At 41.6% G+C, this 144,179-nt stretch overlaps 5 protein-coding genes across 9 annotated transcripts; 2 read left to right on the top strand and 3 right to left on the bottom strand.

Annotated features, from left to right (window-relative positions):
* The first annotated feature begins 44,182 nt into the window (after window positions 1-44,182).
* LOC137256349 (uncharacterized) lies at window positions 44,183-73,981 on the top strand. Of its 5 annotated transcripts, none has more exons than XM_067794130.1 (5): window positions 60,854-61,329; window positions 61,637-61,725; window positions 69,917-70,040; window positions 71,440-71,791; window positions 72,012-73,981. In XM_067794130.1, the coding sequence occupies exons 4-5, from the start codon at window positions 71,476-71,478 to the stop codon at window positions 72,467-72,469; spliced, it is 774 nt and encodes a 257-aa protein (XP_067650231.1). In that variant the 5' UTR covers window positions 60,854-61,329; window positions 61,637-61,725; window positions 69,917-70,040; window positions 71,440-71,475; the 3' UTR covers window positions 72,470-73,981. The 5 variants fall into 5 exon arrangements, with proteins under 5 accessions (XP_067650235.1, XP_067650231.1, XP_067650233.1 ...); XM_067794133.1 differs by having other exon boundaries at window positions 60,922-61,329; window positions 69,955-70,040; XM_067794134.1 differs by lacking the exons at window positions 60,854-61,329; window positions 61,637-61,725 and adding an exon at window positions 44,183-44,291.
* An 18,509-nt stretch (window positions 73,982-92,490) lies between these two features.
* Window positions 92,491-103,936, bottom strand: LOC137255220 (polypeptide N-acetylgalactosaminyltransferase 1-like). Its single transcript, XM_067792641.1, has 11 exons — window positions 103,681-103,936; window positions 103,033-103,186; window positions 102,299-102,465; window positions 101,599-101,763; window positions 100,825-101,035; window positions 96,786-96,903; window positions 95,718-95,909; window positions 95,131-95,259; window positions 94,796-94,891; window positions 92,888-93,037; window positions 92,491-92,631 (listed from the first exon to the last, which is right to left on the bottom strand). The coding sequence occupies exons 1-11, from the start codon at window positions 103,934-103,936 to the stop codon at window positions 92,491-92,493; spliced, it is 1,779 nt and encodes a 592-aa protein (XP_067648742.1).
* Window positions 103,937-106,158: 2,222 nt separating this feature from the next.
* Window positions 106,159-126,610, bottom strand: LOC137256389 (polypeptide N-acetylgalactosaminyltransferase 13-like). The gene is made up of 12 exons (XM_067794235.1): window positions 126,505-126,610; window positions 124,728-125,457; window positions 123,800-123,953; window positions 119,482-119,648; window positions 118,753-118,917; window positions 111,993-112,203; window positions 110,967-111,084; window positions 110,690-110,881; window positions 109,801-109,929; window positions 108,711-108,806; window positions 108,010-108,159; window positions 106,159-107,018 (listed from the first exon to the last, which is right to left on the bottom strand). Exons 2-12 carry the CDS (start codon window positions 125,386-125,388, stop codon window positions 106,866-106,868), a joined length of 2,196 nt encoding a protein of 731 aa, XP_067650336.1. The 5' UTR covers window positions 125,389-125,457; window positions 126,505-126,610; the 3' UTR covers window positions 106,159-106,865.
* A 4,513-nt stretch (window positions 126,611-131,123) lies between these two features.
* On the bottom strand, window positions 131,124-136,273 carry LOC137255858 (sperm-associated antigen 6). The gene is made up of 9 exons (XM_067793434.1): window positions 136,133-136,273; window positions 134,994-135,256; window positions 134,444-134,627; window positions 133,908-134,113; window positions 133,588-133,761; window positions 133,218-133,370; window positions 132,852-133,043; window positions 132,147-132,409; window positions 131,124-131,882 (listed from the first exon to the last, which is right to left on the bottom strand). The coding sequence occupies exons 1-9, from the start codon at window positions 136,155-136,157 to the stop codon at window positions 131,816-131,818; spliced, it is 1,527 nt and encodes a 508-aa protein (XP_067649535.1). The 5' UTR covers window positions 136,158-136,273; the 3' UTR covers window positions 131,124-131,815.
* Window positions 136,274-136,452: 179 nt separating this feature from the next.
* Window positions 136,453-143,819, top strand: LOC137255911 (CDGSH iron-sulfur domain-containing protein 3, mitochondrial-like). Its single transcript, XM_067793500.1, has 3 exons — window positions 136,453-136,536; window positions 142,064-142,270; window positions 143,008-143,819. Exons 1-3 carry the CDS (start codon window positions 136,462-136,464, stop codon window positions 143,194-143,196), a joined length of 471 nt encoding a protein of 156 aa, XP_067649601.1. The 5' UTR covers window positions 136,453-136,461; the 3' UTR covers window positions 143,197-143,819.
* The last annotated feature ends 360 nt before the right edge of the window (window positions 143,820-144,179 follow it).

Here is a 144,179-nt window from a genome sequence, read left to right as displayed (position 1 = left end):
GTTCCGGCCATCATCCATTACAGCCGGTACTACACTGTAGTGAATCAAGGACAATTCCAACAGTGGTTCCGGCCACCAACCAATACAGACGGTACTATACCGTAGTGAGTCAAAGACCCTTCCAACAGCGGATCCGGACATCAACCATTACAGCTGGTACTATACCGTAGTGAATCAAGGACAATTCCAACAGTGGTTCCGGCCATCAACCAATACAGACGGTACTATACCGTAGTGAGTCAAAGACCCTTCCAACAGCGGATCCGGACATCAACCATTACAGCTGGTACTATACCGTAGTGAATCAAGGACCCTTCCAACAGTGGTTCCGGACATCAACCATTAAAGCCGGTACTATACCGTAGTGAATCAAAGACCCTTCCAACAGAGGTTCCTACCATCAACCAATACAGACGGTACTATACCGTAATGAATGAAGGACCCTTCCAAGATATGTTCCGACCATCAACTATCACAGCCGGCACTACACTGTAATAAATCAAGGACAATTCCAACAGTGGTTCCGGCCATCAACCATTACAGCCGAGAATATACCGCAGTGAATCAAAGACCCTTCCAAGAGAGGTTCCGCCCATCAACGATTACAACCGATACTGTGCCGTAGTGAATCAAGGACCCTTCCAGCAGATGTTGAGGACTTCAACCATTACAGCCGGTACTATACCGTAGTGAATCAAGGACAATTCCAACAGAGGTTCCGTCCCTCAACCACTACAAATGGTACTATACCACAGTGAATCAAGGACACTTCCAACAGTGGTTCCGGCCTTCAACCATTACAACCGGTACTATACCGTAATGAATCAAGGACCCTTCCAAGAGAGGTTCCGTACATCAACCATTACAGTCGGTACTATACCGTAGTGAGTAAAGGACCCTTCCAAGAGAGGTTCCGGCCATCAACCATTACATCCGGTAATATACAGCAGTGAATCAAGGACCCTTTCAACAGTGGTTCCGGCCATCAACCATTACAGCTGGTACTAAACCTTAGTGAATCAAGGACCCTTCTAACACAGGTTCCTACCATCAACCATTACAGACGGTACTATACCATGGTGAATCAAAGACCCTTCCAACAGATTTTCCGGCTATCAACCATTACAGCCGGTACTATACCGCAGTGAATAAAGGACAATTCCAAGACAGGTTCCAACCATCAACCATTACAGCCGGCACTATACCGTAGTGACTCAAGGACCATTCTGACAGAGGTTCCGGCCATCATCCATTACAGCCGGTACTAAACTGTAGTGAATCAAGGACAATTCCAACAGTGGTTCCGGCCACCAACCAATACAGACGGTACTATACCGTAGTGAGTCAAAGACCCTTCCAACAGCGGATCCGGACATCAACCATTACAGCTGGTACTATACCGTAGTGAATCAAGGACCCTTCCAACAGTGGTTCCGGACATCAACCATTACAGCCGGTACTACACCGTAATGAATCAAAGACCCTTCCAACAGAGGTTCCTACCATCAACCATTACAGCCGGTACTATACCGTAGTGACTCAAGGACCATTCTGACAGAGGTTCCGGCCATCATCCATTACAGACGGTACTATACTGTAGTGAATCAAGGACAATTCCAACAGTGGTTCCGGCCACCAACCAATACAGACGGTACTATACCGTAGTGAGTCAAAGACCCTTCCAACAGCGGATCCGGACATCAACCATTACAGCTGGTACTATACCGTAGTGAATCAAGGACCCTTCCAACAGTGGTTCCGGACATCAACCATTACAGCCGGTACTATACCGTAATGAATCAAAGACCCTTCCAACAGAGGTTCCTACCATCAACCATTACAGCCGGTACTATACCGTAGTGACTCAAGGACCATTCTGACAGAGGTTCCGGCCATCATCCATTACAGCCGGTACTATACCGTAGTGAATCAAGGACAATTCCAACAGTGGTTCCGGCCATCAACCAATACAGACGGTACTATACCGTAATGAATGAAGGACCCTTCCAAGATATGTTCCGACCATCAACTTTCACAGCCGGCACTACACTGTAATAAATCAAGGACCCTTCCAAGAGAGGTTCCAACCATCAACCATTACAGCCGGTAATGTACAGTAGTGAATCAAGGACCCTTCCAACAGAGGTTCCGGCCATCAACCATTACAGCCGATAATAAACCGCAGTGAATCAAAAACCCTTCCGAAAGAGGTTCCGCCCATCAACGATTACAAACGATACTATGCCGTAGTGAATCAAGGACCCTTCCAGCAGACGTTGAGGACTTCAACCATCACAGCCGGTACTATACCATAGTGAATCAAGGACAATTCCAACAGAGGTTCCGTCCCTCAACCACTACAAATGGTACTATACCATAGTGAATCAAGAACACTTCCAACAGTGGTTCCGGCCTTCAACTATTACAACCGGTAATATACCGTAATGAATCAAGGACCCTTCCAAGAGAGGTTCCGTACATCAACCATTACAGTCGTTACTATACCGTAGTGAGTAAAGGACCCTTCCAAGAGAGGTTCCGGCCATCAACCATTACATCCGGTAATATACCGCAGTGAATCAAGGACCCTTTCAACAGTGGTTCCGGCCATCAACCATTACAGCTGGTACTAAACCGTAGTGAATCAAGGACCCTTCTAACTCAGGTTCCTACCATCAATCATTACAGATGGTACTACACAGTAGTGAATAAAGGACCCTTCCAACAGAGGTTCCAGCCATCAACCATTACATAAGGTACTATACCGTAGTGAATCAAGGACCCTTCTAACAGACGTTCCGGCCATCAACCTTTACAGCCGGGTCTATACCGTAGTGAATCAAGGACACTTCTAACAGATGTTGACTAATTCAACCACTACAGCTGGTACTATACCGTAGTGAATCAAAGACCCTTCTAACAGATGTTCCGTCCATCAACCATTACAGTCGGTACTATACCGTAGTGAATCAAGGACCCTTCTAAAAGAGGTTCCGTCCATCAACCATTACAGCCGGTAATATACCGCAGTGAATCAAAGACACTTCCAAGAAAGGTTCCGCCCATCAACGATTACAACCGATACTATGCCGTAGTGAATCAAGGACCCTTCCAGCAGACGTTGAGGACTTCAACCATCACAGCCGGTACTATACCGTAGAGAATCAAGGACCCTTCCAACAGAGGTTGACTAATTCAACCAATACAGCCGGTACTATACCGTAGTGAATCAAGGACCCTTCCAACAGTGGTTCCGCCCATCAACCATTACAGACGGTACTATACCGTAATGAATCAAGGACCCTTCCAAGATATGTTCCGACCATCAACTTTCACAGCCGGCACTACACCGTAATAAATCAAGGACCCTTCCAAGATAGGCTCCAACCATCAACCATTACAGCCGGTAATATGCAGTAGTGAATCAAGGACCCTTCCAAGAGAGGTTCCGGCCATCAACCATTACAGCCGATAATATACCGCAGTGAATCAAAGACCCTTCCAAGAGAGGTTCCGCCCATCAACGATTACAACCGATACTATGCCGTAGTGAATCAAGGACCCTTCCAGCAGACGTTGAGGACTTCAACCATTACAGCCGGTACTATACCGTAGAGAATCAAGGACAATTCCAACAGAGGTTCCGTCCCTCAACCACTACAAATGGTACTACACCATAGTGAATCAAGGACACTTCCAACAGTGGTTCCGGCCTTCAACCATTACAACCGGTACTATACCGTAATGAATCAAGGACCCTTCCAAGAGAGGTTCCGTACATCAACCATTACAGTCGGTACTATACCGTAGTGAATCAAGGACCCTTCCAAGAGAGGTTCCAACCATAAACCACTACAGACGGTACTATACCGTAATGAATCAAGGACCCTTCGAAGAGAGGTTCAGACCATCAACCATTACAGCCGGTCCTATACCGTAATGAATCAAGGACCCTTCCAACAGAGGTTCCGTATATCAACCATTACAGCCGGTACTATACCGTAAGGAATCAAGGACGCTTCTAACAGAGGTTCCTGCCATCACTACAGCCGGTACCATACCGTAGTGAGTCGAAGACCCTTCCAACAGCGGTTCCGGCCATCAATCATTAGAGCCGGTACTATGCCATAATCAATCAAGAACCCTTCCAACAGAGGTTCCGACCATCAACCACTACAGACGGTCCTATACTGTAGTGAATCAAGGACACTTCCAAGAGAGGTTCCGGTCATCAACCATTGCAGTCGGTACTATACTGTAGTGAATCAAGGACCCTTCCAAAAGAGGTTCCGGCCATCAACCATTACAGCTGGTACTATACCGTAGTGAATCAAGGACCCTTCTAACAGAGGTTAAGGCCATCAACCTTTACAGCCGGTACTATACCGTAGTGAATCAAAGACCCTTCCAGCAGTGGTTCTGGCCATCAACCATTACAGCCGGTACTATACCATAATGAATCAAGGACCCTTCCAACAGTTGTTCCGGCCATCAACCATTACAAGCTGTACTATACCATATTGAATCAAGGACCCTTGCAAGAGAGGTTCCGGCCATCAACCTTTACAGGAGGTACTATACCGTAGTGAATCAAGGACCCTTGCAGCAGAGGTTCTGGCCATCAACCATTACAGCCGGTACTATGCCATAATGAATCAAGAACCCTTCCAACAGAGGTTCCGACCATCAACCACTACAGACGGTACTATACCGTAATGAATCAAGGACCCTTCCAAGACATGTTCCGACCATCAACTTTCACAGCCGGCACTACACCGTAATAAATCAAGGACCCTTCCAAGATAGGTTCCAACCATCAAGCATTACAGCCGGTAATATACAGTAGTGAATCAAGGACCCTTCCAAGAGAGGTTCCGGCCATCAACCATTACAGCCGATAATATACCGCAGTTAATCAAAGACCCTTCCAAGAGAGGTTCCGCCCATCAACGATTACAACCGATACTATGCCGTAGTGAATCAAGGACCCTTCCAGCAGACGTTGAGGACTTCAACCATCACAGCCGGTACTATACCGTAATGAATCAAGGACCCTTCCAAGAGAGGTTCCGTACATCAACCACTACAGTCGGTACTATACCGTAGTGAATCAAAGACCCTTCTAACAGAGGTTCCAGCCATCAACCTTTACAGCCAGCACTATACCGTAGTGAATCAAGGATCCTTCCAACAGTGGTTCCGCCCATCAACCATTACACGCGGTTCTATACCGTAGTGAATCAAACACCCTTCCAACAGTGGTTTCAGCCATCAACCTTTACAGCCGTTACTATACCATAATAAATCAAGGACCCTTCCAAGAGAGGTTTCGGCCATCAACCATTACAGTCGGTACTATACCGTAGTGAATTAAGGACCCTTCCAAGAGAAGTTCCGGCCATCAACGAATACAGTCGGTACTATACCGTAGTGAATCAAGGACCCTTCCAAGAGAGGTTCCGGCCATCAACCATTGCAGTCGGTACTATACTGTAGTGAATCAAGGACCCTGCAAAAGAGGTTCCGTACATCAACCATTACAGTCGGTACTATACCGTAGTGAATCAAAGACCCTTCTAACAGAGGTTCCAGCCATCAACCTTTACAGCCAGCACTATACCGTAGTGAATCAAGGACCCTTCCAAGAGAGGTTCCAACCATAAACCACTACAGACGGTACTATACCGTAATGAATCAAGGACCCTTCCAAGAGAGGTTCAGACCATCAACCATTACAGCCGGTCCTATACCGTAATGAATCAAGGACCCTTCCAACAGAGGTTCCGTATATCAACCATTACAGCCGGTACTATACCGTAAGGAATCAAGGACGCTTCTAACAGAGGTTCCTGCCATCACTACAGCCGGTACTATACCGTAGTGAGTCAAAGACCCTTCCAACAGCGGTTCCGGCCATCAATCATTAGAGCCGGTACTATGCCATAATGAATCAAGAACCCTTCCAACAGAGGTTCCGACCATCAACCACTACAGACGGTCCTATACCGTAATGAATCAAGGACCCTTCCAACCTCTAACAGAGGTTCCGGCCATCAACCATTACAGCCGGTACTATACCGTAGTGAATCAAAGACCCTTCTAACAGAGGTTCCAGCCATCAACCTTTACAGCCAGCACTATACCGTAGTGAATCAAGGACCCTTCCAAGAGAGGTTCCAACCATCCACCACTACAGACGGTACTATACCGTAATGAATCAAGGACCCTTCCAAGAGAGGTTCAGACCATCAACCATTACAGCCGGTCCTATACCGTAATGAATCAAGGACCCTTCCAACAGAGGTTCCGTATATCAACCATTACAGCCGGTACTATACCGTAAGGAATCAAGGACACTTCAAACAGAGGTTCCTGCCATCACTACAGCCGGTACTATACCGTAGTGAGTCGAAGACCCTTCCAACAGCGGTTCCGGCCATCAACCATTACAGCCGGTGCTATACCGTAATGAATCAAAGACCCTTCCAACAGAGGTTCCGACCATCAACCATTACAGCCGGTACTATACCGTATTGAATCAAGGACCCTTCTGACGGAGGTTCCGGCCATCATCCAATACAGACGGTACTATACCGTAGTGAATCAAGGACAATTCCAACAGTGGTTCCGGCCATCAACCATTACAGGCGGTACTATACCGTAGTGAAACAATGACCCTTCTAACAGTGGTTCCGGCCATCAACCTTCACAGCCGGCACTACACCGTAATAAATCAAGGACCCTTCCAAGAGAGGTTCCAACCATCAACCATTACAGCCGGTACTATACCGTAGGGACTCAAGGACCCTTCCAACAGAGCTTCCAACTATCAACCATTACAGCCGGTACTATACCGTAATGAATCAAGGACCCTTTCAGCAGAGGTTCCGGCCATCAACCACTACAGACGGTTCTATACCGTAATGATGCACGGACCCTTCCAAGAGAGATTCAGACCATCAACCATTACAGCCGGTACTATACCGTAATGAATCAAGGACCCTTCCAAGAGAGGTTCCGTACATCAACCATTACAGTCGGTACTATACCGTAGTGAGTAAAGGACCCTTCCAAGAGAGGTTCCGGCCATCAACCATTACATCCGGTAAAAAACCGCAGTGAATCAAGGACCCTTTCAACAGTGGTTCCGGCCATCAACCATTACAGCTGGTACTATACCGTAGTGAATCACGGACCCTTCTAACAGAGGTTCCTACCATCAACCATTACAGCCGGTACTATACCGTAGTGAATCAAGGACCCTTCTAACAGAGATTCCGGCCATCAACCATTACAGCCGGTACTATACTGTAGTGAATCAAGCACCCTTCTAACAGAGGTTCCGGCCATCAACCTTTACAGACGGTACTATACCATAGTGAATCAAAGACCCTTCCAAGAGAGGTTCCGGCCATCAACCATTACAGCCGGTACTATACCGTAGTGAATCAAAGACCCTTCTAACAGAGGTTCCAGCCATCAACCTTTACAGCCAGCACTATACCGTAGTGAATCAAAGACCCTTCTAACAGAGGTTCCAGCCATCAACCTCTACAGCCAGCACTATACCGTAGTGAATCAAGGACCCTTCCAACAGAGGTTCCAACCATCAACCACTACAGACGGTACTACACCGTAGTGAATCAAGGACCCTTCCAAGAGAGGTTCAGACCATCAACCATTACAGCCGGTACTATACCGTAAGGAATCAAGGACCCTTCTAATTGAGGTTCCTGCCATCACTACAGCCGGTACTATACCGTAGTGAATCAAGGACCCTTCAAACAGAGGTTCCAACCATCAACCACTACAGACGGTACTATACCGTAATGAATCAAGGACCCTTCCAAGAGAGGTTCAGACCATCAACCATTACAGCCGGTCCTATACCGCAATGAATCAAGGACCCTTCCAAGAGAGGTTCAGACCATCAACCATTACAGCCGGTCCTATACCGTAATGAATCAAGGACCCTTCCAACAGAGGTTCCGTATATCAACCATTACAGCCGGTACTATACCGTAAGGAATCAAGGACCCTTCTAACAGAGGTTCCTGCCATCACTACAGCCGGTACTATACCGTAGTGAGTCGAAGACCCTTCCAACAGCGGTTCCGGCCATCAACCATTGCAGCTGGTACTATACCATAGTGAATCAAGGACCCTTCCAACAGTGGTTCCGGGCATCAACCATTACAGTCAGTACTATACCGTAATGAATCAAAGACCCTTCCAACAGAGGTTCCTACCATCAACCATTACAGCCGGTACTATACCGTAGTGAATCAAGGACCCTTCTGACGGAGGTTCCGGCCATCATCCAATACAGACGGTACTATACCGTAGTGAATCAAGGACAATTCCAACAGTGGTTCCGGCCATCAACCATTACAGGCGGTACTATACCGTAGTGAAACAATGACCCTTCTAACAGTGGTTCCGGCCATCAACCTTCACAGCCGGCACTACACCGTAATAAATCAAGGACCCTTCCAAGAGAGGTTCCAACCATCAACCATTACAGCCGGTACTATACCGTAAGGACTCAAGGACCTTTCCAAGAGAGCTTCCAACTATCAACCATTACAGCCAGTACTATACCGTAATGAATCAAGGACCTTTTCAGCAGAGGTTCCGGCCATCAACCACTACAGACGGTACTATACCGTAATGATGCACGGACCCTTCCAAGAGAGATTCAGACCATCAACCATTACAGCCGGTACTACACCGTAATGAATCAAGGACCCTTCCAAGAGAGGTTCCGTACATCAACCATTACAGTCGGTACTATACCGTAGTGAGTAAAGGACCCTTCCAAGAGAGGTTCCGGCCATCAACCATTACATCCGGTAATATACCGCAGTGAATCAAGGACCATTTCAACAGTGGTTCCGGCCATCAACCATTACAGCTGGTACTATACCGTAGTGAATCAAGGACCCTTCTAACAGAGGTTCCTACCATCAACCATTACAGTCGGTACTACACCGTAGTGAATCAAAAACCCTTCCAAGAGAGGTTCCGGCCATCAACCATTACATCCGGTACTATACCGCAGTGAATCAAGGACACTACCAACAGTGGTTCCTGCCATCAACCATTACAGTCGGTACTATACCGTAGTGAGTCAAAAACCCTTCCAAGAGAGGTTCCGCCCATCAACCATTACAGCCGGTACTATACCGAAGTGAATCAAAGACCTTTCCAACAGAGGTTGAGGCCTTCAACCATTACAGCCGGTACTATACCGTAGTGATTCAAGGACCCTTCTAGCAGAGATTCAGGCCATCAACCATTACAGCCGGTACTATACCGTAGTGAATCAAGGACCCTTCTAACAGAGATTCCGGTCATCAACCATTACAGCCGGTACTATACTTTAGTGAATCAAGCACCCTTCTAACAGAGGTTCCGGCCATCAACCTTTACAGACGGTACTATACCATAGTGAATCAAAGACCCTTCCAAGAGAGGTTCCGGCCATCAACCATTACAGCCGGTACTATAACGTAGTGAATCAAAGACCCTTCCAAAAGAGGTTCCAGCCATCAACCATTTCAGCCGGTACTATACTGTAATGAATCAAAGACCCTTGATCAAGGACCCTTCTAAGATAGGTTCCGGATATCACTACAGCCGGTACTATACCGTTGTGAATCAAGGACCCTTCCAATAGTGGTTCCGGCCATCAACCATTATAGCCGGTACTATACCGTAGTGAATCAAAGTCCCTTCCAAGAGAGGTTCCGTCCATCAACCATTACAGCCGGTACTATACCGTAGTGAATCAAAGACCCTTCTAACAGAGGTTCCAGCCATCAACCTTTACAGCCAGCACTATACCGTAGTGAATCAAGGACCCTTCAAACAGAGGTTCCAACCATCAACCACTACAGACGGCACTATACCGTAATGAATCAAGGACCCTTCCAAGAGAGGTTCAGACCATCAACCATTACAGCTGGTAATACACCGCAGTGAATCAAGGACCCTTCCAAGAGAGGTTCCGGCCATCAACCATTAAAGCCGGTAATATACCGCAGTGAATCAAAGACCCTTCCAAGAAAGGTTCCGCCCATTAACGATTACAGCCTATACTATGCCGTAGTCAATCAAGGACCCTTCCAGCAGACGTTGAGGACTTCAACCATTACAGCCGGTACTATACCGTAGTGAATCAAGGACATTTCCAACAGAGGTTCCATCCATCAACCATTACAGCCGGTACTATACCGTAGTGAATCAAGGACACTTCCAACAGTGGTTCCGGCCTTCAACCATTACAACCGGTTCTATACCATAGTGAATCAAGGACCCTTCCAACAGTGGTTCCGGCCATCAACCATTACAGGCAGTACTATACCGTAGTGAATCAAGGACCCTTCCAACAGTGGTTCCGGCCATCAACCATTACAGGCGGTTCTATACCGTAGTGAATCAAGGACCCTTCCAACAGTGGTTTCGGCCATCAACCTTTACAGCCGTTACTATACCGTAATAAATCAAGGACCCTTCCAAGAGAGGTTCCGTACATCAACCATTACAGTCGGTACTATACCGTATTGAATTAAGGACCCTTCCAAGAGAAGTTCCGGCCATCAACGATTACAGTCGGTACTATACCGTAGTGAATCAAGGACCCTTCCTAGAGAGGTTCCGGTCATGAACCATTGCAGTTGGTACTATACTGTAGTGAATCAAGGACCCTTCCAGCAGAGATTCCGGCCATCAACCATTACAGCCGGTACTATACCAGTATGAATCAAGGACCCTTCCAACAGTGGTTCCGGCCATCAACCATTACAAGCTGTACTATACCATAGTGAATCAAGGACCCTTGCAGCAGAGGTTCTGGCCATCAACCATTACAGCCGGTACTATGCCATAATGAATCAAGAACCCTTCCAACAGTGGTTCCGGCCATCAACCATTACAGCCGGTACTATACCGTAGTGAATCAAGGACCTTTCCAACAGAGGTTCCGGCCATCAACCATTACAGCCGGTACTATACCGTAGTGAATCAAGGAGACTTCTAACAGAGGTTCCTGCCATCAACCATTACAGCCGTTACTATACCGTAGTGAATCAAGGAGCCTTCTAACAGAGGTTCCGGCCATCAACCATTACAGGCGGTACTATACCGTAGTGAATCAAAGACCCTTCTAACAGGGGTTCCGGCCATCAACCTTTACAGCCGGTACTATACCATAGGTAATCAAAGACCCTTCCAAGAGAGGTTCCGGCCATCAACCATTACAGCCGGTACTATACCGTAGTGAATCAAAGACCCTTCCAAGAGAGGTTCCGGCCATCAACCATTACAGCCGGTACTATACCGTATTGAATCAAACACCCTTCCAACAGAGGTTCCGTCCATCAACCATTACAGCTGGTACTATACCGCAGTGAATAAAGGACCCTTCCAACAGAGATTCCGGCCATCAACCATTACCCCCGGTACTATACCGTAGTGAATAAAGGACCCTTCCAAGAGAGGTTCCGGCCATCAACCGTTACAGACGGTACTATACCATATTGAATCAAGGACAATTCCAACAGTGGTTCCGGCCATCAACCATTACAGTCGGTACTATACTCTAGTGAATCAAGGACCCTTCCAAGGGAGGTTCCCGCCATTAACAATTACAGACGGTACTATACCGTAGTGAATCAAAGACCCTTCCAAGAGATTTTCCCTCCATCAACCATTAAAGCAAGTACTATACCGTAGTGAATCAAGGACCCTTCCAACAGTGGTTCCGGCCATCAACCATTACAGTCGGTACTATACCGTAGTGAATCAAGGACCCTTCCAACAGGGGTTCCGTCCATCAACCATTACAGCCGGTACTATACCGTAGTGAATCAAGGACCCTTCCAACAGAGGTTCTGACCATCAACCTTTACAGCCGGTAATATACCTGACATTCGTTTATAATGTATGACGCACCCAGTTATGTTATGAATATAAATGTCAGGTGTTACTTGCACTCATAATTAGTCTCAGTATTATTTGTTGCCATTAACACAGCTCTCTCTCCGTCTTTATGGTGTACCAGAAATGTATGGCGTTATGAAAAGGGCCACTATGAGTTACTGACTCGATACATAACCAATACTGATTGGAATTATGTGATAGGAAACACTACTGAAATTGATGAAGCAATGGATGTGTTTCTTGATAATCTAGGAAGGTATATTAAGGAATGTATTCCATCTAAAAATGTAATGATTAGACCCAATGGCAAACCTTGGTACAATTCGGAAATACGACGTGAATCAAGAAAACCCAAAAGATTTTTAAAAAGGCAAAACGAACAAACATATATGAGGATAAAGTGGCATATTGTCAACAACGAAATAAAGTTAATAACATGAAGTGTTATGCAAAAGAGCATTATTTTTCGAACGTTAATGGGTTTATATCAAACGAATACAGCACAGTGCAGCTCGTCTCGTCATGAAGAGAAGGAAGCATGATAATATAACACCCATGCTGCAGCATCTGCATTGGCTGCCTATCGCATTTCGATGCAAATACAAGATTGCAACACTTCTGTTTTGCCATTTTGATGGTTCACTACCGCCATATCTGTCCAGAGAACTTTCTGCATACAAGGCTCCACGAACTCTCCGTTCTTCCAGTAAGAAACTGTTAAAAGTCCCAAAATACAACTTAAAGTCAGCAGGACACCACTCTTTCAAATACAGCGAGACCTCAGTCTGGAATGCTCTTCCAAATGAACTGCGCAATTCCCCTTCTCTAAGTTCATTCAAGACTGAATACATTCTAAAAACATTCTTATTCAAACAGGCTTTCCCTTAATGTGTACTTTTCCATCCAATTTTTGTGAGAGAAATGCGCAAAGAGTCCTTACGGAGATTAGCGCTATATAAATGCTATTCATTATGATTATGTTTTACAGATTGAGATAGAAATGCAGCAGAGAGGGTTTGGGTGATCCTGGCACAGTCAGGCCGGTAAGGCTCATCATCAGCTCAGGGCCCTCGCCCCCTCTACACGCAGCCCAGACAGCGAATGGGACTTCTCCCAGGAAACACTGCCTAGTCGAACCCACCAAGAACTTTCCGGAGAATATGGAAGCTCCCCAACAATGCAGTCTTCTGCATTACCCAGATTGACAGAAGGGCTGTGCTCCCGGTGGAGAACCCGGGCACTCTCCTCATCTGCGCTAACAGATCAGGAGGTACCAAACCAAGGGCACCGAGAACAATGGGGAGCCTGACGACAGTGTACTTGGGATGCAATCGAGACATTTCAAAGGCGAGGTCCGCATATTTATCATGCTTTTCCCGAATCTTGCGAATCACGTTGCTGCCAAAAGGGACAGAAAATTCTATGATATAAATAATTTCATTGGCTTTATCAAAAAGTACAAGAACAGGTTGGTTAGCTGGAATTCGTCTCAAGCTGTATATTGGCCTATTCCAGAGAAGTTTGTAGCTGTCATTTTCCAGGACGCCCTGGACATGTTCAGGGTCATACCATGGATGGACCTCGGAGTCAAAGCCACAGGCATGGTGGAGACGATAATAAAAGCAGCGAGCCATGCCATCATGTCTTTTAAGATATGCTGTTTGTGCCAAGGAAGGGCATCCACTGACAAGGTGTTGGACAGTCTCTGTAAATGTATTGCAAAGAGGACATTTCATATTGATATTTTCTTTAAGAATAACATTCTGGCGATTGCGAGTGGGAAGTGACTGGTCCTGAGCAGCAAAAAGGAAGCCCTCAGTTTCACATTTAAGACCAGCCGACTTCATCCAGGCGAAGGAGTCGGTTGGATTGCTGTTCTGTTCCACACACTGCATATACACACGATGCAACGGTTTCTCAGACAGCTTCTCCACAAAGGACCGACTATGGGCAGACTTGGTGAAAGACTTCACCTGGTTTACTCATATCACTGTACCGTACAGCAGTACATCGCCATCAACAAAATCAACTTAAAAATTTCAGATTGTGTCCAGCAACCTTGGCACGCTTGAAATAGCTTTCATCATGAGTCTGGACGTGCTTCAGCAGAGGATCATCCGATAAATAAATATGTGCAAAAGTACACAATAAAATTCTGTCATGAAGAGCTTCCACATTAATCAAACCCCGTCCTCCCGAATTGATTGGCATATATAAACGATTAAGAGAGGAACGAGGGTGTTGTGCTCTGTCATCAGACATGATCCTTCTGGTCAGGCGGTCAAGACCCTGGACCCTGTCTTGTTTTGTCTAATCAACTACTCCAAAGGTCTATCCAAAGGAGTAGGAGAGGACTGGCACAGCAAAAGTATTGGTGGCTTTGACCTTGTTTCGAGCATTTAGCTCGGAGCTCCAGATTTTCTTTAAACGAGATTTATACTCGGCCTGAAGTTTATCTTGAATCTGGGCATTCTGGAGCTTGTCTCGAACTTGCATTCCAAGATAGGTGTAGGCCTGATCTTCCACGAGATGCTCAATAACTCCTCCCCCTTGTAACTTGACCGATCCATCATTAGTGCCACGTTTCAAATGAAGAGTATTACATTTGTCGAGTCCAAAAGTCATGCCAATATCATTAGAGAAGGACTCGACAAGGAGAACCTGTTCTTTCAAATTGGTCTCTTCCTTGGCAAGGAGCTCGATGTCATCCATGTAGAGGAGATGAGTAAGAGGTGTTGGGGATCTGTGCTGAGGAGGCCCGGGATGGTAACCCTTCTCCCTATTGAGCAGAAAGCTCAAAGGATTTAGAAACAGACAAAAAGGCAAAGGACTGAAGGAGTCCCCTTGAAATATTCCCCTTCTGATTGGAATAGATTCCGAAGTCTGCACCTGCCATTGCGAGTACATCTCAAGTTGAGTCGACCAGCAACTCATTAAAGACTTGAGTAAATCAAGTAGTCGCTCAGGGAGGTCAATACACTGAAGAGACTTCAGAATCCATTCGTAATGGACAGAGTCGTATGCCTTTTTGTAGTCTATCCAGCACATGGAGAGGTTGCGGTGGTATGTTTTAGCCTCTTCCAAAATCATTTTCTGTACAAGAAGTTGATCCTTGCACCCCCAACATCCCTTTCTCGCCCCCTTCTGCTCTCTGTAAATCATCTCATTGGACGAGCAGTAAGATGACACGAGGTTTGACAAACACCCTGTGAATAATTTGTATTGAGTATTTAGACATGTGATAGGGCGGAAGTTTTTGGGATCAGTCAAGTCTCCTTTTTTGGGAAGGAGTATTGTGCGACCTTTGCAGAACCACGGAGGAACATCACCTGTATCCACAAGAGAATTGAAACAGTGAAGGAGTGGTGCTTGGACACAGGGAAACAGTTTCCAATACCGGTTTCGAATGCCATCAGGCCCTGGAGCTGTATTAGATTTGGACTTCTTTATAACAGTCTTCAGGCAATCTTGTGAGATGTTACAGACAAACGACCTAGTTACTTTCTCATGCATTGCATGGTCATAATCACTGACCCATGGTGCCGCCAGGTTACAGTCGCCGTGTACAGACCACAACTGATTCCAGAACCTTTCATTGGCAGACATGGGAGGCCATTTATCATGCTCATCAACACCACTTGTCTTGAGTTGCCTGTAAAATTGCTTTTCATTATTTCTAAAGAGTTTATTTTGTTTGATAAATTTGCTTCTCTTTTCCCATTTTTTCTTTCTTTCAGTCCAAACTTTTATTTTTGCCTTAAGGGAATCGACAATTTGGAGAAGTACCTTTTCTTTTGTTGTCTTGTACTGTAATTTTATTTTTCTCCAAATTGCCTTTTGTCGTTTAGACATGGGATTCCCTGATGATCTTAATTTCAGGCACAGCTCTATCCAGGAAATATATTTCCTAGTTTCTGTTAATTTGACTTCAAACCGGTTTTTTCTTGGTTTATTGTTTTCAGTATTAGAAGATTTTTCTTTGGAAACTGTGTGAAGTTCCTCCAAGGTTCGAGCAGCAGCATAGACACAACAATTTACTTCATGTAATGAACAGTTCACAGGAAGTTTTAAAGAGATCATTTCATTAAGTAAATAAATTTCATTTTTGGGAAAAGACATGGTTAGTTGTTTAATTGACCTCCGTTTCTCTAAAGGTAAATCACAAATTTCCTCATAAACAGAAGTAAACAAAATATAAACAGGATTTTCGGTAAGGTCTGCAACTGAAGAAGAGGAAGAGTGAGGGTCCAAAATTTCGGGGCCAATTGGCTCTTTCTCGGAAGAGTTTCCACCAGGAAGAGGAAAGAGGTTGACACGGACGTCCATAAGAAGTTTTGGGTCTGCTACCACTTGAGCATTTTGCTCTTGCAAAGGTTCCTGACGGGCACCAGTTGTGGGTTGAACTCGCTCACGGGGCATAAGATGTTTTAGCCTCCGAAGTTGGTCTCGGAGATTTTGCTCCGTCAGGTAAGCATACATGGGCATGGCATTGTCCCAATGCAGCTTCAGCGACTTGCCATTGATGCGTGGGTTATCAGGCCATCCTGTCGCTGTCGCACACTCTAGTAGTGTCGATTTGAGATGGTTTGACCAAGATATTCTGGGTCGGGTTCTGTGCCTTCCCCTGGGGCAAGTCCCATCTCCAGTATAGTTTGTGACATTACCGGAGGAAGGCTGACTGGGCTGCGGAAGTGAAAGATTGAATTCTTCTTGTCTTGCTGTAACCCAGTAAGAGAACCAGCTTCGGGGGGTCAGCCCTAACTGGGTGATGTACGTTCAGTTCAGGGAATAAAATTCCCCTATCTAGGCCCACCACAGAGAGGCGTACATCATCAGGCCCTTATTATTATTATGTTTTACAGATTGAGATAGAAATGCAGCAGAGAGGGTTTGGGTGATCCTGGCACAGTCAGGCTGGTCAAGCTCATCATCAGCTCAGGGCCCTCGCCCCCTCTACACGCAGCCCAGACAGCGAATGGGACTTCTCCCAGGAAACACTGCCTAGTCGAACCCACCAAGAACTTTCCGGAGAATATGGAGGCTCCCCAACACTGCAGTCTTCTGCATTACCCAGATTGTCAGAAGGGCTGTGCTCCCGGTGGAGAACCCGGGCACTCTCCTCATCTGCGCCAAGAGATCAGGAGGTACCAAACCAAGGGCACCGAGAACAATGGGGAGCCTGACGACAGTGTACTTGGGATGCAATCGAGACATTTCAAAGGCGAGGTCCGCATATTTATCATGCTTTTCCTGAATCTTGCGAATCACGTTGCTGCCAAAAGGGACAGAAAATTCTATGATATAAATAATTTCATTGGCTTTATCAAAAAGGACAAGATCAGGTTTGTTGGCTGGAATTCGTCTCAGGCTGTATATTGGCCTATTCCAGAGAAGTTTGAAAGCATCATTTTCCAGGACACGCCGGACATGTTCAGGGTCGTACCATGGATGGACCTCGGAGTCAAAGCCACAGGCATGGCGGAGACGATAGTAAAAGCAGCGAGCCATGCCATCATGTCTTTTATTATTATGTTTTACAGATTACAAATGAAATGCAGCAGAGAGGGTTTGGGTGATCCTGGCACAGTCAGGCTGGTCTAGCTCATCATCAGCTCAGGGCCTTCGCCCCCTCTACACGCAGCCCAGACAGCGAATGGGACTTCTCCCAGGAAACACTGCCTAGTCGAACCCACCAAGAACTTTCCGGACACAAGAAAAAAAATGGTGATTTACAAAAGTTTACCAAATTTAAATGTCATATTTACAAACATTTACAACGATTGTAAAGGTGATGTTTACAAGGCTTGTAAACTTTTGTAAATTTAGGAAGGAATTTACCACTACTTCTTTCAATTTTGCCATTTCACAAGAATCCCCATGACTGTATACTTACTAATTTATTATTTTTTTGTTCTGTTAGAGTTCTTACTGTTGATATGCATAATAGATCTGGCATGTGACATATTTATTCATGAATACTGAATGGAATAATGGAAAGGAATAAGCCATAATTTGTATAGTCCATTTGTGCTTTATATCAATGCAACTGCGTCTGGTGCATGAAAACATGAAAGTTGATGTGTACGGCCAGCATTGATCTATATACCAAGTACTTGTGACTGTTAAAACAGATGTCTTGCCTTTGTTCGAGATCATCATCCCAAGCTCATTCCGGTGATTTTACCACTCTACTCCGTGGGAACTATATGCATTCTCTAAATAACACCTGTCACTAGACCATTTATGTTGGTGCTCATTAACGGTGTTATGCAATTGGCGTATTCAAGAAATCTCATAAACATGTCAATAGATAATTGGCTGTGATGTCAGTACGTGTGGATTGGAGCAAATACTCAAATGAATTATTACAAATCATTGTGTAACAAGATTTATATAATCATTTACAAGACGTATGTTACAGAATATTTAAATGGTGCGTGCCGGTCTATCATTTGTTTGTTTATGTTCGGCGTACATAATTTTTTAATTTATCATTCATACATAAAACATAACTTACATATCTGTACACTCTGTTTTGCATTTGGTAACTTTCGCAAATATAAGAAATTCTTAAAGTACTACACAATCATACATCATCAGTGTCAACAGTGATAGTTCACTTTATACACAACTGACTCAACAAGATGGGGAAAAAAATTTCCATACTCTGTCATGGTCTTCCTTTCTGCTTGATGATGTTTTTTGTCTTTAGTCTATGGTTACTTCGGGGAGCATCCATAATTTTACTATCAAGACACCAAAAATAATTATCTTACCAATAACATTCTCATAAATGCTCTATATTAATACAATTAGTTTGTATGTGTGGAATGCACTTTACAAAGGTAAATAAACCAAAGTTCTAATACAAGATTATCATATGAGAAACCACGAGGTTAATTCTTCAATCATATTTAGTATCAAATCTAAAAGAAGAAGTGACGAAGAGGTAGGCAGATCTTAAGATGGACAAATTATTAAGATCAGATAATTCACTATTTCCATATAAGATTTCTTCAAGCTTTACCCATGTTTGCAATTCAAATTTATATACATATGTGACAACACATGCTGCATTTAAATTTTGTATTTTATGTTGTATGGTACCGGTGTCGATATAAACTGTAAAGCTGTTTACAATCCCATTTCATTTTTTTCAATAAAAAACAAACACAATAATTAAGCACAAAAAATGAGATGTGTAAATCATTCCCTCTGCTGGTGATGGCTGTGTGAGATTAGTTAAACGACCAAACCCACTTGAGCATGCCTCATAATCCTTTTACTCTGAAAATAAACAAGTCCAAAGAGGATATCACTAGTGGGATTATTTGGCTGAGTTAGTGTTTTGATAACGCTTAGTCTTGATGAACAATAGTCTATTTCAACAACATGGTCAATTGGTAAAATTCATATTAAAGTGACATACCTTTATTTACATGTTTCACAAACCGTTGTGTACACGTGCACTGCCTATGGTATTTCTTGGCTGGAGAAGTTACAGGGAGGAAGAGTAACTCAAAGTAATTTGATGACCTTTTGAGATCTAAATACATATATAAGAACACCCGTTTGGAAAATGCAGTTGATCATTGCACACCAACATACGGACTTTTTTGCTGTCGTGAATTTGAGACTTTACATCTACAAAGCCGTTCAGAATGTCTGTCAGCGATATTTCTTCAGAGGGCACATTCAGCTCAGGTGAGTATATTGCAGATGGCGCAAGTATATTATTTTTAAAATCAGTAAGGCAATCCTGATGACGCCATGTGTTCCTTCAGCAGCATGGTTGTTGAGAAATCTTACACTCAAGACTACCATATCATTAAGCAGGGAGCTCAATACACAGAGTCGTAGAGTATCCCTGCCATTCAGTAAGTGTTTAGTATATTGAATCACGATATGAGAACAACAGCCCGACTAATTGGCTGATCAAAGGTTTACTACGTGTCATAAATATCCTTCCTGGGACATAATCAGGCTATGGGGGTGGAATATATTCCCCAGATAACACCAGGATTACCTGTTGCATGTAATTTCAATTATAATGTATAATTAGTATAAGACTGATTTTGGACGTATTCTTACAGACGTAAAACGTTTTAAGACATAGGTTTCATCAAAAACAACAATGACGGAGCAATACAGACTAATCCCAGTATTCATGCATATACGTATTTTGGGTTCCAATACCACACGTCATTATATGGATGGAATAGTGACCTTAATAGATATATCCTTTTCAAAATCGCTGAGGCATTTCAAAATCAAATTTAACACAAATATGTTTTAAAAACTAAATTGATTGTTTATCTCTTTGTAAATGTTTGTAACGTTTTCAGACAGGAAATTCTTATACGATGTTGTATTAGCAGTAATTCGACTTTATTTAAGACTTTAGTTGTAATACCTGCTAGTCATTTTGTTAGGTTTTTCAAAATGCTAATTGCATTTTTCCCATGAATTTACTTTCACAGACAACTGTGAGGCAGGCTCTATGGAATGCTGAGTCTGTAAGAGGAATGACCCTAAACCCACAACAGATGTAAGAATATAATTTAATATGATTTAAATACAGCACCTGCAAGAGTTTCAATGCATTAAGCCATTCAACAAGTAAAACTTCTGGTGTTTCTACAATAACCTCGACATGAATTTATCTCCATTGTGCTGGCAATAAATTTTGAATTGTACCTTTTCAGGTTGGAAACAGGACAGAATAAGGACGCTAAGGCAGCTCTCCCTGTTATTCCGCACGCTGAGTTTCAAGGTATTGCAGTTCTGCTTAATGCTCTGTCCTATATGCATCAGTGCACAACAAACAATGAGCACAACCTACTGTCATATAAATAAGAATGCTCATTTCTTGAGCTCTAAACGTGACTTTTGTTGCACAATAAAATTATGCAACAAAATGTGATGTTCATGGGCGATTTTGTTCAACCGTTTGAATCGGTTGCATGTGTTTGGTGGCGACTTCTTGTTATAATTCTGTAATCACTCTATAATATACGTCAGTTTTATTGAAACATAAAGTTTCTGTCAGGGTATTGTATCTTGTTTGCTGCAGTGGCTATGACAAGATGTTTGCAGACAAAAAAGGAAACCGTCTCAAGAAAGAAAAACAACCAAAACAAACACAGTGATGTCATGAGAAAATGTTCCAGAAAAACTACAGTAAGTAAACAAGAAAACCAATTTAACTAGCTTTCGGGAATCAAGAATTAGATGAAACTGTTTTAAGTGGATGCACTACGTAACTTAGCTTACCATCAATTAACAAGGAAGAAGGCATGTTAATTGATGAATCTCAACTGAGATGATATCAAGGCATTAGGCCTTGTTAATTAATGAACCCTTACTGGCATGACATGCTCATCAATGAACAAGGGATTAGGCCTTGTTATGTGTTGAGGCTTTGTTCAAGGCTGGGAGATACAGTAACAATCACCCCACAGTATTAATCCTAGTCTGTCGTACAGACCCTGAAGTATATATATCCAAGAAAGCCCACGCAAGTCTAGAAAATGTGGCAAGTCTAGATTTCCTTAGCTTCAGAACATGAAGAAAGTCTCAGGGCTCCATTTCATTATTTTTTTCACTATGAATGTTTTTTCAGTAAAATATGTTCATTTCAGAGACTAGCTGTTAGTCTATATTAATCCGTGTGATCTTTCAAAGGAGAAAAAAAGGTTGTACCATACAACACCTGTGCTCTAATGCACTAAATACACAAGTATCAATAATACTTGATATGAGATTATGAGAATAACCATTGATTCTATTTTCACATTGGTTTACCATTCACTTAATGCAAGTATAATCATATTGACTGTTTTCTTCAGAAATCGAGTCGAAGGGATGCGACAGGCAGACCTCCTGAGCCATAAGAAAGCAAAATATGAACCAGTATTAAAGAATGCACATCTACAATGCTACCCATTTGTTTTTAATTGTATATTTGATAATAATGTGTAACATATTTTCCGTAAATTTGTAAATTGAATGTTTTGTATGAAATTTACTCTTCCTCTTTCTTGTTGTAATCTGTAAATAAACATCTAGTGTAAGCTTGACACTGTCTATTTGTTTTGGGGTAATTTACTTCGCATGAAAGACATGAGTATTATAAAAGTGAAACAAATTCCGCATTATAGAATACCATTTCCATCAACACTGCAGTATTGACCACGGAGCACTATCAAGCGAACATCAAATTTATTTCAATGTTATGATATGCTAAATTCCTTTGTTCACGCGTCATGAAACAAATTCAGCACATTACAACTTTCACCACCTAAACAACGGACTCCTCGGCGCATTATCGCGATGATGACACTGCAAGATGTCAAACCAGCCTACAACTCAGCAGAAACAATTTCAAAATGTTTTTTTATCCATTTTTTATCCAAGAAAGATGCAGTAGAGTTGCGGGGGAAATGGAAGCAGTGTGACTCGCCACACCTCAAATATGGTTCCTATGCCATATGAAGAAAATGACAATGCACAAAGCCGAACGAAGGCCATTCTGTGTATTTCACAGGCACAAGGTGGATAAGAACTTACTAGTATTGATCACGAGATAAAAAAAACCCCAAACATATGAAATATCAACATGTCAAATATTTCACCATTATAAGTACTAGTAACTTATATTCCATTATATCAGTTCTGCTGTTTGTAAGAAAATAAATAAAAATACAAGCGTACAATCGCGATTCAGAAGTGCAATATGTTGTACCAGGAAGCCTATATAGAGTATTGTAGAGTATCCCTGGTTGTACTTGGACTTTCGTCCCTCATAAGGAAACCAGCGGGAGACCAAACCCAGTCATAGCTGGTGGATGTGCACTCAAGTGTAATGACGGCAACCGATTGTCTGCTTCATTTGCTGTTACGCCGAGCGCTCATAAGGTGGGGCCCATAGTGTTTTCAGAAAGATGTATTTGATGGGCATTTTAGAATTATGGCGAGTCACAAGAAAGTAAGATTCTTTGTGGATATCAACTTTTTGTATTGTATGTGATGCATCGTTTCAGTATGGATTGATATACCGTTGTCAAACAAAATCATATACACTATGTTGTTATCCATAAAGAATGTATGTAGAGATGTTGGGTTTTGTAAATCTCTGAATTTGTGTTCGATCCAATCAAAAATCATCTCAGTAGAGATGGTGAACTACTGGAAACTGCCATTCGTCCAAGTACAAAGCAGGACTTGAAACTGACAAACGTTTGCACCAGTTTCCGTGAGATCCAGTCATCCATGAAAAACGGATGTAGTTTGTTTGCAACCCAGAGGCATAAAAAACATGTAATATGTACAAGTATCACACCTGCTTTATTGCATAATGTGGCTGAGACAGGACTCGGGTGCATGAGTCATCAATCAAATTATTTAGTTTATGGCGTATAGCCTGATAGGTGTTAAGTTTAAATGGCATGTGGTCAATGACTGAAGCTGTGTATTGCATACATATAGGTGTCAATAAACCAGACATTAAGCTTTCTCTGTGATAGAGGCTGCTTCTTACAATCAACACGTTTTTTTATGTAACGAGTAGATTATTTACTTGTTTGTGTTACACAACCAAGATTAGACTACTGCTCACGACCTCATACTCCGGGCATGCATACTGTTTCAAGCTCCGCGAACCTATTCACTGCGCAAGCGTTATGGGCGCAGCGCAGCACAACTGTTGAAACAACTTCTTCCCCCAGCGCTGGGTGAAATTTAGTGAATCGCTTGAACTCCGAATTCGCGGATTTTTTTTTCCATCGTGGTTTTGTTCTTGGTTGAATTGGCATTTTCTATGATTTGTTTCGGTAACTGCATACCGAAAGGTATCAGAATCTGCAAAGTTGTGTTTTCCTTTTTTATGTGACCTTTTAGAAAGTTTCGTTCCATGAGATAACCTGTCAAAATAATACAACATATCAATAATGCCCTATGCTCCAGGGTGGGCAGTTCTCTCTGGAGGTCTTGATGTTTCTTTTTCTTTGGGACAGTGTCTGGCCAGCACTATGTTGCACCATGTTCAGTTTATTAATTTGCGTCCCCAGTCCAACATGAAATTTATCACCTCGAAAACGTTGGGATGGGTTTCTCGAACAAGTTACTTTAACCTCCCATGCCAACCTCTTACCTGTTATTTGTCCAGGGCACATTTCTGTCATGGAGTTCCATTCCTGAAGGTTGTTGTTTAGTTATGTTAAATATAACAGTATGTGTTAACTGCAACTAGCCCGTGTACAACAGGTGTAGTCCCACGAAGCCTAAAATTATTCAGTTAGGTACAGTTCACTCGGCTTACTGGACTTCATGCCTCAATGATTTTATGGGATTATGGTGGATTGTTGCTTGGCTGACCACAGAAAGGAAGAAAAAACAGAAACAACAGAAATCAAATATGATTGTAAAGTATTTCAAAAGGTGACCTATCCCATCTGTATCACTGGTACTATTGGTAAAGGTTGGATCGACCACATGATTCATAGCAACATATACTGTCATGTGTTATGTTATCACAACACAATCTCTATCATTTAGCATATTATCACAGGTGATATTGTTTATAGTATTGTTATTCACTGTTCCCAAACACAAAATAAGTGGGATACTGAGTCAGAATTCTTTTCTAAACAGCTTGCGCATAGTGAAAGAAACACCCATGCATCTTCACTCCACCGAACACTGTGGTAAGAGCATCAGTATCCTACCCCTAACAGAGTGACCACTCTCCACTGAACAGTGGTCTGTCCCACTCTCATTTCACGCCCCAATTACCTCATTAATTATGTCCAGGGGTCAAACTGTAATTAGCCTTTGGGATTTATTAGGTGTGAATTTGAGGCCTTGCGGACCGTTTTACCATCACCCACCAGTCATCTCCCCATGTGGATCTTTACAAGTTGTAAATGTCTTGTAAACATCATCTTTCCAAGCTTGTAAATGTCTTGTAAACATCATCTTTACAAGACATTTACAAGCTTGTAAAGGTGAACATTTTTCCAGTGGGAGAATATGGAGGCTCCCCAACACTGCAGCCTTCTGCATTACCCAGATTGTCAGAAGGGCTGTGCTCCCGGTGGAGAACCCGGGCACTCTCCTCATCTGCGCCAAGAGATCAGGAGGTACCAAACCAAGGGCACCGAGAACAATGGGGAGCCTGACGACAGTGTACTTGGGATGCAATCGAGACATTTCAAAGGCGAGGTCCGCATATTTATCATGCTTTTCCTGAATCTTGCGAATCACGTTGCTGTCAAAAGGGACAGAAAATTCAATGACATAAATAATTTCATTAGTTTTATCAAAAAGGACAAGATCAGGTTTGTTGGCTGGAATTCGTCTCAGGCTGTATATTGGCCTATTCCAGAGAAGTTTGAAAGCATCATTTTCCAGGACGCCCTGGACATGTTCAGGGTCGTACCATGGATGGACCTCGGGGTCAAAGCCACAGGCATGGCGGAGACGATAGTAAAAGCAGCGAGCCATGCCATCATGTCTTTTAAGATATGCTGTTTGTGCCAAGGAAGGGCATCCACTGACAAGGTGTTGGACAGTCTCTGTGAAGTCATTGCAAAGACGACATTTCATATTGATATTTTCTTTAAGAATCACATTCTGGCGATTGCGAGTGGGAAGTGACTGGTCCTGAGCAGCAAAAAGGAAGCCCTCAGTTTCACATTTGAGACCAGCCGACTTCATCCAGGCGAAGGAGTCGGTTGGATTGCTGTTCTGTTCCACACACTGCATATACACTCGGTGCAATGGCTTCTCAGACAGCGTCTCCACAAAGGACCGACTCTGAGCAGACTTGGTGAAGGACTTCACCTGGTTTACTCCCATCACTGTACCGTCCAGCAGTACATCGTCATGAGCAAAATCAACTTCAAATTTCAGATTGTGTCCAACAACCTTGGCACGCTTAAAATAGCTGTGGAATTCCTTGCTTTCATCATGAGTCTTGACGTGCATCACCAGAGGATCATCCGATAAATAAATATGTGCAAAAGTGCACAATAGAATTCTATCATGAAGAGCCTCCACATTAATCAAACCCCGACCTCCAGAACTGATTGGCATGTATAAACGATTAAGAGAGGAACGAGGGTGGTGCGCTCTGTTATCAGACATGATCCTTCTGGTCAGGCAGTCAAGACCCTGGATGTCTTGTTTTGTCCAATCAACTACTCCAAAGGAATAAGAGAGGACTGGCACAGCAAAAGTATTGGTGGCTTTGACCTTGTTTCGAGCATTTAGCTCTGAACACCAGATTTTCTTTAAACGAGATTTATACTCGGCCCGAAGTTTATCTTGAATCTGGGCATTCTGGAGCTTGTCTCGAACTTGCATTCCAAGATAGGTGTAGGCCTGATCTTCCACGAGATGCTCAATAACTCCTCCCCCTCGTAACTTGACCGATCCATCATTAGTAACCTTGCCACGTTCAGATGAAGAGTATTACATTTGTCGAGCCCAAAAGTCATGCCAATATCATTAGAGAAGGACTCGACAAGGAGAACCTGTTCTTTCAAATTGGTATCTCCTTTGGCAAGGAGCTCGATGTCATCCATGTAGAGGAGATGAGTAAGAGGTGTTGGGGATCTGTGCTGAGGAGGCCCGGGATGGTAACCTTCCTCCCTGTTGAGCAGGAAACTCAAAGGATTTAGAGACAGACAAAAAAGCAAAGGACTGAAGGAGTCCCCCTGGAAAATTCCCCTTCTGATTGGAATAGATTCCGAAGTCTGCACCTCTCCTTGCGAGTACATCTCAAGTTGAGTCGACCAGCAACTCATTAAAGACTTGAGTAAATCAAGTAGTCGCTCAGGGAGGTCAGTACACTGAAGAGACTTCAGAATCCATTCGTGAGGGACAGAGTCATATGCCTTTTTGTAGTCTATCCAGCACATGGAGAGGTTGCGGTGGTATGTTTTAGCCTCTTCCAAAATCATTTTCTGTACAAGAAGTTGATCCTTGCACCCCCAACATCCCTTCCTCGCCCCCTTCTGCTTTCTGTAAATTATCTCATTGGACGAGCAGTAAGATGACACGAGGTTTGTCAAACACCCTGTGAATAATTTATTTTGAGTATTCAAACACGTGATAGGGCGGAAGTTTTTGGGATCAGTCATGTCTCCCTTTTTGGGGAGGAGTATTGTGCGACCTTTGCAGAACCACGGAGGAACATCACCTGTATCCACAAGAGAATTGAAACAGTGAGGTAATGGTGCTTGGACACAAGGAAACAGTTTCCAATACCGGTTTCGAATGCCATCAGGCCCTGGAGCTGTATTAGATTTGGACTTTTTAATGACACTTTTCAGGCAATCTGGTGAGATGTAACACACAAACGACCTAGTTACTCTCTCATGCATTGCATGGTCATAATCATCGATCCATGGTGCCTCCAGGTTACAGTTGCCGGGTACAGACCACAACTGATTCCAGAACCTTTCATTGGCAGCCATGGGAGGCCGTTTATCATGCTCACCATCACCACTTGTTGTAAGTTGCCTATAGAATTGCTTTTCATTATTTTTGAAAAGTTTATTTTGTTTGATAAATTTGTTTTTCTTTTCCCATTTTTTCTTTCTTTCAGGCCAAACTTTTATTTTTGCCTTAAGGGAATCGACAATTTGGAGAAGTACCTTTTCTTTTGTTGTCTTGTACTGTAATTTTAATTTTCTCCAAATTGCCTTTTGTCGTTTAGACATGGGATTCCCTAATGATCTTAATTTCAGGCACAGCTCTATCCAGGAAATATGTTTTCTTGTTAGTGTTAGTTTAACTTGAAACCGGTTTTTCTTTGGTTTATTGTTCTTAGTATTGGAAGATTGTTCTTTGGAAACTGTATGAAGTTCCTCCAAAGTTCGAGCGGCAGCATAGACACAACAATTTACTTCATGTAATGAACAGTCCGCAGGAGGTTTTAAAGAGATCATTTCATTAAGTAAATCAATTCCATTTTTGGGAAAAGACACGTTTAGTTGTTTAATTGGCCTCCGTTTCTCTAAAGGTAAATCACAAATTTCCTCATAAATAGAAGTAAACAAAATGTACACAGGATTTTCGGTAAGGTCTGCAACTGAAGAAGAGGAAGAGTGAGGGTCCAAAATTTCGGGGCCAATTGGCTCTTTCTCGGAAGTGTTTCCACCAGGAAGAGGAAAGAGGTTGACGCGGACGTCCATAAGAAGTTTTGGGTCTGCTGCCACCTGAGCATTTTGCTCTTGCAAAGGTTCCTGACGGGCACCAGTTGTTGGTTGAACTGGCTCACGGGGCACGAGATGTTTTAGCCGCCGGAGTTGGTCTCGGAGATTTTGCTCCGTCAGGTAAGCATACATGGGCATGGCATTGTCCCAATGCAGCTTCAGCGACTTGCCGTTAATTCGTGGATTTTCAGGCCATCCTGTCGCTTTCGCACACTCTAGTAGTGTGGATTTTAGATGTTTTGACCAAGATATTCTTGGTCGGGTTCTGTGCCTTCCCCTGGGGCAAGTCCCATCTCCAGTGTGGTTGGTGTCACTACCGGAGGAAGGCTGACTGGGCTTCGGAGCTGTAAGATGTTTTTCTCCTTGTTTGTCTGTAACCCAGTAAAAACCAGCTTCGGGGGGTCAGCCCTAACTGGGTGATGTACTTTCAGTTCAGGGAATAAAATTCCCCTATCTAGGCCCACCACAGAGAGGCGTACATCATCAGGCCCGGCGTACATCATCAGGCCCAGCGTACATCATTATTATGTTTTACAGATTAAAAATTGAAATGCAGCAGAGAGGGTTCGGGTGATCCTGGCACAGTCAGGCTGGTCAAGCTCATCATCAGCTCAGAGCCCTCGCCCCCTCTACACGCAGCCCAGACAGCGAATGGGACTTCTCCCAGGAAACACTGCCTAGTCGAACCCACCAAGAACATTTCGGAGAATATGAAGGCTCCCCAACACTGCAGCCTTCTGCATTACCCAGATTGTCAGAAGGGCTGTGCTCCCGGTGGAGAACCCGGGCACTCTCCTCATCTGCGCCAAGAGATCAGGAGGTACCAAACCAAGGGCACCGAGAACAATGGGGAGCCTGACGACAGTGTACTTGGGATGCAATCGAGACATTTCAAAGGCGAGGTCAGCATATTTATCATGCTTTTCCTGAATCTTGCCAATCACGTTGCTGTCAAAAGGGACAGAAAATTCTATGATATAAATAATTTCATTGGCTTTATCAAAAAGGACAAGATCAGGTTTGTTGGCTGGAATTCTTCTCAGGCTGTATATTGGCCTATTCCAGAGAAGTTTGAAAGCATCATTTTCCAGGACGCCCTGGACATGTTCAGGGTCGTACCATGGATGGACCTCAGAGTCAAAGCCACAGGCATGGCGGAGACGATAATAAAAGCAGCGAGCCATGCCATCATGTCTTTTAAGATATGCTGTTTGTGCCAAGGAAGGGCATCCACTGACAAGGTGTTGGACAGTCTCTGTAAATTGATTGCAAAGACGACATTTCATATTGATATTTTCTTTAAGAATCACATTCTGGCGATTGCGAGTGGGAAGTGACTGGTCCTGAGCAGCAAAAAGGAAGCCCTCAGTTTCACATTTAAGACCAGCCGACTTCATCCAGGCGAAGGAGTCGGTTGGATTGCTGTTCTGTTCCACACACTGCATATACACACGATGCAATGGCTTCTCAGACAGCTTCTCCACAAAGGACCGACTCTGGGCAGACTTGGTGAAGGACTTCACCTGGTTTACTCCCATCACTGTACCGTCCAGCAGTACATCACCATCAACAAAATCAACTTCAAATTTCAGATTGTGTCCAACAACCTTGGCACGCTTAAAATAGCTGTGGAATTCCTTGCTTTCATCATGAGTCTTGACGTGCATCACCAGAGGATCATCCGATAAATAAATATGTGCAAAAGTGCACAACAGAATTCTATCATGAAGAGCTTCCACATTAATCAAACCCCGTCCTCCCGAATAGATTGGCATGTATAAACGATTAAGAGAGGAACGAGGGTGGTGTGCTCTGTTATCAGACATTATCCTTCTGGTCAGGCGGTCAAGACCCTGGATGTCTTGTTTTGTCCAATCAACTACTCCAAAGGAATAGGAGAGGACTGGCACAGCAAAAGTATTATTTCTGAGATGAGCAGAGACAGGTCTAATAAAGCTAATCAAATAATCAGGATATTATTAACCCAATTCCGCCATTACGATCTAATGAATCTGACGGGAGTCCAAATATATTTTCAGACTTAGATAAAGCGGAAGCATTAAACTCATACTTTGCGTCTCTTTGTAAACTAGATGAGAAAGACAAATCACTACCCTTACTTGAAATGCGTACATCTAGTAGACTCAATCACATTGTAGTAAATGAAAGTGAAATAGCTGATATTATTAAATGTTTATATGTCAACAAAGCAAAAGGACCTGATAGTATAAGTCATAAACTATTGAAATGTTTTGCAGAAGCTGTTACTTAACCACTGTGTATCTTATTCAATAAATCATTAACTACACGTATCTATCCCAACAGATGGAAAGAAACTCATGTGATGCCGATTTATGAAAAAGGAGATAAATCTAGTTGTAGTAATTACCGACCCATTCCTATAATCAGTTGTTTAAGAAAAATCTTTGAAAAAGTAGTCATGAAGCATATGTCTAATTATCTTGTGGCCAATAGACTGTTATACATAGATCAATCCGGATTACGACTCATCAGTCAATAGAAATATATAACAATATTTGCTCAGCTCTAGACAGACGTGAAGACGGTGGTATGGTGTTTCGTGATGTTTCAAAGGCCTTTGACAGAGTGTGACAGAGTGTGACAGAGAGAGGTTTACTGCCTAAATTAATATGTTACGGTATAAGTGAAGAGTTACTTAAATGGATGCAATGTTACATAAGGGGTAGAAGCCAAAAGGTGTTTATAAATGGTTCGTTGTCACATCCCACATCTCTTGCCGCTAGGGTACTCCAGGGATCAGTCCTTGGCTCCTTTCTGTTTATAGTATATGTTAATGATATTGCCGATGAACTAGACTGTGCAGCACGCTTGTTCGCAGAAGATACATCTATGGTATTTTCATCGATCAATCACAGGCTAATGTAAGATACACTTAAAAGGAACTTACAGAACTTACCGTGCTCGGCAAATCGTTGGCATGTGACATACAATCCCAACAAAACAGAAGCTATACTTTTCAGTCTTAAGCATAATAATAAAATTCTGAATTTAGAAATCATAAACATCTTGGAGTAAATTTTCCTTCTGATTGTAAATGGAATACCCATATTGATAACATCGTAAGAACTTGATGATTTCAGCAGTGAGAAAAGTTCATGTTGAACAGAGACAGCCCAGATAAGATCTATATTGTATTCATAAGACCACATCTTGAATATGCCTGTGAATTGCTCTATAGATTTAACAGATAAACTTGAAAAAAATCAGTTTGAGGCCCCCAGATAGTTACTGATTTAACAAAATATGCTACTAGAGACACTCTAATAAATGAAACAGGTTGGCAATTGTTAAAAGAGTGAAGAAGATGTCGTAAGCTGTCTTTATTCTATAATATGTACAACAAAAATGCTCCATCCTACCTTTGTGATCTTATGCCTCAAATTGCTGAATCCAGGACAAATTATAATCTCAGAAACATCTGAGATGCCCTGTTCCCGCACAAGTTTCTACACTCAGTCATTCTTCCCTTCATCTTCACAACTTGGGAATACTCTACCCATATATGTTAGAGAATCGGATTCTCTTAAAAGTTTTAAATCGCATATAAGCTCGCGTAAGTCAAAATCACCAGGGTATTTTTCATTTGGTAATAGAAAACTCAATGTAATTCATACCCAGCTAAGATATCCAAACAGTAGATTAAATGGTGATCTGTACGGGATCGGCCTTATTGAGAACCCAGAATGTAGTTGTACATTTACCTGTGAAAATTCTCATCATTATGTTATTGAATGTTCTGTGAATTACAGTATTAGACGGGAAATGTTTCAAAATATTAGCAAAAGTAGTAGCATTAGCTACAAACCTAGATGTACTAATGAATGGAAGTGCAGATGTTAAGTACCGTGATAATCTACAGATTTTTAAAGAAGTTCAAAAATATATATCAAACTCCAAACGGTTCATGATTTGAGATAATGTTTATAATCTAAATAATTAGTGTATTCAATGTATTACTTTAATTTTAATGTATTATTCTCCTTTTGTATATACCTTTCTATCCCTGTACATATAGTTTGTTTAACTTTCGTATTTAAGCGCTGTAAATAGGAAAGGGTTTCACTAAGCTGGGATAACGTGTACCCTGTCCATTCTCATGAATAAATATGTGTAAATAAAAAATATCAGTCAGCATGTTCAGGTGAACTCAACGTGTCCGGTTTAAAGATGTTACATTCACCACTGAGACTTGTATATCGATATTTGTGTTAGTGGATCTATTTTGAAAGTTTAAAACAGCGATATTCATACACTGGACGTGTTGTAAACGAAATACATATATATAAGAGATACAGATTGTGATTCGCTATAATAAAGCCAAATGGCTCCATTTGTTTCTGATTAACTCTACACGAAGTTATACTCCATCATTCGGCTTCTGGGATTGGTCATGTCGAGGTCATCTACACATTGGTGGTTTATGTAAACAAATATGCAACTTAAAACGGTCAAATGGTAAATGATGTCCTACATTAAACTACTGTCACATAACTTATGTTTTCAAACGAGGTTGGATTCACGCACACTTTGTGGAAGAGATCAGTGTCTTGCCTCCATGCAGACACCGAGGCGAAAGATGAAAGAAAACATCTCATACGCAGGCCAGAAAATCATAAACTGCAAAAGCTAAAGGCTTGTAGGATAAAAACACCTGCACCGCTTAGTGTACGATAACATCGGCTGCTGCTTCTCTGGCTCGCCTTTGTGGCACATTTGCTTTCTCCGAGCATGACTCCATGAAGTGCAGCACATATTATATACAGGTCTACCGGGTGAGTAGTCGCTGAACAAACTCTAGGGAGCAGTGGGTAGTATTACGGCATCCCAATAAACAGAGTCCTGGTCGTCTTCATTTTATCCTATCCGCCATTCTTTAGGCTACTCACATCATACCATTACCATCAGCGAACAATAGCCAGGTTGTGGTTGTGTTGTGGGTGCTAGGTATATCTCACTTCAAACACCTTCTTAAGTGTAGCAGGTGAAGTGTTGTGTAACTCTGTGACAATACCCTCCTAAGAGTAGCAGGTGAAGGGTTGTGTAACTCTGTGACAATACCCTCTTAAGTGTAGCAGGTGAATTGTTGTGTTACTCTGTGACAATACCCTCTTAAGTGTAGCAGGTGAATTGTTATGTTACTCTGTGACAATACCATCCTTGCTGTACCAGGTGATGGGATGTTACTCTGTGACAATACCCTGTTCAGTGCAGCAGGTGATGAGTTGTGTTACTCTGTGATAATATACAACTGAATGTAGTAACTGATGTGATTTCATTGAGTGGCTGTACACTTTGGTTAGAGTCCTTAGCTAGTTAGTGACCTTGTGGTTGTTGGGTAATTGTCATGGTAGTTTTTATTTATTATGTTGTTTTGTGCCTATAGAGAAATGTTTCCTTCATCAAGGACAAAATTAATATCATTATATTCAAGGAGGCAGCTTCCCTTATGTTTTGTGTCCATGAGGACGTGGTTCGGTATAGATCCTGTATCAAACAGAAACTTCAGATACATCTTGACAAATTTAGAAAAATATGACCAAATCCATTATTCTCAGAATATCCCACTACTTTCATCTAACCCTTGCCAAGCACATAAATCTTAATACAAGCAGGCACGGAGTCATCGCCACCCTGGAACGGAGGCAGTCATGTGTCTCCGGTCTCCACATGTGACACTGTAATAGAAAGAAGTGATTTAATGAACACTACTCTTTAATATTCAATCACGTGATGTACAAAAGACAGGGTTTTGCCTGTTTGAACCATCAAAAAAATACACATTCAGAATAAACTTTAGTTAATGAGCACTTAACGCGTGGTGACCTGTAACTTCACATTTTTCGCATTTGAATTACACAATTCGTAGCTGAATGTTATCTTCCGCCGACAGTCAGTGCATTGCAGTGATTTAAGAAAAACTCTCTTGTTCATCCTCGGAAAACTCAGGCTCATAACTCATGACGCCCGCCGACCTAGAAGAATGTTCACGATAATCCTCCCGAATAAAGCCGAAACGTCGTCTTCTGGCCCCGGGTCAAATCAGAACAGAGCATGCGCATTACATGGCTATCTGTTATAGCAATATACAGAAAGACAAGTATGATGTAAGGCATGCGTGTATTGGGTACAATATTACAAAACGTTGCATCTGTCCACAATGCTAGACACTACAGATACAGTATGGTTCAAAATTATTGAGAATAGCTAAAGCATTTCATATTATTAAACGAGAACAAATCAGATAAAATTTAATGTATTGTGAAAGTGAACTGACCTTTTCATGTTGTGTAGGTAACAATTTAATATTTTATCAAGTCTCCTTGAGCTTCACGGCACAGTCTAACACGGGTAGGCATACTTCCTATCAGAGAGGTTAGTGTCTCGTGAGTTATGCTGTCCCAGTATCGGACCACTTCTCTCTTCATGTCTTCAATTTTTGTCAACCCCTTTTGATTCACACATTCCTTCATCATCCCCCAAATGTTCTCAATGGGATTTAAGTCAGGACTATATGCAGGAAATGGTAATGCAGTCACATTTTTCTCCTGAAACCACTGCTTGGCATGTTTTGCGGTGTGTTTAGGATCATTATCTTGCTGCAAAATCCAGTCATTTCCATAAAACACATGTGCACTTGGAAGGAGAAAATTATCTAATATGTTAGTGTAGCGTTGACTTGTCAGATTTCCCTCAAACACACACAGCGGGGTCGTTCCTAATAAGGATATCCCTCCCCATACATGAAACTTTGGGCTGTATTTAGGTCGTCGATACAACGGTGCTGACGCAGACTTTGTCCATATTTTCACATTATTGGGATATACCCATATTGAGCTTTCATCAGTAAAAATCACATTTTCCCAGTCAAAGTTTTCATGTGTCAAACACCACTCAACACGCCTGTCTTTATGTTCTTGTTTCATGAGAGGAGAAGGAATTCCAGTCTTTTTCTCCCATCCAAGATCAATCAAATTTCTTCTAACTGTACATTTTGATACAACTGTTGATCCCCATTCTATCATTTCATACCTGATGTTGGAGATGCTTGCCCTTTGCTTTTTAGACGCTAAAATTCCCAGCCGGACGCGATCTGAGAAGTCCAATTTTCTGGGTCTCCCTGCTCCTTTCTGGTGCCCCAAATCCTTTCCCTCTTTCAAATTCTTCCTAATCCTATACACAGTAGAAAGAGGAGTTCCTGTCCTCTCTGCCAATGTATTTACATCATCAATTCCTTGATTACACAACTCAAAAATCAACCTTCTTTTATCTTCAGTAGACATTGTTGACAGTGCTGAGGAAAATGACGTCTGCTACAAATTCAGGGGAGGTAACTCTAATTGTACTATACTCAGTAGGCCAAGATGAGTTACCTCCCTTATACCATTACTTAGTTTTAAGTATCAGTGAATCAGTTGAGGTGTTAGGATAGCTCAAAGTAAGAAGAAAAATTCTCAATAATTATGAACCAGACTATACATGGTTATGAAATATGGAAGTCCGAGTGATCGCATAAAGAAGCAATGTTAGTTTCAAACGTTTCTTTAAACTAAAGAGATCCAGTCCAAAAGTTGAAAGTTCCCCGTTCTCTTCTTGGTTGCCTCAACATTCCTGTGATGGATGCAACCTCTAACGTTCCGACTACCTGGTGTCCGAGTCGTCTTATTTTATGATCAAGAAAACAAGGGTTGGCTTATCATATTCAACTAGGTAAATGAAAATAATAACTTGTTCTTGCCGACATGGATCACGTCCTCCTCTTGGTTGAATAAAACAGATACAGAAAATGTCTACAGCCGGATAAGTGGTGCCACTAAGCCTGAAGGTCAGGTCGTGAACAGGCATGCCCTAACCTGTTTCTCTGACATAGACGGTCCGTGTAAGGTAAATAATGATTTGTATCAGTGTGGATTTGTGTGTTAGCTTGTAGCTAAACGACCCACACGTCAATATTCCAGTTATATGCCAGGTGTCTGTAGATAATCGGCTCTGGCTCAGGCAAACCAGTGATCAACATCAACAGCATCATCTCTACAGTTGGGGTACGATGACATGCATCATCCATATCAGCGAGCCAGACCACCCGATCCCCTTTGTAGCCTCTTACGACACGCGTACGCTGCTGAAGATCAATTCTCGTCTCGCTTCTTCGTGGATCGGGCAATCTGTGTTAGGTAAACTCTGACTTGTATTACTGAGTTAGTAGTTTGCAAAATCAGGTAAACTCTGATTACAAGTGACACTGATAGATCGTGTACAATTCACACAACCCTGGCTTAGTACATTGACCCCGGATGTGGTTGTACAACTTGATGTGAAGGGATGGTTGGTCCAGTGTCTCGATGTACAACTGTATGCGAAGGGATGGTTGGTCCAGTCTCTGGATGTACAACTGTATGTGAGGGGGCGGTTGGTCTACTGTCTCAATGTACAACACGTATCTTTTCGCGTACTTAGATATTTACCTGAAGCATGAAGCCAACATAATCGGTGATTTGAATACGTTAAATGTCGTTTTCATGTTCTAACAACTCATCCATCTGACAAATTAACTTCTTGAATGCCTCTTCGGGAATAAGATTTCACGTCAGCCCATATACATATTCAGCTATAGTAGTGTTCTTCTATGTGATGTAAGCCATTTGCTGATATAAATACTTCCATATGAAGACATTTACTGATGTATATAATTTCATGAGAGCATATTTCCCACATGACTTAGTTGTGTAGCATCGTGTATGTTGAAGCTGATCTGTGTGTTTACCTAACTGCCAGTGATCCACATCGACCTCCCAGGCTCTCTGTGCCAGTTCCTCATGTCTCGCTGAAGCTAACAACAACAATTATGGGATTAAGGCTGTATAGCTTGGGTTAGATTAGATCCTTGAAGTGCCCCATTGGTCTGCTGAGACCTGATTGTTCAACCATCAACATTCAGATAGAAATCTTGCCACTCCCCACAGTCCTACCCTAGTTTCGTACATGCTTTCATGCTTCTTTGACAACTTATTGTCATATTTGGATCACCGTGGTACATTTTTATATCACAGTCTGCATCGAGGTTTCAATGTACTTTTAAATTCAACAGAACGTGCTATGTAGGATAATATATTTTCCGGTGTCTGGGTGTGTTTGTTGGGGGTCAGTGTGAGGGAACACACAGTGGGTACCTGGATGCTGGGTATAACAGGGCTTGGTGGTAACGTTATCAATTTGCTATAAACCAAACCTACTGTGCTGAACATCGAGTAAATCATGACTTAGGAGAGCTCACAACTTGAGCATTTAAATGTTGAGGCGAAATGATCGTGAGAATATTTTAGTAAAAATATGGATATTTTCTAAATATAAACTCGCCTATCGCACATAAAGTAAGTAAAATACCAAAGATCTAATGATGTGTTCCCCCGATCTTGTAAAGCACCACAGTGTTGACAAGTTTAAATCAGTTCATGTTTAGACGAAACAAATATAGAAATGGTGAAAGCGACAAAAGCTGGATTTTACAATCCCTGTGATATTATCATCATGTGTTTATTTGTTTGTTTGCTTGTTTGACACCACGCTCGGGAACATAACAGCTGTATGACGGCAATTGACATCACGAAATACAATGACAGAGCATGAGTTTATGAATCAATATGAAATGGTGACAATACAAGGTGTTTTCGAGAAGATGAGAGTAACCTGGCACCCGTCATGAAAATATGTAGAGACACGTCCATTGTCCATCCGAAAAAGACGGAAGGTATGGCATAAGTCAAAATAGGCATCGGAAACACTTACTTTCAGATTAGTGCTGTAGAATCAATAACAGCTTATATTGCTTCTTCACAGAAACTGACGGTTGTTTCATCAGAGTGGTCAGAACATATATATAGTTGTCTGAGACTATTAGTGTCAAGGCGGTTTGTCAAATTAACAAAGACGTGTTCAATCGTCGAACGTTTAACAATCGGATGTTATCTGCATCTGTAATTTGTCTGGACTTTCAGCATATTTGGAGATGTGAGTAATAAGAATCACGCATACCTATCATAAGTAACTGGATTTCACCAGATAATGGATGTAGAGATATGACCACTTCCCACTTCTCATCAGTTAAGAATGTTTTAGGCCTAAAGCTGTACTTGAATGAGGCTAAATTCTGAAGAGTGTATAGAGCTGTGTATCGATAAATGTGCGAGGAAAGTATGTTAATATGTAACGATACTCTGTTGGTGTAAGCAAAATGTATGTACACTCACAGATAACGTTGGTTTCTTGATGCATGCGGGTCAACAGGTAACGTGAGACAAACCTCGCATGTCTGAAAGTATGCAGGTTTATAGATTGAAGGTGCTGGTGATCTAGGTGAGCCAGGTGACATACCTGAACTATGTTGAGGTATTCGTTCCAGAGCCCTGGAAAGTTAAATGGTATGAGTATTGTCAGGCACTAAACTATGTTAATAGTGTATAGAACTCAGACATGGGTGGTACGTCATTTAACACATGTGTAACGTGTTCGCATTAGGTCTCGGCGAATTTTGAACATTGAAAGCATTTAACTACACAAACAAACGTTTCTTTATAATGTCTGATACTTACCTGATGAAACACACGGTGCTCATAGATATACATTCAAACAATCTGCTAACTTCAAATGTAAATACCGTTTGCGAAATGTCTCTTGGTTGCGTATCAGGTCAAGATAAGCAACGTTGGGGGCGGAAAGTTCATGGATGGATGGCCGTGTTTGGCAACTAGACTCCTTAGAGTTATATGCACATATGATACATGTGCATGGTGTCACCTTAGGCGGGTGAGTTTGTTCAAAACTGTCCCTGTTCACCAAGCAGAAAATGGGTACCCGATGGGTTAAGTCATGTGACTATAACCTCCTAGCACCAGTCAGGCAGTTTCGGTTATCTGTGTACCTATACCCTCAAACACTGTGTAACCCTCAAACACGCCCTACTACATAAGTGTCCCTCCACCCCTTCTTCACTAGTGTCACTCCACACCAATGCCCCTCCTACACTAGTGTCTCCAAAGCCCCTTATATACTAGTGTCGTGTCACTCCATCCTCAATAACACTATAGTGCCATTCACCCCTTTTCCACACAAGTGTCACCCAAATTCCTCCTACACTAGTGTCAATAAAGTCCCACCTATACTAAGGTATCTAAAGCCCCACCTACAATAATGACCACACCAATGACCCGCCGACACTAGTGTCACTCCAACCCTCCAACACTTGTGTAGTTCAGCCCTTCCTACACTCACGTCACTCCACCCCTTCAACACCAGTGTAGTTCATGTCTTCCTACAGAAGTGTCACTCCACCCCTCCAACACTAGTGTAGTTCAGCCCTTGCTACACTAGTGTCACTCCAACCCTCCAACACTAGTGCAGTTCAGCTCTTCCTACAGAAGTGTCACTCCAGCCCTCCAACACTCGTGTAGTTCAGCCCTTCCTACAGACGTGTAACCCCTACCCTCCAACACTAGTGTAGTTCAGCCCTTCCTACAGAAGTGTAACCCCTACCCTCCAACACTAGTGTAGTTCAGCCCTTCCTACATTAGTGTCACTCCACCCCTCCAACACTAGTGCAGTTCAGTTCTTCCTACACTAGTGTCACTCCAGCCCTCCAACACTAGTGTAGTTCAGCCCTTCCTACTGAAGTGTAACTCCTACCCTCCAACACTAGTGTAGTCCAGCCCTTTCTACACTAGTGTCACTTCACTCCTGCAGTCACTTTCTTATACGATCGTCACCCCGTACTGGTCCTCAACCCTCCGCACATACACACACATGCACACCCTAACGCTCTCACAGCCGCTGTGGGAGGCTGGCACATCCAGCTTACATTTGACCTAATTCACGTAGTAACGCATTTCCCTAGATAACAGTAATTGTATTATGTGTCCTCGTTCTCAGCTGTTTAAAGTGATTGTAATGTGAAAAGTGCAATCATTCTCATAAGACCCAAGTACAGGACTGTTGTACATGGGATCCACGCAATGCCAGCCAGCTGGGACACACAGGCTGGACGTACGTCTAACATCTAGCTCAACAACGTAGTGCCTACGCGCCATTCAACATGCTCATTATCAACAAATAACTCGCAACACTGGGATGACATGCCAAGATAGCACGGTAGTAGCTGGCAGATCTTGCTCCAAGCTTCACGTAATATTCTGTCATATCGCTTTATATCTCACAAAAAAACTGTCCTAAAACAGGAGACAGTACTCGTAGTTTTCGCTGTCAACATGAAAAGTGGTGACTTATCACTGCTTTGATTCTGAAACTTGTCAGTGGTTATCTTCCTATCTGCTTGCACCGTGGAGTGAGATTCACTGGCCAAATAGAAAGTCCACTCGGCTGGAGGTGGGGGATTTGTTTTTTTTCGATTGGGGTGGATAGGATGATGTAGTGAGTGGAATGATAGCGTGTGGGTAGGATGATGTAGTGGGTGGAATGATAGCATGTGGATTGGATGGCGTAGGGGGTGGAATGATAACATGTGGATGGGTGGAATGATAACATGTGGATAGGATGATGTAGTGGGTGGAATGATGACATGTGGATGGGTGGAATGATAACGTGTGGATAGGATGATGTAGTGGGTGGAATGATAACATGTGGATAGGATGATGTAGTAGGTGGAATGATAACATGTGGATAGGATGATGTAGTAGGTAGAATGATAACATGTGGATAGGATGATGTAGTGGGTTGGGTGGAATGATAACATGTGGATAGGATGATGTAGTGGGTTGGGTGGAATGATAACATGTGGATAGGATGATGTAGTGGGTTGGGTGGAATGATAACATGTGGATAGGATGATGTAGTGTTTGGAATGATAACGTGTGGATAGGATGATGTGGTGGGTGGAATGATTGCATGTTGATAGGATGATGTAGTGGGTGGAATGATAACATGTGGATGGATGGAATGATAGCATGTTGATAGGATGGTGTAGTGGGAGGAATGATAGCATGTGGATGGGTGGAATGATAGCATGTGGATAGGATGATGTAGTGGGAGGAATGATAACATGTGGATGGGTGGAATGATAACATGTGGATAGGATGATGTAGTGGGAGGAATGATAACATTTGAATGGGTGGAATGATAACATGTGGATAGGATGATGTAGTGGGTGGAATGAAAACATGTGGATAGGATGATGTAGTGGGTTGGGTGGAATGATAACATGTGGATAGCATGATGTAGTGGGTTGAGTGGAATGATAACGTGGGGATAGGATGATGTAGAGGGTGGAATGATAACATGTGGATGGGTGGAATGATAACATGTGGATAGGATGATGTAGTGGGTTGGGTGGAATGATAACATGTGGATAGGATGATGTAGAGGGAGGAATGATAGCATGAGGATAGGATGATGTAGTGGGTGGAATGATAACATGTGGATAGGATGATGTAGTGGGTTGAGTGGAATGATAACATGTGGATAGGATGATGTAGAGGGTGGAATGATAGCATGAGGATAGGATGATGTAGTGGGTGGAATGATCACATGTGGATAGGATGATGTAGAGGGTGGAATGATAACATTTGAATGGGTGGAATGATAACATGTGGATAGGATGATGTAGTGGGCGGAATGATGGCATGTGGATAGGATGATGTAGTGGGTGGAATGATAACATTTGAATGGGTGGAATGATAACATGTGGATAGGATGATGTAGAGGGCGGAATGATGGCATGTGGATGGGTGGAATGATAACATGAGGATAGGATGATGTAGTGGGTGGAATGATAACATTTGAATGGGTGGAATGATAACATGTGGATAGGATGATGTAGAGGGTGGAATGATAACATGTGGATAGGATGATGTAGTGGGTGGAATGATAACATGTGGATAGGATGATGTAGTGGGTTGGGTGGAATGACAACAAATGGACAGGATGATGTAGTGTTTGGAATGATAGCGTGTGGATAGGATGATGTGGTGGGTGGAATGATTGCATGTTGATAGGATGATGTAGTGGGTGGAATGATGGCATGTGGATGGGTGGAATGATAACATGTGGATAGGATGATGTAGAGGGTGGAATGATAGCATGTGGATAGGATGATGTAGTGGGTGGAATGATAACATTTGAATGGGTGGAATGATAACATGTGGATAGGATGATGTAGTGGGAGGAATGATAACATGTGGATGGGTGGAATGATAACATGTGGATAGGATGATGTAGTGGGAGGAATGATAACATGTGGATAGGATGATGTAGTGGGTTGGGTGGAATGATAACATGTGGATAGGATGATGTAGTGGGTTGAGTGGAATGATAACGTGGGGATAGGATGATGTAGAGGGTGGAATGATAACATGTGGATGGGTGGAATGATAACATGTGGATAGGATGATGTAGTGGGTTGGGTGGAATAATAACATGTGGATAGGATGATGTAGAGGGAGGAATGATAGCATGAGGATAGGATGATGTAGTGGGTGGAATGATAACATGTGGATAGGATGATGTAGTGAGTTGAGTGGAATGATAACATGTGGATAGGATGATGTAGAGGGTGGAATGATAGCACGAGGATAGGATGATGTAGTGGGTGGAATGATAACATGTGGATAGGATGATGTAGTGGGTGGAATGATAACATTTGAATGGGTGGAATGATAACATGTGGATAGGATGATGTAGTGGGCTGAATGATGGCATGTGGATGGGTGGAATGATAACATGTGGATAGGATGATGTAGAGGGTGGAATGATAGCATGTGGATAGGATGATGTAGTGGGTGGAATGATAACATTTGAATGGGTGGAATGATAACATGTGGATAGGATGATGTAGAGGGCGGAATGATGGCATGTGGATGGGTGGAATGATAGCATGAGGATAGGATGATGTAGTGGGTGGAATGATAACATTTGAATGGGTGGAATGATAACATGTGGATAGGATGATGTAGTGGGCGGAATGATGGCATGTGGATGGGTGGAATGATAACATGTGGTTAGGATGATGTAGTAGGTGGAATGATAACATGTGGATAGGATGATGTAGTGTGTGGAATGATAACATGTGGAAAGGATGATGTAGTGGGTGGAATGATAACATGTGGATAGGATGATGTAGAGGGCGGAATGATGGCATGTGGATGGGTGGAATGATAGCATGAGGATAGGATGATGTAGTGGGTGGAATGATAACATTTGAATGGGTGGAATGATAACATGTGGATAGGATGATGTAGAGGGCGGAATGATGGCATGTGATGGGTGGAATGATAGCATGAGGATAGGATGATGTAGTGGGTGGAATGATAACATTTGAATGGGTGGAATGATAACATGTGGATAGGATGATGTAGTGGGCGGAATGATGGCATGTGGATGGGTGGAATGATAACATGTGGTTAGGATGATGTAGTAGGTGGAATGATAACATGTGGATAGGATGATGTAGTGGGTGGAATGATAACATGTGGATAGGATGATGTAGTGGGTGGAATGATAACATGTTGATAGGATGATGTAGAGGGTGGAATGATAACACGTGAGTATAATGGTTCATATTGGTGGAACTGGTTGTTATAGTGGGGTTTGAATGATTGGATAAAGTGGATGAAACCGGGTAGGTGGTCAACTCTCCCATACAGTACCTACGTGCAGGACACGTGTGTTTGCAAGTAGGAACATCTACCATAGTAAGATGGCTGTACCATGTTGCGTGAATTGACATGAAAAATTTAAAAACATTGATTCTCAACCTCATACCAGTTACCATTGCGATACATTACTGTATATATCCCACCATCTACGGAAACAGAAACTCTTTTCTTCAAACGTAAGATGACGTTTATTCCTATACTTACATGATCACGGTGTTGTTCTAAGACATGAATTCACTTGTCTGCATTAAGACAGGCGCACATATAGTGAGCCTCATTCGGGTCAAAGTTCATATCAGAGGTTACCACTCACTAACAGCCATCTGAATTTAGGGCGTGAAGATCTGGCCCAGTGTTAGCTGATGATATACTTTGTGAATCTAAATGGACTATAAACATAACACAAGCGGCTTCCTTAGGCCACGACAAGGTAGGTCGATCCTGTTCCTATACATGTTCATGAAGAAATTGTGTACATACTTAGCTGTGGAGATACAGCGATGTCATGTCTCCACTGATCGGCTGGAAGAGAGACAGGGTAGAGGTGTATATCAATATGCTTGGTTAAGACAGCTGATGTGTGTGTATGACGCCACTGTAGGACACGTTAGCACTACTACTTGTGTCTCCCAATAAGACATCCTGCTGACCTGCATGCAGCATCTAAGGCCGCTAGGGAAACACTTACTAGTACTTATTTATTTAAGGTAGGCTTTAGTCTTAGAATGCACTTGGTAAAAGTTCTATACAAATATTATATATTTTAATTGATTTAAACATATCCTGTTCATTGAAGATGCTGTCACAGGTTGGTTATCTAACTTAATGAATTTAAATACAATTCCATCGATGTTACAATAGTTTTACAAAATACCTGAAACCCAAGAAAAAGGTCGTCTTGCTAGTTGCAGGAATAATTTCTGTAAACAACAAACATGCAGCCATATCTTTGGTTCTTGTTTAAAGCCACACAAAACAATGAAACGTTGTCTGTATGTTGTATACCATCCGGTGATTGATATCATAAGCATGTCAGTCGGCCAAATCAGGCGACCATTCAGTCGCCTTGTACAAACATCTTAGCTTGTAAGGGACCTATACTGTCCAGGAATTCCTTTGAGTATAATGTCTGCAAACTTTTCCGACACGTAGTATGTATTCGTCTGCACATGGAGACCCATCACTTCACATTACATGATACACACATTCGCCTGTATTTCCGTAACATGGAACGACAGTTGCAGTGGTATCATTATGTGTTCAGAAGACGTGATAAGAATGCATCAGTGTTTCATTGGTGTGCACATGCCAGGGAACGTGGCTGGGGCAGACACACTTTTAATCCCTATTGTTTGTCATTAAGTTTCCGTGACATCACTCCAAAGGCAGGCCCACACAACCTACCAAACTGAGTCACAAACCATGTATGTATTTACGTTCATTCTAAAGGGCATAGGGCAGCGAGAACACAAGACGGAGTGTTGACATTGGGGAATGACAGTCAGAAATAATGATTGCATATTTAATCTCCTGTCCTTCACATACGGTAAAGAATCCAGTCTTCAAAAGAAACAGAACAGGAGAAAGGTCGGCACGAGGAAACTGTCCTTGAGATGTACCAAAAGAAACCGTAATTAATTAGACTGGAGTAAACACAGAAAAATCACTCTTACCATGGCCCTGACAATGCCCTTCGAGGTTGCTAAAAGTGACATCAGACTTCACTACCTATCACCAAAGTGACGTCGGGTCGTACGAAATATGACAGTAGTAAAATGATGCTCCGTTATGACCTATGACCTGAGTAACCTCAACATGGATGGCCTGTGACAGCAGTAACGTCAACGAGGATGACCTACGGCAGCAGTAATGACAGCACAGAAGACCTGTGACAGCAATAACGTCAGCATGGGTGACTTATGGCAGCAGTAACGTCAGCATGGATGAAATATGGTGACAGTAACGTCAACATGCATGACCTATGACAGCAGTAAAGTCAGCATGGATGACCTATGACAGCAGTGACGTCAGCACGGATTACTATGACACCAGTAACGTCAGCACGGGTGACATATGACAGCAGTAACGTCAGCATGGATGACCTGTGACAGGAGAAGTGACAGCGAGGATGACCTATGACTGCAGTAACGTCAGCATGGACGACTATGGCGGCAGTAACGTCAATATGAATGACCTATAAGAGTAGTAACGTCAGCATGGATGACCTATAAGAGTAGTAACGTCAGCACGGATGACCTATAAGAGTAGTAACGTCAGCACGGATGATCTACAACAGTAGTAACGTCAACATGCATGACCTATGGCAGAGGTAAAGTCAGCACGGATGACCAATGGCAACAGTAACGTCAGCATGCATGACCTATGACAGCAGTAACGTCAGCATGGATGACCTATGACAGCAGTAACATCAGCATGGATGACCCATAACAGCAGTAACGTCAGCACGGATGACATATGGTGACAGTAACGTCAACGAGGATGACTATGGCAGCAGTAACGTCAGTATGGATGACCTATAAAAGTAGTAACGTCAGCGCGAATGACCTATGGCAGTAGTAACGTCAACATGCATGACCTATGACAGCAGTAACGTCAGCATGGATGACCTGTGACAGGAGTAATGGCAGCGAGGATGACCTATGACAGCAGTAACGTCAGCATGCATGACCTATAAGAGTAGTAACGTCAGCATGGATGACCTATAAGAGTAGTAACGTCAGCACGGATGACCTATGACAGTAGTAACGTCAACATGCATGACCTATGACAGCAGTAACGTCAGCATGGATGACCTGTGACAGGAGTAATGGCAGCGAGGATGACCTATGACAGCAGTAACGTCAGCATGCATGACTTATAAGAGTAGTAACGTCAGCATGGATGACCTATAAGAGTAGTAACGTCAGCACGGATGACCTATGACAGTAGTAACGTCAACATGCATGACCTATGGCAGAAGTAAAGTCAACACGGATGACATATGGCAACAGTAACGTCAGCACGGATGACCTGTGACAGCAGTAATGACAGCGAGGATGACCTGTGACAGCAGTAACGTCGACATGCATGACCTATGACAGAAGTAAAGTCAGCACGGATGACCTATGAAAGTAGTAAGGTCAGCATGGATGACTATGGCAGCAGTAACGTCAGCATGGATGACCTTTGACAGCAGTAACATCAGCATTGATGACACATTTCCCCTTTTTGTGTTTTCCATGTGTCTGCGGTTTCCATGTTTTACATACTGCCTCATATTTCCCCTTCTAGGTTTCCATATCTTCATACATGTACCACATCATATCACCCAGTTCTCCTTCTGGGTGCCCGTGTTTTACATACCACTTAAAATTTCCCCTATTGAAGCTTCTGTGGTTTGATATCACCTCATATTGTTTGTCCTTCTGTTACTTCCGTGTTTTGCATACCATTTCATATTTCTCCTTCTGAGGCTTCCGTGTTTTGCATACCACCTCAAATATCTCCTGGGGATTTGATGTTTTTTCACCTCTCTCCGCTTGAAGCTTCCGTATGTTACATACCATCTCACATTTCTCCTTCTGTAAGTAGCTTTGACAGACAATGTACCGAAAAGGACCCACCACCACTGTATTTATTAAGGAATTTATTCAGTCGGTTCTAAAGTTGTTAATCTTATGTGCACTACATTGTTGTACCTCACAAAAGGTCTGTTAACTATTGTTTAGATATTCACAAAGTCGTCTGCATGGGTGTACACGTAGGTAATAAACACTGGGGACCCACATTGTAATCTCCTAAGGTGATCATAAAGCGGGGCTTACATTCTCATGGTTAGAAACAGATTCCATCAACGTGGTCGCCCGAAGCCAGGTTCAGGCAAGCCGAAAATAGCCTAGCAAACTGCATTACTATCACCATTCTACTACAGCAACAGCAACACTCTCTTCATGTCTTGAGTCAATCTGATGGCATGTTGCTATTATCATGGACACCAGTTAAAGGGTATCTTTAGACCATCTGGTGGCATGTCGGTGTAGTGTAGAAAATATATTAGGTGTATCTTCCGAAAGCGTGTAGATGTTAGATGATGTTGTGATATAGTATTGGTTGTTTTGTAGAAAGTATGTGAACGTTAGATCAAAATACTATACTCAATGACTTGTAGTCCATCGAAATTATTGTTACACTGTCTGCAGACGCCAGACCGTACTATAAGAAGTGTTTCTTTACATCGTCCGTTTTCGCCAGACCATACAGAACAATTAACTGTGTACATTGTATGCATGGTGCCATAATTAACATATTCTACTACATATGAAATTCCGCCATGTATTTCATACATCGGCCTGACTCGTGTCTCTTTAGCCATCAAGTGAGAGCCGTCTCCGTAAGCTGTTTTGAGAAAAAATCCTGACAATAGGGAAGTTTAAGTAAAATAAGTTCACAGACACTCTCGTCATATTTGGGCTCCCTTTTGGTAGAATCTTTATTCATGTTTAAATGTGTGTGACAGTATAGTGCCCGCGATCCTCCCTCTAGCTGATATAAATGAGGTCAAACTGATGTACTTACAATAACGCAAACTGAAAATTTGATGTGTACAATTTGGGCTAATCCTTTAATCCCTGTTTGGACGTCAAGTGGCCATCAAAGCTCTTACCGACGACCTGCAAACACAGTGGACACGATTGGTGGGTTCCTATTGGTCAGTGAAGCACATTAATTTAGTTGACCGATATATGAAGGGCCGTACATGGGATGTCGTGATCGCAGACTTATCTCTACCGTGCATTACAAAGCAGCGATCAGCGTTGTTCAGTTAATGAGGCACTCACAGTTTGACCCAAGCATGCATCGGTTCACCGTTCTCTCCCAGCTCTGATGGCCATGGCCAAGGGATGCGAGGAGCCGCTGGCAAGAGTTATATGGTGTCTGATTCCGTAATCTGATTTAGTATCCTACTTTCAAAACACCCATTAGATTCCTCTAGTTTCTTTTATGTTTCTTGCATGTCGTGGCATATTGGCATACCTCAGGAATGGTCATGTGTATGTATTACTTTCCTCTGACCCAGTTCAACGTTGTCAAACATCATAGCGTGAACCGTCAACATTAGTCACGTCCCAATATTACGTTCAGGTTTTCAGATGATACTAGGCTCAGCTTCCCTCTCACCTCTATAAGCCACAAATAGAAATGCTTCTTAACTCTTTATTCTACTTCCATTGATTTCTTATTATTGTTCAAAAAAGAGTAAAAATTCCTGTTTGGGGTTAATTGCAAGGTCTGGATGCTACACGGCCTTCCCACCTCAACATCCAACTGTGTATTCGGTGATCCCTCGCTTCATGGGCAGCCATAAAACTGCGCTCAAGCCAGACTATAATCATGAACGTTATTGGAACGTCATGCTTGTCACAGAGTCTGGTATCACCGGTGTTCATCATGTGCACGGATTCGGAAAACATTAATCCCTGTTTATTGGCACTTGTTGCGTCGGAATGAATGGCGGTAATGAAAACCTTATTCTTCCATGTTTACTTTAACACTTGACGCAACATATTATGGAGATGTTATCTGACTGATATATCCCCCACATATTTACTGATTATTTAGTGTCGCTACAAAGGTGATGCCACTGATTTCACGTACCTATCCACGGACAAACAACACCTTGCCGTTCTGTCCCTTATGATCCACTGATTCTGGGACTGGTTATTAGGTTATTCAAGGTTGCGAAGCAACAGTTCACTGAATATAGGGTGAGATGATATGGGGTTTTACGTCGCACTTTAGAACAGTTCCGTCATATGGCTACCACATGCGTACCTGCGTGCGTGCGTGGGTGCGTGCGTGCGTGCGTGTGACTGCTTGTGCTAGCCCAGACTTAAGCTTGGTTTATAGTGCTGGATCACTGAGATACCATGTTGCAGTTAAGCATGACTTCCCCACTCAGAAACTTTTTACTGACTCCTCGCCGAGCGGTTCTTGTTGTACCCAGAAATGCCGAACACCAGGCAAAGACCAACAAGTACCATATTTTAATGTCTTTTGGTGTGCGCTGTAAGGGCTGGAACCCGCCACCTTCTGCTCCCAGGGAGAATGCTTTAACCACGACATATCTCGTACGCATATACGCATAAAATTCACCACAATTAAGGAAATAAGTTTTTTTTAATCAATTTAGGCTACGTAATGTCGACACATATTTGCAAGTCATGTCTCATTATGTTCATGTAACAGGCTGGAACAGAAGAACACTCAGCTGCCTGTCTAACATTTCAATATTTCCTTCATGTTTTCGTTCGAAATTGCTCGCACAGTGGACCAACATCGTTTATTCCTAGGCCTACATCCGCTTTCGGAAAATAGTACTTCACATCATGTACAATCAAGAAAATATTAGTAAACCATTATCATGTTATCAGTTAATTATAGACTAGTGATAGTTATATGTATGTTTTAACAATAATTAAGTGATGATAGTTATATGTATGTTGTAATAATAATTAAGTGATGATAGTTATATGTATGTTTCAACAATAACTAACTGATGATAGTTATATGTATGTTTCAACAATAATTAACTGATGATAGTTATATGTATGTTTCAACAATAATTTACTGATGATATTTGTATGTATGTTTCAACAATAATTAACTGCTGATAGTTATATGTATGTTTCAACAATAATTAACTCATGATAGTTATATGTATGTTTCAACAATAACTAACTGATGATAGTTATATGTATGTTTCAACGATAATTAAGTGATGATAGTTATATGTATGTTTCAACAATAATTAACTGATGATAGTTATATGTATGTCTCAACAATAACTAACTGATGATAGTTATATGTATGTTTCAACGATAATTAAGTGATGATAGTTGTATGTATGTTTCAACGATAATTAAGTGATGATAGTTGTATGTATGTTTCAACAATAATTAAGTGATGATAGTTGTATGTATGTTTCAACAATAATTAAGTGATGATAGTTATATGTATGTTTCAACAATAACTAACTGATGATAGTTATATGTATGTTTCAACAATAATTAACTGTTGATAGTTGTATGTATGTTTCAACAATAACTAACTGATGATAGTTATATGTATGTTTCAACAATAATTTACTGTTGATAGTTATATGTATGTTTCAACAATAATTAAGTGATGATAGTTATATGTATGTTTCAACAAGAACTAACTGATGATAGTTATATGTATGTTTCAACAATAATTAAGTGATGATAGTTGTATGTATGTTTCAACAATAATTAACTGATGATAGTTATATGTATGTTTCAACAACAATTTACTGTTGATAGTTATATGTATGTTTCAACAATAATTAAGTGATGATAGTTATATGTATGTTTCAACAAGAACTAACTGATGATAGTTATATGTATGTTTCAACAATAATTAAGTGATGATAGTTGTATGTATGTTTCAACAATAATTAACTGATGATAGTTATATGTATGTTTCAACAATAACTAACTGATGATAGTTATATGTATGTTTCAACAATAACTAACTGATGATAGTTATATGTATGTTTCAACAATAACTAACTGATGATAGTTGTATGTATGTTTCAACAATAATTAAGTGATGATAGTTGTATGTATGTTTCAACAATAATTAAGTGATGATAGTTATATGTATGTTTCAACAATAATTAAGTGATGATAGTTATATGTATGTTTCAACAATAACTAACTGATGATAGTTATATGTATGTTTCAACAATAACTAACTGATGATAGTTGTATGTATGTTTCAACGATAATTAAGTGATGATAGTTGTATGTAAGTTTCAACAATAACTAACTGATGATAGTTGTATGTATGTTTCAACAATAATCAACTCATGATAGTTATATGTATGTTTCAACAATAACTAACTGATGATAGTTGTATCCATGTTTCAACAATAATTAGGTGATGATAGTTGTATGTATGTTTCAACAATAATTAAGTGATCATTGTTATATGTATGTTTCAACAACAAATAAGTGATGATAGTTGTGTGTATGTTTCAACAATAATTAACTGATGATAGTTATATGTGTGTTTCAACAATAATTAAGTGATGATAGTTATATGTGTGTTTCAACAATAGTTAAGTGATGATAGTTATATGTATGTTTTAATAATAACTAACTGATGATAGTTATATGTGTGTTTTAATAATAACTAACTGATGATAGTTATATGTATCTTTCAACAATAACTAACTGATGATAGTTGTATGTATGTTTCAACAATAATTAAGTGATGATAGTTATATGTATGTTGTAATAATAATTAAGTGATGATAGTTATATGTATGTTTCAACAAAAACTAACTGATGATAGTTGTATGTATGTTTCAACAATAACTAACTGATGATAGTTGTATGTATGTTTCAACAATAATTAACTGATGATAGTTGTATGTATGTTTCAACAATAATTAAGTGATGATAGTTGTGTGTATGTTTCAACAATAATTAACTGATGATAGTTATATGTGTGTTTCAACAATAATTAAGTGATGATAGTTATATGTGTGTTTCAACAATAATTAAGTGATGATAGTTATATGTATGTTTTAATAATAACTAACTGATGATAGTTATATGTGTGTTTTAATAATAACTAACTGATGATAGTTGTATGTATGTTTCAACAATAATTAAGTGATGATAGTTATATGTATGTTGTAATAATAATTAAGTGATGATAGTTATATGTATGTTTCAACAATAACTAACTGATGATAGTTGTATGTATGTTTCAACAATAATTAAGTGATGATAGTTATATGTATGTTTTAATAATAACTAACTGATGATAGTTATATGTTTGTTTCAACAGTAACTAACTGATGATAGTTATATGTATGTTTCAACAATAATTAAGTGATGATAGTTATATGTATGTTTCAACAAAAATTAACTGATGATAGTTATATGTATGTTTCAACAATAATTAAGTGATGATAGTTGTATGTATGTTTCAACAATAATTAACTGATGATAGTTGTATGTATGCTTCAACAATAACTAACTGATCATAGTTGTATGTATGTTTCAACAATAATTAACTGATGATAGTTGTATGTATCTTTCAACAATAACTAACTGATGATAGTTGTATGTATGTTTCAACAATAACTAACTGATGATAGTTGTATGTATGTTTCAACAATAACTAACTGATGATAGTTGTATGTATGTTTCAACAATAATTAACTGATGATAGTTATATGTGTGTTTCAACAATAATTAAGTGATGATAGTTATATGTATGTTTTAGTAATAATTAACTGATGATAGTTATATGTGTGTTTTAATAATAACTAACTGATGATCGTTATATGTATGTTTCAACAATAACTAACTGATGATAGTTGTGTGTATGTTTCAACAATAATTAACTGATGATAGTTATATGTATGTTTTAATAATAATTAAGTGATGATAATTATATGTATGTTTCAAGAATAACTAACTGATGATAGTTGTATGTATGTTTTAATAATAATTAACTGATGATAGTTATATGTATGTTTCAACAGTAACTAACTGATGATAGTTGTATGTATGTTTCAACAGTAACTAACTGATGATAGTTATATGTATGTTTCAACAATAACTAAGTGATGATAGTTATATGTATATTTCAACAATACTTAACTGATGATAGTTATATGTATGTTTCAACAATAATTAACTGATGATAGTTATATGTGTGTTTCAACAATAATTAACTGATGATAGTTATATGTATGTTCCAACAATAATTAACTGATGACAATTGTATGTATGCTTCAACAATAACTAGCTGATGATAGTTATATGTATGTTTCAACAATAACTAACTGATGATAGTTATATGTGTGTTTCAACAATAATTAACTATCATGTATGTTTCAACAATAACTAACTGATGATAGTTGTATGTATGTTTCAACAATGACTAACTGATGATAGTTATATGTATGTTTCAACAATAACTAACTGATGATAGTTATATGTGTGTTTCAACAACAATTAACTGATGATAGTTATATGTATGTTTCAACAATAACTAACTGATGATAGTTATATGTATGTTTCAACAATAACTAACTCATGATAGTTGTACGTATGTTTCAACAATAATTAAGTGATGATAGTTATATGTATGTTTTAATAATAATTAAGTGATGATAGTTATATGTATGTTTCAACAATAACTAACTGATGATAGTTGTATGTATGTTTCAACAATAATTAAGTGATGATAGTTATATGTATGTTTTAATAATAATTAACTGATGATAGTTATATGTATGTTTCAACAGTAACTAACTGATGATAGTTGTATGTATGTTTCAACAGTAACTAACTGATGAAAGTTATATGTATGTTTCAACAATAATTAACTGATGATAGTTATATGTATGTTTCAACAATAATTAACTGATGATAGTTATATGTATGTTTCAACAATAATTAACTGATGATAGTTGTATGTATGGTTCAACAATAATTAACTGATGATCGTTGTATGTATGCTTCAACAATAACTAACTGATGATAGTTATATGTATGTTTCAACAATAACTAACTGATGATAGTTATATGTATGTTTCAACAAGAACTATCTGATGATAGTTATATGTATGTTTCAACAATAACTAACTGATGATAGTTATATGTATGTTTCAGCAATAATTAACTGATGATAGTTGTATGTATGTTTCAAAAATAATTAGGTGATGATAGTTATATGTATGTTTCAACAATAATTAACTGATGATAGTTATATGTATGTTTCAACAATAACTAACTGATGATAGTTATATGTATGTTTCAACAATAATTAACTGATGATAGTTATATGTATGTTTCAACAATAATTAACTGATGTTAGTTATATGTATGTTTCAACAATAACTAACTGATGATAGTTATATGTATGTTTCAACAATAACTTACTGATGATAGTTATATGTATGTTTCACCAATAACTAACTGATGATAGTTATATTTATGTTTCACCAATAACTGACTGATGATAGTTACATATGTATGTTTCAACAATAACTAACTGATGATAGTTATATGTATGTTTCAACAATAATTAAGTGATGATAGTTATATGTATGTTTCAACAATAATTAAGTGATGATAGTTGTATGTATGTTTCAACAATAATTAACTGATGATAGTTATATGTGTGTTTCAACAATAACTAACTGATGATAATTGTATGTATGTTTCAACAATAATTAAGTGATGATAGTTATATGTATGTTTCAACAATAACTAACTGATGATAGTTGTATGTATGTTTCAACAATAATTAACTGATGATAGTTGTGTGTATGTTTTAACAATAATTAAGTGATGATAGTTATATGTATGTTTCAACAATAATTAACTGATGATAGTTGTATGTATGTTTCAACAATAATTAACTGATGATAGTTATATGTATGTTTCAACAATAATTAACTGATGACAGTTATATGTATGTTTCAACAAAAACTAACTGATGATTGTTGTATGTATGTTTTAATAATAATGAACTTGTGATAGTTATATAGATAGATAGATAGATAGATAGATAGATAGATAGATAGATATAGATATATATAGATAGATATATGTATATATGTTTCAAAAGTAATTCACTGGTGATAGTTATGTGTATGTTTCAAAACTGTTGACTGGTGATAGTTACATATGTAGGTTTCTACATTACTTAACTGGTGATAGTTATAAGGGTGTTTTAACGTGAATAAAACACAGTGGCAGGAACATATGTGTTTTAACCAAGGGATGCTATGCTTGCTGTTTCTCCGTGATAGCCACTGGTCTACCATAACCTGGTCTTGATGATACCACATGTTGTCCACCCCAATGACAATGTTATCAATGGAGGCCCGGCATGTAAAACGTTGCCTTGGGTCAGAAATCAAAGCTCAAAGAAATATCCTCTTACAATTTATGAAGAGGATGGGCATGGCCCTACACATGCCCGTCCAGGTGGAAATATGCCTACAAAACACACAAGGCTACGTCACTCAGCTCCCTGCATGTCCATTGAAGCAGAATGTCGGCGGCGAGAGAACTTCCCTTTACCACTGGTAAACTGGATTGGTGGTGGGGAGGTAAAAGTGTCATTCGGATATTTTAGTGTTGCGGTTATTTTTTGTTCAGCTGTATTATGTTCATCACTGGAAAGTCTGGCTATGCTTCATTAGCTGAGAATCTTATTAAACCCTATGGGAACACACGCGTGCCAGTACAGATAAAACGTTTAAAGATTGTTTATGTGTTTTTGTAAAGTTGTATAGAATTACTACGGGCAAAAACAGGCCGCATAAGTATTTAAAACTGACACTTTAGTTGATGTATCACATAGAGCACCGAGACAAAAACTGAACTTGAGTTAACGTTTCATAGCACTACGCGCCTCGCCATCAACTATTGCATGTCGATCTGAGATGTTAGGTGTTGGGTCATGTGAACAGGATCACAGCAGGCTCAGAGACTGTTTTCCCTTTTTCACCAGAGGGGAGGTGTCATTGTAAACTTGGAAGGGGTAGAATTTTGTACAATACTTCAGTGCCCTAGCCCGCTTTTTGCTGAAGTAAGAACAGGACTAGAGAAGTGGAAATATCATCAACGGGGCACATTTGTTCTATCGAATAGTAAAATATAAAGATCTGCAAAGAGCGCTCAGCGTCGATGCCAACCAGTTCTTGCTGACATGATCCGGGTTGTGGGTGCACCAGATGTCATGGAAGTTACAGTAATTGTGGAGGTACACTCGGAAGTAACAGTTGTGGGTAGAGGAGATGTCAAGGTAGATTCGGTAGTGGCAGTTGTGGGTGCATGAGATCTCAAGGAAGATTAAGTAGTGGCGATTGTGGGAGGAGTAACATACGCCGTGTGGGGAAAGTAAGTGGAGTAACATACGCCGTGTGGGGAAAGTAGGTGGAGTAACATACGTAGTGTGGGGAAAGTAAGTGGAGTAACATACGTCGTGTGGGGAAAGTAGGTGGAGTAACATACGTCGTGTGGGGAAAGTAGGTGGAGTAACATACGTCGTGTGGGGAAAGTAGGTGGAGTAACATACGTCGTGTGGGGAAAGTAAGTGGAGTAACATACGCCGTGTGGGGAAAGTAGGTGGAGTAACATACGTCGTGTGGGGAAAGTAGGTGGAGTAACATACGTCGTGTGGGGAAAGTAGGTGGAGTAACATACATAGTGTGGTTAAAGTAGGTGGAGTAACATACGTAGTGTGGGGAAAGACGGTGGAGTAACATACCTAGTGTGGTTAAAGGTGGAGTAGAAAAGCTTTTGTGGCGAAAGTTGGTAGAGTGACATAAGTAGTATGGTTAAAGTAGGCAGAGTAACATAAGTAGTGTGGAAAGTAGGTTGTGTAATGTATGTTGTTTCGGGAAAGTAGGTGAAGCTCCTACTTTCCCCACACTACGTATGTTACTCCACCTACTTTCTCCACACGACGTATGTTGCTCCACCTATTTTCCCCACACGACGTATGTTACTCCACCTATTTTCCCCACACTACGTATGTTACTCCACCTACTTTCTCCACACGACGTATGTTGCTCCACCTATTTTCCCCACACGACGTATGTTACTCCACCCACAATCGCCACTACTGAATCTCAGGTGAAGGTAGTTGAAGCAACTTAAGCTGTGTGAGGAAAGGAGGTGGAACATCATAATTAGTGTGGGGACAGTAGGTTGAGTAACATAAGTAGTGTGGGGAAAATAGGTGGAGTAACATAAGTAGTGTGGGGACAGTAGGTTGAGTAACATAAGTAGTGTGGGGACAGTAGGTTGAGTAACATAAGTAGTGTGGGGACAGTAGGTTGAGTAACATAAGTAGTGTGGGGACAGTAGGTTGAGTAACATAAGTAGTGTGGGGACAGTAGGTTGAGTAACATAAGTAGTGTGGGGACAGTAGGTTGAGTAACATAAGTAGTGTGGGGACAGTAGGTTGAGTAACATAAGTAGTGTGGGGACAGTAGGTTGAGTAACATAAGTAGTGTGGGGACAGTAGGTTGAGTAACATAAGTAGTGTGGGGACAGTAGGTTGAGTAACATAAGTAGTGTGGGGAAAATAGGTTGAGTAACATAAGTAGTGTGGGGAAAATAGGTTGAGTAACATAAGTAGTGTGGGGAAAATAGGTTGAGTAACATAAGTAGTGTGGGGAAAATAGGTTGAGTAACATAAGTAAAGTGGGGAAAATAGGTGGAGTAACATAAGTAGTGTGGGGAAAATAGGTTGAGTAACATAAGTAGTGTGGGGAAAATAGGTTGAGTAACATAAGTAGTGTGGGGAAAATAGGTGGAGTAACTTAAGTAGTGTGGGGAAAATAGGTGGAGTAACATAAGTAGTGTGGGGAAAATAGGTGGAGTAACATAAGTAGTGTGGGGAAAATAGGTGGAGTAAGATACGTAGTGTGGGGAAAATAGGTGGAGTAACATAAGTAGTGTGGAATAGTCTGCTTGGCGTAGGTAACGTGAGTAACATAAGTAGTGTAGAGAAAGTATCTATAGAGTGAGTGACTATGGTTTTACCCCGATTTTAGCAATATGCCAGCGATATCACAGCAGGGGACGCCAGCATTAGACGTATGTGGTAAGTCCAACCCGGGTCTTCGGCATGACGAGAGAACGCTTTAACCACTAACGTGGAAACGTTATTAGTGCATGTAAAGTAGGTAGGTGTAGTGAAGTAAGTTCTGTAAATCAACGCCATGAGGATAGAAACACTAGTATATTTTTCTCGATGTTATCAGTGCTTTCATACAGAGATATTTTTAAAGACTTTAGGGCTAGTTATGAAAAGATGGCATCTGAAACTGGTTTGTCATCACTTCCATGAAGGTGTACACTTGTGGGTTCGTAATAGGGGTTGCAGGACTCGCCACACTGCCTTCTATTTACAGTGTTGCTTTTCATTAATTATCAACGTCACATTCAGGTAGCAACTGACTTTCCGTGTTGGTCTACTTGTCGGTTTATATGTATAGCGAGTAAGAGGACCTCCATATATGCATTAACTACTTTCTCGCTGCGTCATTCTCCGCCGTGTAAGGTGATAGGCGGGCATTGTAAAAGCTGCATATTCCGACAAAACTCGGCGAGGAACGTGATGTACTCCTTTTGTGAATATGTGGATGTCGTCAATCCTCTCTTGGTGTTGTTTATTACAGCTCGGGCATAAAACCGTATATATCTCCGTATAATATGTCTGCCATCTATTTCAATACACGTTAAGCGTTCATTCTCACTGTGGAGTCGCCGCATGGTGCGCCTCTTCTTGTGTAGACTAGCACTACATCTGTATTATAGAATGGCAATACAGTAAACGATGGGGAAACATTTGAGCAATAAAATCAATCCGTAAGACGTTCACAAAACAATTCGCCCTGGGCCTTTTTCCACCTTAATTTCTGATTTAATCTCTGGGGCTGTCTCATATACAATTAACTCTTCAATGAAAATCCAACGGAGCAAGCAAAAACTACCTACTAACCGGAATCCTGTGTGTCAAAGCACGCTCCAAGACGTGATCATATTCATACACGGCTATACAGTGCAATAAACCGGACTTCCGCTTGTGTTATTTCTGGTCCATAACATTAATACAAGACATTTATTATCCTAAATATAGTGATCTGCCAATCGTGAGAGCATTTTGGAAGTATTTAGATCCTAAAGGCCTAATGCTGGTCAAAGTGTTCCTCTGAAGTCCACGTTTTGATTCCAGCAAGACTGACTCCTACTCCAGGCGACTCCCACAGGATTGTTGGCAGTGTATAGCACTATTTACTTTACATCACTTCTCACCTACACTTGGAGTGAACATGGTCGATTCGATAAAAACTCAGTGAGTGAGTGAGTATGTCGCTTTTAGCAATGTCCCAGCAATATCACGGCGGGAGACACCAGAAATGGGTTTACACATTGCACCCATGCGTGACGAACGAAGGCTTTAACCACCAGCCTAGTCCACCGCCAGCACCCCACGATGGGGAGATTTTGATCATTGGTGGCGGTTATGATAAGGTGGTGCTCATCGGAAGTGGCTTCAGTAAATCCATGCAACTATACACACCGTACATGAATAGCACCGCTTCAGCTGGTCATGTTATTCATTGTCCCATTTTATTCATTACGAACAGCTGTTCATAATCCTGACTATTTCAACGTACATCAAACAAGACTATAAGCTGTCAAACACATGATCCTGATCCCGTAGCCAACCCATAGAAATAACACTAACTTCCAGAGTAAGCAATCAGAGCAATCAGAACGCTGTCTACTTCTTAAGCAACACATCCCAATGATTTATTCAGGAAAGCGGATGGGATGCCGCACAGCGTCATCAACAGACGAAATGCCAGGTTTCCCCTGCGGACACATGGGTACAATGTGTGAAACCCATTAATGGTGTCCCCCGCAATGATATTGCTTGAATATTCAAAAATCGGCGTAAAACCATACTCACTCACTCACTCACTCACTCACTCACTCCAATGGAAACGTTGCGTGATCATATGAACGTTACTGCAAAATCTTCTACCTATCAATCTGCGTGTCTGTCTGTCTGCCGATCTATCTCTCTGTTTGTCATTACTTTACGGATTCCTATTCTCATACAAAGTATAGTAATATTGTAATCTGTCCGTGTTATCGTGGTACTGTATTTACATCGTTTCTACTGTAGATACACACATGCCTTCATGACGGATTCGGGGAAGAAATAACTGCTCAGACCAACTAGTTTGCTTGCGGCTTTTAGAGGACTTTGAGGACTTCTCTAATGCTGACAGAATAGAATGAACTATAGTCAGCCAAACTTCCAGACAAAAGGCGAGCTGCGGTAGCACAGACTGACTCGGAGAGTGCAATTCAAAGCGCCCCTCAATGTAACGCACAGTTAGTTAAACGTTGCGCAAAGGGTTTTCTTCTCTGAGATCTTGTGATTGCTGTGCTTGTGCGATCAGATACTTTCTCCTCCGCAGAATGGGACAAGGCTGCATATAGCGCTGGTCGGGGAGGCAGGGTGCTGTCGCCACTAGCCCTCTCTCACGACCTGGGCTTCGTCTACCTGTCTACGCACCGTAGGGACTGATTTTTGAAGACATTTAATTTAAACTGTCAAGGACACTTCTACATGAGTGGAAAGTAAATAAAACTGGCTAATTCACGTCTCTTAGCAACGCCTTGGGGACTCTCGACGCCGAGTGAGAGCAGCATTGTTCCGACCATGGCGAATGTTAATTTTAAGCAGAATCGGTTCTACCATGTCTCACAGCTTTGTTGCCGGTAAATATCAGTGGATAAACCAACAACTGCGTCAGCTTTCTACGGAATGGATTAGAAAACGTTCCGAAATGGTGCTGAGACAGGAACCACAGAAGACAGCAAGTAAGTACTGTGATTGTCATTGATAACTGCCTGACAGGTATCGAGGTCGGATGGATACTGGAAGGAAAGAAGCAGCCCCTCTGGCTCATCAGCAGATTTTCCCATCATCGATTGTGTTCCATTATATTTATTGTAAAAGAGATCCCCATTTTTCGCTTGCCTTGTTTATCACAAAAAATAACATGTTTAACATCGCCGTTTTGAAGAGGTGTTAAGAATGTTTTATGTACTTTAACAAAAAATATCTTTGCCCTTTGTTACGATTCAATGACGCGTTTTCCGCTCAAATGTGAAAACCTTTTTTCAGTCCAACTCATGGATGGTGAAACAATGCTTACGTCAAAGGGTATTTTATAACTCGAGAGACCTGGCAACCGTACTGTAATAACTAAACTTGTAAGTACCTACTAGATCACTGACTTGTTTTCGTTCTCTGCCCATAAGCGTGTCATATTTAGCCAATGGTAGAATAAAGAAAATTCCATTATTCTAGGACGCGAGGCTGTCAATAGAACCCGTCTTCATCACGGGATTTGCAGTCTCGTTCAACATTCTAAAAGAGGTCAATTAACAAGCACACATTTGTATGGTTTGCGCTAACGCTAAACTGAAACTATCGCATTATTTCTTCCTATGAACCAGTTGATGGAGGCTATCCACATTGTTGGCGAGGGGTTTTGAAAGCCCTGTACAAGTCAACACTTGAGTCCTGTTCCTTCTGTGGCGGGTGGGGAATGTCAGTGACACACGGCGGTGGCGACGCCAGCTGTCAGTCGTCCCCCCGCCCCCACCCCCCTCCAGTTTGGTGTCAGAGTGTTAGTGATGCGAGCTTCATCTACAGGCTTTCAAGTATTTATATTCACCATACTTCACGCAAACCTAACGTAGGTTGAAGAGCCCGTATCACAATCTTATCCAATAAATAGGAGTCTGGAGAAAATGTATTATTAAACAGGCTTATAACGACTGCAGTGTCGGCGGTGTACTGCAGCCATGCTTAAACTGAACTGTCTGTCGTTATTGGGTTCTAGTTCCATATAGTGTTGTTTTTGTCGGTGTGAGGTGTCCGCCTTTATTATGACAGTTTCTGGGCCCAACACCACACAAGTTGTGTTTGCTTGGGTGGCTGATGCTATATGAGATACCAACTCTAGTTGATGGTATTATGAGGCTAAGTAGCTGATGTTTTGAGAGACCAACCAGCTGATGGTATTGAGAGACAAACTCTAGTTGATGGTATTGAGAGACAAATGCTAGCTGATGGTATTGAGAGACAAACTCTAGCTGATGGTACGAGGGGATATCAAAAAGTAGTGAGCCTCATCAGAAAAATGATATAAATGCAGTTGGTTTTATGTTTTATTTTTCTACATGATATCTGTCAACATCGAGAAGATTGGTTTGCTATGTTCCAGCCTCACGATCCCCAATTTGTTTGACTTTTTATGTTGCCCCTGCCGGCCCTCCACCAAAAAGAATAAAACAAAATTTGCAATAAATGCATGACAAACTTCAGGAAACAAAATATGCAAGTGTGTGCAAAATATTTTGTGTGTTTGTCATAAGTAGAAGCCCGACAGAATCAAACTTAGATATTATATTATATAAAAGCAGTTTGAAATTACAATCGCTTGTTAAACTGACTCCCCCGTTCCTGTTTACTGCGAGAGCATGTTTTGGAGACACCACCCACCACTTTCCAGATGACATAACTGATTCTAAGGTTTTCACTGTTCATACATGATGCCAAGGGTTTAAACTCAATACTGAATGGTCACACAATTGTCAGCTCCCAATATATTGTAAACAGTGCCAGTTTGAATATCTGGACACAATGCTTGTGAAAGATGAAAAAAACAGCCCCTTTCAAAATCTAAAACAGGAAATCCAAATATTTAGCAGTTGATTATGACGGGAATACATCCAATACCATTTTGAACTTATTTCATATGATATTATCTGAGGACATAGTATTATCCAAGAGGTACCGAATGAAATACCGCTTTCATTTTCTGCAATTATTTTACAGATATTATACCCCAATATGTTGTGATGCCCCATGTCTCGTGAAACACATTACCCACACATGTGAAACTTCGGATGTGGCTTTGCTGATGACCCCTTCATAATGAAATGGTTACAAGCATTGGACATTGAGAATATGCTTAGGCTCGCTCTTTTTTATATCCCCTCGTATTAAGAGGCAAATTCTAAATGAAGGTATTGAAAACAGATTCTAACTGATGATATTGAGATACAAAATCTAGCTGATGGTAATTGAGAAGCACATTCCATTATTATAAATTTATACAAGTCTGTTACCTTCCAAGGTTCTCTCAGCAAGACATACACAAGGATGTTTGAAGGGGTAAATTAGCATACTGGTTGTTATTTTCCAGCGATATGACATTGGGATTATCTGCCACATGTTAATGTTCACTGATGTTAAGGAATGTGTGTGTGGCGATTTCGTCCCAGTACAGGTAAATTGTATATGATGGCGATGATAATCACGCAAGGTCTGTAGATGAGTTGCCACACGCTGACCCATCTAGTTACTTAAATGAGTGTAAAATTGCCATTTCCTGAAAAGGCCGGCCTGAGAGTATTGTTTATTTTATTGGAGAAATTGATACCATCTAAAACACTATGAAGTATTGTTTTGGTCTTTGTTGGAGTTGTTTATAAAGTCTGCAACATCTGACACAGGGACATTGGTTTATATGCATAGTGCATAGCACAGTTCAGTTTTTACAAAATTTTAACAAGCAAGCTGTAGCTAATTCATTGGATGGTTCTCCCCTTGAAGCGCTACAGGGAAAGCAAACAAGCACCAGGGATGAGGAACCATCTGCTGTATGTCATTCCAGCACGTTGGCTTCATTGGAATCACAATAGGCAAAGGGCTGATTTACGAAGGTGTAAGCCTTAACTGAATGCTTTGTGAGTATCGTTGCTGGCACACGTCTAAGCCAGCAAATCGCCAATAATTTGCAAGACCTTATTAGACACCGAGACGGGTGTAGCGGTGCTTATCTGGGTGTACTATCATGTATGTCCCTTACATATTTTGTACCCCTTGTATGGCTTGATACCCCCAGTGGATACCCTTAGTATGGACTGATCCCCCTACCGTTGCCTGATATCCCTAGTGTTGCTTGGTACCCCAACAGCAAGCCCTAGTGTGTCTTCATATTGCCAATGTGGCTTGGTATCACTGGTGTGACTTAGTACCCCTACTGCGGCTTGATACCCTTAATGTGGCTTGATATCCCCTGTGTGACTTGCTCTTCCTAGTGTGGCTTGATATCCATAGTATGGCTTGATATCCCTAGTGGATACCCCCAGTATGGGTTGATATCCCTAGTGTGGTCTGATACCCCCAGTGTGGCTTGATATCCCTAGTGTGTCTTGATGTTCCTAGTGTGGCTTGATATTCCTAGTGGATACCCTAGTGCGATTTGATATCCCTAGTACGGTTTGATATCCCTAGTGGATATCCATAGTACGTTTTGATATCTCTAGTGGATACCCATAATGCGGTTTGATACCCCCAGTGTGGCTTGATATTCTTACTGTCGGTTGAACTTCCTAGTGGATACCCCTAGTGCGGTTTGATATCCCGAGTACGGTTTGATATCCCTAGTGGATACCCATAATGCGGTTTGTTACCCCTAATGTGGTTTGATATTCTCAGTGTCGCTTGATATCGCTAGTGTGGCTCATATTCCTAGTGTGTCTTGATACCCCTAGTGTGTCTTGATACCCCTAGTGTGTCTTGGTATCCCTAGTGTGACTTGATACCCCTAGTGTGACTTGATACCCCTAGTGTGTCTTGGTATCCCTAGTGTGGCTTGATACCTCTAGTGTGGCTTGATACCCCTATTGTGGCTTGATACCCCTATTGTGGCTTGATACCTCTAGTGTGGCTTGATGCCCCTAGTGTGGCTGCGATATATACCAGACAGGCACGTTTATACTAACAATGAACGACGTAGTCTCGCCGGCAATCATGGTCACAAATTGGGTCAGTGGGTAAATCCTTGGACAATTTAACAGTTGTGGTCCATTTGGTTTCTAAAGGGCTATCCTGGGAATTTGACAGCATCCTTAGTGCTATAAAACTGTCATCGTTGACAGGGCCGTTGTCTATGAAGCGTCCCTTCAAAGACAGCTCCTGGCGGCAGTGACGTGAGACCGGTACTGATCTGCCGCTGGTATCAGTAGCCGTATAAAGCAGGATTACTGCGGTATGTGCTTTCAGTGACATCGTTCACTGACCTACGTCTATGCTTATAGTCTGTTCTATGTTATATACTAACATGAAGGTAACATGTGACTGTGATCAGTACTGAGAAGTGTTTTTTTCCTGCTGTTCTAACATGCTCTCTATAGAGGGAGTGATGTTGCATAGTGCAGTGTTGTTCAACATGCAAACATCAATGGCCGGAGCAGCCGAGCACGAGGACAAATCCTGTCATCAGTATTTCTTACAAATATCGCACGTTAAAAGTGCACTGGAAATTGTCAAAACATCAACTTTTCACCTTTCGACTGAACAGTCATAGGAACAGGCATAGATAGACAAGGACAGTGACATACGTAGACAAGGACAGTCACACATACACATACACGCACACGCACACGCACAGAGGGACAGTCAGAGATGGACAATTACAGTGACATACATAGGACAGTAAAACACACACACATATGGACAAGGACAGTAACATACATAGACAAGGACAATCACACCTACACACACTCTCACACACACACACACACACACACACACACACACACACACACACAGGCAGTCAGAGATGTACAAGGACAGTGACATGCATAGACAAGGGCGGTCACACACGGAGAAAGAGAGAGAGAGAGTCAGAGGTGGACAAGGACAGTGATATACATACGCAGGGACAGTCACCGACACATGCGTACACACAGGTATGGCCGAAGATGGCCCAAGTCAGTGACATACGTAGACAAGGACAGTCACACATTTACACACAGAGACTGACAGTCAGAGATGGTCAAGGACAGTGACATACATATACAAGGGTAGTCACACATACAGAGAGAGAGAGAAGGTCAACAGTCATAAATGGACATGGACAGTCAGATCTGGACAAGGACAATCTCAATGACAGAGAGAGAGTGTGTGTGTGTGTGGGGGGGGGGGGGGGAGCGGGGGTCGTGGAGGGAAAATCAGAGATAAACAAGGACAGTCACAGACATGAGAGAGAGAGGTGAGGAGGTGGAAATGGACAGTCAATGATGGACAAGGACAGTCACAAGACATGCCAACACAGAAATCGACAGTAACCGACCCACATACAGACAAGGTCAGTTGCAGATTGACATTGACAGTAAATTGCGCAATGTAACCCTATGGTGCAGGTGTGAAATCGTGAATTTTCTTGTAGCCCTATCGTGCAGATGTGAAATTGTGACTTCATATGGTGGGGCCGTGAAGCTGACTCTACTTGTAGCCCTATCGTGCAGATGTGAAATTGTGACTTCATATGGTGGGGCCGTGAAGCTGACTCTACTTGTAGCCCTATCGTGCAGATGTGAAATTGTGACTTCATATGGTGGGGCCGTGAAGCTGACTCTACTTGTAGCCCTATCGTGCAGATGTGAAATTGTGACTTCATATGGTGGGGCCGTGAAGCTGACTCTACTTGTAGCCCTATCGTGCAGATGTGAAATTGTGACTTCATATGGTGGGGCCGTGAAGCTGACTCTACTTGTAGCCCTATGGTGCAGGTGTGAAATTGGGACTTTCTGTATAACCGATAGACTTACATCTGAGTAGGAAAGAAATGTATGTTCTAATTGTTGTTGGTGTGTACCCATCTTTCATCTGATCGAGTCATTAGTTCATCACTGTTGTTTACGCTCACAAGTCAAAGCCAACATGTCTATACACCGCTGGAGAACAAACGATGGGATTACCTACTGACACGGTATGTTCGTCTTCCCTCGTCTGTGTTCCAGCCCATCTGTTCATGACAATCACGTACACTGTTTGGTGTCCACATGTTTGCGCGAGCAGCTTGTCGCTGGCTGTAAATCACTGTAGGTGTTGAGAGCTGCCTCGTGTGTGTATGTCCCATCCAAACATTCTCCATACACCTACATTCTCCATACACCCACTGCCCATAAATCATTACTGTGTAGACAAACTAACTCCACAAATAACATCATTTGTGGAGTCTCTCAGCCCTTCCCCTTGTATAAAAGCAAAACGAAACTCACAAATAACAACAAAACTACCGCGCCGCTGCCTTTAACACGGCCAAACAAACACAGCCTTTCTCTTCAGCTGGGTTTGGAGGGGTTGAACCGGGGAGCGGATAGGCAAGGAAGGATTGTATGCGCATTAATATAACATCGCAGATAGTCGGTCCCAGAGTGCACTAGTTATTTCCCTGAATAAATGTTAATGAAGAATCTGAATGCGGTAGGTCGCATCCCAGGTGCCTTTCGGCCTCAGTGATTCCGGCTGTCCTTGGCCAATGTTGAACAGAATGTGCCTTGTTCATTGTGAACGGCCGAATGACGGTCGATCTTGTGCAGGTCAGTAGGGAAGCAGGTAAAGTGCCCTCTTCTGTTGAGGCCACCTGCTCTTTACCGTAGTTGTCCACGTTAGGCTAAATGAAAAAGGGAATTTTCGGCGTGTAACTTTTATTTTTGCACTCAATTTTTTTATTGCCATTTAAAAAAATATTTTTGACTTTGTCGCATCCCGATCATACATTTGTGCACTATAAGAATGAATGTCTGTGAGAACGGGTGAGACTGAATCTACAACTCATTGACACGTGCTAAACATTTCAAGTTGTCTTTAAGAGAGAAAAAAATTAAAATGTACTCCTCCCACGTCTCATTTTTTAACGGAAACTTTAATAAAAGTCATACCGCCCTATTCACCTTTTAAAAAAATGTTTATGCAGCCTTAGCTGTTGACAATGTGCGTCCTCTTACTCAATGAAATTTTCACGAATATAACGTGTTATCCTGGGTCTTGTTTGTGTGTATATGAACCATTCACTAGTCGATAGTGGGTGGCCGGCAGTCTTCCATGGTCACTATTGTAATCTCTTAGTCAGTCAACCAAACTTTCCACCTGACAGCTATAGATTCAGGGAACCAGGTACTTTTCATCATCAGTCATCAAATCACAAATGAAAACGTAGAATCAGACCCGGGTTAGATTGCCCTCACTCTGTCTACCATTAGTCTGCTACGGTATACCCATCTGCTGTGTCATTCTACTCACCAGCTGTGTCAGTCTGCTCACCAACTGTATCAGTCTACCCACCAGCTGTGTCAGTCTATCTACCACCAGTCTGTCTACCCACCATCTTTGTGCCGGATACATACGGCAATAGACAGACAGACACAGATGGTGGATAGAGTGACACAAATGGTTGGTAGACTGACACAGCTGGTGGGTAGGCTGACACAGTAATGGGTGCATAGGCGCAGTTGGTGGGTAGACTGACAGGTAGTAGCTATACTGACACAGTGGGTGGGTAAACTGACAGGTGGTAGATAGACTGACACAGCTGGTGGGTAGACTGACAGGTTGGTAGGTAGACTGACACAGCTGGTGGGTATACTGGCAGGTGGTCGATAGACTGAGACCATCTGTATCCGTTTTCTGTATCCATCTGTTTTCATTGTGGCAGTAACAGTTGCTGGGGCTGACAGTGGAATTGATTACACCCAGAGTCAGGAGTAGCACATGTTCATCGTCGAGTATTTAGTGCTCGCTGAGTATTTGGTTATTACACGCAGTGCGGTTTAATGTGTTGTCTAAGGACTTAATTATAGCGCTAAGGGGCATTAAGCGAGGAATCGGAAGCTCTTGTTTTCAGTTCCAACATGCACATTATGATCATACCGAGTTGGCGGCATTGCCATATACAGATGTGGATCGCTGTCACGATGAGGCAAATAAGTTTTGCACGCCGGCTGAAATGGAGGATGGACTTGAGTACTGTACTGATGTGCATGTCCACACAAGTGTTTGTCTCTCGTTACACTATCGCTTAGTCTCTGAATATATCATTTTGACTTTAACAAATAAACCTATTTGAATTGAAAAAGAGCCCAACCGAGACCGGAGATTCAAAACTTGAGAAAACTAGACATGCTTCATTCGGAAAGCAGGAACAAACGTGGTTCAGGAACTGTGAGACTGGGTATACTAACGTGGTCAAGGTAGATCGTGTCTGTCATTGAAGCTTTATGATCAAAGATGCTGATGAACGGTCTCGGCCTCCATATACTCCTTCACAGTTGGTCAGCTGCCTATGTACTTGATGACCTGTACTATCATATGAACATCTCTTCTCTGTCGAAATATTTCCATGATAGAACTTATACAATGGTAGTGACATAAACTGACCTGAATTTCAAACCTCTTGTCCGGAAATATTCATGTTATTGCATGTTATCTTTGTTCATAATGAAGTAAAGGCGTCTTAAAATGATTGATATTAAACATATATCTTCAAATTGAAAGTTGTTTTGATACTGCATTGCCATATGTGATTGCGTTTTCGTTTAGACATCCTCATCTGTCACACCATCATGACGTTGTTACAGGGATGTCAGTCAGAGTCCGTAGTGACTGTCACGTACCCATAAGAAGGGGCATTCATGGAGCCAACACATCAAGGCTGAAGGACCAGGTATGATAAACCTTTTTGGTCCTCCGGAAATAACATGTAATAACAAAATCATCAACTGCACAAGCCTTTTTTCTATCGATGGATACCAATGAATGTTAGGTTCAGATTACTAAGTACAGAATGCGTGGTTGAAATGAGCCAGTTTTCGAGTGTGATCTGACTGTAATCAGGTTTGTTACAAATGCGTGAATTTTAAGCCAGGTGTATGGTTCAATTTCAAACAATAAAACTACTTCTCGAGTCATCCTACTTCTCCATTTGTATTATAACAAAACACGTAGGCATTGAAACACGGTCTATCTTTCATTCATATAAACAATCCTTACAATTTTCATAAGAAATCGGGAATGCTTTTCCCATTTTCTGAATTGTGCAGACTTTCTTTGCCTAAAACAGTCCTTGTTATATACGTTGTGAAACATCGTGCATATCATTTGCAGAATAAAACCTCATAGCTAACTCCATAGCTCGTACATTAATGTTCAATACAAGGTTCGTTTTAATGTTTGCTTCAACATTTCAACATTTCTATATCCAGTCCGTCACACAGACCACCGTACCTTCAACACCCTACTAATGGCGGCCTGCAGAATATTGATGCATGTCATAGTTCATCTCTATTCTATTTTAGTGGGGCGGGGATTCGTTATAGTTGAAAAAAGTTGTTTGATATGTATGTCGGAATTAACAAACCAAATTCGACAATTGCTGATTATGTTTTTTCGAAGGACTGTTTATTTATTCAAGAGGAAGCTTATTTTGTCATTGCCATTTTAATAAAGATCCCAAAGTGATCTCAAGTTAACATCTTGGCTTAGTTATGTATCATTTCTAGTGTGCGTCAGGTCATGCATAGTTATCAACAGCGACTACAGGGATCTCTTGTGGACGTGGAAATGTTGGGGTTTTTTCGCCTTTATTCACAAGCAGTTTTTGACACATTGCGAAAGAAATATTCGTATAGTACTGGACAGTGCTTGATTGACTGGAAGCTGTTCACGTATCCGTTACGGATAGAGACTGCCTCACAGAGCAGCGCCTCCATGTAGTGTTATTTCACCTTATCATGCTGTCCCATCAGCTGTAATAACCCAGAAGTTGTTATAAATACTTATACACGTCTCTATGGTTACAAAATGGTTGTATTTCTGTGTAGGGAAATGTACCAACATGTTGTTTGTAACACGTGTGTGTTAGTCCTAATATATATCGAGATCGGAAATAAAATCTTTACTTTTCATAGGCAAGAGTATGCCATTTCCTTAGTAACCGGCAATGTCGTCAGGGTGAACTGAAATGTTCAAATCATGAACGTTCATAGCTATCACATATATTTCAGCAGATACAGACATGGTTCAATTCTGCATGTGGTTTATTGTCTCAACTGTTTGAGTTTCAGGTTTAGTTTGACTAACCAAAGCGAACCAAGAATAAAATGGACACTGTGAGTGTTGGGATCACATTTGCCACCTACCTCATAGCATCGTTTCTAATTGTCTTCACACCGACAAGCAGCAGAGTGGGTGCCCTCAGCGTACCACACTACTTCAAAAACTGCAGCGACTGTCGGGGATCTCTGGGCAAGGACATCCAGCAACTGAAGAGGTTACAGCTTATACGCATGCGCCTTGAGACAGCTTTGAGAATTGGGAAACATGGCTCCCCCATGCAGTCGGATGGAATACCAAGAAAACACATTACCCCACATCAAACTCAGAAGGAGGAAATTATCACTTTCTCTCAGACGATAGGTAGGTTTTGTCTTTGTACATGACGATGATGCTGAGATACAACATCATCACAATATTGATGAGTCATATTGTTACGGAGTTTTATCTGTGTCACTCACAGTGATGACCGATATGATGAGGCATATGTTTCTGATTCATAACCTTCTTCACTATACACTGTCCACTTTCTACAATGTGATAGTCAATAATACACGGGTTTTTAATATGTGCTTCTTTTTAGGAAGAAAAGAAGATGCAAGCATACTGGAGTTCGTGCTGGATACAAGTACAAAAAGAAAAGAGTTGGAGGTGCTGAGTGCAAATTTGTGGGTACTTGTGAAAAAACGCGGGAAAAGTAAGAAGGGTAAGCGTATAGTACTGAAAGTGTTTCAGCTGAAGGACAAACGTCTTGTTCTCCTTACGTACCTCCGGACTAAAGTGAAAAAAACAAGATGGCAGAAGCTAAGTCTGCCGATCAGCTTGATTCAGACTCTTGTGGAACCACCCCTTAGCATATTGAAGCTTCGTGTAGACTGTCGCAGATGCGGGCGAGAGGTTAAGCTCGTGCTACCCAAGAACAGAAAATGGGGCAAGCGCAGAAAAGTCAGAAGACCATCATTACGTGGTTTACGAACAGTCACGCCTGCCAAGCGAAGGCCATTTTTGCATATATTCACACGGGTTAAATTCCATTCCTAACTAAAATGGTCACATGAACGTTGATGGATCCCAGGTTCATCTACTTTATACGATTCTGGATGTGAGCACGTAGCATATGTGACTTAGTCACAGATAAAACGTTTACCTCATGGCATAATATTTGTCGCTGATGTCAGACGTTAGTCGAGTGTTAGGTATAGCAATGGCTGCAATGTACAGACGTTGGATCAACCTGACTGTTTTTCTCCAACATTTACCAGGTAAAATGTTGACTGATACAGGAGATGTTATTGATGGTTGGTTGGTTTACATCCATATAAGTTATATTTATATCATACTTGCGCCTTGTGACATTCACACTTTGTAGAGCACATCAGTTTGGGTGTTTTTGGAACATCCTAAGCTAAACTGGCTTAGTGCGAGGAAGAGTAAAACCGGAATCTACGAATAATTACGTCTCCAGGGAAATATGTTTGTCCTTGCCCACGAGTAATGCATTTATTAGTTGTGAAAGGAAGGGGTATTTCTTTCTTATGTAATAAGGTTTACTTTTGAGTACATGTCATTTGAGCGCAGTCGTGAATATCTGTCAACAAATGGCGCTTCCTGCATTATGTGTGCATCTTTCGTCAGTCGTCGTGGAAGTAAACACTATCTTAATGTCGTAACTTTCTTGTTATAACCACATGACGTAATGCTCATCTCGTGTCATCCATGCCAAGTGCGCATTTGTCTCAATGTGTGCAAGCACGTGAAAATCGTGTAACTTGACACTTGTATCTCCATTAGCGACGTGTTCAAAAGACTGAGCATTACACGCGATGAAATATGGTTCCGAGTTCCATACATAGGGCAATGGTCTGATACTCGTTCTGCACATTCAGCACATCCCAGGGTCGCCTTCAAAAGTGACGAATCAGTATTACATACATAAACATTCATCATTCATTGAGATAATGCACGTATTTTCCCTTTAATAGATGTTTTGTTGTTATTGTTCGGATATGCAGGTTTCCCTCAGCCATCATGACACATTGCTACAGGTACTCCTAGACAACTTATATTAGATAAATATTCCCGAAATATGGAAATGTGTAGTACACGTTTTCGACACACTGCTTAAATTGAACTAGTAAGGTGAACAAAGTATTCATCCATACAAGACACACTTAGTGTGCTGGTCAATCGTCCATAGTCTGCAGCCAGGCTACTCCATGAAGAGTTATCTAAAACTATCATCACTTATTGAACCTAGCTACAACATTATTTCACACAGGTGACACAATTCTAGTACTATAGCATGTACAGTAGCGTATCGATGATGACACAGGGTAGCTTCACTTTAGCAATTATATGTTGTGCTTCTTTGTACGTTCTTTTGCATCCACACGTGACGGACATTCAGGTGAGCTTATCGATTGGTACTGGTCACAGGAGCAATCATTGTTTTAAATTTTACATTACTTTGGAGTTCTATTTTCAGCAGCTACGTATGCGGCATGACTACCATAACAATGCACCCATTGTGTGTAATAAATCATTCCATTGTCAGCTAGACTTATCATTTTGTATAAAACAGCATCTATCTATCTGTCTATCAATCCATAATCCATCTATCCATCTATCTATCTGTCTGTCTGTCTACGGGAAACACGTCAGTGGGAGTTTACAGTGAAAATTCTACTTGAGCAGTGAACACGTCAATGAAAGTACTACTTGAGCACATGTACAGTGAACACATCGGTGAAGGTCTACTGGAGCACATGTGCAGTGAACACATCAGTGAAAGTATTGCTTGAGCACATGTTCAGTCAACACGTCAGTGAAAGTACTACTTGAGCACATGTACAGTGAACATGTCAGTGAAGGTACTACTTGAACACATGTACAGTAAACACATCAGTGAAAGTACTACTTGAGCACATGTACAGTGAACAGGTCAGTGGAAGTACTACTTGAGCACATGTACAGTAAACAGGTCAGTGAAAGTACTGCTTGAGCACATGTACAGTCAACAAGTCAGTGAAAGTACTACTTGAGCACATGTACAGTAAACACGTTAGTGAACGTATTGCTTGAGCACACGTACAGTGAACAGGTCAGTGACAGTACTACTCGAGCACATGTACAGTGAACAGGTCAGTGAAGGTACTGCTTGAGCACATGTTTACTAAACACGTCAGTGAAAGTATTGCTTGAACACATGTACAGTCAACAAGTCAGTGAACGTACTGCTTGAGCACATGTACAGTAAACAGGTCAGTGAAAATACTGCTTGAGCACATGTACAGTAAACCCGTTAAGTACTACTTGAGCACATGTTCAGTAAACAGGTCAGTGAAAGTACTGCTTGAGCACATGTACAGTAAACGCGTTAGTGGAGGTATTGCTTGAGCACATGTACAGGGGACAGGTCAGTGAAAGTATTACTTGAGCACATGTACAGTGAACAGGTCAGTGAAGGTACTGCTTGAGCACATGTTTACTTAACACGTCAGTGAAACTACTGCTGAGCACATGTACAGTCAACACGTCAGTGAAAGTACTACTTGAGCACATGTACAGTAAACAGGTCAGTGAAAATACTGCTTGAGCACATGTACAGTAAACCCGTTAAGTACTACTTGAGCACATGTTCAGTAAACAGGTCAGTGAAAGTACTGCTTGAGCACATGTACAGTAAACGCGTTAGTGGAGGTATTGCTTGAGCACATGTACAGGGGACAGGTCAGTGAAAGTATTACTTGAGCACATGTACAGTGAACAGGTCAGTGAAGGTACTGCTTGAGCACATGTTTACTTAACACGTCAGTGAAACTACTGCTGAGCACATGTACAGTCAACACGTCAGTGAAAGTACTACTTGAGCACATGTACAGTCAACACGTCAGTGAAAGTACTACTTGAGCACATGTACAGTAAACACGTCAGTGAAAGTATTGCTTGAACACATGTACAGTCAACAAGTCAGTGAACATACTGCTTGAGCACATGTACAGTAAACAGGTCAGTGAAAATACTGCTTGAGCACATGTACAGTAAACCCGTTAAGTACTACTTGAGCACATGTTCAGTAAACAGGTCAGTGAAAGTACTGCTTGAGCACATGTACAGTAAACGCGTTAGTGGAGGTATTGCTTGAGCACATGTACAGGGGACAGGTCAGTGAAAGTATTACTTGAGCACATGTACAGTGAACAGGTCAGTGAAGGTACTGCTTGAGCACATGTTTACTTAACACGTCAGTGAAACTACTGCTGAGCACATGTACAGTCAACACGTCAGTGAAAGTACTACTTGAGCACATGTACAGTCAACACGTCAGTGAAAGTACTACTTGAGCACATGTACAGTAAACACGTCAGTAAAAGTACTGCTTGAGCACATGTACAGTCAACACGTCAGTGAAAGCACTACTTGAGCACGTGTACAGTAAACAGGTCAGTGAAAGTACTACTTGAGCACGTGTACAGTCAACACGTCAGTGAAAGTACTACTTGAGCACATGTACAGTAAACAGGTCAGTGAAAGTATTACTTGAGCACATGTACAGTAAACAGGTCAGTGAAAGTACTACTTGAGCACGTGTACAGTAAACAGGCCAGTGAAAGTACTACTTGAGCACATGTACAGTCAACACGTCAGTGAAAGTACTACTTGAGCACATGTACAGTAAACAGGTCAGTGAAAGTACTGCGTGAGCACATGTACAGTCAACAGGTCAGTGAGGGTCTACTCGGACACATGTACATTGAATACGTGCATGTCAGTGAAAGTCTGGTGAACAGTGAAACCTACATTGGCACGTGTAAGGTGAACATGTACATTGACTGTCATTTGGGTCAACTTGACAAAACACGTACCTTATGGCTGAAGATGAGTTCCCCTGTTCACTGACCTGGGACCATCATGTTTGGATACACTAACCTTTGCTGTCTTGTCGGGGAGGATATCTTATCGATAAGGCGTTGACAGGGATGATCGATTAATGTGGAAATGTTTCTTTTTCCTCTGGCATCCCCTTTATGATGGAGGTACTTAACAGTGTGTGTCACAGGGGGACTCTGCTTGTCTGAACCAGCTCGCAGAAGGTTTATTGTAGTACGAAAAGCCAACTTCTGATAAAGAACTGAATATTAATTTGTGGAATGTTGTGACTAACGAAGTTATAATGTATATCTGGCATTGATGTGACAGATACGTCTGTCGTAAGACCAACCAGGCTGTCATATTGTCAAGAAACTTATGAAGAAACCTATCTTCTCCTTTGGTCAGGAGACCGAGGAAGATATATTGTCACTAGAGATGTTCAGGCACACCACCAACAGATGGCTGTAGGATGACAACACTCGGATATTGTAACCAGTCGTACCCATTGTGTACTTAGAGCTACGGTCTCTTCCCCCACATGTTTCATGAATACGTGAACATCTGTAGACGACAGTTTTCATGTACTTTATCAAAACGTTAAAGATAAAGTACATCGGTCTACAATGACATTAACAGAAGAGGTTACATTAAGACCTTTTTATATTTACAATCAGACTTACACGAATTTGCATGATAAATAACCGACGTTAATCTGTAGAATATAGCATCCTAATAACAGGTGGTTGAAGATGAGCGGCAGTGCATGCAGTGTTACAGCACAAAGTTAAGACGTTGTAGACAGTCTGTAGTGCATCAATTACGAGTTTGAAGATAGGGGTTCACGTCCTAATGGTTGGCTCGAGGCTGTACACAGATAAAAGTGGTGGTTAGGACATTCGGGTTGCATGTCACTGTTAGTGATGAACCATGTTTAACCAATCTATATGTATGTATATACCGGTCTGTTAGTTAGCCTCGATATCTCTCACATGTCATGCACGTCCACTGTCACTCGTGTCTTTGGGAGAAGAGTTGTAGTTCCTGGCGTCTGGAGATTACCATACAGGTTGCAGGAAATGTAGTTCCATATAGCCTACCAATGTAAACCGTAAAGATCAGGGCTAGAATTGGTATTCTGGAACCCATGCTTGTCTCAGGAGGCAAAGAACGGGATCGGGCGGGCAGGCTCGCTGAAATGGTTGACACATGTCATCATATCCCAGTTACGTAGATCACAAAGCTGTCTGGTCCAGACTCAATTGTTTGTACGCCGCCGCATGCAGCTGAAAATTGCCGATAAACAACAAACACATTCCCCAATATAGACAACTAGCATTTGTCAGTCCGAGACGTCTCTGTTTATACATCTGGCGTCACATGAAGTAGACTGCGACTGCGTGTGTCATTATAACATTACGAGATATTCATCAAGAGACAGCCTCTGCACTAGGAGCGAACGCTGTAAGCAGCAGGCCATAGCTGCCTTGACTCCTATAATATGCACTGCAGTAGTGTGTACATTCATGCAGCTTAAACAAACTGCAAACAAAGACACATGCTGTGGCAGCCCTTCCGTGGGTGCATGACTTGTCAGAGATAATGTCGTCACACACAGGCAACAGGGCGAATCGACCTGACACCAGCCTGTCCTGATATGCTTTGACGTCACAAGTACGGCATCATCAGTTCGCACACAGTTCGTCTTGGGGGTGTTGTCATTGGGAGAGGTGGTGCAATTATACGGGACAATACAGATACCAACCCCACAACACCCCTGCCCTCTTTTCATCTCTTTATATTGTTCAGTTACCGACATGGAAAGTCAATATGCATGGCGTGTAGGAATGTTATGTTTCATATACCGTATATAATTCCCAGTAGGATGCGCCAGCAAGAGAATGACGTCATTGAGTACAGAGACTATCATCGTAACACGCTATGTCAGGCAACTTCCAGCTGTCAGGCAGGGTCAGTAACCGGGAAATGGGGAAGGGGGATGATCACATTATATTTGGGTCATGAGTTATAAGTGAAAAAGGGTCATGAGTGCCGCCAAGTAAATGTCGACATGTCGCTTTTGTTGCATGTACTTCTTTAGAATCTAAAGACACATAAGTTCCTGCTGGTCTTGTTGTAATATAAGATTTCTAATTACATACACTACCGGACAAAAGAAAGATATCACTCTTAAAGTCAATGTACAAAATAGAAACGCCGGTACAGGATTGAACCAAACTAGAATAAATTCGTCAAAACGCAAACTGGTCCCAGAAAAAAAGGACAGTTGTCCGAAAAATTCGTACGAACCGTGCGTGAAAAAGCGTGAACATTGCACCAAATGCACGTGCATGACGGTGGCATTAAAATCAATGTTGGACAGAGCAAGCGCGAAGTAACCCTTTTTGTACCCACGTTCTGTTCACATCAAGATAGTTCGTCACATGAGAAAGCACATTGTCGTCACATGTAGTTATGTGGTATATATAATTGATCGCTCATGAAAGACGTGTTATTGTGATTAAAACCATCGACTGACTTAACAGAAGGAGTATTTTCTTAGGACACGGGCGTATCAGAGACTGTTCGTGTATTATTTCCATTCTGCCGTTACATAACTATACACAATGTAGGAAGGGCAAGGGTTTTGAGTTACGTGTTTTCAGTGTGTTGTTGATCTGAAATAAAAGGTAATCAATGACGGCTCATTAACGTAAAACAAAATGTCTGCTCGCCGTTGATTAAATGTTAAAGACCCGTGAAGATGCCAGCTAGTGTGGTCTTCAGTGACCCATGCTTGTTGTAAAAGGCGACGAACAGGATCGGGTGGTCAAGCTCACTGGCTTGGTTGACACATGTCATCATATCCCACATGCGTAGATAGATGCTCATGATGTTGAATTCTAGATTGTCTGGTCCAAACTCAATCATTTACAGACCGCGGCCATATGGCTGGCATATTGCTGAGTGCTGCGTTGAACAACAACCATTACAAATAAAACCTAAACGTGAACTCCGCTGTACCGACTTGTTACGTAAATAAGTCAGTATCCTGTTTACATGACTGGAAAAAAACAAGGTAAGGTGATATTTCAATTTATGACAGTCGATGAAAAGTGGGTAGCGCGGGTGCTTTGAAAACCAGAAATACCACCAAAAACCATGAAAAACATCTCCGTCTTTTCTCACTGACAGACCCGTGAAAGTCCAGGTTAGAATTGATTTCAATACCCCATGCTTGTCGTAAGAGGCGACTAACGGACTGCTGCCATATATCTGGAATGTTGCTGAGTAGGCTAAACTAAAACTAAAACTAAAACTAAACTCACTCACTCGCTTTCACACTTACTTACCTGACGTTCAGATATATACTGAAATGTAAATAGAAACCGATTTTATTTTATCTATTCCATTAGTTGCGAATTTACCCAAAATCTGGTTCCATGATTGTGGGATTCTCTCTGCATAATTCGCATCGAATCTGTACAAACTGGGGCGTTATCTGATATGAATCTCTGTTAGTGGATAGCTGTCCCAGTTGTAGATACATTATGCCATTCACTTTCATAAATAAACACAAATTGAACCTTATGAATCAACTTTCCCTATGTAATTAGTTCATTTGTTGAAAACGTGGGGGTTGGGTGGGCAGGAAAATTCATTCATATCTTTTGATTCAGAAACTCTTAAGAGGACGCCAGCAGTGGATTTACATTGTCTTCAATACCATATGAATAATTGGTGTTTGAAGACAATAGCACGCAGGTCGTTGTTGAAATCTGTGGTGGTACATGGATGTTTTGTGGTTGACAATTTACTATCCATCCAAACAGGTGTTTCTTTAAGACATACAAAAGGACATAGGAAACATATTCAAAATTTCTAAGATTCCCTATAAATGCGAATGTATTGATAATTTTCTTTACATAGAGATATTTTCAGCGGTTTTAGAGAGAACTTATATCGAGCGATGCACACTAACCATAGTACAACTGTCCCTGTATATATATATGATCTATATGCCATCAGCATTATTTAAGTAGTTCTCAAGTATTAAATATTATAACATATAATGCATATTTATATCATTGTACGAAAGTGAATACAGTCACTGCGATACTGTCGATAACCCATGCCAGCAGAATTGCTATATTTACTGTCATGGCATAGCTTTCTGAGAATACTTCCGGGCACCGGTATCCATGCAACAAGAGAAACTAAATGAGCTTTATCCGCGCAACCTAAACACAAATTTCCTACAAACTAAATTAACCATTTCGAGGTGCTTTTTATTTGCTTCATCGAAACATGACTAGATTCTTAAGAGTGTTAAGCAATAATTGCCTTTTCTATAATCAGAAAGCACTATTAAGTGAACAGTCCCACTTTGAGACTCTTCACTCTTCTAATGCGTACACGTCTGAACTTTAACTAAAAACATGGCTGTGATATATGCGTGGTTGCATGCATTCTTTGTTCGAGATAACGGATCGCGTGAGCGGCAGTGTGATTGTGGGTCGGACGCGGGAATGCTCTTCCTTCGACTCGGAGGGTAAATAAGTTAGCTGTATAATTTCATGCCATGTTGCTCTACAAACGCATTTCCCTATTTTGACTACTCAATGGTATTCTTAGAATCACCTCTGTAGTACTGGATGGCTTTACCGTTATTTGGCACCCTCGTTTATTTATCGTTAAGAACAGATGCCGTGGGCGAAATGATGGGAACATTCAGCGTTACACAGCTAAAACCGCATTTTTTCCCTCGTTTTTTCATGTTTTCGATGACTAATTTTTTTACTCATTTGAAAGAAATGTTGCTGTCGCATAACAACTTCGACTGGTCACTCAACGCTGGCTATGCAGTTGTCAGATGTAACTAGGAACACGAGTGTAATATAGGTACAAATTATGTGTATATAGTACAGTTCAATCTAAGGATTTATCATTGCCTGGGCTCTGTGTTCATATGTAGTGAAATGTATGAAACATACACATTGAAATACAATACAATACAATACAATACAATACAATACAACTAGGTATTTGTATAGCGCCGATATCCAATTAGTTCAACTGTTCAAGGGCGGTTTTTTCCCCTCGGTCATTGGATGTCCATAACAACGGCACATCGTATTTTCAAAGTCAACTCCCTGGGGAACTTACCAGGCGCACCGAGTTAATGTCGCTTTCCCATCCTTACGAAGTACCCATTCACAGCTGGGTGGACTGGGACACATAGTCACAGTACTGTGTCCATGTTTACTGCGCGTTGCTATACCGCACCTAGGTGTTTGTACGTATTCGTGTGGCCACCATCTGGTCATCTACCAACGGACTCGTGGGTTCTTTTACGTGCACAGGGTTGTGTACTGCACACTAGGGGCTGTGACAACACTGAAAGAGTCTGCACACAAAGTTGACTCCAAGGGTTTTTAGACCCGGTCACAAGAGGGCTCGATCCGGGCATCTCCAGGCTCGCTGGATTTGTAGCCTGGCGCCTTAGACAGCTCGACCACCGCGCCCCCCAAAAAGGTATCGCACTACCTATAATTTTTACCCCCACAACGCCATATATAGTCATATCATAGTTATGTATGTTTGTATGATTATGTTGACCCTTTGCACACATTTTACATTGATTTTAGACATGAACGTGCTATGATCAAAGGCGATCACCCAGTGCAGTATATCTTCCACGTATTGAATCAGTTACCACGTGTCAGTAAACTGTTATTAGAGCTCGTTAATCTGGAACGCATAATTCTGTGTTAAAATATGTCGGCCCTCTCAACTGCTCAACGATGGCAATACGTTTGTGTGTCGACTGCTGACATGTCACTGAGGGCTTTTGCAAGAAACGTTGTCGTCATCCATCGACTTTCATCAAATTGGCCAGCAAACATAAGGAGCTAATGACTTTAAGGGCAGCCAGTGTTCAGGTCGACCATTAGTGACAGAGCCTGGGAAGGATACAGCCCTCCACAGAATCATGTGATTTCATCCGTTTATGTCAAGTAGTATGAAGAAGACAGTGTGGTTTTCACATTGTGGCGGGTCTAACATTGACGGTCTGAATGAAATCAGCCGAGCACAGAGCTTGGTGACCTATCCCCCAGCAAAAAGTAGTTTAAAAAAACTGTCGTCAAGCTAGACATCACTGGAAAACCTGAGGTTATGGGGAAGGGGTAAGGGTAAGCGGAAAGCCATTTCTGTTGTTCATAATTGACGGCCGAGCTCGTACTTCGCTCCATAAACTCGACCTTGTCACGATCAGAAAATTCTGTAAAGACAACGGTGCATCAATGACATCGGTGACCATCTGAAAACATGGCCACCAGTCTCAATGGTTAGCAATGCCAGGTTGAAAAGTGCTGATTCCGTTGATGATTTCTCATGCCAAGAGGTGGTCGCAGCCCACCAGGAGTCAGCATGTCAATCTCAAAGAACATGTCTTGGACATTATGGACTACAGAATACGCCAGGACGTGATCGCATGCCGGAACCTTGGACTTGACAGCACCAGGTCTTGGCTAATCTATGTTCTCTTCCTTGCTTTTAACCTCCACAGTTATGGCAGTTAAGGAGTAACACACCCAAACGTTGACCCATGAACGAATGGCTGCATGGCTGAGATCAGATCCTACACTTGGAGTTCTTGATCACAGCGCGGTGATCTATTTTGTATAGTGTCATGAACAGAGAATACATACTGATCTACGGAACATGTGCGTCTGTGATTTGTGTGCTCGTTTGCACCGTATAAGCATACTATTAGGCAGTTATGTACTTATTGCACTCTTTAAGTACTTCTGGTCATTGAGCCAGAAATTACGCACATTCTTTTGTCGGTTTGGGCTTATTTTTTTGTGTATGTATAGGCTCGTCTATGTTTGTACAGTTATCCCCATAATCCGAGGTGGTTTATACCTTATTGCTTGTACATACATATGTCATCAAACTTAGCCTAACTTCTTTGACTTTATGCAGTCGATTTTGCTACGAAAACGTTAAAGTAAATTGGCATTGATGATATTTAAGTTGATGTCACAGCGAGCCAGGATATTAAATACATGGGTTTACCGACACAGTGATTTCCTGATAAGAGAGTTAGTATATTTGTATACATATCCTTCCCGCCGCGTGGGGTCCACGAATATTGTTGGTTTGAGGCGATCCCAACGATGAAATCTGTACCTTGGTATACTGAAGGCTTTCAAAGGTAATCCTAGTTTAGTTTTGATGTTCTCCCTGTTATGTAATTTTTCCAGATGTAATAAACTCACTGTGTTTATTTATTTATTTATTTATTTATTTATTTATTTATATGTGCTGAGATATTGTTTAAGTATATTTAATTCACCGATTATCTAAAACTATTTCAATCACAGATTATTTGACTGTATGGAGCACACCGTATCTACTGTACTTGCAGATGATTGGATCATCTGTCCCAATTGTCGAAAGACTTGTTATCATGGGTTTTAGTTACGTTTATCTTGACAGAATGTATGAGGCATTCATTATAAAGCCGATCACGAGTGTTGCAATGAAGCAGTCCAGGTACTTCTTAATGTTAGCATGTGTCGTACGTGTGACGTGATCGTTAGAGAAGCTATATACGAAAGGCACTTCATCTGGTCTTACATGTGTCTGTGTAACGCGGTGTGACCAGCGTCACAAGACAAATTACCTTTAACTATGTCGCGTCAGTGTAAGACACTTTAATATGCATTCACTGAATAAATACGGGGAACAGAAACCTAAACATATTCCTTGTCCTCAATATTTGGCAACGAGAGGAGTTCCTTCTTGTTAATAAATGTGTTCAACAAGTGAAAGTAAGAAACGCCAGACTAATCCACCTCATCCCTGCGGCTAACTCACGTGCATTTACACGTGGCAAAACAATTCGCCCAACTTGTCGAGACGTTGCGAATGGCGACTCGTGTTTCTGTAGAGGGTGGTCTGAATAGAGTTTAACTTCGCGGTCTTCAATAGAAGAACATTTTAACGTCAGAAATACTTGAAACAATAAAACCATAATTCTATTTCTGATTTTCTTGCAATATAAACCTGAATTCTTGTACAGGCTTAACAATACAGGATCACAGTCAATAACCCGTCACCTGTTATGTACAAGTCGTCATGGAGATCCTGTCAAACAGAGGTCGTCATGAAGAGCATGTCATACAGAAGTCGTCATGAAGAGCCTGTCACATAGAAGTCGTCACGAAGAGCCTGTCATACAGAAGACATCAATGAGAGTACCTGTCATGAAGAGCTTGTCTTCTTAAAATCGTCATGAAGAACCTGACTGTCAGAACCTGGCATGCAGAACCTGACATGTAGAGCCTATAAAAAATAGTTGCGTAGTGTGTCGTACTTTAAGCGAGGCCTACACTTTGGACTAGCGAGGTGTAATTCAGTAATAGGCCCATGCACACAGTCGACTCACATCCAGCTTTGTTGTAATGAAGGATTTCGTAGCACGGAGATCACGTTTCCCAAATAACCCTCTCGTCAAATTTACCTCAATTTTCATTTCACAACAGGAAGCGTGTTTCATTTCAAACTGACAGTTTAACAAGGCATGAATGTCAATCAAGCAACTAACCCAGATTTTTTTCATTTATACGTGAAAAAATAAACTATTGTGAGAATGGCGATGCTGTTTTCGTAAAAACAACCTGCCTGATTGACAGTCAGAAGGGACAAAGATCAGCCATGCCTTGAAAGCTTCATAAAAATCTTCCAGCATCATTTGTATTGTGTCGACATTGCAGCGGATTGCATCAGTTACACAAGTAGAGGGCGATATGCACGTTGATATCAAATAGCAATCGTTTGCATTGTTTAGATATTTTACGATATCGGGATCTCATATGTTCATATATATAGTTATAGTTATTGATAACTGACACTGGATTTCTTGATAGGTATAATAACTGGTAATGGAGAAAGACAAGTGTTCCGAGCGTTAATTGTGAGATATGTGCAATGCACATTCTTTTCCCACGACTGTTTCCTTGACGGGCCTAATACAGGTAAGGCTTCCTTATACTCACGGTAGCGCTGTGATCCGTGCCTTGGTCTGTATATACACCAATCAGAGACAGGCACACGTGATTAGTTAATCAGCTTACTTGTTAATATAGGTTTTGTAAATCTTCTTCACCTTTATTTCATTTGTTGTATGAGACATTTCAGGCTCAAACTTACTGAATACACGAGAGAACACATATCTGGCATGCACGTGTTGGGTTTGGGGCGAGACAATGTTAACATCCAGACAATGCCACCCTGAGTGGGCGTGGGCGAAGTATATGTCGATATGTAGTGAAAGAATTCTTATCAAGTCCACTGAGGGTAATATCTTATCTTTGAAGTGTCTGTACATACTTTGGACCCGCCGATGAACCATCTTTACTGTCTCTGTTTTGTATGCGTCAGAATATAGGCATCTGCGCTGTGTTCAACTCCTTATAAATATACTTTATTCTGCCTGTTACCATGTTAGAGCTGTGGTAGTACTGAACACGGGGTTGGCGTCGATTTCAACGTCATAATTTTGTGAATACACGCTTGGCTAGTGATGCTTATTACCCACATGGTGAAAGATATGTATCATATTGCACATATCACTTTTGCCTGGCAACCATTATTTCCGTATTTCGTCGTATTTCGTCATTAAACAATTAAACGTGACGTCAATGAAGAGGGTCATCACACTTGCTTGCTGTGTTTTAGTACACAAATGCACATGAATAAAACGTATAATAAAACAAATTATTACACTCGAGCAAGTGTCATATGACTGACACGGGCATTAGGAAATTTCACTCTCGTTTCATATACATGTAAGTCGTATGACACACTTGCTCGTGTAAAAATCTACATTTTTTATACTGAAACTTTTGTCCCCAAACATCGAATTAGAAGAATAAAAACACTGAATTCCATAAGTCCACAATTCGGAGGAGCAGGCAGTTGCAAGTAATATTTCAGCAGGGGAGCGATTATCCACAAATGACATAACCCTTGTAGTTGTCAGTGGAATACAGAGGGGTGTTTTGGTTGCCTCCAATGACGTAATTCAACCGGGAGAATGCTTCACATGTTTACAGAGTCCCAACAAAACCACTTGGCGTTTGTAGTAGAGCCCTGAAGCACAGACGATGAAGCAAATCCACCTGGCCTCAAGGACAGATGCCAGCCAACACGCTGTATGTGAGATGTGGGACCAAGAAATGCAGATACTTTAAGAACAATCTTCTATGCATAGGCCGATGTCATTCAAGTCTCACAAACCTGATAATTAAAGTGTTGTGTGTTTCTTTTTTAACTTAAAGTATTTAGTCATTCGGTCAAATGACCAAATGTAGGTCCACAATGTGCTTGGTGTGACCATTGCAATGCATGATGAATCTCGTCGTACGTTTTGGTAACATTGGAACTTCCATTTGGCACAGCCTGCATTTCCAGTGCCTTGATAGCAACTACCTGACGTCCTTCCACAGATGTTCCTTAACAACAATTTGTCTTCTTCAGTATCAACAGTCAACAATATGAATAAGTCCCTGTCAAATGAACATAATGTTCTAACACCTAAAATAACTACAAATATCGCCAGCCCAGTCGTCATAAATCTTAATATATATGACCCCTTTCAACTTATACCTGTTCTTGTAATATTAGAATGCACAATTCCAGAACCAGTTAAAAGATTGAAAGACAATTTAAATCGGACTTGTTGGTCTAACCTAAATTAGACGAGTTGGAGGTGCAGCTTTTTCAATTTTCTATTTGTAGAAATTAGCGAGAGTGTACTACCTTAGATAGCAACATCTTACTTGACATGTTTTTTAACTTTCTTATTTTAGATGTACAAAAAAGAACGAGTAGAGTAGCTTAAACAGCTATTCGCCCTGCAAGTTTCGGGTTGTGATTAGGAAGGGACTTCCGCAAGGCAACAGGTAATGATTCCTGGCACTTGTAGCTATCCAGGATGTAGCGCTGAAATACAAATGCCATTTGAAACATTTACTCTTGCAGCTCGGGCTGCCGAGATCTGAGGAAAGCACACGAAGATCGCGATCGAGGCGCTCTCTCAACTCGGTGTCTGGAATGCGCTTGGCGGCAAGGCCTGCATATCTCCTCAGACTCTTGTTAGTTTCCGCTTCAATCACCAGTGTCTACAGTCAGCGCTGGGGAACGGTGTCCATTTTCTTTCAAATATCCACGGGTATTCCACATATTATTTTGAAAAAGAGGCGTGTGCCTTGGTTGATAATTGCCTTCGTGCGTGCTGCTGAATTGACGGACACACCCACACAAAACAACACTCTGTGTACAGTAAAGAAGGTAATATGCATTTAAAACTTTCATCTGTTGTTTTCACATTTTAGTTTATTAAATATAGAAAATATATAAACATTAGACTTAAATTGAGAGACATACTTCCACCAAGTAGAATACACATGGTGAAGCATAACGCGTACAGATGCACTCATAAAGCATAAACCATATTAAGTGATGTGTGGAAGTTATAAAAACGTATCGAGCGTGAACAAAAGTTACGAAAAGAGTTGAATTATCAGGCTAGCTATTCTCGAAACGTTCGTAGTCGTACTTAGTTCTTAAGCACATTCTTAACGCACTGGCTACGATCAAAGTTAAGAATTCCTAGGACTACGAACGTTTCCAGAATAAAGACCCTGTAGCACATATTCGTGACGGAACACATCAGTCTCTGAGAACTGAGTGTGTATACATGTGACTGCAGCCGAGGAAGGGATGACAGTTGAATAGGTGTCATTGTTAAATGAATATATCTGTGAGAGATTATATGTAAGCCTCGTGGTGATCACGTCATGTTACTGTTGTGTGGCCCGCAGGTTCTACTGTAAGACTACTGTAACTAATAATATCGCTGTTTGCTGGGATTGCAGTAGAACTTTTCACTGACAAACCTTCTTCAGAAAAATAAAAACTATTAAATCGAATTCCACTTAGGAAATCTTTCAGCATAAACTAGAGTCGAGATCGGCAGGAGTTTCAGGAGCACGTAAGATGATTTGAAGGTTTGAAGCCAGCAATCATGTGAGTCTGTGTACTGTCCAGGTTGGTGTGTGTTGTGTATTGGAGAGCGGAACTGTAATGTTACAGAGCCTATATCAGCAGGATGTATGTTCATTTGTCAACTAATTCATTCGATTCTTGTTACTTTTGACATCCGTACTGTTTACATGTACCCTTACACTAGAGTAGGTCAGAAGTAGTCAGCCTAACTATATTTTCGATGTCCAGTGTTTGAAAAGCTTCCATTTGGGGACGGAACCACTGGTAAATCCATATCTAAACTGTCACACATGTTATTAATGTGGTTAATGAGACATTAGCCATCCAACATTGGGGTATAATGTTCCTGAAAATGATTGGCGAAAATGAAAAATGATCTGTTATTGAGAACTTCTTGGATAATGGTATGTCCCCTGATTATATCATATAACCTTTGTTCAGTATAGCACTGGATGGTTTCCCATCATAATCAACAGCCACAGATTTGGATTGCTTGATTTATATTTAGTCATTTTCTAGTTTCAAATTGTTTTGTTCTTTTTAGCACTTTGATATCTTAACTTGAGTCCAGCGGACTTCTACCTATCTCAAACACACAAAATGTTACTTGCATGTTTTGTTTCCTGGAGTTTGTGATGCTTCTTTATTACGAGTACTAAGATAAAATGTCAAACAAAATGGATATCGTGACACTGGAACATGTAATTTGAGGTTGACAGATGATATACTACCAAATCACTTGAAGTACTCCCCATATTTTACAAACATCGAAGTTGGATTTACATGGTTACATGGAAGTTGGATTTCTCCACTAACTTTGGGGGAACCAACTGCAAACCTTATGCTGATGAAGTGCACGATGGCCTTGAATCAAATCGCTGAAAAGCATGTGCAAATATGGTGGTAACATGGTAACAGCTGCGTTTTGGTGCAGCGTTTTGATAAGACTTTTCATCGAATTTTATTTCAACGTTACAAATTTGTTTTACAATACATCAGTTCATGCGTAAACAGTGCCTTTAGACAGTATGGAATAGTTTGCAAAATTTAGTTTGGAAGAGTTGACTGAAGTAAGTGTAAGTATTTACACTGGTGAGCCTAAACTTTTGATGGGTAGTATATGTTAAAAAAAATAATATAACACAAAAACAGCTGTGTTCGTATTATTTTCTAGGTGAGTATGACTACTTTTTGACCGATCCTCGTACCCACAACGGCAGACATCTGACTACAGTGCATGTGACAATAGCTGCAGTTTTACAGTGATAAATGTTGTTCTTTTTTCCTAACTTATCCAGGGTTGCAACACGAAATCGAGTTCAGGTAAAATGTGTATTACTATCTTAGAGAAGAGATGCGAGACTAATCGTCGACATCTGACAGCTATGGAATGTATATTATGGTGTAGTATCTGAACCAAGAAAGAATCATAGGTCGTTTCATGTTGACCAAGTGTCTTGTAAAACGTGTTAATGTCAGTTAATTTAAAGTAATGCTGAAATAATGATTTTGTTACCCTACCATATGTACAAAACATACGAGCAGCTTTGTCGCTAGATAATAGTTCCGAAAGTGCATTAAGCATAACGTACAACAGAAACTTAGCCCACCAAGTGTCATACATTATGCCAGTTTCAAATTGCTGTGCAACACAGAATACCATTGAAGATAGCAAATATTAGCCAGAAAGAGTGTTTTTAAGGAACATTACAGTAATGAATGTTTACAATGTCTGGGACAGAAAGCGGTCGTCAGTATCTGGTTTGCTGACTATGGGTAGTGTTACGGCCTCTACAACAACACCTCACTGACGACACAAGATGGCTGAGGTTTGTGACGTCATTGCGGACCGAGACCAACTGAGCCAGTATTGCTGGTTGGAGAGCATAACTGACGTTTCATTGTAATTAAAACAGCATCAAGTATGAAGATTTGTGATGAAGCATGTCATCACTGTCCTGATGTAAAGTTACGTCAATGTGTCAGAAGGGAAAGACATCTTCTTCACACAATCATAACCTGTCAAACTGCAATTGATATCCACTAGAGTGACCATTCGATGTACAAAAATGCTGTTCTTATTATGAAACACCGATTGTCGTTCCTGAACCACATTATTTCCCCTTTCCCCAGTCCAGTCTGCAATGTTTAAAGCCCTAAATGAAGCAACCCTAGGTTTCCTCAAATTCTGAATCTTCAAACTCCCAACTAGGGCCTCTTAATGTTTTGAAAGGAATTATATATTTCTATCACAATTATATGTATTGTGTGGCTGAGTGTTAGTCTACGACGACCGCAGGGCGTTAGTAACACATGCATCAGTACACCTTTCCATCCGACTCTATCGACAGTATCGTGTGTGTAACCTCGGACAGACACTATATGTTCAGACTCACAAAAACGGCGCTTTAGCTTTTATCTGATAAATGAATGACACCCAAATGGAGATGGTCTTCACGGATATGATTTCAGAAGATAACGACGTTAATGTAAATATTTATCAAAATGCAATTAAATCTATAATATGAACTTTCATAGAGTAAAGGCCAAACTATGAACGTTCTTAGTTTCCGTTTCATACTCTCGGTTTGATTTCCAGTTTGAGGGATATTCATCAAAACGAAGATATTCTTGAGAGGGTTAGCAATAAACTCACTGAGTTATTCCAGCGCGTGTTCTTTAAAACCATGGTAGTCTGATATGAGAACTTGTGTCCTATACATAACGGATATAGTGTTTCCATAAGGAGCGATCATTGTTCAGAACTAACATGTTCCTGGTGAGCGTCAAGTGCAGGATTACGCACGTAGCCGCTAGACTCACAACTCACGAAAGTACGAATCCGCGATGAGTGCACCGCAATGTGCCATATCTTGAGGCAAAGTTGGAATGAGATTTACGTAATGATAATCTCTTAACATCAAAAGTATCATTTTTTGTCAAGAATGTTTGTAGACCCCTTGCCTTCCCCGTGTAGATGTCCCGCTTGCAGCACCGTGTGTTTAGACGAAATTCAGCTGGTTCGTCTTCAGACATCAGAATCCAGTACTCGCAAACCTAAGACGGCAGCACTGCTTTATGGAAAGGTGTGTGTTTTTAAATTTATTCTGGTGCCTCATCGACAATGATTCGCGGTCGCTTCCTCGGGGGGAGGTTCGTTTTTTTTCAATCTGAAACGTTCACTTAAAGATATCAGATTGTTAAGTCATTTCGTATGTTTTGGAGTTATAACAACACAGGATTATTCGTCTGCGCTATAAGTGTGCAAAGGTCTTGTTTTAGACATGTTTACGAAACCTTTGTAAATATTTGAATGTGAGAAAGTCTTTGACCCAGCAAGCTCAAACTATTCACCGTGGGTCATATATAAGCTCATGGACAGATTCCTGTAGGAAGATTTTCTCCTATCTCAGTTTGTTGATAGATCTTCATGTCATTACACTAAAGCTTTTCTTAAACCTATTTAGTAGTTCAAGTGTGCACATTATCACTCCTGTGGAAAAGTATATTATGTCACAACTATTCTGCTTTTCTTTGAATAGTTTAAGTGGTGCCGTGCCTAGATGGGTTGAAGATAAACTCAATATGTTTTCGAAAGATTTGTCTATACTGTTTAAAGATTCCAAATAGTCAGAATAAAATGCAGTCCGCATGTCCAAGTGTAATCAGAGAGATAGGCCTAGTCGTCGTTCAGTGCATGTGTGAATATTGTTTTACTCCATCCGATATCTATGTTTCCGCTTTCAGCGTACACGGACTTGTAGTACTAGTCGCTTTGACGATTGATGAAGTCTCAGTAACTTGTTAGCGGGTAGCAGGAACACTTTTTATGTACTTGTCTTAAAGTACACGAAGTAACTCTCCCATTGCTTAAACTTACCACTCACACCTGGCTGGGAGGTGTACTTTCTGGACTTGAGTCTCTTGGAATGTACGAGCGTGTATGTATTTACTTCCAAGCGTAGACACGGATTTGTCGGATGGACGTGATTCTATCCAAAGGCTTCATAGTTTACATGTTCAATATTCGATTATCTACATAGATCAACGTCTAGAGATATAACATGTGGTATATCTGGAATTCCACTCTGTGTAAAGATATACATACACCGTTACTTTCCAAATGCTTGGTGTAGAAAAGTCTTCATTTCCCAGATTTGAGAAGGTCCTTGTGTGCATGTGTTTAAAGAGAGTCTGTTTCCGGCCTCCAAGGTGATACACCTGTCCGCTTCAACGTGTCGTATTGTCATAGCCTACGCAAAACAGACAAGGGATATGTTATTCCTAAAGTCACCATCTGAAAACAACAGAGAGGGACAGTTGAGGAGGGAAAGCATAGTGCTATATAAGCGTCACGCTACTGCCTAAATATCTTCAAAATAAATGTAATGATGGTGAGTGACACTGGCTGAAAGCGTGTAATGGGGCCTCTAGACTATGTCTGTTGTGTTGCTCAAGGCGGCGTTACACTGCACTCACATACCGATGAGCTGCAGCTGTTTCACATACCGGAGTGTATTGCCACAGTTGTCGCTTCTGTCCCTTCAAACATGGCTCTGACGTCACCACGCCTTCCTTCAATGTCACACAGGACCACGTCTGATTTCCGTACAAGACCTGTCCAAGCAACCGACCGCTAGCCCCTTTGTACCACACCTTCTGAAGGACAAAGGATGTATGTCATCTTGCAGTTTAAACACGTCATGTACCAATACGTCATGTACCACCTTCAACAGGATAACACAGGTACGTTTTGTACCACACCTTCAATATAACAACACGGGTACGTCATATACTACACCTCTAATTGGACAAGTTCAGGAAAACACAGGTACGGCATGTGCCAAACCGTCAATGCCACAAAAAGTACGTCATTTACCACACCTTCAATAAGATAACACAGGTACGTCAAAAACAACAAATACGTAATTTATCACACCTTCAATAGAGCAAGTTCATGACAACATAGGTAAGTCATGTGCCAGATCTTCAATAGGAGAAGCTCAGGACAACACAGGTACGTCATGTGCGACACCTTCAATAGGAGATATGCAGGACAACACAGGAACGTCATGTACCATACCTTCAACAAGAGAAATTAAGGACAACACAGGTAGGTCATGTACCACACCTTCAACAGGACAAATTCAGGACAACATAGGTACGTCATGTGCCAATACATCATGTACAACACCTTCCATAAGGCAACACAGGAACATCTTGTCCCACACCGCTAATACCACAACACGTACGTGATGTACCACATCTTCACTACAACAAGTTCAAGACAACACAGGTACGTAATGCACCACACCTTCAACAGGGCATGTTCAGGACAACACAGGTACGTCATGTACCAAACCTTCAATAGGAAAAGTTCAGGACAACACAGGTACGTCATGTGCCACGACTTTCAATAGGAGAAGTTCAGAACAAGACAGGTACGTCATGTACCAAACCTTGAGTAAGATAACAGAGGTACGTCATGTACCACACCTTCAGTAGGACAAGTTCAGGACAACACAGGTACGTCATGTGTCATTCCCTCATGTTCACACTTTCAATAAGACAACACAGGCACTTCATGTACCACACTGTCAATACCACAACAATTACGTCATGTATCACACCTTCAGTAGACGACGTTCAGGACAACACAGGTACGCCATGTACCACACCTTCAGTAGGACAAGTTCATGACAGCATAGGTACGTCATGTACCGATACGTCATTCACACACCTTAAACAGGACAACAATGGTACGTTATATATCTTACCTTCTGTTGCATACCTTGTACCACGTCTGAGTGTCATGAAATAAGCATACCAGATGTAACATCCTTCTGCTTACTCCATTCATCACATTCTACAGAAGCTTAAGTAACACGAACACACATATAAATCAATGTTGAAAGATTCTCTCCCCGCGGGACTGTGGAATAACGCTACATACAAACACCCTTAAACTCCACATCCACCAGTTCAAGACATCTTATTCAGAACGATCTGTTGGGACCATAACTTTGAAATGTCCAGTGATAGGCATTCCTCGGGTTAACCAAACATGATAACATGACGGTGCTACACAGTGTGGACTGAAAACCATGTTGTCGGTTGCATGAAATGTTAGCCCTGCTGAGTAGTATTGTGTTCGAATCTAGAAGATTCTTGTCATTTCTAATCCTCGATCTGTAAACTCTGAATCTGTTCCATAATTTTGGAGGCATAGTATGAATGTACGAAGACCTACCGCCGATATGACAACTTTGGAATACCAGGATATCTGACAGAATATTCTTATTTACATAGCATTGAGAACTGCGACATGTCAAATGTGTGGACTTCCTTTTACTTTGACCAAACCAGTTAAAGTTAATAAATCAAATGTACAAAACATGCAAAGTTTTTTAATATTACCTGGTGCCGCATGAATCCATCGCAGGTCCCAACCAGGACTTCCGGCTTGGAAAAAGAATGAGCAAGGCAAACATTACCGCTTTGTTTATGGCGAATCTGAAAGATATGTCAGTTATGTGAACATATATTACACATCTCACCGCTGACTTCTGAGTACCTCTAAAAGTGAGGCCTGACATCGTAAATGGTCTATACCCATTGTCCAATAAGAGATTAGAACCTGGACCTCGAGATGTAAACACCAGCTTACGTCACCACCCGAGTTCATCTAGAACACGCAATCCATGTTGTATTGTGGAAGTATAGCGGTACAGTACGTGTAGGTTATTAATTACCTCCTGTACATGGAGGGCATCAGTTGGCGCGTACAGGTCGGTGGCCACGTTGTGCATATACCAGTCAAAGTCGTAACACTTCAGTCTCTGTCGTAGCGATACTCTGTCAGAAACATCTCCAAAGTTGGGCTGTGTGGCACAATGGAAAGTTATGGTTGGAAACGACGCCATTGTTAACATTATTTTAATTACCAACAATGATACATGACACTAAATGGGCAATTAAGAAGGTATATACGTTACGGTCAGTCGACAAAGGGAGGCCTCAGACTTACGTTTAAAGTTTGGAGGGTTTCACATATTTTACGACTCTTCACTTATTTGACCGGGACAACCTTCTTCCTTCTTGCTTTTGATTGCGGCAATAGTGTAGCCATAATTCAGTGACAATTACTAATGTACACTGATCATGTATATGCGTATGACTAAACTCCACATAACTGACTATGAATGGAATAATCTGGGCTGTTAACTCACCCCATGATACCCATGACATGTGGATGGTAAAAGAATGCAATCCAGAATAGTTCTCAAGACAAACATCCGTACTAATAACCGAGGCAGGGCTAACATCCCGAGTCACTCACCATTTTATTATCTTCGATGAAGTTGTTGAAAAAGAAGTACTTATACTGGTCCATCCACACGTGGGCTACCCTCATGGCGTTGGTCGTGACGGTGTCATAGAAATTCTTGTCCAGGTTAGGGTTTATGTGTCTGAACACATGCGCAATGCCTGAGCATGGCAAAACCTCGATGGTACCGTTACACATCCACACCTGCAACATTCACAATCAGCAGTAAGATTACATAAACAGAACTGAGTAATATGGTTATACATCCACACCTTCTTACATGTAACCCAGTCATAACATTATGCATACACACATGCACCAAACAAAACCAGTAAAGCTTACACAACCACACACACTCCAAACACAATCGGTAAAACTTTCACATCCACACGTGCATAAAATACAATCAGTAAACGTTTTACATCCACATACGCACCAAACACGGTCAGGAAAAATTACACAACCACACATGCTCCAAATACAATCAGTAAACGTTACACTTCCACACATGCATAAAACACAATCAGTAAAGGTTACACATCGACACATGCATAAAATACAATTAGTAAAAGTTACATTTCCACATGTGCATAAAACACAATCAGTAAAAGTTACACTTCCACACATGCATAAAACACAATCAGTAAAAGTTACACTTCCACACATGCATAAAACACAATCAGTAAAAGTTACACACACACGTGCATCAAACACAATCAGTAACAGTTACACACACACGTGCATCAAACACAATCAGTAACAGTTACACACACACGTGCATCAAACACAATCAGTAAAAAGTACACGTTACACATCCACACATGCATCAAACACAATCATGATGATGCATAACGCTATACATCAAGTGCATCGCTGTCAAATGACCGAGTAGTTCCTTGTTTGCTTTACGTTAACCCCACTGAAATATACCTTCCTTTGTCAGGAGTGGTATACCTCACAGACGCCTAAATACTGTATGGATTCAAATCTAGACATAGCGAATAGATTTCTCCCATTAGGACGACCAATAATAAATATCATTCGTACTTGACTTTAGAATCATTTAAAACAAAAAAGTACCTTAAACGACAGTTCTGTGTTTTCGCTTCCCCAAGTCTTGAGTCCTGGGTCATACCCTCCCAAATGGAGGAAGTATCGTCTGCTAATGCTGAATATTCCACCGGGCATTGTGGCGGATCTGGCAACACACTACCTCTTTATTGATCTGATTGATGGTCAATTTAAGTATTTTACCTCCATTATCTATAATAATTACAAATTATGTTTCTGCTTCAAAACTGTCAGATTATGAGGATTACTGAATACTGTATTCACCTTTGTGTTATGTGGAGGTGTGTGGTCCTGTGCATACAGCGCAGGTAAAACAACGATGGGACCGGAGGGTGTTTAGGGGCGCAACCGCGTTTGGTAGCTTGAATCCTGAGATTCAGTGCTTCAGTCCTACCCCTCAACGAAGCACATGTGATACATGTGGTCTCACCTTAGACAAATGAGTTTGTTAAAAATTGCCTCTGTTCACCCATCAGAAAATGGGTACCCGATGGTATACCTGATGAGACCATAATCTCCCTGTTATCCTAGGTAATCCTTCCCAGACTGTGTAAAGGATACCCACGTCCACTGTCAGTGTTGTATATACTATAATGTATTCAACTGAAGTCCGTTCACTGTCTGTGTTCTGTATACCTTATGACGTTAAGTGAAGCACGCCTACTGTCTGTGTTATGCATACCTTATGGGTTCAACTGAAGTCCAACAAGAGCTTGTGTTGTCTATACTTTATGGGGTTAAATGAGGTACACGCACTGTCTGTGTTATCACATCTTGTGGGGTTAACTAAAGTACGTCTACTGTGCTGTCTATCACTTATGTGTTGAATGAGGTACTAGCCCTGACTATGTTGTATATACTTTGTGGGCTTAACTGATGTACGTCCACTGTCTATGTTGTAAATGCCTTATGGGGTTAGCTAAGTACGTCCACTGTCTATGTTGTAAATACCTTATGGGGTTAGCTAAGTACCTCCAATGTCTGTGCTGTATACATCCTATGGGGTTAGCTAAGTACCTCCACTGTCTGTGCTGTATATATCCTATGGGGTTAGCTAAGTACCTCCACTGTCTATGTTGTAAATATCTTATGGGGTTAGCTAAGTACCTCCACTGTCTGTGCTGTATATATCCTATGGGGTTAGCTAAGTACCTCCACTGTCTGTGCTGTATATATCTTATGGGGTTAACTAAGTACGTCCACTGTCTGTGCTGTATATATCCTATGGGGTTAGCTAAGTACCTGCACTGTCTGTGCTGTATATATCCTATGGGGTTAGCTAAGTACGTCCACTGTCGTTGTAAATACCTTATGGGGTTAGCTAAGTACGTCCACTGTCTATGTTGTAAATACATTATGGGGTTAGCTAAGTACCACCACTGTCTGTGCTGTATATATCCTATGAGGTTAGCTAAGTACGTCCACTGCCTGTGCTGTATATATCCTATGGGGTTAGCTAAGTACGTCCACTGTCTGTGCTGTATATATCCTATGGGGTTAGCTAAGTACCTCCACTGTCTGTGGTGTATATATCCTATGGGGTTAGCTAAGTACCTCCACTGTCTGTGCTGTATACATCCTATGGGGTTAACTAAGTACCTCCACTGTCTGTGCTGTATATATATTATGGGGTTAGCTAAGTACCTCCACTGTCTGTACTGCATATATCCTATGGGGTTAGCTAAGTACCTCCACTGTCTATGTTGTAAATACCTTATGGGGTTAACTAAGTACCTCCACTGTCTGTGCTGTATACATCCTATGGGGTTAGCTAAGGACGTCCACTCTCTGTGCTGTATATATCTTATGGGGCTAGCTAAGTACGTCCACTGTCTGTGCTGTATATATCCTATGGGGTTAGCTAAGTACGTCCACTGTCTATGTTGTAAATACCTTATGGGGTTAACTAAGTACCTCCACTGTCTGTGCTGTACATATCCTATGGGGTTAGCTAAGTACGTCCACTGTCTGTGCTGTATACATCCTATGGGGTTAACTAAGTACGTCCACTGTCTGTGCTGTATATATCCTATGGGGTTAGCTAAGTACGTCCACTGTCTATGTTGTAAATACCTTATGGGGTTAGCTAAGTACGTCCACTGTCTATGTTGTAAATACATTATGGGGTTAGCTAAGTACCTCCACTGTCTGTGCTGTATACATCTTATGGAGTTAGCTAAGTACCTCCACTGTCTGTGCTGTATATATATTATGGGGTTAGCTAAGTACCTCCACTGTCTATGTTGTAAATACCTTATGGGGTTAGCTAAGTACCTCCACTGTCTATGTTGTAAATACCTTATGGGGTTAGCTAAGTACCTCCACTGTCTATGTTGTAAATACCTTATGGGGTTAGCTAAGTACCTCCACTGTCTGTTCTGTGTACATCCTATGGGGTTAGCTAAGGACGTCCACTCTCTGTGCTGTATATATCTTATGGGGTTAACTTAGTACGTCCACTGTCTGTGCTGTATATGTCCTATGGGGTTAGCTAAGTACCTCCACTGTCTGTGCTGTATATATCCTATGGGGTTAGCTAAGTACGTCCACTGTCTATGTTGTAAATACCTTATGGGGTTAACTAAGTACCTCCACTGTCTGTTCTGTATATATCCTATGGGGTTAGCTAAGTACGTCCACTGTCTGTGCTGTATACATCCTATGGGGTTAACTAAGTACGTCCACTGTCTGTGCTGTATATATCCTATGGGGTTAGCTAAGTACGTCCACTGTCTATGTTGTAAATACCTTATGGGGTTAGCTAAGTACCTCCACTGTCTATGTTGTAAATACATTATGGGGTTAGCTAAGTACGTCCACTGTCTGTGCTGTATACATCTTATGGGGTTAGCTAAGTACCTCCACTGCCTGTGCTGTATATATCCTATGGGGTTAGCTAAGTACGTCCACTGTCTGTGCTGTATATATCCTATGGGGTTAACTAAGTACGTCCACTGTCTGTGCTGTATATATATTATGGGGTTAGCTAAGTACCTCCACTGTCTGTACTGTATATATCCTATGGGGTTAGCTAAGTACCTCCACTGTCTATGTTGTAAATACCTTATGGGGTTAACTAAGTACCTCCACTGTCTGTTCTGTATACATCCTATGGGGTTAGCTAAGGACGTCCACTCTCTGTGCTGTATATATCTTATGGGGTTAACTTAGTACGTCCACTGTCTGTGCTGTATATATCCTATGGGGTTAGCTAAGTACTTCCACTGTCTGTGCTGTATATATCCTATGGGGTTAACTAAGTACGTCCACTGTCTATGTTGTAAATACCTTGTGGGGTTAACTAAGTACCTCCACTGTCTGTTCTGTATATATCCTATGGGGTTAGCTAAGTACGTCCACTGTCTGTGCTGTATACATCCTATGGGGTTAACTAAGTACGTCCACTGTCTGTGCTGTATATATCCTAAGGGGTTAGCTAAGTACGTCCACTGTCTATGTTGTAAATACCTTATGGGGTTAGCTAAGTACGTCCACTGTCTATGTTGTAAATACATTATGGGGTTAGCTAAGTACCTCCACTGTCTGTGCTGTATACATCTTATGGGGTTAGCTTAGTACCTCCACTGCCTGTGCTGTATATATCCTATGGGTTAGCTAAGTACGTCCACTGTCTGTGCTGTATATATCCTATGGGGTTAGCTAAGTACCTCCACTGTCTGTGCTGTATATATCCTATGGGGTTAGCTAAGTACCTCCACTGTCTATGTTGTAAATACCTTATGGGGTTAGCTAAGTACCTCCACTGTCTGTGCTGTATATATCCTATGGGGTTAACTAAGTACCTCCACTGTCTGTGCTGTATATATCCTATGGGGTTAGCTTAGTACGTCCACTGTCTATGTTGTAAATACCTTATGGGGTTAGCTAAGTAGGTCCACTGTCTATGTTGTAAATACATTTTGGGGTTAGCTAAGTACGTCCACTTTCTGTTCTGTATATATCCTATGGGGTTAGCTAAGTACGTACACTGTCTGTGCTGTATATGGGTTTAACTGTTATATGTCCATTATCCGTATGTTGTAGATACCTGATGGGGTCCGCTGCACTCCGTCTACTGTTCAGGACGCGAGCAGACGCTCTGTAAGGGAAGTAACTCAGATCCATCCAGTGAAATAAACCTCTGGTTCCAACTTGTACCTCCTTGATGCTGAAGTCGATATAGTTGATGATGTGGACAACTGGGTATGTGACGTGGTGGTCGTTGGCCAAAACACGACTCAACATCGGTTGCAGCCAGCCTGACCACAATAACAACAGTTGCCAAATCTAGGCAGTAGGCACCATTCATCAAACAGAAACAATTGGACAAGATATATTACTCCCATAATCAGTGTATGGGCCAAAGAGTGAGTGTGGAGGTTTACAATGCCACGCGTCGTTACATTCTTTCACTACCTTAAGATTGCCATGTGTTTTCTTTGAAGTCCTAAAAGGTTTACATTGAAAGTGTAATTGAAGTTAAGTCATTCTTTCAGGTTACGTTATTGAAAGTTCTTTATCTCACTGAATATCCGTAACTTTCACCTGCTCCATCAAACGTCACTGCCTTCCATACAAAACTCTGTCCGTCGATATCATACACTGTACTAACTGTGTCAACCTTCCATACGACCTGTTCCAGGTACTCACTTGTCATACGCTGCACGTGTCCCTACATGTCACACACTCTAGTGTATGTCCTTAACAATTACACATTTATACTACATGCCCTTACCGTTCATACTGTCTACTGCATGTCCCCACATTTCATACTCTCTACTACACGTCCCTACCTCCCATGCACGCCGCCACATGTCCTTACCTTTCATACACTCCACGTGTGAGTCCAGGAAGGTGAGGACGGGAGCAGTAGATGACGCCACGCCCAGTAGTCTGGCTCCAATCAAGCCCACTCTGGAGGAGGCCCTCACTAGCTTCACCTTGGGCAGTGGGCGGAGGTACTCCTCCAGTGACGTACCAAGTGACGCTAGGGAGGAAAAGAAGAGGGCGATTCACTATACTTGCCTTCCCTGTGCACATGTATGTACACTCCATTCCATCCAGAACCACATCGGAATAGACATGACTTATATTTCATGACACTTGAAGCACACTCGACTGTGGTTGAACGGACATTGGACACATAACGAATACATTTGTATCATTCGAATCAGTAATGGTTTAGGTCAGAAAAGGTCCTGTGTAACCTATGCCAGTAGTAAGAGTCGAGCATCTGGACGACTGGTCATGCTTCTTGACCATGTGAACAGCGTGCCATGGTGCCTACACGAGGATTATCGTTGCTCACAGTATCATCGAACTGTCTGATCCAGCTTTTTTCAAGCCGTGTATGTACCTGCAATATTGCTGATTGTGTTACACAGACAAACAGGCATGTGTGATTGGAATTATCGTATGGGCAACAGCTCACGTTCGGGAAACTGAAACTGAGTGAAGAGTTGCTAGTAACTGTTAGGATCGACAAATGGTTCGTGAAGTATGCATATATGTGAAGCTCTCACATTCGTCAGACGCATCGTCTACGAGGATGACTTCGTGTAGAAGATGTTGTGGTGTGTTGTCGAGGACGCTGAACACCGTCCTGATGAGCGTGGACCAAGCCTCGTTGTGGAAGCAGATGATGATGCTGGTGGCAGGCAGGTCGTCTGGGTACACCAGCCCCCGGCACCTGCGCAGTCACAGTGATGTCATCAGTAGGAATACATATAGGGGGTGTGGACTAATGTGCGAAGACAGCCCAGAGGAGTGATGGCATGACTTTGGTGTAAACAGATGAACAAACGGTGTATAATGAGGAGAAAGTTTAGAGACGAATCACAGCACGACCCAGAAAGACAACCCCGAACATTCTGTTTCTGTACCAAAGGTGTCTAAAGTGACAGGGATACTACCGTCAAGAACACAAATATGGACTCACTGTTACACCAGTCAACTTTTGACAACGAGTGGCACAGCTGCATAAACGTAGGTGAATGTTCCTGTTTCCTCATTACAAGGAGGCAATATGAATAATGAGGTGAGACAACAAGCTTGGCACTAGTCATTGGTCACTTGTCACGTGTCAGAAGAAAAATTATACAGTCTTAACAACTTCACACCCATCCACCGCCCCTGTAGTATGTGGACGGTCCCGTATATCCTATCACCCAAGGAGAGAACACAATCGCAGCTGCTGAATTGTGTGCATACACTGGTCATCCACCCTGCCATCACCAGCAGCGTAACCACCACGTACATGCTTGGCCGGAAGTCCGGGGTTCGACGCCGGATGGAGATCATGTCGCTGACGTACTCATTAAAACCATGCTTCTGATATCCGTCCGCCATCTTGGCCCTTTGTACATCACTGAGCGCGTCATAGTTGATGGCTACCGCCCTACCTAGTTCTCCTGAAGGCAAATATACAAAGTGCAATGATTACACAATGCCATTTAGGAAGTGGTCACATGTAACATAGGTTATGTTTGGATTACAATTTCTTAGTAAAGTGCAGATTCTAGCAATTTTGTTGACTTGAGTCCCATCTGAGATTCGAACCCAGACCCTCCAAGTCCGGCAAATAATCGTCAGCACACAAAGTCAGCCGCCTAACCTGCTCTGCCATTGCGACTCAGAGGGGTACACACAGTCCATAGTTCAATCTACCATGCTGCGGTTGTCCGACATCCATTGTAGCGGTGGCTGGCCGTTTTAATCCAAAATTAAACACGATATATATTCAACAAAATTCAACTCTACAGTTGTTTCCGCCTTTATTGATTAGGCATTTCATCACCTAAGCCCGACCTGTAGCGCCTAGAACACTCATTAAAAGTTCAACATGTCAAAATATCAAATTTAGATTACGTTTTTTGATCTCAATCTCTGTCAGTGACAGTCTTACCGGGGGCATCAGTTGGTCGAAACGGCTCCAACCCGTCCAGCGTGTCCTTTACAAGTGCTTCTTCTGACGCTTCATCGTTACTCAGTGTTGCCGAGATGGTCCGATACAGGGCATCTGATGCAGCGTATTGTACATTGTTGTAGAATTCAGTATTTGGGTAATGTTCACTGACTATGACAACTTGTATCAGTACAAGGAAGCTGAGAGCGGACATACAGTACAAGACCTTGAAGTAGAATGTGCACAACCGGGTCATCTTGTTGTCGATGAGAAGATGGGGCGACTGGCGATAGATGTACGTCGGCTGGTGTAGTCACAGGTTCACATGTATTGCTACAGGTTTGTTTCTGTAAGGTCAATGTGGCGACATAAACATACCTACTAAATTCAACAGAGTAAACTATCAAAGAGAAAGTTTCAGAATAAAAGTAATGCAGCCACCAATCGTGGCATTGCAATTTGCATTGTACTGACTCCATGTATTTATCTCTCGACCTTTAAGCGTATAACATCACTTGTAAAAAGGCCCCTTTCTACAAAAACGGATCCTTGACTGTGATTACACGATGCCATTTAGAAAGTGGTCAAATGCAACATATGTCATATTTGGGATTTCACTTTCTTAGTAAAGTACAAATTCTAGTACTTTTTTCGGTTGAGTCCCATCCGGGATTCGAACCCGCACCCTCAGAGTCAGGCACCTAATCGCCAGCACACAAAGTCAGCCGCCTAGTCCGCTCAGCGGAAGTCGCGGTGGCTGAGCGGACTAGGCGGCTGACTTTGTGTGCTGGCGATTAGGTGCCTGACTCTGAGGGTGCGGGTTCGAATCCCGGATGGGACTCAACCGAAAAAAGTACTAGAATTTGTACTTTACTAAGAAAGTGAAATCCCAAATATGACATATGTTGGATCCTTGACTGTCTTCATAGTGTCACCTTCCTGCGGGTGGCGAGCTGAGAAGACATATGTAACATATGTCGCACTAAGCCTATGCCTAGTATCTTTAGTAGAAAAGTACGTATTGACTTTAACATAACCTTTTACACTCTGTACTACAAGTCCCTACCTTTCATTCTTTCTACTACACGCCCCTAGCTTTCACACACTCTGTTGCATGCCCCAACCTTTCTTTCATCCTACTATATATATATATCCCTACCTTTCATATAATCCACAGTACGCGTGTTTCTTCCGTGTGCATACCGTTGACACATCCACCTGTACATACACAGTCGTCCTGCCTTGCCTAACCCTGCATGTCAGAGAACACGGAAACAACTGGTCAATACATCGAGCTCACATGGACGTAATCCCGTAATCCTCGACTACAGCCCCAGGTAGCAGAGGAAACGTGACTTTAATGGGAAGTTAAACTACCACTGTTTGACGCCTAAACTTTAATACTTCCCCCTGATGGGATCAGATTATATTCCTGCAAATGAGGTCACGTTTTATTCTCATAAATGAGATCAGGTATTAATTCAACAAGAAAGATCAGGTTTTTCTCTAATGTGCACTTTGTGGTAAACATATAACACACCTGAACACCACCAACCTCGCCATGTCGTTCCCCAGCACTGTGCCCGTTTAAATGTTTAACGTTGATTGTAGGGAGATACGGACATGGCGCGTTACAATCTATTTGCTACAGAATTACAAAATTAATGTTGATTTAGTTGGTGCCAGAACATACTCCGAGGCATAAGTGTTCACATGAACGTACATGGTTTTTTAGTAACATCATAGCATGTGCTTAACTGCCCACTGACATCAGCGGCAGGACAGTTCACACTGTGAATACAAGTGCTTGTGATTTATGAGACGTTTCACTGTCGGTTTGTGGGCATATTGACTCCACTCGTATCTACATTCTAGTGTCATCTGGTTGTGGGTGCTCAAACAAATTGTTTGTGCATGTCACATTTTTTCGTTCTTATTATTTTCTCCATCATTCATGGTGTGGCACTTACTGTTGTTGCTGTTTATGAGAAAGTTGACACATCGGCATCTGTGTGTGCAATCGGCGCTTTGTACGAAAACCAGAATTTGGCTCTTGAATATAATACTGGATTTTAAGCCATGCACACTCATGTCAAAAAATGAAGCGATACTTGTGCGGGTGGAATGAAACAACATAAAAAGCGAAGGAAACGCAAATGCGTGTGAGCGTGGCTGCCAAACACGCCATTCATCGGGATTTACTCAGTGTGCAGGGGGTTGCCAGTGGGAATTACTTAATGTCATTTAATTTAGATTGTCTCAGGAATTTTCATGACATTTTTTCAGTTTATCACATGCCCTGGTTATTCTTCGGAAATATGAAAATCACCACAGTAAGTTCACACTGTAGATAACCGTGGAAACTTTGCCGAGAAATCAGTGAAGAAATTGCTGGCGCGACAGGGGATATCTCCGCTCCTCCGTGTCTTTTGGTCTTTTGGAAGATCCTTGTGTCCTTTATTTAACAACTTAGACATGTTTCTGTGGTTAAACGTTTTTATTCTTAATTTTACTTGAGTAAAACTACACGACACAACAAGACATTCAAAACAACATTTTCGCAATACACACGAGCCAGGGAGCTAGGGCGGGAATTTAGTTTTACCCCGCTTCTAGCAATATGCCAACAATGTCACGGAGGGAAACAGCAGAAATGGGCTTCACACAATGTACCCATGTGGGAAATCGAACCCGGATCTTCAGCACAGCAAGCGAATGCTTTAACTATTAGGCTACCCAACCGCCACTCGATCTAGAGAACTTGTACGGTTCATATTTACTCTTGTGTGCAAATATAGAAAACAGCCACCCGAGCTAGTTCATGGTATACAAGCCCATCTGCCAATAGGAAGAATCACTCTCCGACTTGTGGAAACTCTCTCACTGTCGCCATCATGGTCAGTTGGGGTTTAAGTAGATGGCTATAGATGATGCAGATGCTGTGTTAAACCTTCACTGTGTTACATGTTAGACATGTTCACTTAGACGACTGAAAGCAAGCAATTAAGTCAGTCCAAGTTTAGCATCTCTACATGTGGGTTTGGCGTTGGGATTGGGACTTCATTCTTGAGTTTAAAAGAAAGCGAAAGTCATATGGGTTCGTAAAATGCTCTGACATTCTGTAATTCAGTAAAGATAACGTTACCCATACGTTCACATTATTCATGATAACACACTGTAAGAGGCTAGAGCGTTTTTGGGTGTGGAGTGAGATTGTATGATAGTTGCTGGATCTGCCACTTCTGGGACGGAACGTCGGTACACTCGCTCAGAACCAGAGCCTGGTCAGGTATCAGCTCAATACACTTCTTGTGTAAAGTGTTCATTAATGTATTCTCCTGCAATAAGATCACACTCACATTAGATTTCACATCAATGAATGATGAACTCATCATCGGAGATCTGGTAGACACTTTAAGACAAGGAGGGAAACGGATATACAGATGACATGGGAGATCTGGTAGACATGTTAAGCCAAGGAGGGAAACGGATCTACAGATGACATGAGAGATCTGGTAGACACGTTAAGGCAAGGAGGGAAACGGATCTACAGATGACGTGAGAGATCTGGTAGACACGTTAAGACAAGGAGGGAAACGGATCTACAGATGGCATGAGAGATCTGGTAGACACGTTAAGACAAGGAGGGAAACGGATCTACAGATGACATGGGAGATCTGGTAGACATGTTAAGACAAGGAGGGAAAAGGATCTACAGTCGACATGAGAGATCTGGTAGACACGTTAAGACAAGGAGGGAACCGGATGTACAGTCGACATGGGAGATCTGGTAGGCAATCTGAGGCAAGTATTGATACAATATTCCAGGGGGGTGGGGAGGGGGGGGGTTGATGTGGAGAGATGAATGTGTCAGTTTCCAGATTTTTAATACCATATGATTGATAAGAATATTACTTGTGGAAACAATACATTTTCAAATACCAGTAAATACATACATTCAAATGTAATGTACTAATACTGAGTCACTATCGAAAGTCCTTATATAAGATTTATCTACATATACGTCCCATTGTCATACAGTGAAGGATGGGAGATGTGATTTACTCAAAGTTTTAGAGTGTTTGGCGGAATATGTTTCGACTTCGTTTATACAACATATCCGAATACTTGTCTCTATACCTAGTTTTGTTCTGTGGTGTCCCAAGCATAAAGTATAAAGAGGTCATACTCTGATAAAATATACAGGTAGAATACTAGTTCTCGATCCGAGCTGGTAAACCAGGAACGCTTTCAAACGTAATGGCATGTACGGCAATATTTAAGTTTGTTTTGTTAATTAAGAGACAGAAACGGCATGTGTGTACGCACGTGTGTGTATGTCCACTGTCCGCGTGGCTTGATGGCGTTGCACCTTTCTGACATAACCAGTTTAGACGAGTTGACCGTGAGGCACATCCATGGTTTCTCCCGCCAGAGAACGCCAGCCAACAGCTGGCCGTTATCTAAATACCAAACAGTCTGAAAGACAAGCATTACAGCAGTGAGTTAAATATATGATACTTTGATACAATGGTGCAATAAAGGTGCAATGCTTGAATTCTGAATTCCGGGACAGAGTGGATTCCCCTTTAGATCCTTGCTTGTGATCTGAAGAGGCTGTTTCCCTCGGTCACTAGGGAACATGGAGTAATGTCCTGCCCAGCTAACAATTTCAGCTTGTCTCAGCCTTCGTTATGTTTTCATTGTTCCACGTTTTTTTCCTTTTTCTGTGGACTCCCATTTACGTTGTTACAACGCTATGACGTGACGTCTATTTTCACGTGACGTCTATTTTACGGTGTCTTAAACGTTTTCTTTAACGATAATAGTTGACTAGTTTTCACAGTAATGAACAGGAGTATAAGAAACAAAACAGACATTGACTTCAATGTTTATTTCTCAACTTGCATGTAGTTTTGGTCGTGTTTACTGAAGTTGCAGCTGAAGAAAGAAGAAAGAATCTTAAAGTCTATAGAAACCTCTATCGAGACACTATGTTATTGTGTAATAATCGATACCCAATGACTGACCTGCTGCTGGATGTACTTGTCGCAGGGCCCATACCACACCTTGGGGTGGTAGATGGAGTGAGCCAGGCAGTAGTTGCTGAACTTCACGTTCACTATCTGTAACGATACCATTCATCACACTGACGAAATGTTATAAACAAGATAATGTTACTAACAATTACAATGTAAATCAAATAACATGACAAGGGATGAAATCCTAAGTTTCCAGTTCCTGGAAGTCTACCACTGCTTCCTGGAGTTCATTACACAGACAGAGATTCTTGGCCAGTTCGGTGTCTCATTAAGTAACTCGTGAACACTTACATGTGAACTCCTTGTGAGGGCTTGGCCTTGTGTAGAAAGTAAGCTTAGCATCAATTCCCATGTACACATCACATGAGCCGGACAGAAACAGAGGGGTTGACAGTCGCAGCGTGAATGATGTCATGTGATGTGTCAGTTATTCAGCGACATCAGTCAGTTATCAAGTGATGCGTGTCAGTTATTAAATGATATCAGTCAGTTATTAAGTGAATTGTGTTAGTTATTAAGTGAAGAGTGTCAGTTATAAGTAAATTCTGTCAGTTATTAATTGAGGTGTGTCTATTATTAAGTGAAGTGTGTCCGTTATTAAGTGACTATCTCAGGTGTCAAGTGATGTGTGTCATTTGCAAAGTGGTATGAGTCTATTATTAAGTGAAGGGTGTCCATTGTTAAGTGAAGTGTGTCCGTTATTAAGTGGCCTATCTCAGGTGTCAAGTGATGTGTGTCAGTTATTATGTGAAGTGTGTCAGATGTTAAGTGATATGAGTCAGTTATTTAAGTGAAGGGTGTCCATTATTAAGTAAAGGGTGTCAATTATTAAAATATTAAGTGAAGGGTGTACATTATTAAGTGAAGGGTGTTCATTATTAAGTGAAGTGTGTCCATTGTTAAGTGACGCATCTCAGGTCTCGAGTGAAGTGTGTCAGTTAATAAGTGAAGAGTGTCAGTTATTAAGCAAAGTGTGTCAGTTGTCAAGGGAAGGGTGTCCGTTTTCATTTGAAAGTGTCAGTTGTAAAGTGTAATTATACTGATTAGTTTGTAGATAAGAGATCCCACTATAGGTCACCTTATTGATTGCCAGTGCCGAGATAGGTGCATACAGGTCGCTGGCCACTTCCTTCATATACCAATGGAAGGATTTACACTGCAACCTCTTCCGAAGTGATACCCGTCCAGAAACATCCCCGAACTCTGGCTGTAAGTAAAGTATATTTAAATCACATGAAACTAATACGAGGAAAGCATCCGAATGAGAGTCAAAATATCAACTTGACCAATGGGACCTGTAGCTCATGGGTATTTAATGGAACATAATCTGATAAAAGAACATGAATATCAGAAGAAGTTGTGCAGCATTTATGCAAAGTCTCATTACATGGTAGGGTAATGTGTAGTTTATGTAGGAGCAACTCTTTTGAATTAAACTTTTTTTTCACGCCATACTTGTGGCTCCTAAGGGACTTTCCAGGAGAGGTTACGGCTGTACGTCTATGCTCCAAAAGCTCTTCACAGACGCCATATCCTCATTGGTACAATGTCATCAAACTTTCTCTCCAGTAACCCATCCGTTCGTAGCAAGACAAACCGGATCCGGAGGTTGCGTTTCCTGTCTGTGTAGACGCATGTATCCCAACTAAGAGGATTGATGCTTATGGTGTGAATCACAGGACTCTCTGGTCCAAACCCGATTATATACATATGTGCGGCATTAAACATAATTCTATCAAGCCATTCATTACTGTAACAACTGTCCTCGAATCCTCGAGCTTCTCTACTCCTGTACTATTTCCAGTGTGAAACCACTGCAAAAGAAACCTGCAGTACATGACCCGTACATTCAAACACAAGTAGGATTATTTCTTGATGAAGGTCAGTTGATATCAGAAACACCTGGAGGACAGACATGTGCAAAGGAAATCATATCTCTGGCACATCACTTTCATCATCCTACTCACCGGAATATGGTTTTTGACAACGTTGTTGAAGAACAGGTATTTATATTCATCCATCCACACAAACGCCACCCTCATGGCGTTGTTCAATATGGTCTTGTAAGCATCTCTCCCCAAGTTAGGATTTGTGGTCCGGAAAACGTGGGCTATCTGTGAGCAAGGGAGGAGCTCCACTGTTCCATTACACATCCATGTCTGTAACAGAGAGTCATGCCACGTCAAGCTGTTTACACTCGGTCTGCATTCATCATAAATATTTACCAGACTGTAGTATACATACCTTGAAAGATAGTTCAATGTTCTCACCGCCCCATACTTTGAGGCCAGGGTCGTAGCCGCCAAGAAGATCGAAGTATCGTCTGCTGATGGTGAATATCCCGCCAGGCATTGTGGGTGACCTGGAGGACAGACGTAAGAGTTTAGCAAACAGAAAACATCCAGTCGGATCATAATGGTAAAATATGCATTAAGTGGAGATAATTGGCGTCAGCTCGAGATTTTCCAACTTATAAAAGTCTTTAGTTCTCACGAGGAGGTAGGATAGCCTAATGGTCAAAGCGTTCTATTCCCCAAACGGGTACATGTCAAATGCAGTATTGGAGTCCCCGACGTGATATTACTGGAACGTTGCTAAAGCGGCGTAAAACTGAACTCACTCTCTCACCTTTTCCTCAGGACATAAGGGAGTTACTATTGCCGTACCGCTGAAGCACTTTGAATTACTACTTTTGTCAACCTGTATCATGCCCCGTGCCAGGATTGCCAGGAGCAAACGCCAAGTTGTTGGTACTGCTTTCACCGTTTCAGTGACATACAGATCCAGACTGAAACCGTGTTGGAGGACCGTACAGGTACGACAGTACTGACAGTACTGACCATTAGAACAAAGGACAGGAAGAGATAGATTCCAAAACAGATCGACAGAATGAGGAACCTTTTAAAGAAAAATGAGTGAGCGAGTCAGTTGCGTTTTACGTCGCACTATATTTCAGCTATGTGGCGGTGGTGTGTAAATAATGCAGTCTGTACTATACAATCCAGTGATCAACAATTTGAGCATTGATCTACGCAACTCGGAATCGATGGCATGTGTCAACCAAACCAGCCAGTCAGACCATTCGAGCCTGTTAGTCGTCTCTCACCACAAGCATGGCGTGCAGAAGATCAGCTCTATCACGGATGTTCAAGGGTGTTCAAGAACGATAATAAGGATGAATGTTGACAACCATTGGAAGTGGAGGTGCCCCACCATCAGCACAAACCATCGAGCATCCTCCAGTCCTCAGTCCCCCACTATTATACCTACATGATCGGCTCAGTTGTCGACTTCCTTTTCCTCATCATACTTAAAGTGAGCGAGCTGGGAAAGTACGTCAGGTCTACCCAGTTGAACAAGCCGTGGTAGTACACCTCTACCTGGTAGATGTTGAAGTCCTTGTTGTCGATGCCGTTGATGACGGGGTAGGTAACACTGAATTCGTCTTCCATAATACGATTCAGCATTGGCTGCAGCCAGCCTACAATAGAAACGAGTTGTTCAGTACACCATCAGGTCTCATCCATGTGGAGAACGGGGTCAAAAGAAGAACTACATCAGTTTCTGCCAAGAAGCAACTAACACGTGTTATTCTCGACTATCAGTGTGGAGGCGGCATTGCCTTGCCAACAGAAGCAACATAAGGAAGTTCAAAACGTCCCATGTATTCCTTCACGTAACTTATCCACACTCTACTTATGTCCAAACCCTGCCTACACCTTCTATATAGCCATGCCTCTCAATCCCTACATTTATCCCATTCTTTTTTACTCAACAAGACCGCCACCTTCCCTCAAACCCATACACACTGCCAGATTCCCTTACACCCATGCACACTGCCAACTTCCCTCACCCCCATACACACAGAAACCTTCCCTCACACCCATACATACCGACAACTTCCCTTACATCCATACACACCGCCACCTTCCCTCATACACATACGCACCGCCACAGTCCCTTATCCCCATACACACTGCCACCTTCCCTCACACACATACATATTGACACCTTAACTGACACCCATAAACACTGTCAACTTAGCTCACACAAATACACACAGTCACCTTCCCTCATACCCATACATACCGACACCTTCCCTTACATCCATACACACCGCCACCTTTCCTTACACACATACACACCGCCACCTTCCCTTACACACATACACACCGCCACAACCCCTTATTCCCATACACACCACCACCTTCCCTCACACCCATACACACCGACACCTTCCCTTACACCCATACACACGGTCACATGAATCACAACCATACACACAGTCACCTTCTCTCATACTCATACACACCAACACCTTCCCTTACATCCATACACACCATCACCTTCAAATACACCCATACACACCGCCACAGCCCCTTATCCCCATACACATTGCCACCTTTCCTTACACCCATACACACAGCCACCTTCCCTCACACCTATACATACCGACACCTTCCCTTACACCCATACATACCGCCACATGCCTCACACTCCTACACACCGCCACAGCCCCTTATCCCCACACACACTGCCACCTTCTTTCACACCCATACACACAGCCACCTTCCCTCAAACCAATACATAATAAACACCTTCCCTTACACAAATCCACACCGTCACATGCCTCACACCCATACACACCACCACCTTCACTCACACCAATACACACCGCCACAGCCCCATATCTCCATACACACTGCCACCTTCCCGTACACGCATACATACCACCACCTTCCCTCACACCCATACATACAGCCACAGCCCCTTTTCCCCATACACACTGCCACCTTCCCTTACACCCATACACACAGAAACCTTCCCTCACACCCATACATATCGACACCTTCCCTTACACCCATACAAACCGTCGACTTCCCTTACACACATACACACCACCACAGCCCCTTATCCCCACACACACTGCAACTTTCACTTACATCCATACACACAGCCACCTTCTATCACACTCATACACACCGCCACCTTCCCTACATCCATACACACCATCACTTTTGCTTACACACATACACACTGCCACAGCGCCTTATCAGCATACACACTGCCACCTTCACTTACACCCATACACACCGCCACCTTCCCTCAAACCCATACACACCACCACCTTCACTCAAACTCAAACACACCGCCACAGTCCCTCATCCCCATGCACACCGCCACCTTCCCTTACATCCATACACACTACCACCATCCCTCACACCCATACACACTGCCACAGTCCCTTATCCCCATGCACACCGCCACCTTCCCTTACACCCATGCACACTGCCACCTTCCCTCACCCCCATACACGCAGAAACCTTCCCTCACACCCATACATACCGACAACTTCCCTTACATCCATACACACCGCCACCTTCCCTCATACACATACGCACCGCCACAGTCCCTTATCCCCATACACACTGCCACCTTCCCTCACACACATACATATTGACACCTTAACTGACACCCATAAACACCGTCAACTTAGCTCACACCCATACACACAGCCACCTTCCCTCATACCCATACATACCGACACCTTCCCTTACATCCATACACACCGCAACCTTTCCTTACACACATACACACCACCACCTTCCCTTACACACATACACACCGCCACAACGCCTTATTTCCATACACACCACCACCTTCCCTCACACCCATGCACACCGCCATCTTCCCTTACATCCATACACACCACCACCTTCCCTCACACCCATACACACCGCCACAGTCCCTTATCCCCATACACACCGCCACCTTCCCTTACATCCATACACACCACCACTTTCCCTCACACCAATACACATTACCACCTTTCCTTACACCCAAATACACAGAAACCTTCCCTCACACCCATAAATACCGACACCTTTCCTTACACCCATACACACCGTCACATGCCTGACACTCATACACACCGCCACAGTTCCTTCACCCCACACACACTGCCACCTTCTTTCACACCCATACATACCGACACCTTCCCTTCAACCCATACACACCGTCACAGTTCCTGATCCCTATACACACTGCCACCATCTCTTACACTCATACACACTACCACCTTCCCTCATGAACATAAATATCGACACCTTCAATGACATCCATACACACCGTCACATGCCTCACACCCATACACACAGCCACCTTCCCTCACACCCATACACACCGCCACAGTCCCATATCTCCATGCACACTGCCACCTTCCCGTACACCCATATATACCACCACCTTCCCTCACACCCATACATACAGCCACAGCCCCGTATCCCCATACACACTGCAACCTTCCCTTACACCCATACACACAGAAACCTTCCTTCACACACTTACATTCCGCCACCTTCCCTTACACCAATACAAACCGCCACATGCTTCACACCCATACACACAGCCACCATCTCTCACACTCATACACACCGACACCTTCCCTTACATCAATACACACCATCACCTTCAATTACACCCATACACACCGCCACAGCCCCTTATCCCCATACACACCGACACCTTTCCTTACACCTATACACACAGCTACCTTCCTTCACACCCATACATACCGACACCTTCCCTTACACCCATACACACCGCCACTTGCCTCACACTCCTACACATCACCACAGCCCCTTATCCCCACACATACTGCCACCTTCCCTCAAACCAATACACACCACCACCTTCCCTTACACAAATCCACACCATCACATGTCTCACACCCATACACACCACCACCTTCCCTTACACCCATACACACAGAAACCTTCCCTTACACACTTATATACCGCCACCTTCGCTTACACCAATACAAACCACCACATGCTTCACACCCATACACACAACCACCTTCCCTCACACCCATACATATCGACACCTTCCCTTACACCCATACAAACAGTCGACTTCCCTTACACACATACACACCGCCAGAGCCCCTTATCCCCATACACACTGCCACCTCCACTTACATTCATACACACCTTCACAGTCCCTTATCCCCATGTTCACAGTCACCTTCCCTTACATCCATACACACCACCACCTTCCCTCACACCAATACACATTGCTAACTTTCCTTACACCCATACACACAGCCACATTCGCTCACACCCATAAATACCGACACCTTTACTTACACTCATACACACCGTCACATGCCTGACACTCATACACACCGCCACAGAACCTCATCCCCACACACACTGCCACCTTCTCTCACACCCCTACACACTGCCACATGCTTCACACATACACACCACCACCTTCAATCACACCCATACATATCGACACCTTCCCCTACACCCATACAAACCGTCGACTTCCCTTACACACATACACACCGCCAAAGCACCTTATCCCCACACACACTGCCACCTACCCTCACACCCATACACATTGAAACCCTCCCTTACATCCACACACCGCCACCTTCCCTCAAACTCATACACACCGCCACCTTCCCTTACATCCATACACACCATCACCTTTGCTTACACCCATACACACCGCCACCTTCCCTCACACCCATACACATTGAAACCCTCCCTTACATCCACACACCGCCACCTTCCCTCAAACTCATACACACCGCCACCTTCCCTTACATCCATACACACCATCACCTTTGCTTACACCCATACACACCGCCACCTTTCCTCACACCCATACACACTGAAACCTTCCCTTACATCCATACACACCATCACCTTTGCTTACACACATACACACTGAAACAGCCCCTTATCCCCATACACACTGCCACCTTCACTTACACCCATACACACCGCCACCTTCCCTCATACAAACCGATACAATTCCCTTACACCCATAAACACCGTCATATGCCTCACATCCATACACACTGCAACCTTCCCTCACACCCATACATAGCGACACCTTCCCTTACACCAATACACACCGTCACAGTCCCTTATCCCCATACACACTGCCACCTTCCCTCATGCCCATAAACATCGACACCTTCAATTACATCCATACACTCCGTCACATGCCTCACACCCATACACACAGCCACCTTCCCTGACACCAATACACACCGTCACAGTCCCTTATCCCCACACACACTTCCACCTTCCCTTACACTCATACACACTACCACCTTCCCTCACACCCATACATACCGACACCTTCCCTTACATCCAAACACACCATCACCTTCCCTTACACACATACACACTCCAACAGCCCCTTATCCCCATACACACTGCCACCTTCTCTTACACTCATACACACCGCCACCTTCCCCTACATCCATACACACCATCACCTTTGCTTACACACATACACACTGAAACCTTCCCTCACATCCATACACACTGCCACCTTCCCTCAAACCAATACATACTGACACTTTCCCTTACATCCATACACACCATAACCTTCCCTTACACCCATACACACAGAAACCTTTCCTTACACACTTATATACCGCCACCTTCGCTTACACCAATACAAACCACCACATGCTTCACACCCATACACACAACCACCTTCCCTCACACCCATACATATCGACACCTTCCCTTACACCCATACAGTCGACTTCCCTTACACACATACACACCGCCAGAGCCCCTTATCCCCATACACACTGCCACCTCCACTTACATTCATACACACCTTCACAGTCCCTTATCCCCATGTTCACAGTCACCTTCCCTTACATCCATACACACCACCACCTTCCCTCACACCAATACACATTGCTAACTTTCCTTACACCCATACACACAGCCACATTCGCTCACACCCATAAATACCGACACCTTTACTTACACTCATACACACCGTCACATGCCTGACACTCATACACACCGCCACAGAACCTCATCCCCACACACACTGCCACCTTCTCTCACACCCCTACACACTGCCACATGCTTCACACATACACACCACCACCTTCAATCACACCCATACATATCGACACCTTCCCCTACACCCATACAAACCGTCGACTTCCCTTACACACATACACACCGCCAAAGCACCTTATCCCCACACACACTGCCACCTACCCTCACACCCATACACATTGAAACCCTCCCTTACATCCACACACCGCCACCTTCCCTCAAACTCATACACACCGCCACCTTCCCTTACATCCATACACACCATCACCTTTGCTTACACCCATACACACCGCCACCTTCCCTCACACCCATACACATTGAAACCCTCCCTTACATCCACACACCGCCACCTTCCCTCAAACTCATACACACCGCCACCTTCCCTTACATCCATACACACCATCACCTTTGCTTACACCCATACACACCGCCACCTTTCCTCACACCCATACACACTGAAACCTTCCCTTACATCCATACACACCATCACCTTTGCTTACACACATACACACTGAAACAGCCCCTTATCCCCATACACACTGCCACCTTCACTTACACCCATACACACCGCCACCTTCCCTCATACAAACCGATACAATTCCCTTACACCCATAAACACCGTCATATGCCTCACATCCATACACACTGCAACCTTCCCTCACACCCATACATAGCGACACCTTCCCTTACACCAAAACACACCGTCACAGTCCCTTATCCCCATACACACTGCCACCTTCCCTCATGCCCATAAACATCGACACCTTCAATTACATCCATACACTCCGTCACATGCCTCACACCCATACACACAGCCACCTTCCCTGACACCAATACACACCGTCACAGTCCCTTATCCCCACACACACTTCCACCTTCCCTTACACTCATACACACCACCACCTTCCCTCACACCCATACACACCGCCACAGCCCCTTATCCCCATACACACTGCCACCTTCCCTCACACCCATACACACCGCCAAATGTCCTTACCCCTCACACACAACGCCAAATGTCCTTACCCCCAACCCACCGCTAACACGTCCTTGCCTTTCGTACACACCGGCACATCCCGTACCCCAATACACACCGCTAAATGTCCTTACACCCGTACACACTGCCACATGCATGTCCTTACCTTTCATACACTCCACGTGTGAGTCCAGGAAGGTGAGGACGGGAGCAGTAGATGACGCCACGCCCAGTAGTCGGGCTCCAATCAAGCCCACTCTGGAGGAGGCCCTCACTAGCTTCACCTTGGGCAGTGGGCGGAGGTACTCCTCCAGTGACGTACCAAGTGACGCTAGGGTGGAAAACAAACTGCATGTGTTTCGAAACAAAGGTTGAAGAAAGCTTGATAGCTAGTTGTTGAACCACTAGTCACCTTCACAATTAAAAACATAGATGCTAGTTAACTGGTTGTTGTTTGGTGTTTTGTTTTGGGGTTTGTTGTTGTTTGTTTGTTTTTGGGTTCTTTGTGTGTTTGTTTGAAGTCCCACTCAGCAATATCCCAACTATATGGCGACAGTCGAGTTAATGTTAATAATCGAGTTTGGATCAGACAATTCAATGGGCATGAGCATCAATCTCCGCAATATTGGGATACGATGATGTGTAAACGGCAAGTCAGCAAGTCATGATACCAGTAGCTTATTCTTTCAACGAGCATTTGTTGCTGAAGATCAATTCTAATTACTCTCTTCACGAGTAAAATTGGAATGTATTGATTGATCAGTGAAGGGATGCTGATTCCATGAGAGCACCATGTGTGGTCGGATACAGCAGCATCGAAACTGAGTGAAGAGTTGCTAGTAACTGTTAGGATCGACAAATGGTTCGTGAAGTATGGCATATGTGAAGCTCTCACGTTCGTCAGACGCATCGTCTACGAGGATGACTTCGTGTAGAAGATGTTGTGGTGTGTTGTCGAGGACGCTGAACACCGTCCTGATGAGCGTGGACCAAGCCTCGTTGTGGAAGCAGATGATGATGCTGGTGGCAGGCAGGTCGTCTGGGTACACCAGCCCCCGGCACCTGAGGGGGAAGACACTGGGTATAAACCGCTGATAACCAGAAAGTATCAATCCATTACTGTGACATCTCACACACATAATTCATCACCTTGTTAACTTCAGACACAACAGACTGTTTCTCGCGTCATAATGCCCAAACTCTGTCATACTAATTACTGGCTAATACGTTTACTGCTGCTGAGAGATCCTAGCATTTGGCCTGGGACTATCAAGCTATACATTTAACTTGTTCAACTACAGGTGGTAGACATCGGGGCTAGATACACCATCAAAGCAGGAAAAATAGGGGCTAGATACACCGTCGCAGCAGGCATATAAGGGCTAGATACAGTCACAGCAGATATATAGGGGCTAGATACACCGTCGACGCAAATGCATAGAATAAGTTTAGTTTTACGCCGCACTCAGCAATATTCCAGCCATATGGAGGGCAAATACATCGAGGCTAGAAACACCTTCGCAGCTGAGACATGGGCACGATACATAGTCACAGGAGATATATAGGGACAAGATACACAGCAGCATGGAGATATATGGGCGAGATACACCATCGCCGTGCATATATAATGGCTGGATACACGGTCACAGCAGATATACAAGGTCTAGATACATCGTCAGAGGAGACATATAGTGGCTACATATACCGTAGCAGCATATATATATACGGGCTAGATACACCGTCGCCGCAGATATATGGGGTCTAGATACACCGTCGCCGCAGATATATAAGGTCTAGATACACCGTCGCCGCAGATATATAAGGTCTAGATACATCGTCAGAGGAGACATATAGTGGCTACATATACCGTAGCAGCATATATATATACGGGCTAGATACACCGTCGCCGCAGATATATGGGGTCTAGATACACCGTCACGGCAGATATATAAGGTCTAGATACATCGTCAGAGGAGACATATAGTGGCTACATATACCGTAGCAGCATATATATATACGGGCTAGATACACCGTCGCCGCAGATATATGGGGTCTAGATACACCGTCACGGCAGATATATAAGGTCTAGATACATCGTCAGAGGAGACATATAGTGGCTACATATACCGTAGCAGCATATATATATACGGGCTAGATACACCATCACGGCAGATATATGGGGTCTAGATACACCGTCACGGCAGATATATAAGGTCTAGATACATCGTCAGAGGAGACATATAGTGGCTACATATACCGTAGCAGCATATATATATACGGGCTAGATACACCGTCACGGCAGATATATGGGGTCTAGATACACCGTCACGGCAGATATATGGGGTCTAGATACACCGTCACGGCAGATATATAAGGTCTAGATACATCGTCAGAGGAGACATATAGTGGCTACATATACCGTAGCAGCATATATATATACGGGCTAGATACACTGTCACGGCAGATATATGGGGTCTAGATACACCGTCACGGCAGATATATGGGGTCTAGATACACCGTCGCCGCAGATATATAAGGTCTAGATACATCGTCAGAGGAGACATATAGTGGCTACATATACCGTAGCAGCATATATATATACGGGCTAGATACATCGTCGCCGCAGATATATGGGGTCTAGATACACCGTCACGGCAGATATATGGGGTCTAGATACACCGTCAGAGGAGACATATAGTGGCTACATATACCGTAGCAGCATATATATATACGGGCTAGATACACCGTCACGGCAGATATATGGGGTCTAGATACACCGTCACGGCAGATATATAAGGTCTAGATACATCGTCAGAGGAGACATATAGTGGCTACATATACCGTAGCAGTATATATATACGGGCTAGATACACCGTCGCCGCAGATATATGGGGTCTAGATACACCATCACGGCAGATATATAAGGTCTAGATACACCGTCGCCGCAGATATATAAGGTCTAGATACATCGTCAGAGGAGACATATAGTGGCTACATATACCGTAGCAGCATATATATATACGGGCTAGATACACCGTCACGGCAGATATATAAGGTCTAGATACACCGTCAGAGGAGACATATAGTGGCTACATATACCGTAGCAGCATATATATATACGGGCTAGATACACCGTCACGGCAGATATATGGGGTCTAGATACACCGTCGCCGCAGATATATAAGGTCTAGATACATCGTCAGAGGAGACATATAGTGGCTACATATACCGTAGCAGCATATATATATACGGGCTAGATACATCGTCGCCGCAGATATATGGGGTCTAGATACACCGTCACGGCAGATATATGGGGTCTAGATACACCGTCAGAGGAGACATATAGTGGCTACATATACCGTAGCAGCATATATATATACGGGCTAGATACACCGTCGCCGCAGATATATGGGGTCTAGATACATCGTCAGAGGAGACATATAGTGGCTACATATACCGTAGCAGCATATATATATACGGGCTAGATACATCGTCACGGCAGATATATGGGGTCTAGATACACCGTCACGGCAGATATATAAGGTCTAGATACACCGTCGCCGCAGATATATAAGGTCTAGATACATCGTCAGAGGAGACATATAGTGGCTACATATACCGTAGCAGCATATATATATACGGGCTAGATACACCGTCGCCGCAGATATATGGGGTCTAGATACACCGTCACGGCAGATATATGGGGTCTAGATACACCGTCAGAGGAGACATATAGTGGCTACATACACCGTAGCAGCATATATATATACGGGCTAGATACACCGTCGCCGCAGATATATGGGGTCTAGATACACCGTCACGGCAGATATATGGGGTCTAGATACACCGTCAGAGGAGACATATAGTGGCTACATATACCGTAGCAGCATATATATATACGGGCTAGATACACCGTCACGGCAGATATATAAGGTCTAGATACACCGTCAGAGGAGACATATAGTGGCTACATATACCGTAGCAGCATATATATATACGGGCTAGATACACCGTCACGGCAGATATATGGGGTCTAGATACACCGTCGCGGCAGATATATAAGGTCTAGATACATCGTCAGAGGAGACATATAGTGGCTACATATACCGTAGCAGCATATATATATACGGGCTAGATACACCGTCGCCGCAGATATATGGGGTCTAGATACACCGTCACGGCAGATATATGGGGTCTAGATACATCGTCAGAGGAGACATATAGTGGCTACATATACCGTAGCAGCATATATATATACGGGCTAGATACACCGTCACGGCAGATATATGGGGTCTAGATACACCGTCACGGCAGATATATGGGGTCTAGATACACCGTCGCCGCAGATATATGGGGTCTAGATACACCGTCGCCGCAGATATATGGGGTCTAGATACACCGTCAGAGGAGACATATAGTGGCTACATATACCGTAGCAGCATATATATATACGGGCTAGATACACCGTCGCCGCAGATATATGGGGTCTAGATACACCGTCGCCGCAGATATATAAGGTCTAGATACATCGTCAGAGGAGACATATAGTGGCTACATATACCGTAGCAGCATATATATATACGGGCTAGATACACCGTCACGGCAGATATATAAGGTCTAGATACACCGTCAGAGGAGACATATAGTGGCTACATATACCGTAGCAGCATATATATATACGGGCTAGATACACCGTCACGGCAGATATATGGGGTCTAGATACACCGTCGCCGCAGATATATAAGGTCTAGATACATCGTCAGAGGAGACATATAGTGGCTACATATACCGTAGCAGCATATATATATACGGGCTAGATACACCGTCGCCGCAGATATATGGGGTCTAGATACACCGTCGCCGCAGATATATAAGGTCTAGATACATCGTCAGAGGAGACATATAGTGGCTACATATACCGTAGCAGCATATATATATACGGGCTAGATACACCGTCACGGCAGATATATGGGGTCTAGATACACCGTCGCCGCAGATATATGGGGTCTAGATACACCGTCACGGCAGATATATGGGGTCTAGATACACCGTCACGGCAGATATACAGGAGTTAGATACACCATCACGGCATATATATAGGGGCGAGATACACCGTCCCCGCAGATGTATAGGGGTTAGGTACCCGTCACTGCAGATATATAGGGGCTAGATAGCCGTCATAGAAGATATTCTGAGGCTAGGTACGTACTCACCCTGCCGACCTCATGTCTGGGACGCGACGACGTAGAGAGATCAGATCGCTGACGTACAAGTTGAAGCCAGTTCTGTTGAATCCCAACTCCATCTTGAATTTTTCCTCTTTTGACAGAGTCGCCAGGTCGATTTGCACTGCCTTGCCAAACTCTCCTGTATAATGCAATTCATAATACCACTTATATTACACCTCTGTGTTTACGATTAAGGTACTAATTCACCACCAGTACTCTAACATCTACTTTGCCCTTAGCAGAACACTTTACACAAAGACAGAAGAACAGACACCTGAGGTTTTCATGTGAAACGCTTCGAACAAAGACAGAAGAACAGACACCTGAGGTTTTCATGTGAAACGCTTCGAACAAAGACAGAAGAACAGACACCTGAGGTTTTCATGTGAAACGCTTCGAACAAAGACAGAAGAACAGACACCTGAGGTTTTCATGTGAAACGCTTCGAACAAAGACAGAAGAACAGACACCTGAGGTTTTCATGTGAAACGCTTCGAACAAAGACAGAAGAACAGACACCTGAGGTTTTCATGTGAAATGCTTCGAACAAAGACAGAAGAACAGACACCTGAGGTTTTCATGTGAAACGCTTCGAACAGAGACAGAAGAACAGACACCTGAGGGTTTCATGTGAAACGCTTCGAACAAAGACAGAAGAACAGACACCTGAGGTTTTCATGTGAAACGCTTCGAACAAAGACAGAAGAACAGACATCTGAGGTTTTCATGTGAAACGCTTCGAACAAAGACAGAAGAACAGACACCTGAGGTTTTCATGTGAAACGCTTCGAACAAAGACAGAAGAACAGACACCTGGGGCTTTCATGTGAAACGCTTCAAACAAAGACAGAAGAATTCTTATCTGGGGTTTTGTAAGTGAGATTCTTAAACAAAGAAAGAGGAAGCGACTCACCTGGGGCTTTCATATGAGCCCGCGGTGCCATGGTATTCAGTATCCTCTTTACGTCAGCTTCTTCCCGCGCCTTGTCAGCGTGGGATGGTAACGTCCTGTTCTTGTCTTTGACACCTTCTCGCACCAGTTCTAGCGTTTTGTTTGAGACTCCGTCAGGTGAATCTGGCGCTGCCATCTCTTTCTGGATATACTCCACAATATTCCTGACGGCATCACTCTTGCGATCTTTCTCGAGTACCTTCACAGGGCGGTTTGCCTTAGGGAGACCTTCTCCGACCAGTTTATTCATATATGCGCCACTGTCTGATTTGTTCACATTTGGGAGGTTGTCATTACGGAAACCTTCCCTGCCAAATCTTTTAAAAAGATGGTCACTGTCCGACTTTCCTCCCTTTAGCCCTTGACCATCGTGGAAATCGTCCCTGTGCAACTTATGCTTGTCACGGCCATGTTTCCGCTTTGCGTGTCGGTCAGATGGCATACCGTGTGGATTAATCGTGACAGCGCCACGGAAATGTCTGTGACTGTCAGCCCCCGTGTGTGGGTACCACTCGTCCACTATGACATACTGCAAAAACACCAAGAACCAGAACCCAAGCACAAAGCAGAGGAACCGGAAGTAACATCTGGTCGGGCGTTCCTGTCTCCCTGTCCTCATCATCAACAGCTAGCAAGTTACCGCTCCTGGTGACAACGAACTGTCAGCAACGTCTGACGCTTCATCTGAAGACTAAAAACCATAGAGTCATTCAAATGTTTGTAGAGAGATGATATCAGGGAACTAAAATTTCAGTAACGAGACAATTGTAATGTACACTGGTTTGTGGCCGCGAATAGCTGTGATGCTTCTCGAAGCAATATGATACCGTAAATTTGGAAATTACCTGATTGCAAAATCAGACGTTTGAAGCAAACCTGAAACATCCTGTTGAAAACAATCGTGTTACAGGTCGATTAACTGCAGAAGTGTTAACGAAGGAATGCTTTCAGTGGTGTTAACATTGATACAGACCGTTTCAGTAGACTCGAGTTTCCTGTTCTAAAGTATTTTTTATCAGTGCATCTTGGGAAGAAGAGAGTATCTGTACACAGTACTCAGCAATATTCCAGCTACATGGCTGCGGCCTTTAAATAATGAAGTCTGGAAAAGACCATTTAGTGATCAACAGCATGAGCATCGATCTACGCACTTGGGATATGATAAGATGTGTCAACCAAGTAAGCGAACCTGACCATCCGATCCCGTTTCACAGGTTGCCCACCTTTTACGACAAGCATGCGTCACTGAACACTAATTCCGATCCGCATCTGCGAGGGTGAGACTATTTAGAGAATTTGCAGTAAATAGCATAATCATTGATTACTCGAGTTTCGAAATAAAGAATGGCGACATTACGTGTATTTATTCAGCTCATGGTATAACGGTGATAAAGTATCGGTGATTCATAAATACAAATCGGCAAACCTTCTCTCAACCGTGGCTCCATGCCGTTACACCTAGTATCTGTGTTGGCACAACACACACTGTTCGCGTTTGTTTCCAAAGTCAAGTCTGCATGTAATAGAGCTCTTCATCACGTTCACTTACTTTCTCCGTTGCTTTGGCTGCACGTAAACCTGAGTGAGGTAATATTACAGGATTGTTGCAAATAACTGAAATTCATGCGTTCTCCATAACGTCACACATACTGTTTATTTGACATGGTAACTTGCAGAGAACACCATACACCAACTTAATGCTAAAATATTCATTCTAAAAAACGGAAACTGTACGTACATACGACCAAACGAGTTGGTCTGTTCGTCACGCTTGTACTGGGTCGGTTGCCCAGGCTTGAAAGGCCTAGACGACAATAACAATTGTGTAGCACGTGTCTCTCTGTGCATGACTTACTCGTGCTGTCGTAAATGTCTTCCAGCCACCGTGACTGGAACGATTGCGTGCTTGTTTGTGAAGATATTAGAAGGTAGTGGATGTGTGTAGTTCGGTTACTCTGTTTTCATGTGCAGTTTGCTTACAGTTTCTACATATGGTTGAGTAAAGAATTTGAGGGGACGGAGACGTGGACGGGGGCCGACTGAATAGTCCGGCCGTTCTCGTTAGGTTCATCTCCTTTACTAAACTCAGGGAGCCTATATAGAGGGGAGAAGAAACTCCTCGAAAAGCCGCTAAACGTATGTCTCGGGTCGTTACGTAACCAGTGTAGCCAGTGTAGCAGCGTAGTATTTAAGATTGAGCCCGGTTTATTTTCAACAGCTGATTTAGTTCGCTGAATGTTGTAACAACTGAAATCCTACATGTAGAAGATAGGTTAACTATTTTGTCGCTTCAGTTTAAGTCAAATAATTGGTGTTAGTGTCCGTATTAGGACAGTAGGTTTGTAGTAAACTTTCAAGTCTGTATGTTATAGCTCACTGGCTTCTATTCTCGATTCACCGAGAGGATAGACTAAATTGTGCCGATAAAAACTTCTTTCACACATTCGTTTCAGTTTAGAAGGAAAACACACCTTTAGTTGAAAGGTTTTTGCAAGTAATAGTGACAGTTTTATGACCTAAAAAATTGTTAGGGTGTAATTGAGGTGTGTGAAAAATATGACATTTCGCCAATTTGTTCTGATCCGCCATTGACATGCTACACATCATTGTTTGAGTGTTTCTAGTTATTTCTTCACAAACATCTTCCACGTGCACCGGTAATTCATATGAGGGGAATATACTATCAGGTGAAATGTGTTTGCAAGTAACAGTGATAGTTTCATAATCTGAAAAGTAATGTTCGGGTGTATATGAGGTGTGTGAAAAATGTGACATATCGCAGATCTGCTCTGATCCGCCATTGATGCTTGAGGGTTATAGTTCAGTAATTTCTTTCTTTCTTGTTGATCTTATTATTATTTGATAAAACTGGAAAGGTGTTTTAGAACGCTTTGTGACAGTTTTACACTTTAGTTTTGAGGGCAGTGTGACAGTGTCAGTTAACATTTTATTAATGTCCATTCCATTCCCCACATGCAATAAGATATCTGAATTAATTATTATTGTGAACAAAAATGTCTCAAAGTAGATTTTTTAAAAGGACAGCTGATGTCAACACGTGTTCTCGCAATACTTTTGCGTTTTATAACATGTTTTGGGGGGGAAGACCGCGGCGTATCATTTATTCTTTCATTTATTCACATGTCTACTTCTTTCTTTTATTCTTTATCTTTCTTTCATTCATTCACATAATTCTTGCTCTTAATTCTTACTATAATTCATTCATTCATTCATTCATTCATTCATTCATTCATTGTAAAATTCCGACGGATACAATAAACTGGCTGAAGTTCTGTTAAACACAACTGGGAAGTCACTTTGTGCGTTCGAGCATGACACGATAATTAGTACAAATGGCAATTCATAAAAGAAAGCAAGCGAGTGACCTATCCCTGTTGAAGAGTATCCCTGCTAAACTTTACTATATGTGTGACGCCGTTTGTTTCCGATGTAAAGAGCTGTCTTGAAAATAATTTGCCAGTTTCAAATTCATACTGTCCCCTGGTTTCAACATGTGTCACACGTGCCTCTTCTACTGAAATGCTGGGTGAGTCCTGTCGTGGTCATTAAACAGCATGCACCACGGTACCACACATAGTAATAATTTCTTTCAAGGCCTCTATGTCGAAATATGCACACCATGTATGACTACAGACATACATCACAGCCAGCCAGCAGTTTCAGGGCAGATATTAGCCACGTGTGTCACGAAGTGTTCGAACCAGCCAGGGATCGATACATATGGTCAAAACCAGTGGCTGTAGGTAGCGTATGTATAATGTCCCCCTGGTATTACCACAACAGACTTCTTCTTTTGTGCGGGGTGGGAACATGTCAGTTATGATAGTCGCAAGTTATTAAAGCCTCTGAGTCCAACTTGTAATCAAGTTATCATAGCGCTATGGTGATCATACTCTTTATACTTTAACATAGACTTACGATAGTCGCAGCGGTACGATATTTTGTGAAATGGGGCCCTAGTATGTTCTAAGATGTAACAAGAATTGGGTCAAAACCTACCTTCACTTTGCCAGTGTCAGTTGTGGATGATGTTATTTCACAGAAATAATTACCTTCATGGCATACAGCATAGACACCGATACAACTGCGCTTACAATTCCCAGGTTTCCACCGCCATGTGTTACACCAATCGATACCGTTATCGATATAAAGGAACACTTGACTGGACTTAACAACACTGTGGTCACATTAGGCGGCGGAAGTCATTACTGGGTAGATTTGTTGTTTAACATCTAGACTGTCCTTATGCCATTAATATGCGAGATGGTGTGATTCTGAGGACGTATAATTGACATCAGTGAATGCTTTGGCACACGTGTCTGCTTACTGTTATGCCACTGGGTTTACGTGTACGGTCTGTCTCCTGTACAGGTGCTGCATGCACACATTGTACACTCCATATCGACCAACTCGCCAACTTACCAAAATATCGAGCACCCCAATAACTGTACATTCAACATATGACTCCTTATTATAACGTTTTTTGTTGTTGTTGTTTTCTGTTTTGTTGTTTTCTGTTTTGTTTTGGTTTGGTTTGGTTTGGGTTTTTTATTTGTTTTGTTTTTTGTTGTTTTTTTGGGGGGTGGTTGTTTTTGTTGTTTTGGTTTGTTTTTTTGTGTTTTTTTTGTGGTGGGGGGTCAGGGAATAGACTTTCTCAATAACGTACAAATTTCAGGGGTGGGGGCGTGAACTCAAGAGTGGCAACAATTCACTAAGTCAGCGACCTATTCCACTCAACCAATGTAGCTTGTGGTACGATCCCAAGTACATGCATTCCACGACTTCCTAAATAACATTATTTATTACTTGTTTAACGATATATGGATATCGGATATGGGTTGTTAACTCCCATTCTTAAACATTGCACTAAGGTTACCTTAGCGACTAACGATCACCTTAGTGTTTTGTGAAAGGAGGCCCAGGAAGGAAATGATCAGATTACAATGAAGTGAAACTTGTTCAAATCCATAGTTTCATACTCATTGCAGACTGACACAAGAGAAAACAGAAGCCTGTTGCAGTTGGAATGTTTTGCATATAAGGAGGTAAACTGTGAAATACAGTCTACATACTGTACAAGTCAAGGGAAGGAATATATCTTAAAATTGACTATAGCATACCTTCTGAATGTCCGTCCCCTTTGCAGTGAAATAGGTTCATTCATTGGTAGAGAGTACCTGCAGCTAAGGCAACCTTGATACAAGCACATCATCAAACTGAAGTTAAGACTTATGATGTAGCACCTGGGTAACAGTTGGCACAGGGCAGCTTGTGGGTCTAAAGGTGAAGGTAGATACAAACGCCTTGCTGTAGCCACAAAGGTAACAGGTGTGATAAGAGAATTGTAACATAGATCAATGCTAGTATCAATAATATTTACTTCATTAAACGGTTTATTTTCTTCCATCATCATACGTAAGTGTCAACATGTGGTTTACAATGACATCCATTAACCAAGTCAGCAGCATGATCACCCAGTCCCTTAGACACCTCTCACATGTATGGGGTACCGGTATAGGTAACATACATTTGAAAGATTTGGATCAAAGATAATTATGGATATAGGTGTAAGTGAACAGTATTTATCTTAGATAGGGTGACAAAAACAAAATCATGTCATTTTATGTTGGTTAGGGTGACAAAAACACAATCAATAAATCAGATGCATTCAGAAGTTGTTATAGATGAGTGAGTGAGTTAATATTTAACGTCACATCGGAAATATTTCAGCCATATCGTGAGGATGTTACAGATGAAGATATTTCATGGATTAATCTTCTTAAATCTTTACCACACATTTCGGGTCATTACAGATCCCTTCATCAGTTCACCCTTTAATCAATCTTCAGTGTAACCACGCACACATGAACGCACGCACACGCACACACGCGCACGCGCACACACACACATATATATACAAGTGTTTAAGTTTAAATGTATATTCAAGGTGTGTCAATTTTTGCGTTGCTGTGAAATATGATGAGAGAGGGTGTAAAGTAGGGGGATCAGTACTACAGACCAAACATAACACTACAGACTTATTCATTAACAATTTTGAGAACATCTTGTTCCAAACCCTGAAACTACATTGTGACTTGATTGCTACAATACACTGTATAAAACACTACTCCTGTACTCCTGTAGTTATACATGACATTCACATAACTCTACAAATTGTTCCATGGAAATGGTAACATTCAAATCTCCACCACGTTCTTCTGCTGGAAGCACGTAAACTCAACGTTCATGCCAGGTACATAAATCACCCATAGGTTTGTGCAGATAAGATACCAAGTCATGTCTTACAGAATTGATGAAATAGGAAAACAAACTCACTTTCTTAAATAAGATTTAATAACAAAATTATCTTGTCCTGGTAAATATCACACAAGTTCCTTACTTTCTCTTGAGCATATATGTTTGAAAGTCTCGATTCTCCTTTACAGAAGAGAACAAATACACATTCAGATGATATAAATACTATTGTCCAGACAGTACGAAGCATGGTGTGGTGATACATCACATAACTAACACTGTCCATAACAGCACAAACATTTAACCTTGAAGCAACTGTTGTCAGGTTCCCAGTGATTACCACAAAGGATCTAGGACGGTACCATTAAAACAACAAATCATACTTGATCTTTGAATCAAGCTGTAGAAAGTTTAGCTGAAGAATTAAAAGTAAATTAACTTGTACAAACCACTATTAAAGCTTATATAACAAACAAGCAAATATCTGCTTCAATATTATAGAGAACAGTATAAACAAAAATTTTTATAATCACCATTAATTCTACCATAATAACACACCTGTAGAGATGAGATGAGCGAAAGAGATGGGCTGGTGGTCCAGGAGTAGCCCTCTTCCTCCCAATGACAGTACACAAAGTTTAGAATATCTAATGGCTTTCAGTTTTCTTGTTGACTATATTTGAAAGTTATCCATGAAGATGTATACCAAATGACTTGAGTTCAGCACAAAAGTGTCCATAAGATTCCCATGTTATGTTGTCAGGAGAGCATTATTACACTTTGGGAGCAAATTGTTCCACTCTCTCCAGGAGGGCATCAGAGTAGCCTGGGGAGTAGTATCTGAAAATAATACAAAGAAACATATATTACAACAATTGAAAATTATGTTTTCTAAATAGAGTGTTTTTTGGGTCTAGGGCTTTGGATTCAGGGTTATAGCCTAATCCTATTTGACTGTAAGTTACTGTGATATATGGTTCATCATATCCTTGTATTGTAGATACAACAATAGCAGTATAAGGCAAGGTATTTGCATCTACAAGGCAGGAAAGACCAAAGCCTTCAGTTTTATCAAAGCTTAGCATAAATATTTTCATGTCTCACTTGACAATTTCTTCTGGGTAGCAATTGTTGATTGTGTTGACATATTCTGCTAGAGCTGAGCCAGGTTCTGTCTTGATTTCCTGGATCTTCTTCAAACCACCACTAGTGACAAACAATCTGCGAGCCTTGGAGTCATGGGGCAGGACTTTGCTGAACTGACCAACAACATGTTTGAGAATATTGGGCGGAGCATCATGGAGGAGAGGTTCCAGGGCAGGCAGGTGGACACACTTCTGTAAGATGTTCTTCAAGGCTTTCTTACTCTGGAAATATCAAGGAAGTCATACGTATATACACCTAGATGAAGAAAATGGCATAAACACATGATACATGAAGATCTGGGGTAGAATAGCAACAAGCATGAGTTGCTGAAGACCTAGAGTCGACTAACTAAATCGGGTGGTCAGGCACGCTGACTTGGTTGACACATCTCATCGTATTGTGGAATATTGCTGACTGCAGTGTAAAACTAACCTGAGTCACTCATCAACACTTAGATGAAAATTGCCTTTTCCCTTAAAGTCTGTCAAAGTGAAGTTTGATGGAATATAGTGATCCTTTTCAATCCTATTGCAAATGATACAATACACATGGGTAAGAGAAAAACACTTCTTGATATTCTTCTTCTAAATGATTACATGACATTTTCTGTACTGATACTAAATGAAACTTCCAAGACACTTGAACAGAGATGCCATGTTCTACCTTTGTCTGGAGATCTTCTGATGTATCAGCACGGAGATAACACTGCAGCAGTTTGGGCAGCACATTAGCCACTGCTACAGCCTTAGCATGTTCTGGAGTGTGTCGTCCAATCTGTCCAAGTGCCCACGCTCCTGCAGCCTGGATGTGGTCATCTGGTTCCTCAGCCAGCGAGATGGCTAGCTGTACTACTCCCTTGGTGAGCAAAGAAAAGCGTACTTAACATTCCACATGACAAAGTTACAACAAAGCTTGAAAGCAAACTCTAAAATGACAAGATATTAAGGAAAGACAAACCCTTTCAATTTGGAAGAAAATTCTTGCATTCCCTATAACAGTTTTCACTTTCTGTGAAATAACATCCTGTACCTTCGATACAATGACTGCCATGGCCAAGTTTTCCGAGTGAGCTGCAACGTAGCCGAGCATCATAATTCCTGGCAGTCTCACATTGCCCTTGGATTCCCCAACATAGTCTACAACAGCAGCCACTCCTCCAGCATTGACAATCAGCTGCGACAACTGCAAACAAGTGTCAATGTCAAAATTAACATTTTGTATCATTTCCACCAAATCATCATTTCTTTATTACAGTAAGCTAACAGTAAAGTAAGGTTAACAAACATATATGTTTTACTATTGTCTATTCTTAGAAGTAGAGAATCATTAAATGATAATGTGTTCACCAGTCTTAAGTCATCTACTGCCTGAAACCATTTATAGACAAAATGAAACCAACCTCTGGTGTGTGTTTGGCAATCTCTCTGATGAGTGTAGCAACATTCTTCTTAACATATTCATCTTGGTCTTTGAGACAGGTAAGGACTGCTGGGAATATTTCGGCCTCCACCACCATCTCTGCCAGGTCCACAGAGTGTTTGGCAATCTGGCTCAGTGCTGAAAACACTTGACGCTGAAAGAAAAATGTACATGTTAACACTGTACAATGTCCTCAAAAACTAAATTAAACCTCACAGTATATCTGCTACATTGATAGAAACAGTACAAAACACAAACACTACATAGCATCACCAATGAGATCATCAAGATGGCTGTTACCTTGAGTTTTGCATCAGGGTTGAGGATCATCTGTGCAAGATGAGCAATAGCACCAGCATCAACCACTGTCTGGGCCAGCTCTGGTGAGTGTTTGCAGATATCACTGAGGGCTGAGGCAGCGATCCTCTTCAGTGACAGCTCTGGCTCCTGGATGCACAACACCAACAGCGGCACTGCACCAGCATCAACTACAGCCTGGGCTAGCTCTTCAATGAAAAACAGATGACACTTAACTGTTATAATTTTTACTTGGGGGGAAAACTTCCTAAAATTCATCCTGTCAAAAATAAACATTAAATAAACATGAAAATCAACCAACAGACAGTACACATTAGGTCATAATGATATGAGTGTACATTACCAAAACTTTTATCTTAAATTGTTAAAGCACAAGGAATAAACATAAGTAATCAACACACGAAGATCTCATTTGACAAACAAAAGCAGGGGTTTGTGAATCACAGCAAGAATGACACAGTGAAAACACTACAAAGACAAATTTCATCTTTCACACTGTTCATCATGCAAAGACCAACCTGCATTGTGCCTGGCAATGTAGCCAAGAGCCCAAGCTGCTGACTCCTTAACACCAGGGTCAAACTCCTCCAGACAGATGACCAGCGCATCAAGAGCTCCGCAATCTACCACAGACTGGGCCAGCTGAGGTGAGTGTTTTGCAACAGCTCGAAGAACAAAAGCTGCAGCCTTCTTGTAGAAACGCTGAAATGATGAAAATTAATAATGATAAAATATTCATAAAGGACAAATTTTGTGGATAGCAACTTCTTGAGTTTATTTTCATGACGTTTCGGGGCTTATCCTAGACCCCTCATCAGGTTGATAAAACATTCATAACACATGGACAGCTACAAGATGAAAAATAAACACTTAAATGTTTGAATGACATATCAACAAGGTTCACATTACATTATTCTCTGATAACTCTTCCCATTTCGGTGACACTTAAAAACTGATGTAGAAGATATTGTCCCCCTCATCTGCATACATACTGATAAACACTTTTCTCCTAAGAATGAACAAAACATTCAGATTATCATCAAACACCAATAAAAACAATATCCTCACATTTTGCTCAGCCAGTGAATAGACAAGTTGCGGCAAGATATCTCCCTTCACTACAGCTTCAGCCAGGTCATCATTATAATTAGCCAGACGTCCCAGAGCTAGAGCAGCTGTCTGCTGAATAGTTGGCACTATGTCCAGAAGGAGAGGACGGAGAAGTGACATGACTCCTGCATTCTGGAGTGTCTCGATGTTTTGTGGCCTTGAGGCAAGCTCAGCAACAGTCTGGACAAACTGGGTCCGACTCTTCTGGTACTGTTCAAAAACTAAAACAAAATAAGTAAGAAAATGTTACAACTATCTGCATGTAACTATGTGTTGCTAACACATCTGCAGCAGTACCTTTTGGACATATGACTTGGCCTTTTGACGTTTAGCTTCACAATTCGTTGAGTTTTTAGTTGTTGTTGTTATTGTTGTTGTTGTTGTTGTTGTTGTTGTTGTTGTTGTTGTTGCTGTTGTTGTTGTTGTTGAGAATGTTAATGTTATTTCTGATTCAGACACAGGTGCAAAGGACAAGGAACAGTGATGGGACCAGGGTGTCTCCTTATCAATAGCTCATGGCACAAAAAGTGGTAAGATTACAGAATACCAGACACCTTCCACCATCTTTGACAGCAAACGAGTTTACTGTTTATTTGGGTTAGGATATGGATTAGGGATAGGGATAGGTTAGGCTAAGTTTCAGGGTTAGCATTAGGGTTAGGGTGGTAAGGCACTAAAAACCACTTCTGGTAGATATTCTGTAGGTGAACCAAAATGTTTTGTTTTCTAGAACACAGTCCAACAAAATAACTCTGTTTTTGATGACCTGGAGCCTAAATACACAAGAACCTTGTCCTGGACTTTGTGTGTGAAAGTTGAAGTCCCAAATTAAGGTTTTATGGAATTTATTCATATTATTCAGTTGTGTTACTAAACAATTTAAGTTTATCTAACATTCTGCGATCATGTTGTAGCATTCTGAGTAGCGAAGTGGGAAAATATAGAGCATACAAATTCAGTGGGAATGTAATCATAAGGCAACATATGTCATGAAGTGAAAAAGAACTAACAAGATTCAGTTCTTACGCGGGAGGTTTAGAATTATATGAAATGTCCACGTCTGAGTGAATTAGTGAAAATCACTCTAGGCACAATACCTTGTAACACTTGTCGTTGACTCATTCTGTTCGTTTACTCCTTCTTGCAAAAGTGAACGATGGCCACTCACCCTTGTGAGTTTTTACGAGTACTGAACAACGTTGCTATGAGCGGTTAGCAACAAGGATAGGACCGAAGATACGAGTTTCCGCAATTGCGATAGGTTTTTATAGTAGCGTTTTCACAGTAGATAAGTTCGGGTAGGGCAGATTTTATTAATTTTATATATGATTATGGAATGTGGATACTACATTCAACAATTAGTCATTCTTCGGCGTGTCACAAATACTGTTTTATATAGCTCATTTATTCCGTGCAGCACTACAATATGGCGCTGTACATTAGCCGATGCATGCCGGTCACTTCGCTGCTGAAGAATCGTTTGTTTGTCGGAACATTGTCGGTAACTGCTCATAACACAAGCTAAAAAATGCACACAGATAAGCTTCACATGGGACTGACATAACACGCACATTTTGCATTTGACGATTTCATGTTATCAAAATAAATTGTTATCATCCAATTCTTTTTTTCATAAAGTTCACAGTATTTGTATTGTGGATTATTTCATTAGAAAATGGAATATTCCCATTAGAACATGAAATATTACGTCATCATGGATCATTGTTATTGTTTCTTGTCAAATGCGGTGAGCTTGTCAATGTTATGTCATTCTTGCTGTCAGACGTAATGGCAATCAAAAGCAATTCTGGCCCTCATCGATGGAATCATTAGACATGATACATTGATAGAAAGCAGAGGTGTGTGATAATTATGACTGGATAATGATGTGTATCTGTTTCAAAGAATCCTACTTAAGCATCCATGAAAGAATTAATAAACTTACAATTTTTATACTCTTTTAACCATTACATATGAAAGAAGTGGTTAGTCTTAAGTTAAACAGAACACCATTTTTTTTCTTTACAAGCCCGTGGATAATTAATACCAAGCAATTAAAAGTGCCAAAAAGTGGTGTGCTTCACGCTCGCCTGCCAGCAAAACCACAGACAGGTTACGTAACTCTGTTGCCAGAGCACTGCAGTGAACTGCAGTGATGTCATGTGAGGAACGATTTTTAGGAAATTATGTGTAACAAACTCATCAATTTGCTGATTTCTTGACATCTACATGGACATGCCGCATCATTAGGTTGCTGTCAAATGCTCCCAGGTGTCAGATGATGGTATCACCATGCACAGGTTTCCACAGAACCCCTCAGTTCATGCTAAATATGTTGTTTGGGAGTAGGAAGCAAGTAGGGATCAAATTCATGTTTTACTACAAGTATAAGGTAGTTTGGATTTTGTAACTCGGTGAAAACAATCGTAAATAGCATTTACTCTCAGACTGGCGTATGTTCGTGACTTGGCGCTGCCATTTTTTGAAATTGTGGTGTTACAGTCTAAATTCAGTTTGAGAATCAATAAGATTATGTGGTTTTTTTCTTCAAGTTAAAATATCAACACTACTTCATACTCCTAGTTAAATATGTTTCTGAATTATAACCAAAACGATTTTGCATGACACCGCTTATTACTGTATGATTTATAACCATGATGACAGCAAGCAATTGTGACAGAACCTTCTAGGAAAACAAGTTGTATCTCCGAAAGTAAGCAATGCAGGTGATAAAATTAAATGGCAGTAGATTGTGAAAACGTAAAGCTTTCACTTTTCAAAACAATTGTCATGACTGCAGGTTCAGACAAGCCTATAAGCTATAAGATATCTAGCCCTGGAAATGTACCCAAATACTACAACAACCCAAATTGATATTGGTTTTAAACATATTTTATTCACGAACGTGAACGGGATTGGGGACAAGTTATCTAACTTAAAATACCCGCTCCCTACTATTTACATACGTATATGTTTAATTTTATACATCTTAGAAAAGAATAGAGAGAAGGGGCAGGAAAATGAAAGAAAGGAAGGAATGCAATTTATGTAATCACACAAAACGTTTTGATTGTTGAATGTAGGTTTGCACACATTTAAAAACATATTCATTCTGTTCAGTGGTCATATCAGGACTTCAATATAACATCAATGACAGTGTGATTGGAGAATCTTGTTTTACAGTACTTTTTAGATTTAACATTGATATCTCTCTTTGAATGTTATACAATTTACACTCCAATAGGAAGTGATGAACATTTTCACCAGCATTGCCACAGTAACAAGAGGCAATCTTTCATTTTGAAACGATACAGATCATAATTTAGCTGACTAGACATATATCTCAACTTTGTGTGTATAATATTAAGTTTTCTAATTCCAAACGAGTAATTATGATGGAGCTACAGGCTGCTTGCATTTTAGGTATGACTTGAAACTTTGCAATGAAGGTCGATTTCTTTCGGTCTCAGGAATATTATCTCACATTCTTACAGTTGATGGAAAAAGGAGTCAAACGAAAGTCTTAGCCTTGCAGAAGGGACGATTATATTGTTAGCATCCCTAAGGTTATAATTAGATCTTGATCCCACACTATCTTGAGTAATATCTTTGAAGTATACAGGGGCCAAATTATTTTGAATTTTATAAAATAGACAAAGTTTTCTTTTTTTTTCTTCGTTCAAGATTTTCCCATCCTGTCTCATAATACAGAATTACCGAGAGGTATATCTAGGCAGACCCGTTACTATTCTGGCAGCTTCTAACTGAAGTTTCTTTAAGTTTTCTTTCTGTTGTACAGTACAACCATCCCACAATTCACAAGCATATTCAAAGTGTGGTCTGATGAAGATCTTTCCAAGCTTGATTTTCCAAGCAAGGTATCGTCAGCAAAAAGTCTTGTTGCACAATCTAATTGATCAGCAATATCGTTAACATAGACCACGAATAAGAGGGGTCCCAATACTGATAACTGTGGGACACCAGCTGTTAAATACCTGGGCTTGGATATAGCTTCGTTTACGAAGACATGTTGACTGCGATCACTTATATAACTCGATAGCCATTGTAAAAGCTGGCCTCTGATACCATACATCTCTAATTTACGAACGAGTCCTTTGTGCCACACACGATCAAAAGCTTTGGATACATCGCAAAATATCATACAATATTTTATTTTTTCTTTGCTGTCGAGTGATGTACAAATATGATGGTAAAGTTCAATTAATTGATGGACAGTTGAGTGACCTGCTTGAAAGCCTGATTGATACTTTTATAAAAGTTTGTTAACATGAAAATAGTTACACAAGTGTTTATATACCACTATTTCAAACAGTTTTCCTATACAACTTATAAGAGAAATAGGTCTATAACTGGAAACAATAGAGTGATCACCTTTCTTATGCAGTGGCATGACATATGCACTTTTCCATTTGTTTGGATACACACTATATTGCAGTGATAGGTTAAACAATAAACACAGGGGTTTAGGTAGGGAATCAATGGTGTTCTTTAATAATTTATGACTTATTCTATTAGGCCCTGAAGCTTTATTTAGCTGTAAGGTTTTTATAACATCAGATATTTCCATCTCAGAAATTACTATTTTCTCTAACTGCATATCGGTCCTTGATGGAAAATGTGGTAATGGTACATCTTTATCATTCAAACGACATATTGATTTGAAATATGTATTAAGTTTTTCAGCTTTTTCCAGATCAGAAAATAGTGTTGGAAATTCATCATCAATATTCTGCTAGAGAGGGGGAATGTGCGGAGTAGAGCCCGAGTTTTTAACAATATAACGTAATAATTTCCAATGTGAAGATTTATTTTCAGAGTATAATTCTAATAGTAGGCCATTAATATTGGAGTAAAAGTTTTTTTTTCGCATAGCATTTCATGTTGTTTACTCTATTTCTCTGGTGTTTATAAGCTTTTTTATCGCTCGCTTTTATTTTTTCTTGGCCTTTCTCCGTAATCAGTCACTTTTTCGGGATTCCCTCCTCAAATTAGAGTCATACCATGGTTTGTCATTTGGACGTGTAGTTACTATTTTTGAAGGAATGCATGATTTGACATGTTGGGTACATTTGTTATAAAACAGTGAACAAGCATCATTAACATTTGAGCATCCATTATATAAGTCCTTCCATTCTGTATTTTCTATAAGATACTTGAGCATTTCATAATTACCCTTATTGTAACACCAGATTTCTCACTTATAGGATATGCTGTTACATAACTGTGTACTTATGTATGCCTCACATTACATCACAGAGACGCGCCCCTCTGACTGGTTGAAATTTTGCTCACAGGAGAGAATTGTGCACTGTTATAAAATGGTCAATTTAAGGTAATTAAAAGTTGAAATGAGTAGTTATAATGACAGTTTCATTTATGATGATGTCAATAACAGATTTATGTATTTGTACCCCTCTACTATATATATGATGTTAAACTCTGACTATAAACTGTGAGTTGTAACCTTGGCAGTTTACCAAGCACTGCACCAGCCAGCAATGCCTGCCTTCTTTATGACTGCTTTCCTCATGCTCCACTGTTCTCCAACAGCACTTCTTCCAGGGCAGACAACCCTTTACAAACCTTAGGGTTAGGCTTTGGCTTTCTGATGCATAAGTTTAGGTGCCCATGCCAACAATTTGGGTTAGGTTGTGTGGTTATGGTTTGGTACCCTTTCCAATCCCTTTCTGATCTTTTGGGCTAAGAGTCAGGGTTTGGTACCCTTTCCAATCCCTTTCTGATCTTTTGGGTTAAGAGTCTGGGTTTGGTACCCTTTCCAATCCCTTTCTGATCTTTTGGGTTAAGAGTCAGGGTTTGGTACCCTTTCCAATCCCTTTCTGATCTTTTGGGTTAAGAGTCAGGGTTTGGTACCCTTTCCAATCCCTTTCTGATCTTTTGGGTTAAGAGTCAGGGTTTGGTACCCTTTCATCAGTGTAATATGATATCATTGAATTGAAACACATTTCACTCCATTTACTTGGGCAGATCAAGGAATTTTGAAAGAAGGGGTTCATAAGTCATTTTCAAAAGGGGGGCATTCGAGCACCCAGAACAACCCCCTCTGGATCTGCCAATGATCTGGAACAAAAGAAGGAATGGTGGTGTTGGGTGTGGAGGGGAGGGGAGGGGTTGTTGGAAGAAATGGAAAAGGTGTGGCATAGCGAGACACTTGTGCAATTGTTTGTTTTCACGTATGCACATGTATCACGACTCACTGCTGTGCAAAGTAATCATTAAACGAGCACTCATTAACTGAAATGCTGCATATTAACTGAGATGGTGTTCCTAAGGTAGAGCATCTATTAATTACGCTACTAACTGACGAAGTCAGTGATCCGGCAAAGCACACTCAGGCCTTTGCATAACTAATTAAGCAGAAAAAGTGTGTCCAGTAAAGTACAGTACTCCCAGAACCATTTTAGAAATCTTTTGATTTCTTACGTTGATGGAATGATGGAATATCAGTGCCAGTTGACAACAAGAAATATTACAAGATACTGACTGTATAGTTGTTCAAAAAAGAAATGTTGTAACTCTATTCTCAATCACTTCTTCCTATAAGAAATATGCAGTCTGTTTTATAATTGGAGTTGATTTAGTCTGTTTCATATAACATGTTTGTCTTTGATAATTTGCACTTTAGTCAGTGATTCACATCTGCATCACTTCATCGTGGCCACAGGTTGTCTTGAGATGAGTTGTCAAGTTACTTTTGTCACAGGATAGTTCTAGTTTGGACAACCTGCTTCAGTAACCCTTGTTTGCTGTAACAAGATTGGGTGGTCAGGCTTGCTGATTATGTGGACACATGTCACCATATCCCAAATGCATAGACTGATGTTCTTGCTGTTGATCACTGAATTGTCTGATCCAGACTGGATTATTTACAGACTACCACCATATAGCTCCTAAACTCACTCACTCTAGTTACTGTCCTGATATGGCTGGGTTGCATATACACGACTGTTGGAAATGTCATGTGTAGATATATTTCTTTAATGTTTCAGCAAACACGGACATTGAATGTTGATGACTTTGTGACTGAAAAGAAGAAGAAAAACAAGTTCAAACAACACAGAGAAACACCCAAATTTGTCAATGAATTCTCAACTGACCAACCAAAGGGAAAGATATATGACAAGAAACCATTTCGTATAGAGCTGAAGTCTGGGAAGAAATACGCTTGGTGTGCTTGTGGGCATAGTCACACACAAGTAAGTGCATAGCTATGGTTTATCTACAGAAGGATTTAAGGAACATTCTGTCTTTGGATACTTCATGTGTGAAGTTTAACTGTGTTCATGTTGCAGACAGTGTTGGGTACATTATGTTCTACTCCAGCCTGTTCCAATAACTTCCAACACCTGTGCTATAGCATTCTTTCTGTTGCCAACTTTGTTTATTGTATTGCTTGTTCCATGTACAGAGATTTGTTTTCCATGGTGAGGCAGTCACCCCTATTAGTGACTCTCCTCTCAGGCAATCACTGAGATGGACCTCTCTTCTGTTCATGTCACGTTGGCCACTGGCTACAGCCTCTGTGTTGTAGAGTTGTGTTTTCTTAACCTACTGTGTGTGTAGAATATTATATTTGCTATCTATGGTGTTAATGCAAGTGAAATACTTGGACAATTTGAAAAACAGACACTACTCTGTGTTGTCCAAGGATTTCTTTTGTTATGAAAGAGCAAATCCCTCTTCTTTTTATCAGAGACTGTTTCAGTGATTTTTGTCATTTGGCGCGTTTACAGAAATTGTGAACAAATATAATATTGTCCAATATCTCAATGAAAATGATTTCCCCCATGACTTCAAACCACGACAGAGAGGTCAAACCAGCACTAACAGACATGGGGGTAAATGTCAAATATTTCCGTTAGAGGCTGTGTGTGTACTGTTGCTATGTTTCTGTTACAGCATGTCTGTGTTACAATATCATGTTCTGTTACAGCCCCTGTGCGACGGTACCCACAAGACTCTATGGGGGACTTCAGAAACTAAGAACATGCCCAAATGGGGTCCAGTTCGGTTTAGTGTGGAGGAGACCAAGGAGTACTGGCTGTGTAACTGTAAACAGACTAACAACAAACCTTTCTGTGACGGCACGCACAAGCTCCCACATATCCAGGCCATCAAATAAGACTTGTTGAGTTACCATGGTTACTGCATTAAGAAACGTATAGCATGCATGTGTCATTTCATGAAGCCAAGCAGTGATATCAATGTAGTTCATATCAAGTTAATAAGACATTAAGTTGCTCATGTTTCAGAGCTATGGTTACTGTTTTCTGCAGTGACTGTGGCAAGTGGATGGTGTGGTAATATTGTCAAAGATAATTCTGATTGAAATCTTATAACACGTGACAGTGGCTGGAAGGTTGTGGTATGTATGTAGTCAGATGGTTACAAATATACATATTATTAAAGAGGCTTGGTGTCTCATATGTAAGTGAACTAAGTGTGACCCAGAGAAGCCATGTGATATGATATACTCGATGTACTCAGGTCAGTCAGGGAGATATGATGCATGATGTCACGGAGGATACCTTCAGCTATGTGACACAGAAATGTCATGCGTCCAGTTGTCATGGTTACATAATTATCTAAATATCTATGTAATATTTCAGATTTGGTCTAAGGTATATGAGTCTTGAAATGACATAATTGTGTGTGTTGTTGATTCAGCTTATTAATGCCATATAAGAGGGTCTTGTTAGAATGAGTGATATGTAATGAATAAAGTGTGTTTTGTTTATGTCCTGATGAGATATATTGTTGTTTCAGACCCAAAATATGAATTATTTGACAGACACTTTTTCCTGTGACTGATTATCTCACCAAGGCAAAGGAGTTAACTGTCTTTGACCATTCACTTTCTCCCTTGATAAACTAGACCCTATCACCTTGCTAAAGCTTCTAACAAAATGGTGGCAACCAGTCATGACGAGCCATTGAGAATCAGTTTCAATATTGTGATAAACTGATGTCAAAAGAAACTTAACCACATTTAAAAATACCGATTAAAAAAATTTAACACATTATGCAGTAGATCAGTGTCGAAAAAAAAACCCCAGATCACTGGCACATACTCATTAAAATTGCAAAAAAGTGTGAAACATGCTG

This window comes from Haliotis asinina, chromosome 11, assembly GCF_037392515.1.
Source record: "Haliotis asinina isolate JCU_RB_2024 chromosome 11, JCU_Hal_asi_v2, whole genome shotgun sequence".
Classification (NCBI taxonomy): Eukaryota; Metazoa; Mollusca; class Gastropoda; order Lepetellida; family Haliotidae; genus Haliotis; species Haliotis asinina.
The sequence above is the reverse complement of the archived record's forward strand: the minus strand, read 5'-3'. Positions and strand labels throughout refer to the sequence as shown.

What these genes read in the sequence shown, in the direction of transcription:
- LOC137256349 (XM_067794134.1), top strand. Translation starts at nt 71,476, where the DNA reads ATGGACACTGTGAGTGTTGGGATCACATTTGCCACCTACCTCATAGCA. An exon ending in CACTTTCTCTCAGACGATAG is followed by an intron (nt 71,792 to 72,011) that starts GTAGGTTTTGTC and finishes GCTTCTTTTTAG; the next exon opens with GAAGAAAAGAAGATGCAAGC.
- LOC137255220 (XM_067792641.1), bottom strand. Translation starts at nt 103,936, where the DNA reads ATGACCCGGTTGTGCACATTCTACTTCAAGGTCTTGTACTGTATGTCC. An exon ending in CCGGACTTCCGGCCAAGCAT is followed by an intron (nt 102,466 to 103,032) that starts GTACGTGGTGGT and finishes GTGACTGCGCAG; the next exon opens with GTGCCGGGGGCTGGTGTACC. An exon ending in ACACAGAACTGTCGTTTAAG is followed by an intron (nt 95,910 to 96,785) that starts GTACTTTTTTGT and finishes TGAATGTTGCAG; the next exon opens with GTGTGGATGTGTAACGGTAC.
- LOC137256389 (XM_067794235.1), bottom strand. Translation starts at nt 125,388, where the DNA reads ATGATGAGGACAGGGAGACAGGAACGCCCGACCAGATGTTACTTCCGG. An exon ending in CGGCACTGGCAATCAATAAG is followed by an intron (nt 108,807 to 109,800) that starts GTGACCTATAGT and finishes GTATCGTTACAG; the next exon opens with ATAGTGAACGTGAAGTTCAG. An exon ending in ACAAGTACATCCAGCAGCAG is followed by an intron (nt 108,160 to 108,710) that starts GTCAGTCATTGG and finishes CTTGTCTTTCAG; the next exon opens with ACTGTTTGGTATTTAGATAA.
- LOC137255858 (XM_067793434.1), bottom strand. Translation starts at nt 136,157, where the DNA reads ATGAGTCAACGACAAGTGTTACAAG. An exon ending in ATTCACTGGCTGAGCAAAAT is followed by an intron (nt 134,628 to 134,993) that starts GTGAGGATATTG and finishes TCATCATTTCAG; the next exon opens with CGTTTCTACAAGAAGGCTGC. An exon ending in CAGAAGATCTCCAGACAAAG is followed by an intron (nt 132,410 to 132,851) that starts GTAGAACATGGC and finishes TGATATTTCCAG; the next exon opens with AGTAAGAAAGCCTTGAAGAA.
- LOC137255911 (XM_067793500.1), top strand. Translation starts at nt 136,462, where the DNA reads ATGGCGCTGTACATTAGCCGATGCATGCCGGTCACTTCGCTGCTGAAG. An exon ending in TGTTTGTCGGAACATTGTCG is followed by an intron (nt 136,537 to 142,063) that starts GTAACTGCTCAT and finishes TTAATGTTTCAG; the next exon opens with CAAACACGGACATTGAATGT. An exon ending in GTGGGCATAGTCACACACAA is followed by an intron (nt 142,271 to 143,007) that starts GTAAGTGCATAG and finishes GTTCTGTTACAG; the next exon opens with CCCCTGTGCGACGGTACCCA.